The 144179-nt window shown below is 44.2% G+C and overlaps 2 protein-coding genes across 11 annotated transcripts; both read left to right on the top strand.

Moving 5' to 3' along the window:
• Window positions 1–42548: 42548 nt before the first annotated feature.
• Window positions 42549–98834, top strand: LOC145713935 (integrator complex subunit 6-like). 10 transcript variants are annotated; one of them, XM_081792803.1, is made up of 19 exons: window positions 42549–42623; window positions 42970–43055; window positions 43197–43274; window positions 65560–65709; window positions 66484–66573; window positions 66799–66982; window positions 67242–67370; window positions 69321–69484; window positions 71920–72072; window positions 76103–76235; window positions 85036–85130; window positions 86175–86285; window positions 88539–88757; window positions 89404–89527; window positions 91096–91238; window positions 92842–93076; window positions 95489–95866; window positions 96973–97066; window positions 97665–98834. In XM_081792803.1, the coding sequence occupies exons 2-19, from the start codon at window positions 42984–42986 to the stop codon at window positions 97771–97773; spliced, it is 2661 nt and encodes an 886-aa protein (XP_081648929.1). In that variant the 5' UTR covers window positions 42549–42623; window positions 42970–42983; the 3' UTR covers window positions 97774–98834. The 10 variants fall into 10 exon arrangements, with proteins under 10 accessions (XP_081648929.1, XP_081648931.1, XP_081648932.1 ...); XM_081792805.1 differs by lacking the exon at window positions 42549–42623 and having other exon boundaries at window positions 42630–43055; window positions 92842–92944; XM_081792806.1 differs by lacking the exon at window positions 42549–42623 and having other exon boundaries at window positions 42630–43055; window positions 95489–95683.
• Window positions 98835–124639: 25805 nt separating this feature from the next.
• LOC145713684 (integrator complex subunit 6-like) lies at window positions 124640–130792 on the top strand. Its single transcript, XM_081792587.1, has 5 exons — window positions 124640–124871; window positions 126486–126588; window positions 129367–129732; window positions 130081–130174; window positions 130490–130792. The coding sequence occupies exons 1-5, from the start codon at window positions 124662–124664 to the stop codon at window positions 130611–130613; spliced, it is 897 nt and encodes a 298-aa protein (XP_081648713.1). The 5' UTR covers window positions 124640–124661; the 3' UTR covers window positions 130614–130792.
• Window positions 130793–144179: the final 13387 nt, after the last annotated feature.

The raw sequence follows: 144179 nt of genomic DNA, 5'->3' as shown, positions 1-144179 counted from the left end.
GGGCATAATCTGCTAGGGGTGAATGACTTCTGTTAAGAGACTGTTGCGAACATTTCCAAACTCGAGTCCATGCACGTCTTCAACCACAGACGTAAGAAAGAAGGCTGGCAAGGTCTGAATGTGCCTGAGGTCCTTCTGCTGGGTAGTGTGTCTTGCATTCAGGGCTGCTGCGTGAGCCCTCTCATTCTGGCCAATGGCTTATGACTAGCCACCCATGGCTGGGGTTTTAAGAATTTGAGGTACATCTCATGATGTCTCAGGTGTTCCTGTTAGATTTCAACACACGAAGCAGAGTGTGTCTGGGGACAGGGACTGCATAGAGCTCTCTGTGTCAGGTTCTTGGAATAACCTGAAGTGAAGTAACAGCTGAGTGAAGCTGGGGAACAATAAGCCCCCTTAACCAGAGTAATTTCTCCAGGCCTCTGTAAGTTACGGGCAGCTATTAGTATCCTGGGGGGGGGGGGGGCGCGTCGGAAGCACTGCTTTGAAGAAAGAGTTCTTTCCTTGCCGTCTGGCCCCTCCCAGAAAGTACCAAGAATGTAAGACTTCTGGTTTGCATGGGTCATAGAAGATATTTGGGGAAACTAGCCCCATTATTGCAAAGCCCCTTAAATATTCTGGATTAATGGTATTGGTTCTGAATTGGGGCCTTGACAGGGGAAGGGGGCAGGTCAAGGATGAAAAGGACAGAGGTCAGGAGTCTGGGAGCGGGTGAGCTGGCTCCTCTGCTTTGGGTCCAAACCAGTCTGCACTTTTTCATCTGAAGGTCGGGACCCTCCTGCAAGCTCACTGGTTGTTAACGGAATTCCTCTCCTCGGGGGTTCAGGACATTCTTGCTGTCAGCTGGGGGTCACTCTCAGCTTCTAGAGGCTGTCCACAGTTCCTTGCCAAGTGGCCCCCATATTTTTTAAAAACAGAGAAGTGCATCAGGCTTGGCTCGCGGTGAGAGGAAGTCTGGAATGGCAGCACGAGGACGTTCGTGAACCTGCTCCTCCAGAAAAGCAATGAAACTGTCAAAGTCATAGTGTTCAGAACTCCGGATATTAACCCAAGGCTTGCAACAACCTGAGGAGCTTTGATTTGAGAAAAACAGCTGAATCTCAGTAACAACGGAGGGTTTATGGCTTTTTAACTTGGACTATTCCCATCCCCTTCTCCCCAGCTTCACAGGAGTCTTCAAACCCACCTTGCAATCACCATAGCTATAAAAACCAGGCACCTAAAAAATAAGCCTAAAAACAAAAAAGCCACAATGGAAAACAGTCCGAATATCCTCCCATGAATACTGATTGATGATCTGAGTGGGAATTTGAGCAACTTTTGCTTTTCACTTTATAGCATTTCTATATAATTAGTTACAAGAATATTACTTTAATTTTTTTTATTAAGTAAACTCTACCCCCAATGTGAAGCTCAGACTCATGACCCCAAGATCAAGAGTTGCATGCTCTACTGACTGAGCCAGCCAGGCGCCCCACAAGAGTGTTACTTTAAAAATAAATAATACAGGGACGCCTGGGTGGCTCAGTCGGTTAAGCGTGCAACTCTTGACTTTGGCTCAGCTCATGATCTTATGGTTCATGAGATCCAGCCCTACATGGGGCTCTGTGCTGATGGTGCAGAACCTGCTTGGGATTCTCTCTCTCCTCTCTCTCTGCCCCTCCCCCCCCAAAATAAATAAACATCAAAAATTTAAAAAAAAAAAATAAAGCAGGGTCGCCTGGGTAGCTCACTTGGTTAAGCGTCTGACTCTTGATTTCCACTCAGGTCATGATCTGACAGTTCATGAGATTGAGCCCCACATCAGGCTCTGTGCTGACAGTGCAGGGCCTGCTTGAGATTCTCTCTCTCCCTCTCTGCCCCTCCCCTGCTCTCTCTCTCTCGCTCAAGATAAATAAATAAACATGAAAAATAAAAAACAAATAATACAAATAAAGATCAAATACAGGAGGAGAGAGTTCCTGAAAATGCTCTAGTGATTAAGGGATGATAGAAATTGTACAGAACTATTTTGACTATTTCTAGCTTACGACCTGTATAAGACATTGACGTTCCTTGTATTTGATGAGCCATCTTTAACATTTCCTTTTACTAACATCCAAAAAACGTTTCGAAGAGCTTTTACAGACTCACATCTGACCTTTGGTTCCTGACTCTACTTTTCCCCACAAAGTTCTAAGTTTGTCAACTATAAATTATTTTCCCATGGTGGTTTTCAGAGACATAACCATAGCAAGTGGAGAAACACTACAGTATAGGGGTTTATTGGGCAAGCTGACTCTACTACTCTTTGCAAAAATCACTATGAGTTAACTCATCTATAATCCTAATAGCTAACCAGAAGTTTCTGGTTAACAGCTCAACCAGAAACCATCATAAGCAGATTTTTGTACCCACTGTTATAGGCCAGTCTGAAGCCTGAAACTATTTTTGACAGGGCAGAATAATGCCTGCTGTGCCCAAGAGGTATATTAGCAGGAAGGCTTTAGGTAGCCACCTACTGTGATAACATCCCCACAATTATTTAGGAGGCCATCTGTGTGAATGAGCTGAGGAAAAAACCTGCCATGAACAAAATTCCCCACCTCCCACTCCAGACACAACAATTATTCTTGTTTTGTTTGAGACCAGGAAGTAACCTGCAGGGTTCAAATTCTCCCATAATTATTGGAAAGTATCTCTGCTTAAGACCAGGAAGTAACCACTGTGATAAAATCCCCCACAATTATCTGTGGACCATGGATAGGATTCAGATCGTCTTTGATGGCCCTAAAATTATAAGTACAGTTTTGTGCTAATGTGAATTGGGAGAGGGTCCATTGCTTTCATCAGCTTCCTGAGGTGGCTTATGGCCAAAAGAAATATAAAATCCACTGATCTAAGGGTTTGCTGGATTGAGACTAGGAAGTACCAGACCGATGAAAGGCATTCCTTTCCCTCACCTCCCCCGAGATTCTTCAAAGACAGCTCTGAGTCTAGGGTAATCCCTGTACCTGCAGTTTTTTGGATACTATGTCCAGTCAGAGGATGTGTAGGGGTCAAGGGCAGGCTGCCCCAAGATGTGCCGCTTTGGCATCTGATTATTTAAAACAAAAGTTGCTTAAGAGACAGCCTATGCAAGAAGGACACTCAGAATCTCCTCTGTCTCCCCCAAAGCAGGAAATAAATTTCTCATGTGAAAGGTGCCCTTCCCATTCCAGGAGGTAAAGAGACATACTTATCGCCAGAGGTGGGAAATTAAGAGCCCAGAAGGCTATAGAAACAACCCTTGTTACTTTTTACTGTTGTACTACCCCAGCCCAAATTCTGTTTAGAATTTCTTACTACCTAAAGCTCCCAAAGTTAAGTTGTCTTTGTCCTGTCAATTCCTCACAGATTTATTGTCTCTTTGACCAAAAAGGATAAAAACTGCCTGCGTTGGTCATTTCTTTAGATCTCAGTGTCATTATTGAGTCTCCGTGCACATGTAATAAAATTTTTAGTTTTGTCTCCTGTTTATCTGTCTTATGTTGATTTAATTCTTAGTCCAGCTGGAAGACCTTGAAGGGTTGAGGAACAATTTTTCCTTCCTTACAGATGGAGCACCGAGGGGAGAGCTGGCGGTGGGAAAACATGACAAAACAGATGGGTGCTTCCAAGCTCCTGACCTGGAAGGGTCTTCAAGGAGAAGGATCTGTCCCAGTTTTGAGAGTAACCCCAGTCTTCCCCAGGCTGTGGAGCCTCGAGAAGAGGGTAGCTGGATGTTTCTGGATGTGTGGACCAATAAGTAACTGCTATGTTAGGAACCTTCATAGATTCAGTTGTTACTGGATTCAGAGGAATTGCCCCTGGAACCAGCCAAGATAGGACCAAGGGCCAGGACTGGGGGAGATAGGCAGCCCAGCCTGAAGTGAAATGGGCCAGAACAAGGCAGAAGCATAACATATAGGGAGAGTTGACCAGCATCCCACGTCCATGGCTCACTAGCTATGTGCATTTGGCCCTTAAGCCTTTTGAGATCTCATTTCCTTCCCTGCAGACTACGAGCTTTGGCCTAATGACACTCCCAAGCATGCATCTTTTAGGATTTAAACCTTTGTTTACATTTCCCAAACTCAGCAAAGTGTGACTTAGGAGCTAGTTTTTGCCAAGTGAGATGTCTATCACTTTGCCAAGTGAGATGTCGTCTATGTAGTGCCCCTACCTGGGGCCCTGAGATGCCTCGTGCCACAGTTGGGTAGATTTTGATGCCTCAGGTGCCATCTCAGAGCATTCTGATTGAATGAAACGCTTGAGAGGGAAGGGCTGGAAGTAGAATGATCCTAAGGGCTTCAGCCAGAAAAGAGAGGAGAGATAAATGCATTAATTCCTCTGGTGGAGGCAGCAGAATTGAGCCGAGGGAAACTGGGAGAAGATCCAGTTTGGGGTGCAACTTTACCAAATGAATCAAAAAAACCTTTGGGGGACAATTCTTAGTCTATGTAGACTATCATCACCATAGAGGCTCACCTACACCTTGGGGGCTGAAGGATGTACTCATGGAGCATTAAACTTCAGAAGCAGTTGATGAAATATCCACTAACAGTCTCCCATATTCCTGGTAGGAGTGTCAATTGCTTTAACCCTTTAGGAAAACAGTTTTCAAGGATTCAATAAGAGCCATGAAAGTGTAACCTCTGACCTAGCAATTTCCATTTTGGAGACTTTGTCCTCACGAAATGAGCCAGATGATTGAAAGTTCATCGTGCACAGATTGTCATCCCAGTGCCACCACTCTCACCAGAATACAGGGAAATGATGCACAAGGTGTGCAAAATAACTGATGTACTATAGGCCACCCCCTCCCCACTTCCCCAGTCCCCACCAGCTGCCCAGCACTGTGCACACACGCTCTAGTTGCCATTTGTTTATTTGCAAAAATACCCCTTAATGCGTCACTGTCACATGCACTGTGCCAAAGGCACTCACCCCCTTCTCAAAGGAGACAACCCATAATCTCATCTTTTGTTTTACATCAAGCTTCAAGCGCAATACCTCTGGGTGATGGTCTTTCCTTTTGTTCATGTCTAAGTGTGGCGCTTCTTAATTCATAATTTCACCTGCAGTTAAAAGAGGACATGACCTACCCCCAAGAGTCCCAATACAAGATGAGAGTAAGATAACAGAAAACCTGTAATACGATGTCCATTTAGAAAAAGAAGGGAAGAAATCACCTATGGTGGTCCCCGAAATGTCACGTATCTCGCATTCTGCTAGACAGGAAAAAGCAGGGGCTCCCCATTCTGATGAAGGAATGAGTTGCTTGGGCCACATTTCTGCTGCACCTGGTTTCTGCTCTCTGGAAAGAAAACCTTGTCCATCTTTGTCCTGGCCACATCTGAGAATGGCACAGGGAAAAGAGTACCCTTCTGGGGGGTGTAGCAGTCTCCTTCCTGATGATAGGTTAGGTGCCTGGTGGGGGTAAGCATTCAGGTCCTTGATTGTGAGGCTGGATGTTTCTCCAGCAAGATGACCCTTTTATCAATTTAGGAGGTTTGGGATCTCTTTGCTTCTGGCCAATTCTATGGCCTAATGATTCGAGAGGACACTCACCAAACCATAGACTTCAGATTGGGTGGTTTTGTCTCTTACCATCATTCTTTGTTGCTAAGTCCAATCCCCCTGGTCCTCAGCTTAATAACCTTCCAAGGCTTCTGTTTTAGGATAATTCTAAACAATAGCCTGAGATGGAGAGGGTCTATGGGGATAATTTGTATTTTTCCCGGGCAAGGAATGTCCAGCCTGAGGTGCTTAGAAAAGGCTGGGAGGATTAGACTTGGCTCCTCTTAGGTCTCTGCCTTAACTGGTCCCACCTTCACCCTGGGGCAGATAATTGGGCTTGGTCCACTTTGCACAGTTGTCTGATTCAGCCATCTTGGAATGTAGGCTGCAAGGGTCCTATTTTCTTCTCTGCTTTCAGATGGATCAGTTTCACCATCCAAAACTTGTCTCTTCCCTGTAGAACCTTTCTGAATGCTACAAGGAGCAACCAAAAGAACACTTATATCTCAACCCTCTACAAAGCCCTATAAGGCCGTAGCTTTGCTGGGTACACAGTTTACCAAAAAATAAAAATAAAAAAGACCACTTTGAAGCCATATAATGAAGTTTGCCCATTGCCCAACACAGGATAGAGAGCTCTTCACTGCCATCTACCTACCCTTGCCTTAGTCAATTCTACATTGTTCAGCCTGGCCTTTGCCAGACCCCACTTCCAGGGGACCAATTTCTGTATAGGATAGTTTCAGTTGTTTACAATGGAAAGATCAAATCATTGTGTTCTTGTGAGTTCACCTGAATGGGTGTCAAATAATGTCAGATTGTGAGGTGGAGCTGGAGGAATGAACATTTCCCATACTTTGATTTTAGTTTTTCTGATGTCTGCCAGTGCTTCTGATGCCCCCAATATTTGGGCAACTTGAAAGTGCCCTTGACCTTCAGCCTATGCCCACCAGGAGCACACCCGTAGTTGAACAGGTTGGGTTTATTACTCATTACAGTGAGGAGAAATAAACACCATGGGGGAAACCAGGAGGTGTGTCAGTAACAAAAGTGTGATGGGGCTCTCCCAAGTAGTTCAGACTGAAGGGTAAGGGGGAGGGGCAGAAATTGAGCAAGAAAGTAATAGAAGGACTGGATTCTGTCTAGGCAGTCCAGCCTGGATAAGAAGTCATGTCACAGAAAGAGAAATTTGATGGTGCAGAGGAGGAGGGCGGTGGTCAACAGCATTCAATACTAGGTAGATGACCAGAAGGAAAATGTCTGAATTTTGTCAAGACCGATATCAGTTGAGTGATAAGGGTGGAAGCCATATTGCAGCAGCTGAGGAGTGGATAGGAGAGCAAGATTTGGAGACAGCAAATACAGACAATTCTTTTAAAAAGCATGACTGTGAAGGAAGAAGAAAGGACAACAGCTAGAGAGGGCCAGAGTCAAGGTGTTGGTTACATTGATGTTGTTTTAATGGGAAAGACTTGGGTTTGTTTAAATGCTGGTGAGACACATGAAAGAGTGGAGAAGAGATCGAAAATAGAGGGTAAGGGGCGCCTAGCTGGCTCAGTCAGGGGAGCGTGTGACTCTTGATCTCGGGGCCACGAATTCAAGCTCCATGTTGGGCACAGAGCTTACTTGAATACATAAAATTTAAAAATTTTAAAAAAAAGAAAATGGGGGGAAAGGGTGGAAACCAAGGAGAGGGGACAAGTGAGGATTCAGTCTCAACAAGTGCTTAAGGGGCTGCCATATTCCCTGCATTATATAGGTCCTGAAAATGCAATGGTAATCCAGACCCAGAGCACAGATGGGCAGACAGACTGGGCTCAGGTGGAGCAACTTCTCTTCCAACATGACAAGACGAGAGGAGGCAAGGATGGCCTGCTGAAATGGGTGAGTTTTTAGTGGTGGGGAGGTAGGAAGCTAAGGGGCTTCCTGCCCAACAGTGTCCATTTTCCCTGAGGAGTGGGAAGCAAACTTCTTTTATTACCACCGAGGGTTACAAGTGGAGAAGGTTTCAAATAGTTTTTATGGGGCATGGAAAAATGTGATGGTTAATTTTATGGTTCAACTTGACTAGGACACAGTTTGATATTTGGTCAAGCACTAGTCTAGATGTTGCCGTGAAGACTTTTTTTTTCAGATGAGATTAACATTTAAGTCAGTAGACTTTGAGTAAAGGAGATTACCCTCCATAATATGGGTGGGCCTCATCAGGTGAAGGCCCTAAGAGGGAAAGACTGAGGTCCCCGGAGGAAGAAGGAATTCTGCTCACAGACTGCCTTAGAACTCAAGTTGCAACATCAAATTTTCCCTGGGTCTCCAGGCTGCTGGCTGATCCTGTCAAATTCCAGCTTGTCAGCCCCAAAGCCATGTGAGTCAATTCCTTATAATCTCTCTTTCATGATAGATGGGTACATAGGTGATAGATAGATAGATAGATAGTAGATAGATAGATAGATAGGTCAAGATACATCCTATTGGTTCTGTTTCTCTAGAGAACTCTGACAGAACCTACAGTTAGAGGCTGAGTCTGCTGGCTTGGAACACAGAGAAAGGTTGCTGGATGGCATCAAGGACTCGGTTGAGGTTGAGACCGTGAATTTGTAGTCTACCCATCCATATGGTTGCAAGATTTTCTCTTGAAGTGCTCGGCAGCTCTAGATAAGGAGGCAGAAATAAGGCAGATGTAGTTAGATTGATCCAGGATCGGACTTCTGGAGAAATGGAATGGAAATATAAGGGGAATAAGACAGGGAGTCATCACATGATGTACTGCCAGTCTAGTCTGGATTGGGAAAGAATTGATGACAGAAAGGGGTTGACTGAGTAGGAGAACATGGAAGAACCAGGGAGCTGGAATCTGGTGAGATTAAACAACCAAACCAAAACAACAACAAATGGTATGTTATGGGTTGAATTGTGTTTTCCCTCCCAAAAAGAGATGTTGAAGTCCTAACCTCCAGTGCCTCAGAATGTGACCTTATTTGGAAATAGGGTCTTTACAGACGTAATCCAGTTAAAACGAGATCATCAGTGTAGACTCGAAACCAATATGACGTTATATGTCCTTATAAAATGGGGAAATTTGACAGAGACAGACATGTATAGAGGGAAGGCAATATAAAGACACAAGAAGAATGCCATGTGACAGAGTATTAGAGAGATGCATCTATAACCCAAGGAAAACCAAAGATTGCTGGCAACCCATTGGGAGCTAGTAAGAGGCAAGGTAGAAATCCCATAGAGGTTTCAGAGGGAGCATGACCCTGCTAACACTTTAATTTCAGACTTCTAGTTTCCAGAACTGTGAGGCAACAAATTCCTGTTATTTTAAGCCACCCAGTTTGTGGTGCTTGTTACAGAAGCCCTAGGAAACTAATACTACAAATGTGGAGAGTAAGGGAGTCAAAGAGCCAGAAGGATGAGAGTTGATTAAAGAGTACATTCTAATTGGGGACAGACCCCTGCGGCAGTTGGATAATCTTGGGGGGGGTGTACAGACTCATCAGTCCCCTGGAGTTTCTGAAAGACCTAGATTTGTAGGGTCTGATGCTGAGTAACTTAGGGGGCTTCGCTGGAGCCACTGGACTCTTTCCTATGTCATCTCAAGACTCAGTGGGGGTCCTAGGGAGCAAACCAGGGGTTCAGAATGTAAGACCTCCCCAAGGTAACCATTTTGAGATCAAATGAGCACTGCACTGCCTTCACCAAACGTTGCTATGAGGCCATTTTGTGTGAAGCTGTAATGGCAAACAGATTTGCGGTTCACCATAGGGTGACTTCCTTTGGCCGTCACTAGGCAACAAATCAGGATAGATCCATCTGTAGCCAATTACATGCTCTCCAGAACAGCACACTTTCTTTAGGAAGCAAAACTAAAAGTCCTAGATTACCAAAACCACAGCAGAAATCCTTTACTTTGCTAAGAACACTTTGACCTTTTGGAATTGCTTCAAAACGAGGCCAGAATTTCATGCCATATACTGGGTTCCAAGTTGTAGTGAATACAGTTGTTACCGTATGAGAAACGTCTTGTTTTGTTCTATAAAGCGAGGGTGGCCGGTGACCCATTTCGCTGACCTACTTTCAGTTTAAGTAGAAAGTGTCAACTAAAACCTACCTCATGTCAGTTGCAGAGATCTGTCTTTCAATATTGATGTATTTCTAAATTTTATTTCTAGAGAGAGAGGGCGAGAGTGCAAGAGGGGGAAGGAGGCAGAGGGAGAGAAAGGGAGAAGCCCAAGCAGTTTCCACGCTCAGCGCAAAGCCCAACTCAGGGCTTGATCGCATGACCCTGGGATCATGACCTGAACCTAAATCAAGAGTTGGACGCTTAGCCACCTGAGCCACCCAGGCGCTCCTCAATATTGACGCATCAAGGAAACATATTACTTCAGGTTTCCTCATAATCAAAAAGAAATGTCTTTTGGCCATCATCTTCAAAGATGATTAGGACACAGGTCCTGGCAGTAAATGTAAATAGAAAGATAATAATACAGAGTAGCATGGGGAATATCTCATTTAATCTTTATAACAATCCTGTGAGGGGGGTAGTATTATTTTAACCATTTTACAGATGAGGAATTCAAGGCACAGACAGGTTAAATAAATTGCCCAAGACAACATAGCTATCAAATGGTACCTCTGGGGTATTGGAGTCCAGGTAGTTTGGTTTCAGAGTCCATACTCTTCAGACTACACTCGAGTAAAAAGGAAACACTCTTTGAATGGCAGCCCTTCAGGTATTCCAAGTCTTGAGCTAGGACAACTGAGAGACAGAAAAGCCTTTGAACATAATTTCACATTCCAGACCCTCGTTAATAATGTGGATGGCTTTTTCAAAGTACACTAGGTTATTACAGACAGTCAGCCAGTATGAATCAATTATTATAAAAATTCTCCAGACACAGGTGAGTGTGGGGAAGGTTCTCGGTCATTCATACCTCAGCGGAGACTCTTCTCTTCTCTGGCTTCTTGCTTTCATTACTTCCTCTGACTCCACTGTGGTGGTCTGCCATATGGCCAGCTGACAAAATATAATGACTTATAAAGGACCTACAACCTTACATTTGTATTTAAAGAAGAAAAGCTCTTATGTATTTTTTAAATGTTTGTTTATTTATTTTTGAGGGAGAGAGAGAGAGAGAGAGAAAGTGCACACATGGGGGAGGGGAAGAAAGAAGAAGACAGAGAATCAGAAGTAGGCTCCAGGCTCTGAGCTGTCAGTGCAGAGGCCGATGCAGGGCTTGAACTCACAAACCATCAGATCATGACCTGAGCTGAAGTCGGACCTTTAACTGACTAGGCCACCCAAGTATCCTTGTATTTTTTTTAAGGAGGCTTCATGCCCAGCACAGAGCCCAACATGGGCCTGAACTCACAACACTGAGATCACGACCTGACCTGAGATCAGGAGTTGGACGCTCAACTGACTGAGCCACCCAGACACCCCAATAGCTCTTGTGTAGTATTACTGTATATCAGCCTGTTTGTATCTATGATATCAATCTTCACCAAAAATCTATGGAAATAGTGTTATTATTATGCCATTTGGCATCTGAGGAAACAGGTGCATATTGGTTAAAGTACACACAGCTAGTGAGTGGTGGCAGGGACCATATCTGACCAGCTGGGGTCTAGTCTCTTAAATTCTGCACCCTAATGAGTTCCATGCAATATTGACTGAGAAAATTATGTCTGCATGTCAGTTGACTATGCTGTTGTATATTCCTATTAGTATTTGTATGTTCATTCTGGATACCTCTTCTTAGCTTATTTTAAATGGCTTTAGGACCCCCTGTCATTAATTTATGCAGAGAAACCAGAATTCCTCTATTTCTATGTTGTATGGCAAACTTCTCTAATTTGAGCTAACTCATTAATTCATCCACTCTCCTTATTTAGGACTGCGCATGTATATGTGCATGCATGTGTATGTATGCACATGTGCACACGTATGAGTGTGTATTGAGCAACAATTCAGCTCAGAAGATCTATAAACGGGGGCACCTGGGTGGCTCAGTCAATTAAGCATCTGACTGCGGCTCAGGTCATGATCTCATAGTTCGTGAGTTTGAGCCCCACGTCGGGCTCGCTGCTGTCAGTGCAGAGCCTGCTTCTGATCCTCTGTCCCTTTCTCTCTCTGCCCCTCCCCCACTTGCTCTCTCTCTCTCTCTTACTCTAAAAAATAAACATTAAAAAAGAAGATCTATTAAATTAAGGACCCAAAACCCTTGTGTTTCTAGATACTTTTACTGTGAGAGACCTATCACACACATACACACACACACACACACACACACACGACTTGGGTTGGGTCAAGTCAACAAAATCATCCCTACCTTAAGGCCAACTGGGGAGATGGCTTTGGGGGCCCAACGTGCTGGAGCTTATGTAAGGGGCGTGCTGGGAGAGATAATAAGTCCCTGACGTAGAAAAATAAAATTACCTGAGGCTTATAAACTGAGTCTAGAAAGTGGTGAGAGACTAGCTTCCCTGGCGGCCACTCAGTCACCCTGCTCTTTGACTCCTTTTCCCACTAAAGCTATCCCGATGTGCATTTTAACTTGCTTGCCTCTGGATTTGAAACATAGATTGCAATGATCAGGGAAGGCACTGTGAGGTGATTTTCCCGACTCCTATGCCTGATGACTTAAAATGTTCTAGCACCATCTATTCTTCCCCAGCCCCACCCCTGCCAACCTAGCTCAGGCTCTCATTTTCTCCTGCCTGAATGGTAACCAGCTGACCTGGATAATCACAATGACTCCCACCTTCGGTCCCTCCCAAGTACTGGATGCCAGAGTAATGATCCCTCAACATCACATGTGACACTCACTCCCCTGGGCTAAACGTTTCAGATTTCCAGTAGCAGAAAGTCGAAACTTCTATGTTAACTACCAAGATTCCGCCACCCTCACCCCCCCCCCCATCAGGCCACCGTGCCCTTATTTCCCTGCAACGCCTAACATACCTCTTCTACTCTGGTCAGGCCTGTCCATCGGTGCCCCGGTGAACCTAGCAAGCTCATTCATTCACAGATGGTCGTATTATATGATGAAATACCGTATTTGCTTCACTCAAAATGTCTTACAGACCTACTCTGTGCCAGGATCTTGATGAGGTGCTAGATCCCAAAGGTGAACAGGATGGTCCTTCGCCATCTGGTAGAGGTGAACATAAAGGCAACCGTCCGGCAGCATGCTAAGTGAGCAGCGAGATGCCGGAAGAGATGCACCTGACCCAGACCCAGGGCAGCAAGGGGGGATTCAAGAAGTGGTGTAATAATCCTGAGGCATGAGGAATGAGTCAGAGCTAGCTGGGCAAGGGGCTAGAGAGTACAAGTGACATTCTCTGGTTGAACAAGCGGCATGGACAAAGGCCTGGAGAGAGATGTGGACCTGTTCACAGAACTGCCGGTACCTCAGTTCCAGCCGAAGGGTTGAGAGTAGGAAGGTGAAAGTGTTATAGGAACCCACCTGGGAAGCAGGGAATCAAAGACAAACAGAGACAGCGGGGTCTGAATATGTTTCAGACATTTTGCGTCGTGCATGTGCACCACACAGCCTCCTGGGTGCATAAGAAACACTCGTGAATGATCCTTACTTGGCCCTTCTGCCTCTCCACCTGCTAGGCCATTTAGCGGATTCATTGTGACCAACGGATGATGTATTAATCATGCTGTAGTACCAATGCCAGAATCTCAGTGGCTGACTAATTTAGCCCAGGTGACACGTGGGGGCAGCTTTCCGCCATGTGGTGACTCAGTCACACCGGTTGCTCTCATTTTGTGGTACCCACATCTCCACATGTGCCTCCACAATCACTACAGGAAGGTAGACAGAAAGCATAGGGTCTCACACAGGCAATTCAGGGCCCTGGTCATGAAATACATCCCTTCATCTCACAATTCATTGGCCACACTGAGTCCCCTGGCTCCTCCCAATAACCAAGGGGCGTGGGGAGCTGGAATCCTCCAGGGCCCTCCCTCAGAAGAAGACCAGTTAGACTGACACCAGCTGGGTGAGCACTAGACTTCTCCTAAGCAGATACCACTTATGTTTATTGTACACCAAGTTCGTTTGTCGGTTATTGCATCTAGAGAGCCAAACACTCAAATGTTTGAGCTTGAATGGTTTTGTTACAGTCTTTTTTCCTGACTGGAGATTATGCCATCATCTGTTCTTGGGTTTGAGCCAACAACACAAAATCATCTGGCAAAGTGATTCCCCCTCCTTGAGCCGCAGTGTTAGCGATGCTGTTGTCACCACTTGGAAAGTGTGATTTGTACATGGTGTAAATGAAACGAGACAAACCGCTAAGTGGCGGACCCGGGGGGCACACCCCCTACGCTCTCTAGGTCGCTGTTCCCCGATAAAGATTTTCTTTGTCTGTGCCTTTTGATGGGTGATTCGGCTATCTCCTTGGATTAGGTTAGTGTACGCCCTGAGTTACACCTATTATCCATTTCCATCTATATTTCCTATCTAGAAACTCTATGAAGTAATATTTACCAAACATTTGTCTTAGAGCGTGTTCGCAGAGTGGACATCTCACATGCCAGGCCCTGAGAAATGGCCCTAATAACTTTCTGAAGATGTTTGCAGGTTATATGGAAGAATGACAGAGGCCAGTTAACCCCCTAAATAGTGATGTTTCCTAATTCACCCTAAATAGGGATTTTTAGCATCTATGGAGTATTGGAACAATAAGATACCTTTTTTTTTTTTTCGTCCATCATACTAGGAAAGGTTTAAAACTTTGATAATATTGAAGAGGATGTGAACAAACCAGCAGCCTCTGGCTGAAAGTGAAAATTGGTATAACATTTTCAAAGGGTAATTGGATAACATTTATTGAAAGATAAGTTTTCAGAGGCGCCTGGGTGGCTCAGTGGGTTGAACGTCCAACTTTGGCTCAGGTCATGAGCTCACGGTTTGTGGGTTCAGGCCCTTCATCGGACTCTGTGCTGACAGCTCAGGGCCTGGAACCTGTTTCAGATTCTGTGTCCCCCTCTCTCTCTGCCCCTCCCCCACTCTCTCTCTCAAAAAAAGATAACTTTTCTCTCTCTCTCTCTGTCTCTCTCTGTCTCTCTCTCCCTCTTTCAAAAAACAAAGATAACTTTTCAGACCCAGTGAATCCACATTTCCAGTGCTAAAAATGTACCACAATGTGATAAGAAATTTGCCACAAATTTGCAAAGATTTATATACAAGGATGTTGAATCCAAATGTCTATTCATACGAGAACTGAGAAAATATACAATGGTGCATTATTTTTTAAAAATTAGATAGGTTTACATGATATGGGAAAATGTCCATGACATATAGATCAGTGAAGAAAGCTTACAAATTGCATGAATAGTTTGTTTAGAATTTTTTTTTCTTAATAAATGCTATTATACATACAAGAAAAAATGTTTGGAGGACTAGATATTAACTTAACAGTTGTTATCTCTCGAAGGCTGGGACGATGGGACACTTTCACTTTCTATAATATTTGCAGAGTTCCATAATGTTAGAAAATTTTGGAATCAGGAAACGACATTACTTTTTTTTCTCATCTAAAAAGGATGTAAAACCTTTCTCCAAGAAAACCTATAATAAAATTCTTTGAATAAAACCCGACTTCTGAGAAAATCCTGGTTCACTCCATAGCTCAGGGAATAGATGTGACAGCTCTTAACTTGACCAGCCAAGTGTAACAGAGTGGAGCTTAGCAAAAGGCTCTGAGCAATTAAAGTTGCAGAATAATTCCCAGCTACCAGAGCTTCTGATGGAACCCTGGCCTTTGCACTGCTGTCTTTGATCTGCTCTCAGGACCCACAGTTCTAAGTGCTTAGCACTTTGGGGATGAGACCACAGTGCTCATCAGACCACACTCTTTAAAACTTTTCATGGCTACCAGTTGCCTGCAGAATACGTCCAAATCATTTAGCATGGCAGTAAAGGCCCTATGGGATTTGCCAGCCCTCAGTCCCAACCTTGTCAAAGGGCTTAGACAGCAAATGTTTAAGAGTTCAGGCTTTAGATCATTAGCCAGATCTAATATTGAATTTTCTGCTTCGTCTCCATTTCAAGAAACCCTAAACCATTTGTCTTGCAAAGCCAAGTTCACCTGCCCTTTCTCCATCACCCCCTACTTCCAGATCCCTATTGGGAAGCATCAAACTGTCTTTCCCCGAAACTCCGGCGGGGTTGTGTCACTTCTGCCTCCATGGCACTGACACTTTCTTACAACGTGGTTTTTCTTTTATGACCTCCCTAAGAAGCTATGAGCCGCATGAAGGTCTGAACTCCCCCATAGAGTGCAGCACTTTGCTTACACGTGCCAGGCTGACAATAAATATTTGTGGAATTGAACGAACAAATAAATCTATTTCCCTTTTAACAAGGGCCCCACCAATTTGCATATGTCGCCAGCTCCTCTGCCATTCAGCACTTTGCTGCTCATCAGAGCCTAAAATCCTAAAATAAAATAAAATTTAAAAGTCCTTATACAGGGGTAAGACAATTTGGCAGAGTTGCAAGTGCTGAACTCAGAATCAGGCAACATGGCCTCGTGGCCTCAGATCTGCCACTAACTAGATAGGTGGCTTGCAATTTCCTTCGCTTTCTGAATCTTTTCTGTGTCTTTGAAACGAACCACAGAATGGGATGCTTTCCAGAGTTGGACACTCTATGATGTTCGTAGTCCGCAAACTCCAGATAACTAGAGCTATGAGATCCTTGGATAGTGGCCACCATCATTTCTCATCTATTCTAGAACAGACTTATGATCACAATAGGGACAGAGGCATTTCCTTAGAAATTCTTTTCAAATGCTCTTTCCTTGTTTAGACATAATGGGATACACTGGGGCCTGACCATCCCACCTTCTCTGACTAGTGTTGACTTGAATGAGGACTCTGACACTCCTCAGAAGTGGGAGGAAGAGGAGGATGAGGGGAAGGAAATTTGGTTCAAGAACCGTGAGATCAACCAAGGCCTCTAATAGCGGGAAGGAACTCTTGCTGTATTTATTTTGAAACCTCGGTTTTTCTTGTGCATAAACGTGTTTAAAAAGTTATGTTCTGGGGAAAGACGTATTGACCTTTTATAATTACTATTATAATTCAGCTACTAAAATTTTTAAAAAATTATTTCTTTGGAGAGAGAGAGAGAGAGAGAGAGAGGATCCCAAGCAGGCCCAGTGCCGGCAGCACAAAGCCTGAGAAGGGGCTTGAACTCACGAACCATGAGATCGTGATCTGAGGCAAAACCAAGAGCAGGATGCCTAACTGACTTAGCCACCCAGGTGCTCCAGCTGTTTAAAAAATTTTAAAACCACAGTTCTGGATTTATCAGTAAAACACCGTCTTTGCCTTCCCAATTGGGGAGTACACCTGAAGCCAGGGACCCAAATGGTGCAGCCGAAGGTTAGAGTCTAGAGGCCAAGGCGAGTGCAGGCAGCCATGAGGACAAGAGAAATTCTTACCACTTAGGTCAGGTTATTTATTTTAAAAAATTTTTTTCGGTTTATTTTGAAAGACTGAGAGAGAGAGAAAGAGAGAGAGAGGGAGAGCATGGGGTAGAGGCAGAGAGAGAGGGAGAGAGACTTCCAAGCCAGCTCCGGCGTGACACAGTGCAGAGCCCTACGTGGGGCTTGAACTCATGAACCGTGAGATCATGACCTGAGCTGAAATCAAGAGTCGGACGCCCAATGGACTGAGCCACTCAGGCGCCCCTAAGTCAGGTTTTAAACGTGAGAAAGGACAAAGAGCTGCCAAGGTACTCAGAAAAAAAAAAAAAGACATACCTAATTAATATTTTATTTTTGATCAACAGATTTAATGGGTATTGCATTCAAAGTTTCGGTACTCATAAAACTGTAATACAAGGATATACTTTTTGATGAAAAGTTGAACTTGGTGTAGAAGTCTGGTTCTAGCTCCAAGGGAAAATCTTCTCCCTTTCCCCATTATCTCGTGGCAGAGGGTGCAAATTACAAGAGCAGAGATGAAATTTGGACAGGGAAATTAACAGGTGGAAAGAATGTTTCCTAGTTTACGAGGAACAACTAAAAATTAACTTTTGCTGAACCAATGATATTAATGCATCTAAAGAAATAATATGTAGACAACAGTATGAGAGAGAAAGAGATTCTATCTGTGCATGTGCAGCATTGTCTAAGGGAGAGACAAACTGAATCTCATATAATATTAAGTGGAATACCGGATTTCAACCTGTCTACACAAGAGCATCCATTGCCTTTTTGGAGGTATGATTGACATAACATTATATTAGTTTCAGTGTACCATTGTCTTTAATTGTAGTGCACACACATAGAAAAATGAACGGCAGGGGTACTTGGCTGGCTTAGTTGGAAAAGCATGTGGCTCTTGATCTCAAGGTCGTGAGTTCAAGCCCCAAGTTGGGTGTAGAGGATACTTAAATAAATAAACTTGAAAAAAAAGAAAAAATGAATGGTAGAAAACACACAAAATATATTCATAGTGGTTATGACAGTAAGCAATTTTTATTTTCTTCTGTATAATTTTCTGTATCTTCTCAGTTCTCTACAGAACTTGTAAAACTTTTACAACGTAAAACATAAAGTTAATGTAAAGGCCTATTAATTTTTTTAATGTTTATTATTTTTGAAAGAGAGAGAGAGAGAGAGAGCAAGAGCGGGGGAGGGGTGGGCAGAGAGAGAGAGGGAGACACAGAATCGGAAGCAGGCTCCAGGCTCCGAGCTGTCAGCGCAGAGTCCAACGCAGGGCTTGAACCCACGAACCAGGAGATCGTGACCTGAGCTGAAGTCGGACGCTTAACCGACTGAGCCACCCAGGTGCCCCTAATGTCAAGGCCTATTATGTGAACAATGAAAAAGACAAGTATGGCTAAAGTTCTCCGGATCCTTGAAGGCCGTGTTGCTGGCCAAACCCTGCAGATTCCCTAATCCCAAAGATGCCCCAGGAAAGAGCCAACGTAGTACTGAGTCTCTAAGTAGTTAAATTTCCTGGTAAACTGGCCCGAAGTGTAAGTGACATGAAAGGACACCTCTTGTCCTTGAGCTTAAAGGAATTTAGGCTAGAGGTAGGCCTGCCTTTTTCTCCTTGGCCTACTCTGATTTCCTCTTTGGGTGAGGTCAAGGGTGCCTGCCCATCACAGGAGGTGACCCTGGTCTGTCTTGTCATAACAGCCACATGAGATGCAGGGGTTAAAAGGATACAGAGAGAACCTGCATCACACTGAAAAGCTGGCTTCAATCCTGTTCTAAAATCCCTTTACTATTTTCAGAAAAACTCCAACTCCCAGTAGGGGAGGGGAAAGGCAAAAGCAGGGGCTCGAAGACTTTGGTGACAATCCCAGTACACACATACCACACACTGTCTCACACACACACACACACACACACACACACACACACACACACATACACACACACACACACACACACCTAAAACAAAACATTCGTAAACAATACCTTATAATCAAGGCCGGCTTCCCAGGCATGTGGCTAGCACAGTAGCACAGAGGTCCATGCTCAGAAGGACCCCCACACTTGGTTTAATGTTCTGCTGTTGCTGTCTTGAAATTCTTTGTAATTTTATTTTTGAACTTGTGTTTTGCAGGTGAAGTCGGGTGGAACAGTGGCGCCTGCCCATGCGCAGATGAAACTCGGGCAACATGCGTGTCTGCTGTCATTTCTCGCTGCTCGTTTGCCCACGGCTTTGCGGATGCCGCCACCCTCTCCCCCCCCCCCCCCGCTCCGGGGTGCCGCACTCCGGTGGGCCTGTGGTGCAGCGGGGTTCAGCAAGACTCCGGGCCAGGACAAAGTGAGAGCATCACATCTACAACTGAGTAAGGTGGTGGTGACAAACCAGAGGCCACACTTTTCCTTTTGAACCAGAGCTTGTTTCCAGCACAGAAAGAAGTCAGTGGCATTCTGAGAAGCATGGAGACCCAGGAACCCCAGCATACCCCAGTGAGTTACTTTCCTGTATTAACTAATCATTGATGCTGGAAATAATGACACAGGAGGCAAAGAGAAACCCACCCTTTCCCTTTCATCCATCCTTACTCATCGGGAAGCTGAAGGTAGAGACTGTTGGTGAAATAGACATGTATCAAGAAAGGAAATAACATTTTTTCCCTTGGGATGAGAATAGCACATCATGGTGTTGTACAACCAAAACGAGTATCATAATATATGTCAATTATATCCCAACAAACATTTAAAGAATGCGAAATAAAAATTTAGAAAATGAAGTGAAATCAAAACAGCTGAATGAGTTTTGTGAAGTGTGGTCACTATTCTGGTAAGAACTGAATACTTAGTATACGTGCATGCATGGTGATTCGGCCTGTTGGTTAGATGTTCTTACATTTACATTTTATTTTTTAATTTGAGAGAGAGAGTGTGTGTGAGCAAGCGGGAGGGAAGGGGCAGAGGGAGAGAGAGAATTTTTTTAATGTTTACTTATTTTTGAGAGGGGGGGAGAGGAGAAGAGAGAGAGGGGGACTGCAATCCGAAGCGGGCTCTGTACTGACAGCAGAGAGCCTGATGTGGGGCTCGAACTCACGAACCGCAAGATCGTGACCTTGGTTGAAGTCAGACGTTGAACCGCCTGAGCCATCCAGGTGCCCTGAGAGAGAGAGAGAGAGAGAGAGAGAGAGAATCTTAAGCAGGCTCCATGCTTGGTGCAGAACCCAGCGTGGGACTCTATCCCACACCCTGGGATGATGACCTGAACCCAAATGAAGAGTTGGACGCTTAACCAACCAAGCTGCCCAGGTGCCCCGTTACATTTGCATTTTATCTATCTATCTATCTATCTATCTATCTATCTATGCATCTATCTATATATTTATTTACATTTGCATTTTAACCTGGCATTGCAAAACATAAAAACGTATGGTAAAATTCATGTTAATGACCAAAGTTTTTGTTTCCTTAGGATGATAACAAATAGATAAAGAGCATGTAAAAATTCTGTGATAAGTCAAAACAAAGACTGCAGAAGAAGGGGAAAAGCTTTATATTTACATGCCTTTCATACCACCTTTGTCCCGCCTTTTGATGAGGAACCCCACATTTTCCATATTCTGCAGCCAGTCCTGCCTCTAATGTTGGGGGGGTGCTGGGATGCTTTCTGCTCTGGTCTTCTCTATTTGTTCTTAAACGCTGTTCATGAGCCACTAAATTGATTTTATGACCCTGAAAGCATTGTGATGGGCAGTTGGAAGAACACTGCCCTAGAAGTTAGAGTGCATGGTTACCATTTCCCCAAACATTTTTCTCCTCCACTAAAGCAAAAAGCTTAACAGCCAGGCCTGGGGTCAATCAGAAGCAGTAACATCCTCCCTTGGGGGAGATAATCAGAGGTATCAGAAAAGTCCTGCCAGCACCTTCACAAGACTGCTTGATTAATTATTGCCATGGCTTCTAGAACCAATGAGATGGGTAATTTGCTCCCTCAAGGCCTTATAGTTATGTCTCTTTGATCTTACCCCAGAAGTCTCTGCAATCCATCAAAGTAATGCTTCAATTAAGTTTATCCCAAAGCCATTCCAGGTACTAGGTCAAGAAGTCACCCCCGATTCTACTTCCCATCTAAAATCATACACGACTCCATTATCTCAATAAGGTCATTGGACAGAATTATACAATGTGTGCCAGATATTAACATCCACAGAGGAAACTACATTTTTAACAAAACAAACACTATGGTGGTTCAGAGCATAAGCAGAGGAATCAATTAGACACAGATACTAATCCTAGTTCTTCCCCCTCTCTTGGGCACATGATGATCTTTCTGAGTTTTGATGACCTCATCTGTAAAATGGGGATATTAATACTTACCTCATAGTGTCGATATGAGGAGTAAATTAGTTAATGTTTGCAAAGTGCCTAATGACACTTAGTAAATGATAGCTGTTTTCAATTGTCTTTCCAACACAGAAATTTAAGTAAAATGATCAAAGTAAAGCTCCTTACATAGCTTTTATCTGGAATTGTTCAGTCCAGCCTAAAGGGTCTTTCTGGGGTGCCTGTTCTGTGGTTCTAAATGGGGGGTGACATTGCCCCACCAGGCGATGTTTGGCAATGTCAATGTCTGGAGACATCTTTGGTTGTCACTACTGTGGGGGAGGTGTTACTGACATTTAGTGGGTGCTGGTAAACTCCCTACTATGCACAGAATGCTCTCCCACTCCAACATACAACAAAGAATGACCCTATGCAAGATGTCAGTAGAGCCAAGGTTGAGAAATCTTGCTCTGGTTGAAGCCTGGACCATCTACAGCATCTAAAGGAAAGTGTATAGCTCCTTCAACACCTCAAACACTGGATTACTCCAACCTCTTATCTTCCAAAGTCTCCAGATCTAGCAGAATACACGGTGTAGTAGCAAAGGAAAATATCCCTGGTTATCTGAAAAAGTTATTAAAACACTAATCTTTTTTTCCAACTACATATCTATATGAGGCCTGATTCTCTTTACATCCTGTAACCAAAACAGCATATGGCAACCGACTGACCACAGAAGCCAATTTGAGAATCTAGCCATCTTTTATTATGCCAGACATTAAAGAGAGTTTAAAAAATGCAAGACAACACCACTTTTCTCACTAGTTCTTTCTGTTTTGGAAAGTGTAAGGTTTTGGGGGGAAAAAATTCATGTTGCCAGTTCTGAGAAATGCTTATCCTCAATACGAAATTAAAATAGCAAATGGGACACAGCCTTCATCACCTACTTGGATTCCTATCACAACTGTGAATCTTCTCCCTGCGAGGAAAGGTATTCTAAGTAAGAATCTAGCTGACGTTTCTCGTCCGGTTTCTAGGGATAGACACAACTGGAGTGAGAATCCATGGATTCCTGGAAAAAGTGTAACTGGAACTAAAGTAAGAACAGAAAACTATTCTCACTGACAAGGTTAGACGATGGTAAGGGAGGGAGCTGATGGATGGATGAGTAGATACTTTGAGGTAGAACGTGGTGAGGTAAACAAGTGAAAAGTGAATTGAAGCTGCGTCTTACCCCGTAACAAAACTTTAATGAAATTCAGACTGACAGCCACTGGGAAACTATTCAAATGCCCATCAGCAGAAGGATGGAGAAACCATTTGGGATGTATTCATACGATGGAATGCTACTCAGCAGTGACAAGGCATGTTCTGCTGATACACACAACACAATTTCAACAACATTATGATGAGTGGGGAAAAAAAGCCAGGCATGAAGGAATATATGCAGTATGATTCCATTTATAGAAAGCTAAAGAAAAGGCCAAAATAACTGATGGTGATATAATTTGGAATAGCGGGTACCTATGAGAGGGTACGCATCGACTGGAAATAGGCACGGGTTGGGGGGGCTCTCTGGGGTTACTTGGGTAATCGTAACATGGCTGTGTACGTCTTGCAAAGATCATAAGACTGGGCAGGCAAGATCTGTGCCTTCAACGGAATTAAATTGTGCCTCAGTGAAACAAATAAATTCAAGAACCAATGGCTCAATCGCATGTCAAAAGAATCTGTTGTGGGTCACTGATCTCTCCTGAGATGCCCTCCTTTCCAACTGGAGTGGTTGAAGTAAGGCTGTCACCACCCGTGGGCTGTTCTTGTGCAACTGAGACAATTCTCCCTCCCAGAGTATTTCTAGCCTTACACGTGTGTGCCCCTGTGTCCTAACACGGAGCTCTATGTGATTCCTCGCTTGCAGATACAGAAAGGACCAGAATGGGGAAAGGGCTCATTTCTCCAGCAAAAACATCCCACGCATCTACTCCTTCCTGCCTCCACTACTCCACCCAGAGTACCCTGGGATCCTCCCATGTGGACTCCCTCCTTCCAGTGGTGCCCCGCTACAATCCTTTGTCTACACAGCAGCTGGGTCAACCAGATCATACGTACCACTCCCCTGATCAAGCCTTCCAGTGGCTTCCTGCCATATCCAGGAAGAAATCCAAGCTCTTCCCTCTCTCCAACAAATCCCCGAATGAGCTCTTCCTGCCTTTTTCACTAGCCACTCTGCCACTTGCTACTGTGCTCTGCCCACCCTGGCTTTCTTTCACTTCAAAAGCACCAAGTTCTTTCCTGACTCTGGACAATCACCCAGGCCATGTCTTCTGCCCAGAGAGCTCGTCTCTGTCCTTCTTCTACTGACTAATTCACATATCCTACAAATCTGCTAGAATGTTGCTTCCTCAGAAAGGCCTTTTCTGATTCTCCAGTCTGTTCGATTTCCCTGTTATTCATTCACAGAGCACATCATGTTCTTTTCTTTCATGGAGCTTCTGGTGATTTATAGTTACATGTTTCCTAGTGTACTCATATGTTTATTGTGTAATATTCCCTACTAGAAGGCTGCTGCCTCCAGAGTGCAGTGCTCATTGGCCAATAAATATTGGGTGAATGAACGAATGCTCTCATTCTGCTAATGACCTTGAAAAGTCTTCTAATGGAATACTTTGGAAGCTGCTAGGAAGACTGGCCTAATGAAAACGACAAGGGAGCATTAGAAGTATTCCACGCAAAATAGAAAGAGCAGTCGTGCAACAATGAAGGACATCTGTTGTTTCAATGACTGCCCTAGGTGATTCTGAGGCAGATGGTCCTAAAATGAGACTCATGCTTTACTTGATGCTACAAATACTTCATTAGCACTGGGTGCTGGGGATACCGCCAAGAACAGGATAGATAGTCCCTGCCTCCATGGAGTCCACAGACCGAGAAGTACCACCCTAGCCTGATCACTTTGCTTCTTTCTGCTGTCTCCTATGTTAGACTACGTCCTGACCAGGTCATTGCCTTTCCTGTTTTCACTGTGTTTCCCAGCCATGGCTACACAGTGGGATTGTTTAGGGAGCCTTTAAAAATACTGATACTCTGGGCTCCCCTCCCCTAGATATTCGGTTTTAATTGTTCTGGTACGTGGTCCCGACAGGCAGATATTTTAAAGTTCCCAAGATGACTCTAATGTGTAGCCAAGGTTGAGATGCTGAACTAGAAAGAATAGTGCAAGACGCAACAAGGTTGGACATCTGGGATCTTCTCGGCCCTTGGCCGAGCACGTTAACCCTAACTAGAGGTTCTCATGTGTGGTCCTCTCATTGCCTGAATCTGCTGGGGAGTTTGTTGAATGCAAACTCCTAGATTCTACACCCAGAGTTGGAGATGAGACCCATGAACCTGTCTTACTGCACCGTACAGAACTTCCAGCGCTATGTTGAATGGCAGTGGTAAGCGCAGATATCCTTGCCTTGTTCCCGGTCTTAGGGGTGAAACATCCATTCTTTCCCCATGAAGCATGATGTTAGATGAAGGATTTTTGCAGATTTTTTTTTAAATCAAGTTAAGGAAGTTACCCTCTATTCTTATTTTTAATAGTGTTTTAAAAATTATAATTAGATGTTGAATTTTGTCAAATATTTTGTCTGCATGGATTGACATAATCATGTGATTTTCGGGGCACCTGGGTAGCTCAGTCAGTTGAGTGTCTGACTCCTGATTTTGGCTCAGGTCATGATCCCGGGGTCATTGGATTAAGGCCCGCTGAGCGTGGAGCCTGCTTAGGATTCTCTCTCTCTCTCTGTTGTCTCCTCTGCCTCTCTCCCTTGCTCGAGCTCTCTCTCTCTCTCCCTCTAAAATAAAAAAAAAAAATTAAATCATGTGGTTGGGGGTATTTGGGTGGCTCAGTCAGTTAAGTGTCCAGCTTCGGCTCAGGTCATGATCACAGGGTTCGTGAGTTGAGTGCTGCAACGGGCTCGCTGCTGTCAGTGCAGAACCCACTTTGGATCCTCTTTCCCCCTCTCTCTACCCCTGCCCCTCTGGTTCTCTCTCTCTCAAAGTAAATAAATAAAAACTTAAAAAAATCATGTGATTTTCTTGAGCCAGTTATTATCGTGGATTATATTGATTCATTTTTTAAAACTACAGAACCAGCCTTGCATCTCTGGAGTAAAACTCAATTGGTTATGTAGTAGAATTGTTATATTGATGGATTCTATTTGCTAATAGTTTCTTGAGGATTTTTGCATCTCGGTTCATGAGGAATATTAGTCTATACTTTTTGGTCGTTTTTTTGTTTTTGTTTTTGTTTTTGTTTTTGTTTTTGTTTTTTTGTTTTTTTTTTGTTTTTTTTTTTTTTAGTGTTCTGCTTGGTTTTGATATTAAAGTAAAACTGACCTCATGAAATGAAAAAGTGTTCCCCTCTTCTGGAAGATATGGTGGGTTATTGATGTTAATTGTCTGTTAAATGTTTGGTAAGATCCTTTAATGAAACCAACTGGGCCAGGAGATGTCTTTTTAGAGAGATTTAAAGTTATGAATTCAATTTCTTTCATTGTTGTAGTACTATTCAAATTATTTATGTCATATTGGGTGAGTTTTGGTAGTTTGTGCTTTTCAAGAATTGGTCCATTTTATCTAAGTTCTCAGATTTCCATGTGTAGAGTTATTTGTAGTATTTTCTTATTATTCTTTCAAGGGCTGCAGAGTCTGTAGTGATGTCCCCTGTTTTGCTCCTGATGTTAGTTGTTTGTGTCTTCTCTCTTTCTTTTCTTTTTCAGTCTTGCTAGAGCTTTGTAAATTTTATATACTTTTTCACAGAACCAGCTTCCCATTTCATTGATCTTATGTAATTTTTTTCTACTTTCAATTTTATTGATTTCTGCTTTTTTATTATTTTCATCCTTTTCCTGGCTTTGGATCTATTTTGCTCTTCTTTTTCTGAGTTCTTTAAGTTGGGGCTTAAATTACTGATTTGATCCTTTTCTTTTTTAAAAAATGTTTGTTTGATTGCTTGCTTGTTTGTTTATTTAGGGTGGGGAAGGGGCAGAGGGAGAGAGAGAGAGAGAGAGAGAAGGAGGGAGAGAGAATCCCAAGCAGGCTCCTCGCTGTCAGCACAGAATCCAATGTGGGGCTTGAACTCAGAAATTGTGAGATCATGACCTGAGCTGAAATCAAGAGTCAGACACTTAATCGACTGAGTCACCAAGGCGTCCCTGATTCTTTTCTTTTCTATTGTAAACATTTGGTGCCATAAATTTCCCCTCTAACACTGCTTTATCCGGGTCCCAGAAATTATATGTCAGATTTTAATTTTCATTCAGTTCAATGTATTTTTTTCATTTCCCTTGAAACTTCTTCTTTTGATCTCTGGATTATTTAGAAGTGTGTTCTATAGTTTCCAAGTGTTTTAAAATGTTTCTGTTAGCTTTCTCTTCCTAATTTCTAATTTGATCCCATTGTGGTCAGAGAACAAACTGTGTGCTTTCAATTCTTTTAAATCTGTTGAGGTTTGTTGTATGGCCCAGTGTATGGTCTCTCTTGGTATTATGTGTCACGGGGGCCTGGAAAGAATGTGCATTCCTCTGTTGTTGGATGGGATATTCTATAAATGTTGATTAGATCCTTTTGGTAGATGGTTTGGTTCCTCTGTATCTTTGCTGATTTTCTGCCTGGTTGTTCTATCAGTTGTTGAGAGCGAAGTGTTGATGTTTCAACTAAAATTGTGGATCTATTTTTCCTTTCAGTTCTGTCAAGTTTTGCCTCACAAACTCCTCAGCTCTGCCATTTGGTGCATACACATTCGGGATTCTTAGCAGATTGGCTCTTTTATCATTATGTAATGCTCCTCCTCTGTCCCTGATACTTTTCTCTGTTTTACAGTTCCTATCTTCCTGTAGGTTATTTGAATGTTTGTTTGTTTTTTTTTTTTTAGAATCCCATTTTGAGGTAAATATAGTGTTTTTTAGTGTATCTTCTTTTACAGCCTTTTAGTGGCTGCTCTGGGCATTATGCTTATAGAACTTATCACAGTCTACTGGTACCATCATTTTCCCAGTTTGGGTGACCGTAGAAAACATAATTGAGAGAACTGAAAAGGAGACACGTTTTCTAAATGGTGTTTGACAATTGAAGCAAAGACGAAAACACTACCTTGACCCGGTCGTCATTTATGAAGACAATTACATTATAAATGGGGGAAGGTAAAGGGAAGCAAAGTCTCTGCCTGGGGTGGCTCCCCATTACTGCTGTGTGGGGATGGTAATTCTGGCTCTTCGTATTGTCTCCACTGATACCCGCTCGGGTGGAAAAGGTTGGAAGGTTTTGTTGCTTACTTCTCACAGGGCCTTCACTGATATTCAGGAACTGTGGGTGGTGTGGGGTGACCTATATTCCGCTAGAGGTCCTGACCCCTCACTAGGCCTTTTCGACTCCACCCTGTCAGGGGGAGAAGACAGCTCTGGGACAGCCTCTTGGGGGTGGAGTATAGGCTCTGCACCGGGACCCCATGAGCATGGCTGGGTTGAGGCTTCAGGATTTTCCGTGGGGGTTGGCTAGAGTGGTTATTGTCTAAAAGATTTCCGTCTTGCTAGGCTGCCTCTCTCCTTGGTCTTTGGCTAGAGAGAGCTTGAAGCATTTTTGTCTGTGCCTTTTGGCACTTGGGGTTGCCAGCCTCTCCAGAACCCAGTCTGGAGAGACTTCACTGTTTAGTTCTTTGCATCCCGTGTTTTCTCCTCCACCTGCCTTTTTCTTCCCACCTTTAAGTGTCTTCTTGGGTTTATTTCATAAGTAATGTCCAGGGGTTTTAGCTGTACTTAGTGGGAGCACGAGGGGGAAGCACATCTACTCCATCCTTCTGGAAATGGAAGTCTACAGATATGTTTTGAAATTCTGAATTTGGGGGGATTTGAAGGTGACAGTGTGAGGCACGGTGATTCTCAGACTTGAGCCTGCATCAGAATTGCCTGGGTGCTCCTGGGTGGCTCAGTCGGTTAAGCAGCGGACTTCGGCTGAGGTCATGACCTCGCAGCTCGTGAGTTTGAGACCCGCGTCGGGCTCTGTGCTGACAGTTCAGAGCCTGGAGCCTGCTTCGGGTTCTGTGACTCCGTCACTCTCTTCCCCTATTCTGTTTGTGCTCGCTTTCATTCTCTCCCTCTCTCTCTCTCAAAAATAAGTAAACATTAAAAAAATTAAAAAAAAAAAAAAAAGAATTCCCTGGAGGGCTTGCTAAAAGCACGATTTGCTGCACACATTCCCCAGATATTAAGATTGGCTAAATGTGGGATGGGGTTTGGAAATGCGCCTGACAAGTCCGTGCCAATACTGCAGCTTCAGGGACTACATTTTAAGATCACTCCCTTAGGGATATCTCTGTAGTGATTCTCAACTCTGGCTTCTCCTTAGGCTAACCCAGTGAGTTCGATCTTTTTAAAACAAAAATGTTCAGCCACCACCTATCCCCCACCCCTCCGGTACTTTCTTTCCATTTGTCTGAGGTGAGCCCCGGAAATTTTGTAGCTTTAAAAGCTCCCCAGACCTTGTTCATAATAGCCAAAAAGTGCAAATAACCCCTACATACATCAACTGAAGAATGGAGAATCAAAATGTGTCATACCCACATAATGGAACAGTATTCAGCCATGGAAACGAATGAAGTACATTATGTAAAGTGAAAGAAGTCAGATGCAAAGGGCCACCCACATATTATGATTCCATTTATATGGCATGTCCAAAACAGGCAAATCCATAGAGGCAGAACTTAGATTAGTGGTGGCCAGGGCTGGTAGGATTGGGAGGAAATGGGAAGTGCCTGCTAATGGCCATGGGGTTTCCTTTTGGGCATGATAAAATGTTCTGGAATAAGACAGTGATGATGGTTGCATGATTTTGTGAAAATGCTAAATGCCACTGAAGGGCACTCTTGATTTTTTTATTTTTTAAATATAATTTATCATCAAACTGGCTTACAGACAACACCCAATGTTCATCCCAAGTGCCCTCCTCAATGCCCATCACCCATGAATGGCACTCTCCAAAACGATGCAGTTTATGGTATGTGAATTCTACCTTGATTAAAACAAATTCCTCCTAGGTGATATCCTGAATGGTCCAACAACTGGAACAACGCAGCATCATGCCTCACACTGAGTTACAAATGCTGCCAGGAGTCATGGAAATTTGTAAACGTCCAGGTGCAACATTTGTACTTTCTTTTTTTTTTCCAAAAAAAATTTTCAATGTTTATTTATTTTTGAGAGAGAGAGAGAGCAGGGGAGGGGCAGAGAGAAATGAAGAAATGACAGAGGGGCAGAGAGAGAGGGAGACACAGAATCCGAAGCAGGCTCCAGGCTCTGAGCTGTCAGCACAGAGCCTGACGTGGCGCTCGAACCCACGAACCGTGAGATCATGACCAGAGTCGAAGTCAGATGCTCAACAGACTGAGCCACCCAGGTGCCTCTAAGTATCTGTTCTTTTAAAATACCTGGAATGATTTTGACATGCAAGTAAGGTTGGGAAACACCATCTTTTGGGTTTTTTTTTTTTTCGAATAAAGATTTCTTTTTGATTAAAAGTTTTTGTTTTCTTTTTTTTAAACTGAAGTACAGTTAACACAGAATGTTACATTAGTTTCAGGTGCACAACATACTGATTGGACAAATCTATACATTATGCTGTGCTCACCACAATGAAAAAAAAAAAACAGCATCTTAAGTGAAGGGAAGCCACTGAAGGTTTATTCTCTTTTAATTGAGGATTGTTATTTTCCAAAATGTTTCATTGTTTCAGCAGCTTATTAGAATAGAGTTAATTTAATGAGAATTTTGATTTACCACACGTTTGCCAAAGAGCCATTCAGCGCCCTTACACGTGAGCTATGTTAAACAATGGGATACGGGCTGTGTATTTATAAAGCCCATTTGATGTTGAGTCTAATTATGTCTCTGTAGTCGGTTCCCACAGTTCGCAGAAGGGAATTGATGTCAACTGTAGATTTCTAACTGCTTGCTCATTGTTTCCCCGTCTTGTTCCTTTTTTCTTTTAGCCATGCGTAGCACGTTTCTAACATTTACATTATTTATGCAGTGTTTCTCAAAATGGAAAAGATCTTTCCTGACAGTATTAAACAGAATTGTTTTTAACTATAAGGGGGAAAAAATTAAAGCTCTCCACAGACTCGCCTACTTCCCAGAAGGAACTTCTGTTAATGCTGTGTTACATATACTTCAGACACTTTCTGCATGCACACAAAAGTGGAATTACACTGTGCCTTCTGTCTTTTCCCCTTACTTTGGAGAATACCTCCTGACAGTGCTTTCAAGAGCTACCTTGTCCATATTAATGACTGTATAGGGCAAAGATTAGCAAACCTTAATAGTACCCTGTTTTGGCTAAAGTGTTATGTGGATGACAATTGGTCCAACCCCATTAGGACAATCTTGCATTTCCTATCAATATTTAAATTGTCAGGGCGCTTGGGTAGCTCAGCAGGTTGAGCATCTGACTCTTGATTTCAGCTCAGGTCATGATCCCAGAGTTGTGGGATTGAGTCCTGCATGTGTGAGCATGGAGCCCACTCAGGATTCTCTCTCTTTCTCCCTCTGCCCCTCTCCCCCACCCTTGCACTCACGCTCTCTCGCTCTCTCTCTCTCTCTCTCTTAAAAAAACTGTAAAAAATATTTAAATTTTCCACACCTTACGATCCAGTGGTCACATTTCCAGGACTCCAACCACTTCTACAGAAATGGCACAAGGGCATCAGGACATTTGCACAACGGTACCCATTGCAGCACTAGTTGGTAGCAAAATGTAGAAACAACCAAATGTTTTTCAACAGGGAAATGGTTAAATAAATGATGGTGCAATATACTGTGTAACTCTTAAAATGAATGAAGCAGATCCGCATGTGCTGTCATGAAAAGAGAAGCAGGAAGTAATGTTAGGTAAAAAAGCAAAATTGCAAAAAAAAAAAAAAAAAAGCAAAATTGCAGAACATCATGTATGCTGTGATCTTAGTTTTGTAAAAAAAATGTTTCTGAAACATATCTATTGTGTATGTGTATATAACATATACATTTTTATACACACACACACCCCTAGAAAAATGTCTGCAATAGAACATAGCAAATGTTAACGGTAATTCTCTTTGGTGAGTGAGATGTTCATTTTTTAAAAAATACAAATTGTATTGTATTGCAACAAATCTAAATTGTAACAAATCTAAATTTATTACAATGAACAAGCAAAGTTTAATTTCTGTGTGTGTATGTGTATATATATATATGTACGCATATATATATATGTACGTATATATATATGGAATATATAAATTGCAGCTGGAACTGTACAATTCCATCTGGAAGTTGTGCTTTTGTGAAAGTTGGCAGTTCTGGAGACATTTGAACATGATTCAGGCAGGGCTTTAATCTGGAGAGAGACAAGCACCAAGAGAAAGGACCGATGGCAGACATACTCTATAGAGGAAAATCTACAGGACTTAATGACTAATTATATGCAAACTGAGAGCTCAGTCACTGAAAGAACCTGGGGATACCAGTTCCCTGGATAGGGAAGCTAAAGGAAGAATTTTAAAGGTGGTGCTATCGTCACTGCAGAGTCTAGACAAGTGTACCAGTTCTCTATTGCAGCAAAATAAGTTCCTCCAAAACTTGGTGACTTAAGATAACAATAATCATGTGGCATCTGTATGGTTTCTGTGGGCCAGGAATTCAGACTAGGCACAATGAGGAGAACTCGTTTCTGCCCCATGACATCTGTGCCCTCTGCTGGAAGATCCAGAATATGGGGGCTGGAATCATCTGATGTTTCTCTCACTCGAGTGTCTGAAGATTGATGCTGGTATCAACCAGAATGCCAACTTATGGCCTGTTCAGGTGGCCTGGCTTCCCCACAGCATGGTGGCTGAGTTCCAAGAATGAGCATCCTGACAGAAAGAGAGCAAGAGAGAAAGAAGGGCCCAGGTGGAAGCCATATTGCCTTTGTGACCTCGCTTTGGACGTCCCCCGGCACTGCCTCCACTGCATGCCATTGGCCAGTGCAGTCTCAAGCCCTTATCCCCAGATACAAGGGCAGGAAGAACAGACCTCACTTTGGGAAGAAAGTTAGCCACATGGTAAGAGCACATGAGCAAGATCCATAGGTGTGACTATCTTTGGAAAATACAATCTCTCACACCTACATCATACCTTAAGGTGAATTACACTATTAATGTCTCAATGGATTATCACTTTCAGAGAGATCTGTATTTAGCTAAGGACTCCAGTAGTCCCCTATGCCTTGGCCTAAATGAATAAGTCAGTGAATGTGGGGAGGCTATGTCACCAAAGTGGGAGGCATAATTTGAGGAAGAGTGCTGTAGTCTAATATAAAAGGCTTAATGTAAGAATAAAAAAGACTCAAAGGTCTTGAACACAGCATACAAGGTTCTCTATGATCTGGCTCTTGCCTAATTCTTGGGTTTAATATGGTTTAATCTTCCAATTATTCCTAGATTCATACCTTAAATACAAGGTAGGCCAAATTTCTAGAAGTTCATCAAACATACCATCTCAGGTCGGGTTCCCTAGAAGCAGAGCCTGAGACAAGGATCTGGGTGCTTGTAATTTACTGAGGGAGAGGTCCCAGGAAGAAGGGAATAAGGGATGTCCCCTGGAGCAGGGAACAGAGCTGGGGAAGGATGTGGTCCCATTTGGAGTCTAGCTTTGGCCAGATCCCAGATCCCTATGAAGGATGTTTGATACCACAAAGTGATGCCATTCTAAGGCAAGGGAACTGTGTCCATCAGTCATTGGCTGCAGGTTGGAGGAGGGGAGGCAGGCAGGCAGGCTGCCCACGTGGCATGGTGCCTGACCTCTGGACCAAGACAGCTCTCACACCTCAGGGCAATTTTCCGGAGAAGGGAGAGAACTTGTGAGCTTTTAGCAGCCCACATTTCACAGCAGCTGTGGGAACTTGGGGCAGGGCACCAGCAAGGGCCATCGTGCACGTTAATCTGTTTCAAGCCCTCAGACTCTGGCTCGTACTAGTCCTTTATCCTGGGATACGACTGCCTCTTGTTTTCTTCACTGGTATCACCTCCTCCAGGAGGCTTTCCCTGATAACTAGCTGACTACACCCTACCCTTCTGTGCTCACATAGAACCCTGTGAGACTCTCCCCAGAGCTCAGTATTTACCAGGTACTGAAAGTATCTGCTTACGTAACCAGACTTCCCCTACGGATAGACACTCACCAAGGCAGGAACCACATCAATTCATCTTTTTGCCCCAGGCGCTTGGCAGAGTGCCAGGTGAAGCAGGCCTAAATAAATAGCTGGTGAATTGAACACCAGGTAAGTGGCTTCTTAAGGTGGTGGTGCTCAGCCAGCCAGCCCTGCTGTCAAGAGCTTTTCCGTCCCCATGTAGTAGGACGGAGAGTGGGGAATCTAGTTAATATATTTGTGACAAATTAAGTGATTATGACAAATAAACTAGCTGAAGGGTTTCTCCCCACCCCTAAGTACAAACACTGTCCTAGTATTGTCACATTTAATTTTTAATTTTTTTTTACTCATTAAAAATTCTTTAAGTTTATTTATTTTGAGAGAAAGCGCGCGCTCGTGCACAGAGGAAGGGCAGAGAGAGAAAGAGAGAGAGAGAATCCCAAGTGGACTCCACACTGTCAGCACAGAGCCTGACGCGGGGCTCGATCCTACGAACCCGTGAGATCATGACCTGAGTTGGATGCTCAACCAACTGAGCCACCCAGGCGCCCCTATTGTCACATTTTAAAGAATATGTTCTAACATGGTTTAAATGTTGTCACTTTAAAAAACAACAGTGTTGAGGTGCCTGGGTGGCCTCATGGGGATTCTGTCTATAAATGTTTGGCTTTACATTTTCAGTTGAAGGGGCGCCTGGGCGGCTCAGTCGGTTAAGCATTCAGCTCAGGTCATGATCTCGCTGTCCGTGAGTTTGAGCCCCGCGTCGGGCTCTGTGCTGACAGCTCGGGGTCTGGAGCCTGCTTCTGTGTCTCCCTCTCTCTCTGCCCCTCCCCCACTCATGCTCTGTCTCTCTTTCTCTCTCAAAAATAAATAAACATTTAAAAAACTCAAAAAAAAAAAAACAGTGTTAAGGTGAAGAGGGAAAGATGATGAAATCTATGTTTTCACAGGAAGAGAAGTGATTTTTTTTTTTTAGCAGCTGTGGCTCGGTGTAAGCTGTGGGAGAGTTTGTCACAGCACTAATCCTGCTAGGACGTACAAAGAGAAACTAAAGTTATGTCAGTGCCATTGGCAACTCAGACGCAAAGGGCCTGAATCCAGGGATAAGGAGGGAGATGAATTTGAGTAATACCTACAAGATAAAGGCTCCTGGGTACTAAGTGACCTGGTGGATGTGGGGGAAGGCAGAGGAAAAGGGCTCCAGGTTGCCAGAGGCCGGAGATGCCAAGGCCAAGGCCAAGGCCGGTTTCCCTGCTGCTGTGCTTGGAATCATTCTGCGTTTGACGTACACCCCTGGAGCGCCACAGAGTGACGGTGTTCTTGCCTTGTGGGTGTCTGACTGAGGCTCCACACGATGGGGAATGGGGCAGTGGCCTCAGGGCAGTGAGGAGGAAGGAGGCGAGCACAGCAGAAGATATGAAGGGGAAACACTGGGATCCCAGGACCTCAGCCCAGAGCCTCCTGCACCCCGACTGGTGACAGGAAGTTGCCCAAGTGGCAAAAACCTCTGGGGACCTTGTCCAGGGGCTGCTCTGGGCCAAATTTCATCACCAGCTATTTTTATTTTTAGCCTGCACCACCTCTCAGGGTAACCAGGTCTATAAATGTCCATACAACTCGCTGTGTCTGAGCTCAGGGCAAAAAGGAGCAGCTAAAAAGGATAGTGCTCGGCCCCTGTGCTGGGCAATTTGCCACCTGCGGTTGGCACCGGCCTGAATCTCACACCCCTCGGGTTACCTCACCAGTCCTCCTCCTATCAGGTTTCGCAAAGAAGGTTCCCTGGGCACAGGTAAATCAACAGCCGCCAGCAGGCAGATCACAGCAAACCCAGGTCCCACACCACCTCGTAGGATGGGTTATCCAAGGCCTACCCCTGGGGGATGAGATGGCAGTCTACGGGCCCATGGTGCCGCCTGGGGCTGGTGGACCACTCACGCCCTCCTCTCTCAGGCCCCTCTGCATCCTGCTGGTGAGCTGATTCCTGCCGGGCTGCCTCGAATCCGGGGGTGGGCTCTCGGGCACCTGCACGCACACTCTCATCCCACTAATGTTCCTGCCAAGTGGGGAAGGAGAGCTGGGGCTCCAGGCTCAGGCAGCTGAGCAGCTGAGGGCCTGCAGTTTCCGACCCCGGCACAATGGGATGAACAGGCCTCACCTCACAGGACTCTCGCCCTGAAATTAGGTGTGCAAAGCGCCAAGCACCTTGCTTTGCACATAGTTCGCGCTTAAGTAACGACGCACCCATAAGTCTGATGTGTTCCCCCCAAATCTGCAAGAACGGGGTGGCTTCTTGTCCCTTGGAGGCTTATTCTTATACTTTACCCAGCCAGCTTGCCTCCGACTTCTTTTATACTTGGGTCTCCTTCCTTTATTTTCTCCGTAGCACTTGTCACCATCTCGCGCACTAGATATTTGCTTGTTTACTTATTCTCCATTCCTGAGGGCAGGGAGCTCAGCCTGTCTTGTTCACAGGTGTTTCTCCAGCTCCTGGAACAATGTCCAATGTGTAGTAGATGCTTAATAAACATTTGTTACATGAGCCACCCCCCAATATGCGTGTGGCCCCGCAGCTGCCCTGTTGCCCAAGCCAGGGTACTGGTCCTCCTCAGCTCCTTCCCTTGCCTCACACCCACATTCAATCAAGGGTTAACACCTGACTGTCCTACCACCTAAGGGTCCCTGGCACCCATGCACTTCCCCTCATCCCCTTGTTAACATGACAACCTGGCTCACTCAGAAAAACAAAGAGACTCCTAATTTGTCTTCTGGATTCCATGTTTGCCCACACCTAACCCATTGTCTATGCTGAAGATGGACTGATATTACCCAAATAATTCTTCAGTTGTCCTTTACTGCCCCCAGAATAAAAGTCCCTCCCTAGCAGGGCCTACTAGGCGCTCATGGCATGGCCCCTGCTCACCTCTGTGCCCATCCTGCTCCTCTGCCCTCCCTCCCCTTTAATACAGAACTTTCCTTTTTCTACTGGGTCTCCTTTTTCTTTTTAAGTTTATTTATTTATTTATCTGGTGGAGGAGGGCCAGAGAGAGAGAGAGAATCCCAAGCAGGCTCCACGCTGTCAGCACAGAACCTGATATGGGGCTCGAACCCATGAACCACGAGACCATGAGCTGAGCTGAAGTCAAGAGTCAGACGCTTAACTGACTGAGCCACCCAGGTGCCCCTCTACTAGGTCTCTCTCTCTCTCTCTCTTTCTCTCTCTCTCTCTCTTTTTAAATATAATCTATTGTCAAATTGTTTTCCATACAACACCCAATGAGTAGTGCTCATCTACTAGGTCTCTTTTAATGTCTCTCAGAATCTTGCCCACCTCACCATTCCCTATCTAGAACACTGTCCCTTGTCTCCTTGAGCCATGCCTCACCTGCACCAGCCCTCCTTCACCAGGCTACTCCCTTCGTTCCTCTTGAGTGACAGCTTCAAAGTCATCTCCTCAGGAGACCTTCTCTGTGTGTTCCCTTGACCTCTCCACACCCTGCAGAGCATATGCTCCTTCCCAGTGTCCCCATAACACAATGCATTGCCTCTCTCACAGCACTTCATATATACACTGCATCTACTCTTTTAATTATTTTCCCCAGTAGAATATAATGTCCATGGCCACAGACGATATCTGTTCTTGCTTTGGTTTAACACTGACATAGAGCTGACTCTGTGCTAAGCACCTCTAGAAACTCTCTACAAATATTAATTCCTTTGATCCTCATAACAGCCCTAGGAGGCAATACTGTTATTACCATTATACAGACAAGGTAGCTGAGGCAGAGAGAGGTCAAGGAACTTGCCCAAGGTCATAGAGCTAGTAATGGGCAGAGCTGGGATTTGAACCCCCAAATCCAAGCTCTCAACCGTTATAATACACCAGTTCCCTTGTTCACTAAAGTATTCTCTCTCCCTTTATTTTTTAAGTTTATTTATCTATTTTGAGAGACAGCACATGTGCTTGTGAGTGGGGCAGGGGCAGAGAGAAACAGAGGGAGAGAGAGAATCCAAAGCAGGCTCCGCCCCGACAGCACAGAGCCCAACGCGGGGCTTGAACTCACAAACGGTGAGATCATGACCTGAGCCAAAATCAAGAGTTGGATGTTTAACCCGCTGAGCCACCCAGGCGCCCCTCACCAAGATATTGCCTGTCACATAGCAGGTGCACCCAAGAAATATTTGGAGAAAAAAAAAAAGAATGACTAAATGGATACTGACCATGGGAATGGCAAAGTCTCTTGTGGAACAGTAGGAGAGGGAAAAGAGGTAGCCACACACTGAGACAGAGAGTAAGTTTAGGAGTCAGAGGAGTTGAAAGCAAATAGTCCAAAGGGTAAGGAAGACGCCCAGAGAAATGGCAGGTGATGAAAGAAAAGGTGGCCGGGGAGGGAGAGCTCAGAATGGCCAGTGACAGCTCTGCCTTCAACAAAGGAAATCTAGACCAGACCATGGGATCTGGCCAGGAGCTGGCCCTGGGGGACATCAGAGCAGTTTCCAAAGAGTGCTGGGAAGAGAAGCCAGACTGCAAGGCTGAGGAGGCAGTAGGTGCTGCAGAAGCCAAACAGATTTCACTCCCCTCCGAGCCACGACAGGCGACTCCGGAAGGGGGAACAATCAGGTTAAGTCAGGTCTTTTTGTTAACATGCAGTGATCAGGGTCCACTTAAAGGCAGGGGGTCACACATTTTGGGGAAGTGAGAAGTCAAACCAGCTGTCACCAAAATACCCCACCACGGCCAATGCCAGGGAGTGTAAACGTGGGACAGAGCATGCTAACATTTGTTGTGAAGGGAATGAAGGCCAGGAGGGCAGTGCTTGGTAGGAACTTTTTCCTGAGAGATGTCTGCTAACCCCAGCCATAAGGTAGACAGATCTGGAATCGGGGAGTATGGTGAGGTATTAAAGCAAATTGATTTAGAAGCTACCGGTGAAAGAAAAGCAGATAAAGGGCAGAGATATGAAGAGGAAAGAGGAAACTATTTTCAAGAGCTCACGAGTTCAAAAAGCATGAGGAAACCAGAAAGAAGACAGGACGGTCAGTGCAGGGCATAGAGCTGCAAAGAACAAAGAATCCTGTTACCTGGCCAGAGGCCTAGCAGTGAAAATGGGCCTGAAATGGGAAAGCAGTCAGGCACAGGGTTTGGCTGAGGCGGGGGGGGGGGGGGGCGGTAAACAGTGAGCAGTGGCCCAAAGAAGAGTCATTTCGGAAGGAAGCATGAGTAGAACCACAGGGAAGCAGCAGCGTTTTGTTTTTGTTTTGTTTTATTTTGTTCTTGCGGGGCGTGGTGGGGATCATCAGCTCAGGGGCTCGGCCTGAAGAAGCCCAGTGGTGCTCAAACCCCAAAGAGACAGGGAGCCATCCTGCTTAAGCGGGGGTGGGGAGGGTGGCAGGCAGGGGCCAACAAGGCAGGCTGAGAACCCAAGGAAAGCAGCACCCAGGAAGACAATGAAAAACAATGTGATAGTGCCGCGAGCAATTTCTTTCAACAACGATTTGCTGAGCAGGCTCCTTGCACCAGGCACTGGTTATAGGCTCTACCTGCTCTCCAGGAGTGTAGCTTCCAGTAGGAGGCAAAGCCAAAGCACAACTTAACCTATAACAGAGGGGACTGGTGGTCCAGAATGGAAAAAGATGTAAAAAGGAAGTGCTCTGAGGGGTTCAGTGTTGATGTGTGCCAGAGAAATGCAATAAAGAGGTATATATGCACACTCAAGCACAATACAAGGTTTACTTTCCTCCAGGAAGTGAAGAAGAGAGGTTGTATGCTGTGGGCTTGGGGTTTGGTGCGATCTGAAGAAGCCTATAAATCCACTAGATGGCTATTTTTTTATATATCGTCACTTTTATAGTTTTATAATGAGACACAGATATATTTCAGATTCTATATTTATATCATTTCAATTCCATTCCTTATGCCGAGAAAGATCAATAACATGCCCTGTTAGGGGGGGAAAAAACCATGAAAAGGCATTTACCCGCATGGGGAGCACATCCTAAGGATGGTCCTAAGGGGCCCGCCTGCCCTCAACGCAGGGAGCACTGCCTGACTGAAACCATGTGTGCTTCCGGAATACTGCTGAAGCCGTTTTGAAAACTGTTTCAATAGTATTCACCTTGGAGGGATTGTTTTGAATACTTTGTATGCAATTTTGTAACATAATCTCTTTTCTGATTATAAAAGTAGGGCACTCATTGTAGAAAAGTTGGGAGGAAAGTATAAAGATTTTTTTTATGTCATCTCAAAATGCCATTTGTGAACTGGGGCATACCTCTATCTACCTACCTACCATCTATAATATAATATAGTATAGTATAATATAATATAATATAATATAATATAATATAATATAATATAAATGTTTATAATTAAATATTTATTATATTTATTACTATAAATATTTTATATAGATATAAATGCATAAATAGGGAGTGTGATCTGCCTCAATTCACAAATGGTATTTTTATGTATATTATATGACATATATTAAATTATTACATATTATTAAATTATATATATTATATATTATTATATAATATATATAATATTATATACACTCCTAATAGGAAATCTTGATATAATATATATCATATATATATTTCCTATATATATTATGATCATATATATATAGAGAGAGAGAGATAGATAGATGATATAAACTCCTGATAGGAAATCTTGTACATCTTTAACCAGATCAACCAATCATCCCCATGCATTGATCTCATGGAATGAAAGTGGCATATTATTACTTGGAGTTGACTTTAGCAAAAGCTGTGAGCCAGGGGCGCCTGGGTGGCGCAGTCGGTTAAGCGTCCGACTTCAGCCAGGTCACGATCTCGCGGTCCGTGAGTTCGAGCCCCGCGTCAGGCTCTGGGCTGATGGCTCGGAGCCTGGAGCCTGTTTCCGATTCTGTGTCTCCCTCTCTCTCTGCCCCTCCCCCGTTCATGCTCTGTCTCTCTCTGTCCCAAAAATAAATAAAAAACGTTGAAAAAAAAAAAATTAAAAGCTGTGAGCCAGGGAAAGTTTGTTTCTAGGTAATAATCCCACCCCCACCTAATGTCAGGCAGAATTCTTAGATGACTCCCATGATGTCCACCCCCCGATGTTACTTCCTGTATAATCTCCTGTCCTTAAGTGTGGATGAGACCTGTGACTTCCTTCTAGTCAATCGAATACGGCAAAGGTAATGGGTGTCACTCAAGATTAAGTTACGTCATATAAGGCTCCATCTCAGCAGATGGGAGCAAGCAGTTTCCCTGATGGCCCTGAGCAAGCAGATAGCCATGCTGTGGACAGCCTCTGGAGAGGGTCACGTGGCAGGGAACTGCAAGTGCAGGTAGACCTGAAGGTGGCCGTCAGCAAAAGACAGCCACAAGGAAATGAATTCTGCCACCACGCTGACTGACCTTGGAAGCTGATTCCTTCCCAGTCGAGTCTCCAGATGAAAACACAGCCTGGCCGACATCCTGATTGCAGCCTTTGAGACTGAGCAGAGAATCTAGCCGCTCCATGCCCAGACCCCTGATTCATGGCAACTGTGAGGTAATAAATATCCATGTCGTTTTGAGCTGCTGACTCTGTGGTAATTTGTTACACAGCAGTAGAAAACTAACACACCAGTGCCCCAACCAGTCCTGCACTTTCAGCTCGTTGGCCCATGTGAACCTTGCCCTTCTCTAACCATATTTGTATCAGAATGGAAATGGAAGCTTCTAGTGCCTTTTTCATCCTGATTTCCTCATTAATTCCCACCAGGTGTATCCCACCAGACTGGCCTGGAACGCCCCATGCATATTACTGTTACTGGTTTGAATTTTTGTTCACCCTATTCCTTCCAACCCAGAATCCCTCCCTTCTGCCTCTGTGCCCCTTCCATGAAACCTTCCGAACTTCCAGACCACTAGACCATTGCTTTCATTGCACTCTTTATTTGCATTGCTTGTTTGTCTCTGGTTCAAATGCTGCCATGGCGCCTCTTCTGAAATCTTATTTTTTTCTGAAAATGTTATTGAATGTGTATGCATGTACTATATATGTATATATGTGCGTATGTGTGTATATATGTATTACATTACAAAGCACATATGAATTGTAAGCTCATTGAAGCTCAGGATTCCATGTTATGCATAGCATACTGCTGGGATCACACCTCCATATTTAAAAGTTGTGTTACACCAAGTAGTCAGCCGAGCACGGTTGGCCCTCTACTGAGCCTCTCCATGGAACCAGACTTGAGAATATCCCTCAGTGTTACCCTAATTCTAGCAAGCTGCACTTTCCTTTACTGGAAATCAAATATAATGCCATCTAGCCCAATTATTTCAAAGATTAAATAAAGCCAACATGGGTGCCCGGCACATCATAGGTGCTCAATAAATGAGAGTTGAATCAGAACCTAGGGTGGGAAACCTCCCATGTGTAAAGGCTGTAGCAGGCACAACCATGGGTGGAATTATCACAGGCAGGCCAATACTTGAAAAGCTCAATGAAACTGAAGAAGCTTGTAGATACAAAAGGCCAGTTTAGGTAACCGTGTTTGTTCCAAGCTTTAGTTTTCTTTCTAAGTAGATATATGTGGAATGCAAGGCCAGCAACCGCCTTACAAATACTGATCAAGAGTGGGGAGGCATCGAAAGGAATGCGAGTAGGTCTTGCCAGGAAAGAAGTTTGCTGCTTCTGAAATGTTTTGGTCTTAGCCACTGGCAGGATTGATCGATTGCAGTTAGCAGAGCGTTTTCTGTGCAGCCTGTCCAAGCGTCTGCTTCTGTAGTGCTGCGCAACTGTTGCTCAAATTCACTCTTCCTTTCGAGCCATCGTGTTTGAAGAGCAAGAGAATATCCATCCAAACCACCCTAAGTATCCTAACGGCTTCCAAGTCGTTTAAAGGAGGGTCCTTAACATCTCCCCTCACTTACCCCCTGCTTGGGTTCAAACTTCAACTCCCAGGGTTCGCCCAAGTCCCGCCCCTTGCCCTGTCATCTAATGAATATGCAAATACCACATAATTGGCAGCCAATGGCGTGGTTTCTGGTCACATGGTGCCCATGGTAGGTGAGCGGACAGAAGTTGTGTGTCGGTGAACAGAGACAGCTCTCAGTCTGGGGCGAGCGCTTGAGTGAGCGTGGACGGATGCTTGGGCAGTAGTCCCTGCGGCGGCGGCGGCGGCGGCGGCAGTAGTGGTGGCAGGGGAGGGGAAAGGGGGAGGGCCCCGAGAGCTACACACGCTCCCACTTTCAAGTTCCCTTGGAGGGAGAGGAGGTGGGGCTGCAGAAAGAGGAGGCCAGGAGCAGTTCCATCCGTCCCGTCCCGTCTCCCCCTTTTCCTCTTGCTCCTTGCACCCTGCCTCTGCGAGAGTTGAGGGTTCGGGTGGCAGTCCGCGGCAGTGAGGGCAAGTGGGCCAGGAGAGTGGGCAGCGGAGCCAGGGGTGCGGGGGAAGATGCCCATCCTGCTGTTCCTCATAGACACGTCCGCCTCTATGAACCAGCGCACTGACCTGGGCACCTCCTATTTGGACATTGCCAAAGGCGCTGTGGAGTTATTCTTGAAGGTAAAGGGAGGGGAGGGGAGAGCTGGGGAGAGCTCCCGAGGGATGGGGGTGGTGGTGGATCTAGGTGCTTCTGTAACGTCTGTATCGCCCCCTCCTCCCTCCTTCCCTTCGCGGCCCCCTCCGTCATCCCTCGTCCCGCAGCTCCGCTCCCGGGACCCGGCCAGCCGCGGAGACAGGTACATGCTGGTCACCTACGACGAACCCCCGTACTGCATCAAGGTAAAGGGGCCACCGAGGGAGTGGGCGGGCGGGAAGTGGGAGCCAGGCTCCCCGGGGCTGCCGCCCCTGCCCCCGCCCGAGGCGGTGCTGCGGCGCCCGGCGGGGCGCGCGGGCCCGGCGGGCGGGGAGTGGGGGACGCGCGGAAGGCGGGCGGAGCGGCGGCGGCGCCCGGGGCCGGGGCCGGGGGACGCCGGAGGGGCGGCCCCGGGACGAACGGCGCGGAGGCCGAGCCGGCGGCGGCGCCGACCGCAGCGGCCTCGGAACATGGCGGACATTTTGCTTTTGTATGAGCCAGAGAGGGAGACTGAGGGCGCTGCTGAGATGGAAAGGAGGGAGGGGAGGGAGGGGAGGGGAAGGAAGACCCGACACCGGGAGGGAGGTTGCGGGATGGGCCCGCCCCCTCGGGGCGCACCGGGAGCGGCGGCGGCGGCCCCGGGGCCGGGCGGGCTGGGCGACTCCGCCCCGAGGTGCTGCGGGCCCGGCGCGCGGGCTCTCCCGGCGCCGGCTCCTCCCCCTCCCGGCCCAGCCTCCTCCCCCTCCCCCCTCCTCTGCCCGCCCCTCCCCTCCTCCCCCGCGCCTCCCCCTTCTTCCTCCCGCTCCCCTCCCCTTCCTGCTGAGAGCGTGGCAGAGCCAGCCGCCGGCCTTCGGAGTGGAGCCGGAGCCCGTGCACGTCTGTGGTCTCTACCCCGCCCCACCCGATGGCAGATCTGCCCGCGGAGCTAGCCTCCCCCCACCCTAGACCCGGAGAAACTTCTCATTTCTCCCCCGGGATCGGTCCGCTCCAGCCCGCTCTCGGGCACCTTAGCGACTGTTAGTGTTTCCTTGCAGACTCCGCCGAAGCCGCGACGGGCTGGGGCGGGGACGTGCGGATCGGAACTCACTGGGGGCCCGAGCTTTTTAAGGACCTGGCCTACCTATTTACATCCTAAATTAGGTTGCTGTTAGCCACGCAGGGATTTGTCCGGGGAGAAGAAAGGAAGGAAGGGGGAGGACTCGACTGCGCGAGGCTGCGGTAGTCCAATTCGATGATTCGATCCACGGGATTCTGACCTACAGGCGAAAAGTAGGGAGGATTTAACCTCCGTGGGGTAGTTAATTCATGTTCCTAATGGTGAGGAGATAAAGAACTGCCTTGCCTGCAGTGGCCCGATAAACTAGAACTCAGACTATTAAGTCAACCTGCATGAGAGTCCTGCTTGCATGTTGAAATTTCAAAAATATATTACCATAATCCTTGACGTCTTTTGCTAGACGCCTTCTTTTTCTCAGAATTATCTTAATTGTGCTGGGGAGCTGCAGTCGGGACATGTTGTAATCCGTTTCAGCCGAGGGAAGTGTTTAAAAGAATGGAACCTACCAAACTGAAGAGTTGGCCAGAGAGAGCGAGCCTTCAGCAATAAAGCTAAAGGGAGGCTTTAATTTTGTAACTCGTAGCTTGGGTTCACAGTTTGATTATTAGGTTCCCCTTCAAACTGTTCTGGTTTGGGGGCTTTGTTTTCAGTTTGTGATTTATCTGTGTTAAAAACTGCAGCAAGTAGACCGCTTCCAAAATGCCACAAGCTTTGAAAAAATGTCAGTTTCCCAAAAGGGTGTGACCATTTTTTTTCCACATAGAAAAGCAGATGTTTGTACGTCCTAAGTCTGAAAGTCTACACCCTTTGAGTACTAATACAGATAAGAACCCACCATTTGTAGGGTGGCCATTTGAAATTCTCCTTAATTTGAAGTAGGAAAAAGGATAAGCCACAAAACCGTGTGGCTTTTTTTTTCTTTAAAGGATAACTTAACATTTTTCCGAAATGCCAAGACTTGCCATTTAAAAGTGTTGTTGTTGTTGTTTTTGATCTAGAAACATTTCGTGGCAATATTTACAGAATCTTTGGAAAGGAAAAAGAAAGTCTCACCTTCCCACCCCATCCCACAGCTCCCCCCCCCCCCAACAACCATGGTGACATCTTTTTACCTAGCATCTTTATCACAGTGTATACATGTTACTTTATGTCCTGCTTTTCCCGCCTGTTTTGTCCCATGAATTATTCTGGGTTGCCACATAGTCTTCATACTTAAAATTTTTAGTGGCTGTGTAACTTATCCATGGTATTTTAGAGGCTCCAGATAGTTCTATGAACAGAGGGGGAAAGTTGGACTTTGTTTTTAGTGGAAATTTCATCTCTCAGCTCTCTTAATCCTGCCATGTTATATATCACATTTTTTCCCCTTTAGAAAAAAAGCATCCTTCCAAGTTGAATTTGATCTTTGTTTTCTTCTGTAGATGGGATAGGAGAAGGCACCCTGTGTAATACTTTTAATTAACGATCATTAGCTTATGATTTAGTCTTGATGCTTTTCAAAGGTTTGCTCAGGTTTTTCATTTTAATCTCACATGATACTTACATGCACTAGAAAATGGTTACTGGTTAGTTATCTTAATGATGTTCTCGTCACGTTGCTGTCCGTACCTGAATCACTAACGATGTACATCTTTGGTAGCATTTTCTTTTTCTGGGTCTCCTCAGCCAGTCCTCTGCCTCCCCCACCCCTCCCCTCAGCATGTGGTAACTATTTGTTCTTTGGCTTTTAGGATCTAGGCATTTGGGAAGGCCTGAAATTTTAGAACATCTGGTGAATTTTTCTTAAAAGTTAGTTGAGTCTTTCATTAGCTAATAGCTGGGAGCCAGAAGGGTCTGTTTTCCGTCACACCGATTATCAAATTGGTCTTTCTTTGATTGTCAGCAGGCATCTTGGTCCCTACTCAAAACTTCACTCTCCGTGAAGAGTCTGGGTCCCTTCAGCCAAGTGATGTTACATAGGGCTTTGCTGGTAGCTTATTTTTCTGAAGAATAGTGTGAACTGTATTTCTCAATTGCTCTCCAGTTGGAGGGTCATTGTTTATCTCTTCTCAAAATAACTACTTATTTCTCAGGTCTTGCTTATATCCAGCTCCAAACACTGCCGAACGAATTTGTGTGTGTGTGTGCTACTGGAAGATTCAGGGCTGTCGGTGGTGTAAACAGGCGTGAGTTGTGCATTTGGGAGGGTTTTTTTTTTTTTCTAATAGGCGTGGAACTCTTCCCAGTATATCCACTTACAGGCTCTGACAATAAATCTTGTCAAAAGTTACAGTGACTGGAATTTTTCTCTGATGTATACTGTTGTGTACATGAATATAGTATTTCACGTAGGGCTTAGTGGATTCTTACTGCACTTAGGGATGGCTGTGTGCTCTTTTAAAATTCGTCATACCTGTTACTTGCAGTCTGGCGTGGATGGAATTCAGTTTGATTTGGGGACCATATAGAAAGCATGTGGAATCCAAGCATTTTGTGCGACATCTGTTTCAAGCTTTGCTTTGTAGACACGTTTTATACATAGTGTCACAAGGCTTAACACTACTTTCATACGATGGTATCTTTACACAGCTGGGATGAAACCCTGTTTAATAGTTTAAAATTTCGAGCATATCCATATAAGACTAATACATGATTTTAAAAAGTGGGCTTTAGGGGCATCTGGGTGGCTTAGTTGGTTAAGGGTCTGACTTCAGCTCAGGTCGTGATCTCTGGGTTCGTGGGTTCGAGCCCCGTGTCGGGCTCTGTGCTGACAGCTCAGAGCCTGGAGCCCGCTTCGGATTCTGTGTTTCCCTTCTGTCTCTGCCCCTCCTCCACTCGCTCCCTGTCTTTCTCTCTCAAAAAAAAATAAATAAACAGTAAAAAAAAAAATTTTTAAAGTGGGCTTTGTTTTGCATACTAGTTCCTAATAGTTTTGGCTGAGGTTCCGCTGCCTTGTGTGTGTTGTTTTGCCATGAATCACAATTTCCTTTTATTCAGTGAAAGATAGCTGAGGTAAGCCTGTGGGTACTATCAGCTCCCAGCAAATTGAGGGCACCAAGAAGAAAGTGAACCATGAGACTGGGGAACATAATAAATATTCAAAATAGTTTGATGTTTGAAGTGACTTTCTTTCTTAAAATGGTATCTTTTTTATTGAAGGAAATGCTTTTTTAATATAAACCTGAGTCACTTTTCTAGAAATAGCTGAAACACATGTATAAATAGTGGGCAGAAGTGTTTTTTTTTATATATAAATAGGAAGAGATGTTTCAAAGAACTAGCCCAAGTCTGTAATTTGAAAACGTAGAGCATTTGAAAAAGTGAAACTTTCCCTTGAGTGTTGCTTTTTTTCACATCCTGTAGCTAGTTGTGTTTACTGGTATCTTTATCAACATGTATCAGCAAAGGCAGTATTTTGGCTTACAGATTTAGGAAGTAAACTTGGGCTTTTTAAAAAATTTTTCTTTTACATTTATTTATTTTTGAGAGACAGAGAGAGACAGAGTGTGAGCAGGGGAGGGGCAGAGAGAGAGGGAGACACAGAATCCGAAGCAGGCTCCAGGCTCTGAGCTGTCATCACAGAGCCCGACGCGGGGCTCGAACACATGAACCGTGAGATCATGACCTGAGCCTAAGTCGGACGCTTAACCGACTGAGCCACCCAAGGCGCCCCTAAACTTGGGCTTTTTAAATGACCTGTGTTCCCAGCATTTATTGGTATTTTAACGAACGCATAACTTTTTCATATGCCCACAAGTGTATTTTATGGGCCTTATTTGGACAGAAGAGTGACCTTTAGGGGAGCCTTTCACTGTGGTTGGAAGCTAAGGAAGTGCTTTTGGGTGAAACAGTAGCCACACGGCCTGTGAGAGCAACATGAGAGTAGAGGGTGCACTCTACACGCAAAAAGCCACAAAGGCGGTGCATTGACTTTTATGATGAATTGTGTCTCCCCTGACCTAGCTTCCTTTTCACCTCAAAGCATGAGATGATAGTTATTTTGAAATTAGAAAAGGGAGGAGAACCATTAACAAAATGAAAAGGCAACCTACTGAATGGGAGAAAATATTTGCCCATCACGTATGTATCTGATAGAGGGTAATATCCAAAATCTGTAAAGAACTCCTCCAACGCAGTAGCAACATACCAATCTGATTTACAAATGGGCAGAGGATCTGAATAGACGTTTTTTCCAAAGAAAACCTAGAGATGGCCAACAGGTGCATGAAAAGATGCTCAAGGTCATTAAGCATCAAGGAAATGCAAATCAAGACCACAATGAGGTCTCACCTCATGCGAGTTAGAACGACTGTCTTCAAAAAGATAAGAGATAGCAGGTGTTGGCGAGGATGTGGAAAAAACGGCACCCTTGTGCCCTATGGGTGGGAATGCAAACTGGTGCAGCCACTCTGGAAAAGTGTGGAGGTTCCTCAAAAAATTAAAAATAGAACTACCCTATGCTCTGGCAATTCTGCTTCTGGGTATTTATCTCAAAATAAAAACACTGATTCAAAAAGATACCTGCACCCCCAGGCCCCTGTGTTTATCGCAGCATTATTTACAATAGCTAAGATATGGAAACAACATCAGTGTCCATTGATGGATAAATGGATGAAGAAATAGTGATACCTATATTATCCAGCTGCACAAAAGAAGGAGATCTTGCCATTTGCAAACCATGGATCATGCTAAGTGACGTAAGTCAGACAGAGGAAGACAAATACTATCTGATCTCACTTATATGTGGAATCTAAACAAAAAACGAAAACAACACACAAGCTCACAGGTACAGAAAACAGATCGGCGGTTGCCAGAGGCGGGAAGTGGGAGGTGGGCAGGATGACTGAAGGGCTCAAAAGGTACAACCTTCCAGTTATAAAATAAATAAGTCATGGGGATTTTTTTTTGTAATGTATGGCATGGTGACGATAGTTAAAATCCTGTGTTGCATATTTGAAAGTTGCTAAGGGAGTAAATCTTAAAAGTTCTCATCATAGGAAAAAAAGAAAACCATTTTGTGGCTACACATGGCAGTGGATGTTAACCAGGCTTAATGTGGTGATCATTCCGCAATATATACAAATATCACATCCGTATGTTGTATACGTGAAACTAATATAACAATATGTCAGTTATACACACATACCTACGAAGTAAATGCTTACAGACTTTTGTCCAACCTATGATTTAAATGTAGTTTACCGGAAAGAATTTTAAGAGTGAGGTACCGTGAGTGGTAGCACTTTTTTCCCTTATGCCAGGAATTAGAACTTTAGTGAAAAGCCTATACAAATAACCCTTCATCACTCATATATGCCACTCTATCTGAACCTCTGCTGGTTGTTTTGCAGTGAATAAAATATTTCTTCAAAAAAAAAAAAAAAAAAACAAGCAAAGTTTTCTATAAAAGACTAGATCTCTGGCCAGGGGAGTAAGTGCTGTCTCCAGACTGGGCACCTGCTGCCAGGTGACGGGGAGTGCTGGCAGAATTACAGAGTCCTGTGTGTTCTGTACCCCAAATCTCTCCTCTAGCCATTCATTCTTACTTGCTTCTCCCTTGTTTCACTCTTGGTCCTTCCTCACCTGGACTGCTTTTGCAACAGCCACTCCACTGGTTTCCCTGCTTCTGGTCTGGTCTTGCCCCTCACTGATTCCTCCCCCTCATTGCCACCGGATTGGTCGTTCTTTTTTTTCTTTAAGTTTATTTCATTTTGAGAGAGAGAGAGAGCGTAAGAGGAGCAGAGAGAGAGGGAGAGAGAGAGAGAGAGAGAGAGAGAGAGAGAGAGAACGAGAGAGAGAACCCCAGGCAGGCTCCACGATGTCAGTACAGAGGCGAACTCCGGGCTCAAACTCACGGACCCTGAGCTCATGACCTGAGCTGAAATCAAGAGTCGGATGCTCAGCCAACTGAGCCATCCAGGTGCCCCTAAATCGGTCATTCTTAAAAGTAAAATAAAGTCACCCCCCTCCTAAAATCCTTCAGTGGTTCCCCCAGTACATTTCAGAGTAAAAGCCAGACTCCTCCAAGGCTTCCATGACCCTAGCTCACCTTCTCAACTGTGTCTTTCCACTCCTTTCCCTTCTCCTGGACCTCAGCCTCCGGCCACAGCGAGAAGGCTGTCTTCCCCAGACTTACTATGCCTCTTGCTTCTGTGCCATCGCATATGTTGTTCCCTGTGCCGGGGACACACTTGTTGACCTGACGTGCCTCAACTCTTGATCCTACATTCTCAAAAGTCATTCTGCCCCTCTGCCCCACCCATACTCCCAGCAGTGTGACAACTCCCACTGTGATCCCCTGACACTGTCCAGACCTTCACTATAGCAATTAGCGTGTCATGTGGTTTTTCCCGGTGTTCATGTTGGCCTCCCTAATGTGAGTTCTTTCAAGGGCACATACTTGAACTTCTATCTGAACCCTGAGCACTTAAGGGAGTGCCTAGATTTTAGCAGGTACTCAGTAAATAGACAAAAAGTAATGTAGCAGAATTGTATTTTTTACAAGACCAATGTATATGCATCCCTTTCTTTGTTGAAGTATAACTGATATACTAAAACACAGCAATCTTAACAACTCAATGCATTTTTACACCTTTATACGTTCATGTAACCTCCACCCCAGACCAAGATACAGAACATTTCCGTCAACTCAGAAAATGCTTCTTCCTGTGATCCCTTCCTTCCTGCAGGTAACTGTTGGTCTGACCTTTGTCACCACTGTGGTGATATGATCAAAATGGTGTTTCCCGAAGAGAAGTCTGCCAGTGGATTGCTACTGTAGCAGTCTAGCTGTTCGTTTGCCATATGTTCACTGAGCACCCTCTCTGGACCAGGTCTGTTACAGGGGCCTATGACATAGGCCAGAAAGTCCTGGCCCAGGGGGAGACCAGCAGAGTAAAAGACGCAGTCCTAGTCATCAAAGTTCTTGAGAATGGACATTGGAAAAAGGTGACTGGAAAAAGTGGATTCAGGTATGGGGTGTGTCAAGAACAGTGGACTCTTTTTTTTTAAGTTTGCTTATTTATTTTGAAAGACACAGAGCACAAGCAGGGGAGGGTCAGAGAGAAGGAAAGAGAGAATCCCAAGCAGGCTCCACACCGTCAACACGGAGCCCGATGTGGGGCTTGAACTCTTGAACTGTGAGATCATGACCTGAGCTGAGATCAGGAGTCAGACGCTTAACTGTCTGTGCCACCCAGGCGTCCGAAGAACGGTGGACTCTTAACCAACACATTGGAAGTGAGGGAGGAGGGTGGGGAGGACACAGCAGTGTGAATTCAGTTCATCCAGTCAGGATCGTAACTAGCCGAGACGAGACCACAAAAGGGCTTTGAAACCTCTGAGCTAGAGTTCGTATGTTTTTCCTGGGATGAAGAGCTGTGAAGTGGATTTGAAGAGAAGTGAGGCAAAAGCTTGCCGTCTGTACGTTTGTTTGCTTATTCGCAGTGGCCTGCATTGAGGTGGGCTAGGGGGAGGGCAGAAGGAAAGGGGGAGGCGACCCCCAAAATGGAGTTGCAATTGCCTCATTTCGCATCACTGCTGATCGCGTGAGAGCTTTTGGCCTGGAGGTTGGGATCAGGGTGGACGGGATGGCAGAAGGGCAGGGCGCATGTCAGGCCAGGGCAGATATCGTCCTCCGTTTGCCTGTGCTTCGAGAAGATAATCAGAACGGCTCATGAGACAGGGTTCTTAGGTGCACGGAGTGGTCAAACATGGCTGCAGTTCCCACGACTCAGGGAGAGATGCGCTTCCCAGAGAAGGGCAGGGTCGAAGGACCCTCTGTATGGGGGGAGTGACAGGTATGAAGACGGGACCCCACTGGCTTAAGTTCTTAAATGAAGAATTCTTTGTAAACATGGCCTCTGGTTCCCTTTCACCGAGAGTGTAAATGAGAGATCCTGCCAGGCAGTCCCTTCGTGTGAGTACTTTCTGTGAGCTGGACCACACTATCTCCTGGATACGATGTTCTAAACGGTGATTAGGTTCCCAGACCTTCCTCTCCAGGAAAGCCTTCTTAACCCTCAATGTCAGTTAGCCAGAGAACTATTGTGTTCGTTATTGTTTCTACGGGGGAAATGGATTTGGGTTTCCAAGGTGATTTGTTAAAAACACATCCTTCCCCTTCTTCTTCACAACTCAGGGATGGTGGGGGCGGGGGGGCGACATTATAAAGGCTCCAGTGATGAGGGTGAAGGGCTGAGGTGTTGGTGAGAGTAGGCACAGCTCTTCAAATATACCATTCATGTTTTAGATTGGCTATATTTACCCTGTTAAGAACACTACCCACCGGCCACATGTGGTTTTTGAGCACTTGAAAGGTGGCTTGTCTGAATCGAGATGTGCTGTAACTGTGGGACGCCTGTGTGACTCAGTCAATTAAGCGTCCACTTCGTCTCAGGTCACGATCTCACGGTACATGAATTGGAGCCCCGCGTGGGGCTCTGTGCTGGCAGCTCGGAGCCTGGAGCCTGCTTCGGATTCTGTGTCTCCCTCTCTCTCTCTGCCCCTCCCCAGCTCGCGCTCTGTCTCTCTCTCTCTCTCTCTCTCTCTCTCTCTCTCAAAAATAAACATTAAAAATTAAAAAAAAAAAAGATGTGCTCTAAATGTAATTTAAACACTTGATTTTGAAAACTCGGTACAAAAATGTATAAAACATCTCATTAACCACTTTTAGATCGATTACAAATTTAAGCAACCATACTTTTTATATATTGGGTTAAATGAAATATACTATCAATTTCACCTACCTCAGTTTTTAAAAATGTGGCTACTTAAAAATACAAAATGACGTATGTGGCATGCACTATACTTCCGTTGGACAGCGGTGTTAGTTTCTATTCTTTCTTAAGATATTTCTGACTTTCGCATCCTAGAAATTATTTGCCAAGGAAGTTCCTTTCTCTTCAAGTTGTTTAAAATTAACACCATAATGGACTCATTTGTATATGAAAGGTTATCATACAGTTCAGAGTTGATGGGTTGATAACCCTTGGCCCTGGGGCAAAATATGAAAGCATCCCATTCTTGTTTGTATTGAAAGCCAGTTTGGTGATCTAACTGGTTGGGTTAGAAGTGTTTTCCTAGGCTAAGTACAATAGAATATATGTGTGAACTCCTAATGTAAATGCGGGAATTCAGAATTCTGTTGGTAATGTGTGCTCGCCAGTGGCTCGAAATGTTCCATGCTTTTAGTGTTATTAGAAATATGTGACATAGCCCTCATTTGACTTAGAGAGCTCCTTGGCCCAAGAATTCTTAGGAACAGTATTCATCAATAAAAGTAGGATAAAGGATAAATTCTCTAGCTTGGCATAGTACAAAACCTAAGAAACAAAGGGAGGTTTGTATCACTGCTCTTATTGAAGACTTTCTGGATGTTCCCTAGCAAGCCCTTGTCTTATATCATGGGATGTCATCAGTAGCATTGAAAGGGGGGGTGGGGGTGGGTCCAGGTTCACACGATAGGAGAACTCCCATGATTATTACTTTCTCTAACCTCAGTCCTCCTAATGGGGGTTACAGAAGTGACCATGTTATTTTTTGTTACTATAATGACTTCCATTTAAGGAAGAAAAAGCAATGTTTAATCCTGAGTCTGAACAAAAGTACTGAGTGGCACGTATTTTACATATAACATTTCATATATAGTTTGGGGTCCTTCTAAAACCCTCCCTTGTAGTCGAAGGTGTTATCCGACTTTTACAGATAGGATTGGACATATAACTACTTTCTTGTAATAATGAACAATAATACAAAAGCTTTCTAATAACAGCAGCTGACATTTATTGAGTAATGCTTATGCACCGGGCAATGTGCCATTGAATATAAGGTACTTATTTTATTTATCTTCCCAACCAGCCTAAGTCAGAGGTACTGTTATTATCCCCATTTAACAGATAAGGAAACCGGGGCCCAGAGAGGTTAAGTAACACAGCCAAATAGTGAGCCGGGTCTGTATTCCAGAGGCTTCGGTAATGAGCCGCTTTACTTTTCCTATCAGTCATGGGAGAACATTCCTTTTAATAACTTCTCACTTGTATTTTCTCGTCATGATATATGTCCTGGAGCCGTGTTATTTAGACAGAACTGTTATGCTCTTACTTACGGGTGTTTTTGGTATAGCAGTGCTTGGCACGATAGCAAGCATTCACTGACTGAACATTATTACTGCCAGAGTCACTAGTTTTATTTTTTTCTGACGATTTCTAGGCGAGTATCACAGCGCATTCGTTTGTGAAACAGTTTGGCTTTTGATGGGCCACAGTTCTGCCCCTACCCTGGCAGCGTGTGGAGTTGGTAGGGATTGAGATTAGTTAGTGTGTCCATGTCGGGGGTGGAGTTTGAGGACGGATCGTCTGGGCTGAGTAGACCCTATAGGAGAAGCAGTAGGCTTGAAAAAGCAACAGGGTAGTCTTTGGCCTTCTAGTGGCTGCCAGGATCTGATTTTGCCACTTTGACTTTATCAATCTCCTGACAAATGTGTTTCTGGTAAGGAAAAGAAAGACATTCAGGATACTTCACAGTGACCGTTGCTTTCTTCCAATCCACAACCTGTGGGGAGGCAGAGCAGCTTGGAAAAGGCTGGAAGGCACCATAAGCACCTTTACGGAGTTTTATGTATCAGCCTGTGCCTTTACCTGATGGTACCATTCTCATTCCCTCCACATCTCCCAGTCTCCCCAAGTCCCCGACCCCTTCTGGAGCCAGATACCTATTTCTCCTTCCTGCTTAGTTAAGCTGGGAAGGGTGGATTTCCGAGAAGGAACAGCGATGCCGCCCACTCAGCCACTGGGGTCCTAACCAGAGAAAAGGTATATGAAGGCTTTTGTACTGATGTGCCAGATGTTGGGAGAAAAAGTGGGGGTTCTGTTTCTTAAACCATGTGCTCCTGATTATATGAGTCGTTAATGGCAGTTGTTTTTTTGTTTTGTTGTTGTTGTTGTTGTTGTTATTTATATCCTGCCCCATAGGTCAAATAGTTCAGTAAACTTAGTACCAAGAGCCACATTTTGGACTTGAATGCGAGTGAACCAAAGGCAGAACGCACTTATGTTCGTGCAAGAAAGGAACAGTATGAGTAAGAAAGGGCTGAGTTACTAATGTTTATTCTCTTTGCCCTTGACTGCCTTGTTCGTGATTTCAAGTATTCCTCCCACACCGATGGCTCCCCATCTTCAGTTTCTTACCCAGGCACCTGTAGCTGACTACAGGGCATCTCCACTTGGCTGTCTGTCCTGCCATCAGCTCATAGTGACCATGTCAAGAAGACCCTGTGGTTCTAAACCCTAACCCTAAACCCTTTTCCATATTTCCCAGCTTTTAGTCACCCAGGGTTGAAAGCAAGGCATTATTTACCTTTGACCCTGTCCTTCCATTTCTTCTGAGATCTGTCCATCATCCCTGGGAAATGCTTCTTACATACGTTCCTTCATCACAATTTCTGCTGCCATCACCTGAGTCCAGATCCTGAAATTTGGTTCTTTGACCACTGTTAACAACCTTCGACTTGGTTCTCCCAAGTACCCCCCAAATTCCAACTCTTCCCACACCAACCGTCAAGTTTCTAAAAAAGATGGTTTCGACCCCTGTCCCCGCAACCAAGCCTCCAAAGACTCCCTAGGCCTATGGATGCCATCCTGAGCCCTCTGCAATCTGCTCCATGAGTGCATAGAAACTTATTCCCTGTCATCTGCCCACGGGAGTTCCCTGCATCAGCCAGACCTGTCTCTTCCACCCCCTGAGTTGGTGTCCCTTAGAGCATCAGTGAACCAAAAGAAGGGGGGAGATACAGAGAGCTGAAGGGGTGGGGCAGGGAGGGAGGAGTGAACTGGCAGCATTCCAGTGAGGGTGTGACTTGAGGGGGAGGATGTGACCAAAGGTGCTTTATCATAATGAAGAAAAGTTGCAAAAGGAAGAGGGAAGAGGCTGGAGTATGACCTTTAGAGGTTGATTAGTCTGAACTAGACCAATAGGTTGTGATTTAAATTGGCCTGAAGTTGCCTGGAGGCACGGTTTAATCTGGAGACCCATCTCTCTTTGCATTTGTTTGTGCCGAAGGGGGCCCGCATAACTAGACAGTAGACTGCAGGTTCCAGGGGGAAAAATCTAGGCTTTCATACAGCCATGGCATTGGGAAGTGGGGGGCCCTCCTGTTTTATTTCTTATGGAAGAACGCTGAAGATGTGCGGGGCAAAGCTCTCCATGTTTCTTAAAAGCTTACTTGTAACCTCCATTTCATAGTGACGTTTTCAAGCTGTGTATTAGAAGTCTGTTTAAATCTAGGTACTTTTACAAAAATCAGGTTTTAAAAAATGGTCATGGTACATCCTGTCTGGTAGATCACCCCACCCACTGTCGTGTACGTGTGGCAAGGGGTGTCACTTCAACTCTTAGCCACAGTCTGCCACTGATTAGATAGATACATGACCCTGGGCAAGTAAGTCACTTACCTTTTATGTGGTCCATTTTCTTATCTGTAAAATGAAGGGATTAGATTAGGTTATTTCCAGTGTTCTTTCCAAAAAAAGTATAGGCGAGAATGGTATAACTGAAAGGCAGGAAGGCGAATAATTGAGGTATGGATTTCAGGGTGATTTCAAACTTGCTTTTTAAATTTTAGAAAACGGTTCCTGGCCATGCTCACTGTGCTTTCTTGGACACTTACTCATTATGTTGATGAATGTCACTCCATTTTCATTGGTAAATGGGACTCCATCTCATTGGTGTCATTTCTGTTTGCCGATAACAGTTCAATGATCAAGACAGATTCCTGGCAATGGTTACCTCTCAAGAGGGTGGCCCTGGGAGTTTGGGGAAGGTATTGACTGGCCTCATATTTCTGTTGGAATTTTTAACATTGAATGTATGTTACTTGCGTAATGTAAAAAACTGCTCATAGGGACACTTGGGTGGCTCAGTTGGTTGAGCAGCCGACTTCAGCTCAGATCATGATCTCATGGTTTGTGAGTTCGAGTCCCACATCAGGCTCTCTGCTGTAAGCGCAGAGCCTGCTTCAGATCCTTGGTTCCCCCCTCTCTCTGCTCCTCCCCAACTCATGCTCTTTTTCAAAAATAAACATTTAAAAAAATGCTCATGGGCGCCTGGGTGGCTCAGTCAGTTGAGCGACTGACTTCAGCTTAGGTCATGATCTCAACCTCCATGGGTTCAAGCCCTGCGTTAGGCTCTATGCTGACAGCTCAGAGCCTGGAGCCTGCTTCGGATTCTGTGTCTCCCTCTCTCTCTGCCCCCCTCCCCTGCTCACGCTCTGTCTCTCTGTCTCTCTCTCTCTCTCAAAAATAAATAAACATTAAAAAATAAAAATAAAACAAAATTTAAAAATGGTCATAAATTTTTTTGAGAAAATAATTTTTAAAAATTGGAAGAAAGAGATGCCATGTAATATTTTGGAAAGTAATGAATGGCCTTTCTGCGGCCTCCTCTGTTCAGTTCTTTCTGCAGTGTTTGGGTGGCTCTCACTCCTGTCCTTGCGTTTTTCCAAGGCCATCTTTGCTCATTTTTATTTTGTGTATGTGTTCATAAAAATTTCTCCTATCTGGGGGCGCCTAGGTGGCTCAGTCGGTGAAGCGTCCGACTTCAGCTCAGGTCATGATCACAAGGTCCGTGAGTTCAAGCTCTGTGCTGACAGCTCAGGTCCTGGAGCCTGCTTCAGATTCTATGTCCCCCTCTCTCTCTCTGTCCTCCCCCACTTGCACTCTGTCTCTCTCTCTCAAAAATAAACATTAAAAAAAATTTTTTAAATAAATAAAAATAAAATGTCTCCTATCCGAACCCAAAGTCTCAACAATTGAGCATGTGATCTGCACAATAGCTTTTTTTTTTCCTGATAATAGGTCAATAGCCACAGTTGAAATGGTCTGAGAGTGAGAGAGGAAACATTTAACACTGTATCTGACCGAGTTTGGCAAAGTCTTTGCTACTCTAAGATATTTTTCTTTCACTAACAATATAATTGACTCTTGGACAAAGGAGAAAAGTTTCTAAAATGTGGCTTTTATCTCATAATCTCTTCCTGATTCTCTGGGGCAAGAGAAATTTTGAAAACTCAAAAATGCATTTTGCAGTTATTTTAGACTTACCTCTAGGATTGTTTATCCTCTTAAAAAATCCCTCATACTAGGTATTCTAGAGACCCATGATGCAAAATTGTGAACTTTGTGTCAGTAGACTCAAACTGTGGATCATTTCTTTGCCCAGTTTACTTAAAAATAGGTGCTCATGATGTGGGGCTTTAGCCATCCGCTGGAAAAACAATCCTGCAGGCCATAGACTGTCAAATACATTTCTGCAGTGTAGTATGGGGGTCTATTTCTTTTTTTTAATGTTCTTTTTTTAAATTTATTTTTAAAATTTTCATCCAAGTTAGTTGGCATATAGTGCCACAATGATTTCAGGAGTAGATTCCTTAATGCCCCTTCCCCATTTAGCCCATCCCCCCTCCCACAACCCCTCCAGCGACCCTCTGTTTGTTCTCCATATTTATGAGTCTCTTCTGTTTTGTCCCCTCCCTGTTTGTATATTATTTTTGCTTCCCTTTCCTTATGTTCATCTGTTCTGTGTCTTAAAGGCCTCATAGGAGTGAAGTCATATGATATTTGTCTTTCTCTGACTAATTTTGCTTAGCATAATGCTAGGGAGTCAATTTCTTAAGAATGTCTTTTAAAAACTAGGAGATTCAAGTAAGCTAGAATTCTTTTGCATGGTCTTGACTGGTATTATTTCAGTTGTCTCAGGGAGAGAACTGATGCAATCAAATCAAATGGACTTTGAGGCTTTTAGCAAGTTCAGGACACCAAGCGCCCCTGGGGAAGTAACTTAGACAAGAAGGAATCCAAGAGAACTGGATGGTCTTAAGTAATTTTATAAGAAGAAGCTGTGTCAGTGCACATCAAACACAGAATCCTAGATAGCCCCTGTCGAACCTGGAAGCGTACCAGTACCTTGAGCCAAGGGAGAAAAACCACAAAAAAGTGCTACCAGTCCAAATTGCTGGAGATTTAAGGGGGAAAACAGTTGTGTCAGGGTCAGAAAATGCAATGCCGGAAGGAAGTTTTAAAAGAGATACGAGAAGCAAGACAGTTCTGTTCTTTCACCAATACAGCGTCTTCCTAAAGTGTGCGTTCATCATGTTAGCACCTTCCTTTGTAGGTGTGCTGCAGGTAAACACAATTGAAAAAGATGCTTGAACATTTTAAGATGATTCAGCTGTCACAGTGTTCTGTTTACGTAGGAGGCCAAGTAAACCGTGTCTCCTCTCTGTCCGAATTAGAGTCTGTTTCAGTCGTGAGGAGAAAACTCCAGAAGCTTTTCAAGCTTTAACTCACACGGATATTCCGTATAAGGCTCGAGGGAAAAGTCATGTGTCTCCTTGGGAGGCGGACTTGATTGGAAAAGCAGGGCTTCTTCCTTTCCACGTCATTCTGTTTCGCTGGTCTGGTTACCAATGCAAGGACGATATGCCGTGACAAAGTCGATAGAATGTCAGGTTGCAGAAGAAAGTGAGTTGGTTGAAAAATGCTGTTGAAGTCGATTTAGTCAGGTTGTCTGAGTTGTTGCAGAACCAGTTCCCCGCTCCCACCCCCAACTTGTGGAGAACAGATGGAAAAAGGAAAATAGTTTATCTTTCAACAAGAGAAATGGTGGCCCTGCTAAATTTAAACTCTTTGGCTTTAACTTGCGACATCTGGGAAAATACTCAAATCCGTTAATCATCTAGTTTGTAATCACCTCGAAGAAGAGCCCAAGGTCCAGGATAGCCCCCTCTGTATGGGACTCTGAAGGGCAAATGTTGCCAGCCTGATTTCATTTCCTTGAATAAAAGATTTTTTTTAACAAGTCTTGTCAAAGAGAGGGAAGCAACTTGTATTTTCTCTCCCTGGATCCCAGGAAGATTTGGGCGGAGCTTTTCAGGGGAGCATCCAAATGGGCTTTCGGGCGTGTGTGCCCAGAACAGGTCAGTGCAGTGGCTCAGCACTGAGTCAGAGGGACAGAGAGAGAGCCTGGCATGTGACAACCTATAATATAGAAGGACTATTTGTGCTCTTTGAAAAGATTCACTGTAATTCCCTTTCACACCCAGCACAGAGCCCAACGCAGGGCTCGAACTTGCGGCCCTGAGATCAAGACCTGAGCTGAGATCAAGAGTTGGATGCCTAACCGACTGAGCCACCCAGACACCCCTTCATTTATTTCTCGATTTGCAAGTTATTCCATTCATGTCATTTTTAAGGGGCACTTCTCTTGTGGAAAGTTCGATGTAGCTGCCCTAAATATGTTCCTCAGTTACCTTAGATGAGGAGATTCGTAGCGTGTTCCTTAAATTTGCACATTACACTAAGCCTAACAAGGTCATTTGTATTTTGGAATTGGATTACAAGTGACCTTTAGAGATGGGAGCAGGGCCTTAATAAGGTTGCAGGGGATAGTAGGACATATTTCTTTTAGGCTTTGCCCTTCCAAGGAAAGGAGTGCAGATTCTCTCCTTTCTGTGGTGATACGAGTGGACGATAAATGGCTAGTGGCTAGTCTGGAGCTGGGACAGAACCCAAGGCACTGGTAGACTGAAAAGCCCATACTTCTTCTGTTGGCATTCAAAGACGTTTTCAGTTGCCAATACACATTTCATCCAGGCCCGAACTAACGTACTGATTCAGATGTGAGTTGTTTTCTTTCTGTAAGTCAGATTTATATAAAGGTATGGAATTACAAGATGCAAAAACCCAAAGGGACCTTCCAGTTGGTTTTTTCAACCTTTTCATTGCTTAGATGAGACAACAGCCCCAGTAAGGGATAAACGACTTACTCTGGACCAGTTGCTTTGCTAGTTGGCTATAGCCAGGAATGGACCAGGGTCTTCCAAGTCCTAGGTCACTGCTCCCCACACACAACTGGTCTGCATTTAGACATGAGGGAAAGGAAGTTTCACTGAAAGGAAATTTGGAAGTTCCATTAAGTGTATATGACTTTGGAGCTATAACAAGACTTGTCTACAAGGTGAGGATGTGGACTACCTAGAAGATTCTCGAGTATAGTGGTTTAAATTGGTGGGCTCTAGAATTAGGCTACCTGCGTTCAGATCCCGGCCGTGTCACTTCCTAGTTGTTCGCCCTGGACAAGTTGCTTATCCTCTCTGAGCCTCAGTGTGCTCATCTATAAAATGGCAGTAATAACAGCACCTACTTCGTGGGATGGTGAAGGTGCCCAGATGAGGCTACAGATAGAATGGTATGCTGAGCCTAAGTGAGGTCCTGACACATAAGCACAGATGCACATTACCTATGACTATTACTGACCACCATTACCGTCTTCATCATCGTTGTGACTTTACTCCAGGGAGACTTTTACAACTTGACCTAAGACAGTAAACCCTTAGTTCAGGAGTTCACTCGTCTCAGGTTGCTCCTTCATCCCAAACCTCTGTCCCTCTGGTCTCCCGGGCTAGAAGTTTTGTAACCATCTTTGCGCTCTCTCCTTCACGCATATGGTCGGTCTGTCACCAAGTCCTATCTTGTTGGTTTAAAATGTTTCTGCCTTCCTCTTCATTCCCAGGCTAACTCAGGTCCTGATTCCCTCAGGCTGGGATTACTAGTCAAGGCTCCTAGCTTCTTTTTCCTGGCTATGGACAGAAATCTGTAGCCTGCCTTCCTTCCCCAATCTGTCCTATGTGTCGCTGCCAGACTGACCTTCCTGAGACACTGCTTTGATCCTGTTTCCCCGTCCCCTGGAATCAGTAATGAGTCTATTGTCTGCTGAAGTCAGGCCGAGCTCCCTTGCCTGACCTCCCGGTCCTTCTAGCACATCTCTATCCAACAGACATATAATGCCACCCATACACAAATTGTAACCTCGTCTAGTAGCCACGTTAAGAAGTAAAAAGAAACAGGTGGAACTTTTAGTAATACATTTTATTTAACTGCGAAAATTTAAAACACTATCACTTCAGCACGTAACCAATATAAAAGTAAACACTGAGATACTGTCATTCTTATTTTTCTTCTAAGTCCTCCAAATGCCGCATGGATTTTACACTTACCTCACATCTCAAGTCAGACTAGCCGTGTTTGGGGGGTTTTGTTTTTGTTTTTTTTTTTTAGAGGGCAGGGAAGGGGCAGAGGGAGAGAGAGAGAATCCCAAACAGGCTCTGCTCTCAGTGTGGAGCCGATGCGAGGCTCGATCCCACAATCCTGCCACTATCACCCCCACAAACAAGACCGACTTAAGTCTTACTTCTTCCTGGTTTCGGCAAACAAAATAGGGACGGTAATACCATGCCTATTTTATAGGGTTGTCCTAACCAAATGTGAAATGTGAAAGTACTTGGTAAGCTGTAAAGCTTCCATAAGAATGTATGGAACTCATTATTGTGAGTCAAGATTTTACTGACCTGAGAGTAGCGTACCTTTGGAGTAATTTGAAAGAAAAGACTGTGTTAAGAAGACTGTGTTAGGAAACGGGCTGTCCTGAATTCATTTCTATAAAAAAAAAAAAAAAATCAACTCCAAACAATGAGCGAGAAATAGAAACACAGACTTTCTGCCACTAGCTCTTCATGATTATCTTTTGGGAAGAAATTTGTCACATTAATGAAGTTCTCAAGATAGTGAGATTAATCCATAGGCTCTTTCCCCTTCAGCATGGTGAGGAATGCGTTTAGGGGCTTTTAGTTCTTGTGTTGTTCAGTTCATTGCAAAGAATTGGGATTGACCTGATAACAGAATGCCAGCGATTCAAGTGCAGGAATGATTTGTAAAATGCTTCCTTCCAATCCATAGGCTAAAGAGAAATCGAAAGAGCAATTATTCCGACAGATTAATTAGCAAGACTCTGAACAATCGGGACACGTTATTTTCAATATGGAGGAGTTACAGGGTGCTTGCCTAAGTGGTACCCACATCTTACCCCAGCCCTTTACCAAACCAAGCTGTCTGCTCATTTTTCTTTAGTCATGCCGCGGACTGCTTTGCGGCTCCCAGGAGTTCAGTGCTCGCTGTGGGTATAATGCGGAATTTACAGTGTGGAAGTAAGATTGCTACGTGAAGTAACTCCGAGAAAGCAGTCAACTTTATAAAGTGGATTGTGAGGGAAGGGCCCACCATTCTCAGGTTTGCCCAGGCCACAAAGCTCACCCATCCCTTCTGATCAGCTCCCAAATCCTTCTGACACCGCCTCTGAAATTCTTGTTTCATCGGCAGCCCCTTCTCCTCCCCTCTGCTCTTCCCATAAGCTATGGCAACAGTTTCCAAACCAGTTTCCCTGCCTCGAGCTTCAGCCTCCCCTCCACCTCTCAGTCTGTTCTCCAACTCCCCAGCAGAACGATCTTGCTAAAACACAGATCTGATCAAGCCGCTGCCCTGATTAAAAACCCCAAGTTATTCCCAGAGCCAACAGATAAAATCCAAACTACAAAGCATTATACAGCCAGAACCCCACTTATCAGCCTTGCCTCCTGCCCTATCCTTCTGTGGACTCTCGTTCTCTTCCTTGGCCTGCCCCTCCACGCCTGCCATCAGTGCAGGATGTCCTTTGCTCCTCTTCCAATGCCCCATCTTCCGTGAGGAGCCTTCCCTAACCTGCTGGTCACTTGTCCTTTTAGTGCCCATAAATACATTTCTCATGCCTCTGTGACAGGAACTCCTCAAGGGCTGATCCCTTTCTAGATCTCCAGCATGTAGTGTTCTGTCCAGTACGGCATAGTTGGCCCGTGCAAATTTGTTGAAGAAAGGAAACAATTGCTAGTATCCCTCCCAAATGCATACCTTTCTCTTCCACCACAAAGAAGAAAGCTCATTTTTTAATTCAGTGTGATTTGCAACGTGCTGATAGTTCTAGGTATTTGAGGAGGACAATTTCCACACAAGCTTTCTTTGTAACTACGCTTTTAGTGAAAAAGCCATAATTGCTTGTGGCCTAAGATTTTCCTTAGGCCACAAGGAATTCTCATGCTCTGCTTTCCCTAGGTACTAAAAGTCATATATACAATCTGGCCAAAGGGACACGTGGAAAGGTTTTACCTTTAGACCCTTCGATCTGTAGGATATGTCAGGAATATTAAAAAAAAAAAAAAAAAAAAAACCCAACAGCTAAGCACATCTTTAATTTCACAGAATTTCAGACTATTGGACTGGAATGGATATTAACCAGGACCTTCACCCTGTATGGTTATGCGGGTTCTGGACGGTTCAGCCGAAGGGGGCGCCATTCTGTCGGATTCCAATGTGAATGACTCCTTCCGCTGCTTATATTACGCACAGCCTCGCACAGTGTCCCTGCTTGCCTAATCCTCTCCAATTCCAGAGAATACCATCTCGGTCCCTGGGGCCAACAGGCTCACTCAGGGTCATGCAGATATCTCAGTCATTCTGACCCAAACTGCTTCTGGAGACTATGAAACTAGAAGAGAGAACGTTTGCTGTAGTTGTATGGATAATGGCCAGTGTGCCTTCGGCCAGACATGAAATTGAAATGATTTGGTTGATCTCTTATTATTTGCTCTCGCCCTCCACCTCCAGCTGTACCGGCCTGGTTGGCATGACTTCAGCATTCAACCTATCACACTGCTGCCCTCAGTGTCACCAACACTAAGATGGCTGTTTGTCCCACCCAGTTGCCAAGCTGTGCTGTTTGCTCTCTCCCTTGCTGGCCTTCTCCTCTGTGACCTGCTGTCAACTGCCAGTTCTTCTTTTGGCTTCTCTTCTTTGCATTTGGTGCTGCTTTGTTTTTATAGCCATTACTGGCCCCCAGTCAACATGATCTTTTCCTCCTGGTCTCCAAACCATTCGATCACAGCATGTTGGCTGCTGGCCTGGGGTCTTTGGTTCTTTGCTGCTGCTCATAGCTGCTGGGAGTGCCTGGGGGCTGCTTCTTTGCCAAAACTTTTTAAATTTCTTTTCTTTCTCCCCTTTTTCTAGACGTGGGGCTTTCTGAATGTTTGAAGATGCCAGAAAGGTTGTCTCCGAATAGTGGTGGCTCTATTCCTAGAATTCCCCCTTGACTCTTATTTAAAGTGAACATATTGTTTGGGGGGAAGAATCTTGGTTAGAAAAGTTCATGCAGTTCAGCCCCTCAGTAGCGAATTGTCTCTATCAAGGACAGCGCACTTAAAAATAGCCCCTCCTCTCCTCCTTTCTTCATGCTCATCATCAGTGTCAAACTAAGGTAAATACTGAGGTGTTTGGGTAGGTTTGATTGGACCTGAATAGAAGATTGGACTTCCTGAGCCAGAGCCTTCCAGCCATAATGGACGAATGCACCGTTTGCCTCTTTGCTCTTGGTCGTTAATGCCGACAGATCTTTCCGATCAGCCAAGATCTAGACTAGAATTAGATCGAGGGACTAGTGAATCTGTTAGAGGTTGGATACTTGCTGTTTAGTGGTTGTTTGCACTTTATATATTGTTCATTGTGTAATCGGGAATTTCTTTGTAAATGTTTGGTTTTCAGGCTGGTTGGAAGGAAAATCACGCAACATTCATGAGTGAACTAAAAAATCTTCAGGCTTCTGGACTGACTACTCTTGGTCAGGCTCTAAGATCCTCATTTGATTTGTTAAATCTCAATAGATTAATATCTGGAATAGACAATTATGGACAGGTAAAAAAAACTTTTGAGTGAGTACAGCTAATTTATTTTGGTGACTTGGGGTAAGAATTTAAAACTGGGCGTGGTTACCAAGTTTTCTGCTACTTTTCACAACTGCCCAAAGGAAGTCCATATCTTTTAAACACATACTTTAAAAAAATGTCCCCCTTTTGGGGGGTCTTGTATGTGGCTTTATCATAAAATGTGTAGTGCCAATTGCCTCCCCCTCAGGTCATCAGGTGTCTGAGAATGGGATGAATAAATTGCTGACAAGTGTTGGAACAAGGTATTTGAAGAGAAATTTTCAGTGTCCTTAGCTCCCTCTCGCCTCTCCCAATTCAATTGAAAAAGCTCTAGAAGTGCCCATTGATGGATAAATGGATGAAGAAATAGTGTTGTCCTTTCCTGCCCTAGAAACTCTGCTCACGGTAACCAGAGTAGAGTCCAGATTGCAGAGCATGAGTCACTAATGTCCCCCTACCTGTGCCAGGAATTTGCCAGTCTCTTTCTTTTATGATTACTTAGACCGCAGAGGGAGAGGAGTTTTTGCATATGCGAGTTGGGGGAGTTCCCGACTGATAAGAATCCCTCAGTCCATTCTGAATGTTACCTCTGCAGGGATTGTTACTTGGATTTCCCACCCGTTTCAATCCCTAATCTTTTCCTTCTTGTTTATCCAGGCAAATTTTATCACACACTTGAGAGATCACTGGCCAGGCAGATGTAAAAGTTTAAATACCATTTTATTACTTTACATGGCTCTAATACTTTTTAAATGTATTTTAGGGGAGAAATCCATTTTTTTTAGAACCATCTATTTTAATTACCATCACAGATGGAAACAAGTTAACAAGTACTGCTGGTGTTCAGGAAGAGGTGAGATTTCATGTTTTTTTGTAAATTTTGTTTAAATGGCGGAGAACATGCAGCTATTTCTGTGGGAGGCATACGTTTCCAGTTAAGAATAAGTTTGATCAGACCTTCCGTCTTCGCAATCCTTGAAAGATTACCGAGTACATGAAAGAAAAATGACCCTTTTGACTCTCTCTTCAGTTTTGTATGGGTTGTTGTGATGAAACTTTTCAACTTTTGCCTTATCAGCTTCATCTTCCTTTGAATTCTCCTCTGCCTGGAAGTGAACTAACCAAAGAACCTTTTCGTTGGGATCAAAGGTTATTTGCCCTGGTGTTGCGTTTGCCTGGACTGGCTTCTACGGAACCAGAGCATCTAGGGAGTGTACCAACTGATGAGTCTGCCATCACACAGATGTGTGAAGTCACAGGAGGTATTGGCAATATTTCATATTTCTAGAGGAAGAATTCAGAGCAGCAGAGTATGGTTTTGCTTAAATGCCGTATCCTGTCTTGTCTTGTTTTCCTTCAGAATCTTTCAGCTCTCCTGCTTAAGCTCATCATGAGTGTGATGTTTGCAGCCATCATAGTTATGATTGGTTCAAGATATACTCTACGATTTCAGATGCTTACATTGTTAAGTAGTATTTTATTTGCTCAAACTGACACTATTTGCTTTTCCTTCTGGTATAGGTCGCTCCTACTGTGTTAGAACACAAAGAATGTTGAATCAGTGTTTAGAATCTCTAGTTCAGAAAATTCAGAGTGGTGTAGTTATTAACTTTGAAAAAACGGGACCAGATCCACTTCCTGTTGGAGAAGGTACAGTACGTGACTTTTTTGTGTTCTTTTTGCGCCCCAGAGAATGATCTGAGGTTGGGAAGACAGTCAACTGATAACAGACACAGCCTGTACTATCCACACACGTTCATGTGGTTGCAAACATCCATCCAAACAATGGCCATGCGTTCACGTGTCAGGTGGTCTGATGCTAACAACTTTAATCCAGTGGCAAATCTTCTTAAGAAAATTCTTCCTTTTTCCTACCCATTTCATCTTCCCTGGTCCCAGTCTTGGGATACCCTGCATTATTCACCTCTCTATGAACGAAGTACCTGGAGAATCATGGAGGAGTGCCACTTAACCGGTAATCTGGTTTTGGTCTTATGAGTGCCAAATGGGCCACGCTATCTTTATGAAATCTGTGTTCGGTACCGTATGTCAGCAAGAGATTGTGAACCTTTATCCGGAAACTGCTGATATCCTATGAGATCCTACACCAGTATTTTCCCGGCCACTGTTTAACTGCAGAACCTTTTCTCTTCAAATGACATCTCACAGAACGTTCCACATCTCAAAACAGACAGATTATGGCAGTGGATGATAGCAGAGGTCCTTTTGTACAGGGGAAGGGTCTTCTCCTTCAAATCATCCCTGTGCCGCAAGCCCTGGAGCACTGTGCACTTCACCTCGCTCCTGTGCTCTCCCACACATCATTACCACCTTGCCTGTCTGACCTGATCCACACATTTTTTTTTTTTAAGTAGGCTCCATGCCCAGTGTGGGGCTTGAACTCACAATCCTGAGACGTAGAGTCGCATGCTCTATCGACTGACTCAGCGAGGCTCTCCTGATCCATGAGTTTTAATTGTGTGGCCACAATCAGTCATAGCTGCTCAGAAAGACATACGTCTCTGTCGGAAGCCATGGATCCTGTGGCTCCTGACCTTTCTGATGTTTAGTGCCTTGAACCCTTTGAGAAGCTGTTGGAAAAATAGAGACCTCTCTCCCTAGAAGAACGGACATAGGCCACACAAACACAATTTTGTATTTAATTCTAGAGTTTCTTGGACTGCAGTTTAAGAACACCCACCACAGAAGACTGAGGCCTCACAGTCTGTTTTAAATTCATTAATGTAATTGTAAAGGAAGGACATGTTATGTATTGCTAACGATTCACTGCTCCATCCATACTTTTGTGTTCAGTTACCTTAATGTGAACTGGGGATGGTCATACTGGAAGCCTGTTGGATTTTGGTGTCATGTAAATAGCTCAGATTTTTCTTTCTAGCTCCATTTCTCCTTTGTCTAGGGTTCTTTTTTTTTAAATTTTTTCCATGATAAAAATTTTTTTAATCTTTGTTTATTTTTGAGAGAGAGAAAGAGAGAGAGTGCAAGTAGGGGAGGAACAGAGAGAAAGGGAGACACAGAATCCGAAGCAGGCTCTGGGCTCTGAGCTGTCAGCACAGAGCCCGACGTGGGGCTCGAACCCATGAACCGTGAGATCATGACCTGAGCCGAAGTCGGACGCTTAACCGACTGAGCCACCCAGGCGCCCCTACATTCCTTCTATCTTGGAGTGAATCTGGATCGTTTTCATTTTGCTTTTGTAGTCATTGGGTGGGTTTAGTCAAGCATACTTTTTTGCCACCTAATGGGGACTAGAAAGAAAAGGCAAATGGAATTTATGACCTATTTTGTCAGATTCCACAAATGTAAAAACTATACCAGGGGATGAGCGATTTCATTTGCCTGATTTGGAAGAATAACTCTAGTTGGCGTGCTGTGTTTAATTTATGTGTCCAAATCTCAGCAAATTGAAAATTAATTTTATAATGGTTTTCGATGTAACTACGCATTTGGGGCATAGTTAAAGATCGGGGTGTTTTGGTTTGTTTTGTACTTTGCTTTTAGCTGAAAATTTTGTACAAGAAGATCAGCAGCTGGAAAAAGAACTGTATGCCTTAGTGTCTGTCTTTGTTTAACTTGTAGATGGACTTACGGATTCATCCAGGCCAAGCAATTCATTTGCTGCTCAACCCTGGCATAGTTGCCATAAGCTGATTTATGTACGGCCTAACTCTAAAACTGGTGTTCCTGTTGGACATTGGCCAATTCCAGAATCTTTTTGGCCAGATCAGAATTTACCTTCACTAGTAAGTAGCATAAAACAAAATGGTAAACATCATTTGGGTTTTCCGTTTCCTGATTACAGTGACCCTTGTAAATTACTTTGAGGATTTTAAGCCGTGCTTTCTATCTCTTGCTGGGAGTCTAAGCTTGTACCAAAAAGCAAGAGAGGACTTCGTGCTATTCCGGCATTCTTCCTTTCAGTCGCTTTTGCCACTTGAGCTACCCACTTTGGATGTTAGGGCATGGCTATTTTTGATGGTGTTGCGATCGGTGGCTTGGCTCTTATTTCAGAGTGGCTGACTTGATTTACATGGCAGACGCAATGTCTGAAGAGTGCTAGCATTGATTTTCATGTACATCCTCAGGGAATTACAATTTAGCTTGCACCTTGTGTAGGTTCTAGAAACATATTCAAAACAGAAGCTCTTCTACATCTTTCTAGGGAGTCACTAGACACCTAGTGGAACTTTGTGGACCTGCTTTTCATCTTTTTGTAGTCAATGGACTTGTGTTCCTTGGCAATGTACCTCTCAATGATGGGTAGTTAAGCAATATATATATATATATATATATATATATATATATATATACATATACATATACATATTTCGAGAGGAGGCAGAGAGAGAGAGAGAGAGAGAGAGAGAGAGAGAGAGAATCTCAAGCAGGCTCCATGCCTGGCACATGGTGAGCTCGATCTCATCATCCTGAAATCATGACCTGAGCCAAAATCAAGAGTCAGACGCTTCAGCAACTGAGCCACCCAGGCGCCATAACTAAGCGATCTTTTAAAAATTATCTCTCAATGAGGACTTTCCTTTTTCTTCACTGCATTCAGGAGAGGAGGGTTTGATATTGTAGTTGCTCCTTTTTAGTCCCAGATGAAGTGGACTTTTGTGGGAGACAGGTATCTGCTAACACGGGAAAGTGCACGAAACCCACTCCCCCTTCTTCCTCCCCGCAGCCTCTGTAAAAAGGCCAGAGCAATCCTCCTTCTGTGGGCACAAAACAATCACCGAGCCTTCAGTTTAGCCCCTTACTGCTTCAGCCCGTCTCTGTTCTGTGTACGTTTTAGAAATTTCTGACATGAACTGCATTTTCTCCTGGCTTACTCCTTCTAGGCTCCTGTTTTCAGGAGAGGCCATGAGACTATAGGACTGAAGGGCCACTTCCGCCCCGGCTGGGAGTGAGGGTACATCTCCTCCACCTTCCCTCAGGGCTCCAAGGTGACACACTGGTCAGATCCCGGTGCCCAGTTGCTCTCAGCTCCAAACCCGAGAGAGTGAATGTTTTGGTCACGAATTTACTTCATTGTTGCCAGTGACGGGGCTTCACTTGGATCTTTACGACCTTTTTTTTTTTTTAAATCGGTTTAAATGTAAAAAGCCAGAAATATTTCTCAAGTCTAATTGAAATGAAAATCAGGAAAAAACTGGAATGAAAGAAATTCCGGCTCACTCCCACATCACCCATGTTACCTACCATCCCTCCAGCTCTGAAAGCACATCTGATGGTTGTTTGTTTCGACTCCCAACACATCTTGTAGGTGTGTAAACCATAAAGGCAGAGGAGCATGTTTTTCCCTTTAAAGGGGAAACAGAGATGGTTTGTCACATTCACGCTCGGCTTAGAGAGCTCTCGGCAAGAACAGGTGCAGCCACATCTCACCCTTGTCCCCGGGACTCAGTCCTGTCTTCTCATATCTTGGGATTTCTCTTGCTGCCGCCATGTCTCTCCCGGGCGCTCTCTATCCCCACAAGCTAAACCTGTTAACGAAACGGCTGCCCCACCAATCTGCTCTGCTACCCCAGGCACAGAGGCCTTTGCAGCCCAGTCCAAAGCATACCCAGCCCTAGCTGTTCAAGGCAAGCGTGTGGGTGTGAGGAGTGCTTAAAAATTTCAGTTGAAAAAAAAAATTTTCCACTAGTCCTGGGTGTTGTGACTGGCTCATTTGGGGGGCACCTGCCTTGCCCTTTCCATGCCTTTACAGTTTTTCATTTTGCTTGTTAGTGGCTCTAGGTCTGTCATCAACTCATCAGAAATCTTCATGGATTTCTTCTTTGCTAGCCACGTCTGGCCCGTCCGTAACCTTTTGGGTACAAAGGAATGAAGGGCGGGTCATGCTTGGAGGTTGCAACAGTGGATCTGAAAATCAGGGTTCATCCTATGGATCATCGGTGACTTCCTAACTGTATTCAAAGCAGTTGTAGTTTTCACTTCGCTGAAATGGTAGTTACAAGTGTTTGAATTTACCTTTCCTCCTCCCAATGCCAAGTACATGGAAGAAATAAAGAATCTGTGGGCCCTTCCCGGATGGAAGCCGTTGGTGATGCCCTCTTTTTCAAAGCGCTGGTTTTATCTCAGCGATGGTTTAACAAAAACACGAAAGGGGTTGCAGATTTGTCAGAAATATAAGCTCACTTGCTAACGGACCGTATTTTCCCCTCTTGTTTTTTAGCCTCCACGAACATCTCATCCTGTTGTGAGGTTCTCCTGTGTAGATTGTGAGCCAATGGTAATAGACAAACTTCCTTTTGACAAATATGAACTTGAACCTTCACCCTTAACTCAGTACATCCTGGAACGAAAGTCTCCCCATACCTGCTGGCAGGTACTTCCCCTTACCTGTTGGCCCAATGTCTGTAACCACTCTGGGATCGGGGAATTGCTTTGAGAAGTTGCAAAGGTTAATCTAGGAATAATTAGACTGAATCTGTTAATAACTTTTCTGACAAATCCTATCAAATAAGCAACAGGGCCAAGCAAATCATTTCAGTGTGATAGGAATCATTAGCCTCCTGACATTGCCATTTAAGGCAGTGGACTCTGATGACACCTGTGTATTTGAGGATTTGGCAGACCCCTTGAAGCCTATTCAGGGACCCCAGGTTAAGCATCCCTAACCTAAAGGATGTCCTTCTATTTAGCTGTGGCTTCTGCAGCTGAAACTTAGCGTGAACTTGACAGATTGGAAGTACAAGACCTATTTAAAAAAAAAAAAAAATTTAACGTTTATTCATTTTTGAGAGAGACAGCGTGAGTGGAGGAGGGGCAGAGAGAGAGGAAGACACAGAACCCAAAGCGGGCTCCAGGCTCTGAGCCGTCAGCACACAGCCCGAGCGGTGCTCGAACCCATGAACTGCGAGCTCCTGACCTGAGCCGAAGCCGGACGTTTAACCAACTGAGCCACTAGGGCGCCCCACAAGATCTATTTTTTTAAGCTTTTCTTTAAATTCCAGTTAGTTAACATACAGGGTAATATTAGTTTCATGTGTACAAAATATTTTTGACACAGACACACACACAAACCTTAAGCCCTGAAACTACTTTTTGGATTAGTGTAATGTAACCAAACTTCTCTTCCTGTACCAAGCACATTGGCATGTGTAATGTGGATTTTACTTGGACGAGGCAAATGCACATATGCTGGCTCTTCCAGGTGTTATACTCCAGCCAGAAGGGCTTGCTGATTCGTTAATAGATTCACCTTTGGATATTAGTTTGTAAAAATCCAGACACGGCAGTCACAGCCTTTTTATTTGGATATAATAAGGAGGCCCCACGCTGGAAGTATGTTTGTTCTATTTCTAGACTACAGCACCATATAGCAAATCAGTGATTGTTAGGTTCTATTTACACAAGAAACACTTTTAGACTGCCGTCTGTTTCATCCTAAAATGTGCGATTATTGCTACTAGCTGTCTTTAAGCCACTTAAATTCTCCAAAGATGCTAAAACTGGTTAGAAAAAAAGGAGCAAGCTTAAAGCAAGCATGTAAAAGTGCAAGAAACAGAACAATCTCATAAATATAATATTGAGCAAAAGAAACCAGACATAAAAGATCCCATGTCCTTTGATTCTATTTTGTCTACATTCAAAAAAAGGTACAGTTGGCTTACTCTGTCAGAAGCCAGAATAGTGGTTTTTCTTGGGGGTGCAGAGTTGTGACCAGCAAAGGACATGAGGGGGTTTCTGGTCATCGTTCTATTTCTTGGTCTGGGTGCCAGTTACACATGTTCAGTCACCTCGTGAACATTCATTGAGCTGTATACTTTTTTTAATGTTTTCTTTTTATTTTTGAGAGACAGAGAGAGACAGAGCATGAGTAGGGAAGGGGCAGAGAGAGAAGGAGACACAGAATCCGAAGCAGGCTCTGGGCTCCGAGCTGCCAGCACAGAGCCTGACGCGGGGCTCGAACTCACGAACCGCAAGATCGTGACCTGAGCTGAAGTCGGATGCTCAACCGACTGAGCCACCCAGGAGCCCCCATTGAGCTGTGTGCTTATGATTCATGCACTTTTCTGAATGTATGTTTATATTTCGGTTAAGTGCACTGGAAATGTGCTAGAAATGTAGAGCTATGGATAGTAGAATGTTAAAATCAAGATAGGAGGTTTGACTTCATGGGTTGACAAAAATTTCGCAATAAAAGCAAATACAAATTATAGCTTTCCCCTAACATAAGCCCTCTTTTCCAAATGGCACATTTCTTGTAAATCTTATCCAAAGAAACTTAAATCCTGCCCTGGCTTCCTGCACCACTGCTCAACTATGCCACATGCCTATCTCCTGTACCTTACGTTACTTTGATTTAGAGTAGTTTTAATGCAATGAATTAGTGGAGATGAACAAGAATAAGATGAACCAGGAGCCAGGAAATTTGGCTAATTCCTAATGGAGACTGGATTCCAACCCTTAACTCTGCCACCAGTTTATGTGGTCTTGGGCCAGATACTTACTTTCTCTAGACAGTCTCTAATGATCCCTTTGAACCCCCAAGTTCTTTGAATCTGCAAGTGATAAGGAATTTGGAAGAACTCAAAGGGCTTATGAGAAGGAAGGAAGGGAGGAAGGAAAGGAAGGAGGGGAAAAAGGGAGAGAGAGAGAGAGAGAGAGAGAGAGAGAGAAACAAAACAGTGTTTCTCCCTTCATGGGAATCATAGGTCTGACCCTTGACAGTGTGTGTAATGCTTTTGATCCTTTATGATGATTTTTCCTCTTCTGTTATACACACTTAGGAAATAGGGCAAAACCTACCATGTGTTATTACAGATATTTGTTTCTATTAAGGTTCAGATTATGACACAAAGTCTAGATGAGTCCTGTTTTACAGCTCAACTCATTGTATGTGGGGTCATAAATGGCATAGGAAAGATTTATTCTTAGCTATGACTAAACATAGCAAGAATTTACTCAACTGGTAGATTATATTGCTGGTACCAGCAATTAGCAAGGTAGATGGATTCTCTTTACCACCAGGGTTTGACTTTTGTCTTAAATGATCCTGCTGAGGGACTTTGGAAAAGACAAAAGTCTAGGTCCCTAAAAGTATATGTTGGTGCCCTGATTTGGGCCAAAGAGCAAACACGGAACACTGAGAAGGCATGGTAGCCAGAGGACTTCAGCACAGCACAGCGAGTGTATGGGAACTGACAATATAATATATAGCAAATCAGGAATATCAATAAAGGAGAAGATGGAGTCACACGGAATAAAGATTAATGTTTTGATCTTTAGTGAATGTTTGCTCTACCAGCATAATTGATAAGACAAAAATGCCTTCCAGACTGAACCAAAGCATCTCCTTGCTGCCTCAAAAGAATTAGCACCAGTGCCTGGCTTATAATAGGCTACTTGATAAATGTTTATTGGATGAGAGGCACCTGGGTGGCTCAGTCGGTTGAGCATCCGATGTCGGCTCAGGTCATAATCTCACGGTTCATGAGTTCAAGCCCCGCGTCAGGCTCTGCACTGACAGCTCGGAGCCTGGAGCCTGCTTCGGATTCTGTGTCTCCCTCTCTCTCTGCCCTGCCCCTCTCACGCTCTCTCTCTCTCTCAGAAGTAAATAAACATTAAAAAAATTATTGGATGAAAAATGAATAAATGGATAGGGGAATGGGGGTACCAAAAGGAAGTAGAGCAAGACTGATAATCGTACGCGTGAGGAGTGTTAGCATACTACTTTAAACGGGCTTTGCTTTTGTAATTGCATGCTTTAGGCATGGGGCCATATTCCATTTTTCTAAAGCCTCCACTCCAGTCACCAGTTGTTCTTTTGAGAAGTCAGTTTGTTTTAATGGCTGGTTATCACTTAGCACTATTTCAGCCATGTTTGCCATTGTGCTAACCAAGTAAATATTTGGACGTTGTGGTCTCCGAGCGGTTATTGCACAGTACGGTGTCATTTCTTTTTCTTAAAAATTTTTTTTTCATTTTATTTATTTGAGAGAGAGAGAGAAAGAGTGCCCAAGCGAGGAAGAGGGGAAGAGGGAGGGAGGGAGAGAGAAAGAGAGAGAGAGAGAGAGAGAGAGAGAGAGAGAGAGAGAATCCCAAGCAAGCTCCATGCTCAGTGTGGAGCCCGACATGGGGCTCAATCCCACAACCCTGGGATCAGGACCTGAACTGAAACCAAGAGTTGAATGCTCAACCGACTGAGCCACCCAGGCGCCCCTCATTTCTTAATATAATGTATACAGGAATTGCGATGTGATTTAGTATGACATATTTGGGCATAACCATAGGCTAGAAGCACTATTGCCATTTTTAAATTACATAAATTAGCTGTGCCTTAGATGTTGCTGGGAGTTTGGTTTCGCATAAAATCCTTATTGTCATAACTATATATTACTTCATGTTTTTAGGTATTTGTTACCAGCAGTGGAAAATACAATGAACTTGGTTATCCATTTGGTTATTTAAAAGCCAGTACGACTTTAACTTGTGTAAACCTCTTTGTGATGCCGTACAACTACCCAGTTTTACTCCCTCTTTTAGGTAAGTAAAGTATGTGCCACTTTATCATCTTTAAACTCTTTTTTAATGTTTTATTTTATTTTTGAGAGAAGGCGGGAGGGGCAGAGAGAAGGAGACACAGAACTCCGAAGCAGTCTCCAGGCTCCGAGCTGTCAGCACAGAGCCCGACACGGGGCTCGAACTCACGAACCGTGAGATCATGACCTGAGCCGAAGTCGGATGCTTGGCCGACTGAGCCACCCAGGCGCTCCCACGTTATCATCTTTAAAATACAACAGAAATGAAAAATAGGATAATGGCCTAAGCATTTTAAATGTAGTCCAAGAGCGATAGCAGGATATAGAAAAGTTTGAAAACTGCTTTGGAAGGATAGCATTTACACACTGTTTTCTGTTCTGTTCATTTTCTTGCTGTTTTTTTTTTTTTTTTTTCCACATCAGACAGAAGGGACGCTTAGCTCCAATACTGCCGTTCCCCATGCCCCCCTCTGCGCCCCCGGCTTAAAGTGCACTTGGCTTTTTCGTAGACTAATTTGGGACACAAAATTCCATTGATTGGGGTTAATGCTCCAAGAACCTCTCCAGGAAGTAGGCCTTCTGTGCGGGTTTTGGCTCCCACTCATTCCTCCACAAACGAGTCTTAAATGCTCTGGAGGCATCTGTTTCAGGCAAGTTAAGGAAACAGGTACAAGGGTAAATTCTGTAATGACTGTAGTTGTAGAAGCTGCAGTTTCCATGGTACAATTCTACAAGGAACAGCTTCGGCAGCTGTTACTGAGATATCACTGAAAATGTGAGTAGAGATTTTTTTTTTTCTCATTGAAAGAGCCGCATCTGTTGAGAGTAATAGAGTACCACGTGGCATCCTCCTAGCTGTGAATTGCGAACATATTTATTTGGTGGGGTTTTTGCAAAAGGTGTCAACCTTTAAGTTTAACCTAGTCATTAAAAGCATAAGATTTTTAGTGCTGTGAACTCTATTTGTACTAAATGTACTGAAAAAGCAGTTCTTTTAAATGTTGCAGGTTAGGAACGGGCCATGGTAAATGTATTAGCATGGTTGTTTTGTACATAGTCTACTTCACTTCTTAGTCTAATCTAAAAATATCCTCTAAAAGGTGATTGTCATTGGGGCGCCTGGGGGACTGACTCGGTTAAGCTTCTGACCTTGGCTCAGGTCATGATCTCACAGTTTATGGGTTCAAGCCCTGCATCGGGCTCTGTGCTGACAGCTCAGAGCCTGGACCCTGCTCCAGATTCTGTATCTCCCTCTCTTTCGGCCCCTCCCCCACTCCTGCTCTGTCTCTGTCTCTGTCTCTATCAAAATTAAATGAACATTTAAAAAAGTTTGAAAGGTGATTGTCATTGCTATAAAATATAGGTTATGTCTTTGATATTAATAAGGGTACCAATAAAAAGTACCCATATTTTGTGGATTTGTTTAAATTATAAACAAATATAAATTCATACAAGTATAAATATAAGTATAACAAATATAAATTCAAACATGTATAAATTCATAAATAAGTTTATTATTTATTAGTGACTTATTTCCTTAAAAATATTTTTTAAAACCGAGTGTAGTTGATACACAATGGTACGTTAGTTTCAGGCGTACAACATAGTGATTGGCTAAGTCCGTATGTTACACTGTGCTCATCACAAGGGTAGCTACCATCTGTCTCCATACAACGCTATTACAATACCATTGATTACATTCCTTATGCCGTGCCTTTTAGTCCCGTGACTTATTCATTCCATAACTGGAAGCCCGCACCTCCGTCTCCCCTTCACCCATTTTGCCCATCCCCCTCCAGCCCCTCCCCTCTGGCAACCATCGATTTGCTCTCTGTATTTATAGGTCTGATGCTCCTTTTTGTTTGTTCATTTGTTTTGTGTTTTTAGATTCCACATGTGAGCAAAATCACATGGTATTTGTCTTTCTCAGTCTGACTTATTTCACTTGGCAGAAAACTATCCATGTCACAATCTCATCCTTTATGACTTCAGTTTTCACAACTGTAAAGGGAGGGATTAGACTAGATAATTTACACGTAGGCTGTTTTATGGTATTATTTTTCTATTTTTTAAACTTTAATTATTTTTGAGAGAGAAAGACAAAGCGTGAGTGGGGGAGGGGCAGAGAGCGAGAGGGAGACACAGAATCGGAAGCAGGATCCAGGCTCTGAGCTGTCAGCACAGAGCCCCAGGTGGGGCTCAAACCCGTGAACCTCGAGATTATGACCTGAGCCTAAGTCGGATTCTCAACTGACTGAGCCACCCAGACGCCCCTATTTTTCTACTTTTAAGACTATATCTTATTTTGAGATAATTGTAGATTCACATGCAATTGTAAGAAATAATAAGAGAAAACCGGTGCAGTCACTGTGGAAAACAGTATGGAGGGTCTTCAAAAAGTTAAAAATAGAACTACCATATGATCCATAATCACACTACTGGATACATACCCAAAGAATACAAGAACACTAATTCAAAGAGATACATGCCCCTAGATGTTTATAGCAGCATTATTTTTAATACCCAAGATATGGAAACAGCCCAAGTATCCATCGATCAATGAATGGATAAAGAAGATGTAGTATATATACACAATGGAATATTACTGAGCCATAAAAATGAAATCTTGCCATTTGTTGCAACATGGATGGATCTAGAGAGTATAATGCTAAGTGAAGTAAGTCAAAGAAAGACAAATGATTTCACTCACATGTGGAATTTGAGAGACAAGAGAAACGAGCAAAATGAAATAAAAATAGAGAGACCAACCAAGAAACAGACTCTTTTTAAAAATTTTATAGTGTTTATTTATTTTTAATTTTTTTTTTTTCAACGTTTTTTTATTTATTTGTGGGACAGAGAGAGACAGAGCATGAACGGGGGAGGGACAGAGAGAGAGGGAGACACAGAATCGGAAACAGGCTCCAGGCTCCGAGCCATCAGCCCAGAGCCTGACGCAGGGCTCGAACTCACGGACCGTGAGATCGTGACCTGGCTGAAGTCGGACGCTTAACCGACTGCGCCACCCAGGCGCCCCTATTTATTTTTGAGAGAGAAACGGACAGAATGTAAGCAGGGGAGGGGCAGACAGAGAGGGAGACGTAGACTCTGAAGCAGGCTCCAGGCCCTGAGCTGTCGTCACAGAGCTCCATGTGGGGCTCGAACTCACGAATTGCAAGATCATGACCTGAGCCGAAGTCGGACGTTTAACCAACGAGCCACCCAGGCGCCCCTCCCCCCCCAAAACAGACTCTTGGCCATAGAGAACAAACTGACGGTTACCAGAGGGGAGGTGGGTGGGGGATGGGTGAAGTAGGTGATGGGGACTAAGGAGGGCACTTGTGCTGAGCACCGGGTGATGTATGGAAGTGTTGAATCACTGAACTCTACGCCTGAAACTAGTATAACACTGTATGCTAACTAACTGGAATTAAAATAAAAACTTACAATAAAAAAAATAATATTGATAGAGAGATGACACCAAAAGCACAGGCAACAGAAGCAAAAATAAACACATGGGGCTACATCAAACTTAAAAACTTCTGTGCATCAAAGGACATAATCAGCAGAGTGAAAAAGCAAGCTATGGAATGGGGGAAATTCTTCAAATCATGTATCCGGTCATTTTTTGGTGTGTGTGTATGTGAGGGGGGTAGGTTTTCTGTTTTCTGTTATTCAGATTGGGTACTTTCTACTGTTCTCTTTCCCAGTTTACTGATCATTTCCTCTGCCCCCTCCATTCTGCTTTTGAGCTGTTCCATTGAGCTTTTTACTTTGGTTATTGGATTTTTCAGTTCTAAGATTTCCATTTGGTTCTTCTTTACATCTTCTGCTTTTTACTTTCTCTTTCTTTGATGAGGCTTTCAGTTTTTCTCACTTGTTTCAAGCCTGCTTATAATTGCTCGTTGAAACATTTTTTATGATGGCTCCTTTTAAAATCTTAATCGGACATTTTTAATGTGTCTGTCATTTTGGCGTTGGCATCTCTTGATTGTCTTTTGAATTTGAGATCTTTCTGGTTCTTGGTATGATGAGTGATTTTCAGTTGAATCCTGTTCATTTTCAGTATTCTGTTACGAGTCTCTATCTTATTTAAGCCTTCTGGTTTAGCTTCCTGTCACACTCCTGGCAGAGATTGTAGGTACTGACTCTCCTCAGTGCCAGGAGGGGGTAGAAGTCCGGGTTCTCCACTTGGCCTCTGTTGACATTCAAAGGGAGGGGCTCCTTCTTATTGCTGTGGGGGGCGGGAGTTCTGGATCCTCACTAGAACAATACCTTAAGAATTAGGAATTCCTTGTTACTCCTCCCCACGTGGTCTACATGGACACCGCAGGGGTGGGGGTGGCCTTATCACCAGAGGGCAGTGGAAAAGTTCTATAGAACTATTCTGGGCCAAATTTTAGGACCTCATCTTTGGCCTAAGCTCAGCCTGCTTTCCAAAGTATCATATGAAAGTGCGCCTAACTAGAGTAGCTGGTCTCCCATTAGAAACTGAGATGTGCTGCACTTCACAAGACGCTCCTCCCTCTAGGCCTGGCCTTTGGTGGTCTTGCAGGTAGCAGAGGTCAGATGTGGACATGGGATAATGGTTGAGTTGTTCTTCCTTTGTCTAAAACCTGTCGCACCTAAGTTGCCGCATGTTGTGCCCTCTCACTCCCCAGTACTACGTGAGGTCCTGGCACTGTGTTCTTGGTCCCCCGTTAGGCTGTATCACTCTCTTCCCCAAGTGTCAAGTTCCCTTTCTCCGTGAAACGCTTCTGTCCCAAGAGATACACGTGCCTCATTTGTTCCTGGTCCTCCTTACGCTGTGACACGGAGCATCCCACCCTGCCTAGAGTGTCACCATCTCTCGGTAAACATCTCAAACCAGAAACCCCAGAGGCACCTTTGATTCCTTCCCCTTCTCCAACACCACACATCCATCTGAAGGTCAGCCCATCCTTGACTTATTTCTCATTCTGCCATTTGGCTTTAAATATCCATTTTCAGGGACGCCTGGTTGGCTCTGTTGGTAAAGCATCTGACTCTTGATTTCAGCTCAGGTCATGACCTCATGGTCATCGAGCCCTGAGTTGGGCTCTGTGCTGAGCGTGGAGCCTGCTTGAGATTCTCTCTCTCTCTCTCTCTCTCTCTCTGCCCCTTCTCTGCTCTCTCTCTCAAAATAAATAAATAAACATTAAAAAATAAATATCCATTCCCACGCTTTTCTGTAACCTGTGTCTTCCCAGGAGCACAGGGTTTTTCACACCATTTGAGGCTGGAGGTCCTTGTGCCCCCGAACCCCAAACTTGAGTTTCATGTGGAGTTCTGAAATGGACACTCTCAGCATTTCCACCATGACTTCGCTTTCTGGGTTGTGCAGCCCCATAGTGTTAAGAGTATGGACTACAGAGCAAAGCTGCCCTGGTATGGATCTTGGCTCTGCTGTTTGCTTGCTTTGTGATCTTGGATAAGATACATAGCTTCTCTGTGCCTTAGGCATTTCATCTGTAAAATGGGGGGTAATGATAGTGGGGGGTTCCCCAAAGGCATTTAGTTGGGATTAAATAAGTTAATATCTATGTTATCTTCATAGCTCTTGAAGGCACTGCTAGTCCATATTAAGGACATTATATAAAGATATAGGGCTTTTTTGCAGTTTGGTGGACAGGGCATTGAGGAAAAGGGCAAGTTAAGTCACATATACCTCCTAATGCCCAGGAACATCACTGTATTACTGCATAGTTGCATAACTGTCCATTAAGGTCACCCTTGTTTTTTTCCTGTATTAATTCAAGATTTCCATCAGAAGTAGTTAATCGAGGTTTAATTATCGAAGCACTAAAACTTAACCTGGAATGGGTAAGTGAGGCTTAATTGGGTCAATGAGCTATCACAGGAATCATGTCAGTAGGGTGGCAACCAGAACAACACAGTCGGCAAGAAGATTATCTCTCACTAAGGAAATTATTTTTTCTTTTCTTTTTTTAAAAATCTTTTTATTTATTTTTGAGAGAGAGAGCGAGCAGGAGAGGAGCAGAGAGAGAGAAGGTGACACAGAATCTGAAGCAGGCTCCAGGCTCTGAGCTGTCAGCACAAGGCCTGACATGGGGCTCGAACTCACGAACCATGAGATCACGACTTGAGCCGAAGTCGGTCGTGTTAACCAACTGAGCCACCCAGGCGCCCCAGGAAATTATTTTTTTCTATCGAGGGCCAACAACTACAGAAATGAAGACACTTGTTGTAGCTTTGTCTTTTAACTTAAGAACCGGGACTTGTGCAAAAAATAAAATTCAGATTCAGACCAGTTATGATCAGGAGAACAAGAAATGGAGGCCCAGAAAGGGAAGCGATTTCTCAAAGCTTACTCTGCCAAGCGTGTGGCTGAGCCTGGAGCTCAAACCCACATCTTCCCCCCCCCCCTTTTTTTTTTTTTGCTGCCGGAAATGGGGAGAAAGGAATGGAAGAGAAAATGTCAGTAGTCTTTGAGGTGTCAGCAGTTATCACTTCACTTTCCTATCCTCTGGTCTCCTCGTCTTTCAAATGTTGACGACTTGGTTGTTTATGGCGTCTTCGGGGTCCCATTGCGGAGACTCCATGTGAATGGCGACCTCATGCCATGGAAATCATTCACTGAGCTGCGGAGAATGTGACTAAAGGGGTGCTACCCCAATGGCTCTCTACCCTTAATCTAGATTGTGGAACATTCTCTCTCTTCTTTCCCCCCTTTCAAAAACTCCGGCAAGAAATAATTAGACTGAATTAGACTAATTGGTGGAATCATTGCAGTTGGCATTGCTAGAAATGTTAAGAGTATTCTTGACTCTCGTTTCACTATCTAATCTGTTTATATCTAGATGTCTCCCCAGTCTTGTGGTCTTTCAATTTGTCAGTTTCCAAAACTCTGCTTCATTCCCAACAGACTCCACATAAAGACCCAAGTGTAACAGGATATTTCCACAGTCTCTCATTCCTTTCTGTCAAGATATGAATGGTCTTTAAAGGACCTGCATGTTACAATGAGCCAGAAATCTCTTCAGATCTGGTTTTCTTTGTTCTTTCTACCCTGCACCAAAAGAACAAAAGACCTACATTTTATGACTTTGTAAATTCATTTAAATTAGTTTCGGCAGGGGTCAATCATTTATTATAGCAGTAAAAGGAAGAAAATGTGTAGCTGTTTTTCTTAACTAGTAATTCAGAATTTCAAAGAATAGCCCTAATCGTAGAGAAATTATGCACGTGGCGTTGGGATGCTTTTGTCCCTGGAAGTAAAGCATTTGGATTTTTTTTGGATAAGAGCCAATGAAACCTGAAAAAACAAAATCGAAGATGGATTTGAAATATCTTTGGTATTTATAGTAAGCGTGGCAGGCTCCTGTTGATGTGTGGGGCTATTGATTTTGAATTATTATATAAAATATATTTTTTCTTTCCCTCAGAAGGGAATAATGACATATTTTGAAAATTTTCCTGTAGTGTATAGAATGCATTTAGATTATTAAAACAATTAAATTTAAGTGTGAAAAGATAGATCTGCTTACTTAAGGACAGTGTCTTTAGTGGTATTAACACACATGGTATTCAAGAGAATATATTTAGTTGTACAGAGTTTTGAACTACAACCTAACATCTCTACTAGCTTTTGCTAGTGCCATGACCCAATTGGTAACTAGCATTTGACAGACGCAAAGTTTGAAAATGAAAGAAATGAAGAAGGCGGGGCAGGGAGGGACTATACAAAGTATAGACTTATTAAAGAGGATCCAAAGCATAATTTGGAGTTTGCGGTCTCTGCCTGAAAGTTAGAGGCTTTGCTTTTGTTCTCATATACTTTGTAAAGCTTCTTACCTTGACCTTTCAGCCAAAAGTGTAACACTCACTGTTTACTTCTCTATTCATTACTGAGATATAACTGACATGTAACATTATATTAGTTTCCCATGTACAACATAATGATTCAATATTTGTATACCTATTGTGAAAAGAACACTGAGAACACTGGTTAGCATCCATCACCACACAGAGTCACAAATTTCTTGTGATGAGAACTTTGAAGATCTACTCACTGAGCAACTTTCAAATATGCACAGTATTATTAACTATAGTCGCCAGGACTTTATTTTGTAAGTGGAAGTTTGTATCATTTGACCACTTTCAGCCATTTCGCCTGACCCCTTCTCCCCACCTGGCCTCTGGCAACCACCAATCTGTTCTCTGTGAGTTTAATTTTGTTGTTGTTGCTTTAACAGCCTTTATTTATTTATTTATTTATTTATTTAGAGAGCCAGGGGGAGGTGGCCGAGAGAGAGGGAGACAGAGAATTGGGCAGGCTCCGTGCTGAGCCCCAGGCGGGACTTGAACTCATGTGAGATTATGACCTGAGCCGAAACCAAGAGTCAGACCCTTAACAACCTGAGCCACCCAGGCGCACCTTAACAGCCTCCATTTATCAACCAATGTCCGTGGATTCCCCCTCAGTGCACATAACTACAGTAGTGTTACCAGCATGTAGGAGGTCAGAAAAATATTTCCTGTGGCTCAGAGGTGGTGCTTTAATACTAGATTTTATGTAGCTTCACACATGGAAGAGGCGTAAGTAACTTGAGAATTTGTTTTATTTACTAGAAAAATGCTATATATAATGTTGGCAAAGAGCACCCAAAAAAAGACAATCAAATAAGTTCCAAAGAAAGGTTCGTCTAATGTAATGTTTTAATTACACTGAGATTTCTAGGAAATGCTATAATGGGTGTGCTTGATTTAGATCTTGGAATTTAGGACTGGAATAACGTAATATTTTGTTTGGTTTTCTCTTGCAGATGACTTGTTTAAAGTTCACAAGCTTAAGCCAAATCTGAAGTGGCGACAGGCTTTTGACAGCTACTTAAAAACTCTGCCTCCATACTACTTATTAGTATGTATTTCTGCGTATATGTGCATTAACTGTATCAGTGATGATTCTTGTTGCAAGAAATGTCAGTGAGCCAAAAACTTGACCCCCGAAATGAGACAGATTTTTTAATTTCTAAATATCTATATCGCCACCGTCTTCGCGAATTATGCGTAAGACCTTGGAGATGTCATGTTGGCACAAAAGAGAATTGCTTATTTTATTTCCTTTAACTGCCATGGTTATTTTTATAAAAACACATCTCTGTTTCTCTGAGCAAAAGCAACCTTGTGAAATTGGAATTTTGGAATTTGCGAAAAATATGTCTGGATTCATGTATGAATGTCAACTTCCCTTTTTAACTCTAGAAATTTTCAATGTGGGGTTTCCCTCTGAAAGAAGAAATTCTGGAAGGCGGCATATGTGCCAATTGCCTGTCAAATGTGTTCTAGACACAGCAGGAAGCGGGGCTGCTGGTTGGGGGAGGGGAATCCAAAAAGAATCAAAAGTTACTTGGCCTCATTTGGGTGTTTACAACTTGAGAAAAATCTTCGTGATGCTTTTGAACTGGTCATGTAATCGAAATCAAGATTACCAAAATCGTTTCAGAGGCGGATGTAGCAAACCTTAAGCCAAGTTTCTAGAGGTGAAAAGGCAGAATCTTAAATGGTACTGTTGGTGTCACTGGAAGGAGAAATTGGGGTGCGTTAGTATTTACCATGGCAGGAATGGGGTGCACGATAAAATGCAATATGAAATGACTTTATGACTTGGGAATTAAGACTGAAAGCAATTTACCTGTTTGAATATGCTGTTTCTTGATCTTCTTATCCCACTCTCTTCTGATTTATTTATTTATTTATTTATTTATTTACTTTTTATTTTTTACTTTCTGCTCCTTACTCCTCTGCTATTTTCATTGCCACTTTTTAATGTTCCATGTTTGGTTTTATGTGCAGCACCTTGACTTCTAAGAAATGAATCATGTCCCTTTGCCCCTTATAACTGAACTTTGAGTATTTTAAGATTTATTCTATTCTTACTGTTGTGTATTTTGTTTCCTTATAGCCATTAAAGAAAGCACTAAGGATGATGGGAGCTCCAAATCTGATATCAGATAATTTAGATTGTGGACTTAGTTACAGTGTTATCTCTTACCTTAAAAAACTCAGCCAACAGGTAGTATTGGTAAAAACAAACAAACAAAAATCCTTTGCCCTCAGAAGTGCATTTCCTTATTCTTTAGTGTAATTGTCATTTTTCAAATTAAATGTGTATATATCTCTCCACTTTATGGATTAGTGATAATGTGATTCTCTATGGCTTCTAGCTTCACCATTAAGCTGCAGCTAAGGGTCTGTCAGTGTCATTGGATGCTGTGCCGTTTCTCCTTCTGCTTGCCAGTTTGTGCTACCCACGAGCTGGTTGACATCTTGTGGCCTAAGAGGGGCAGAGGCTTAAGAAAATGATCTCATGGGTCACATGTTGTCTATCCTCAACCTAGTTTCTCCTCCAATCACACTGGGCTAGCGCATCCCCCTTCTTTAGGTCGGCACACTGAGGCATGGTGTGCCTCAACGTCTGGCCTGAAATTAGTTCTTAGGCAATAAACGTATGCACACGCTCTTTCTTGGCGAGGGGGAGATGAGACCAGTGTTCCTCACGCTGGAGGGTGATAGGCCCCTTGGGGACCCGAAGAGTGGAGTTCAACCTCCTCTCTTCTTGCCCTCCATCCGTTCCTTTATACCCCCACCTCATTTACCATTATTCACCTTGTCCCTTGCCTGCCCCTCTATTAGTACCTCATCCTCCACTCACCCCTACTTACCATACTTCTCACCTCTACCTAGCCCATTCTTGCAGGATGGAAGAGTTTCAGAGCTACTGAGGTAGAGCGTTACTGCCATACGAATGTGTTACGTTCTATGACAAATTAATGCAGCCTTTTTACTTTCTTCTTATGCACAAGGGTGCTCCCAGGTAGGGGGCAGTGGTAGCGTCTGCAGTGGCAGTCAGGCTTTAAGTCACATATGTCTGGAAGTTGGGCCTTTAGAAGACAGACAGCCGTAAGCAAAAGAGTGTCAGATTTCACTAAAGAACCAAAATGACTCCGCAGTTGGGGGACGCTGACACACCTTGCTAGGATCCGGCACAAACAGAAGTATGGTCTGGAGTTTACCAGCTCCTGCCGGTCCAGTGTGCTCATAAATGCAAAAGAAAGCACAGGCAGACCTAGATTTCTGGTCCACCGAGCGTCCCCGTGACCCCCTTTCCTCTCCGCCAATAGATTTTTGTTGTTGTTGTGAATGTTTTGTTTTGGTTATTTATTGATTGATTGACCTATTGATTTACATATATTTTTTTATTTGATGTCTACCTTAGGCCTTTAAGGCTGTGTCAGCAGGGTATGGCCACCAGGAAGAATAGTGAGCAGAGTTGAGTCGTGCAAGTTCTGGGACCTTCTGGAACACGTTGCTTGTGTAGTTTTCTGAATGAGATTTCGGGACCATTTCTGGAAACAGACCCTTCATTTGCTCTTATCCCTTATTTCATGACTTAATTTTGTGCCAAAGATAAGAAACATACTTAATTCCAATCATAGTGAGAATTAATGAATCTCTCCGACCTAACCGTAAGAAATGAAAAATCCTTTTGGGCTTACTGGGCACTGGTGGAATCCCTTCTTTTAAAGAAAAAAATTATTACTAATTTGTAATCACTCTAATCACTAATTTAATTACTAATTTAATAACAACTATGTCACCAGTGTTCCTTGAACCATGTATGTGGATCACCAGATATGCCCAATATATTGCTACAAGTCACCATCAGGCACTATTTATCAATGCGGTTTAATAGCGTCCATTAGGATTTTTTTGTAAGTTAGCTAGAAACTTACTGAGCAGATATTACAAATCATTTGCGTGGTAACGTTTGTTAAATTTAAGCATTACTTTTTTGGGGGGTGGTCCGATATTAGAAACAAACAGCTGAATTATTTCCAGATGTAATGCCAATCTGTGTAATCTGAATTTTAGCCCTAGTTTACATTTATAAATACAGAGTCTTAAACCTTTATGTCTGGGTCTGAAATAAATATATTGACTTAGACTAGATTTTACAGCAACAAAATGTGATTTTAAATGTCTATGAATGTAATTCTTATCCATGGTTTCCATTCTCTCCATGATCCAATCATAATTTTGCCATTAGACAAGAGAAAAAATGTAGTAAGTTATTTTTCTCACCCCCACCTCCCTGTTTGCTGTGATAGTGCAGAGAAGCACAGGGAAATGTTTAATTACCCATTTTTCTGTGATTTACAATTGAAAAGTGTTCTGTGGGGTTCTTAAAGTGTTCCCTTTCTTAAGTAGTAAAAACAACAGTGATAATATAGATCTTTTCATAACATACTATGTACTTTCATTTTAGACCAAACTAGAGTCAGAACGGATACTAGCGTCCGTGGGGAAGAAACCTCCCCAGGAAATTGGAATCAAAGTGAAAAATCATTCTGGAGGTGGCGTGTCCTTTACCCACAGTAAAAATTTTAGAAAACTATTGAAAGAAATCATAGGGGAAAGTGCACCAAGACTAACAGAATTGAATACCAAAGAATTTGCTGGCTTCCAAGTAGGGCTCTTAAACAAGGTAAATTGTGGACATAAATACTTTGTATTTGTTTGAGCTTGTCTGATGCATTTATGCCATAGTATTTTAGTTTTGAAATAATTACGATCCTGTTTTGGACTTCATACTTATCAACGGTTTAGTTTAGGAATTGCCCTGCCCACAGACGCCAATATGGAATTAAATGTGCAAGATATGTTTGGGGGTAATGTCTGTGAAGGATAAAGGGGAGAGAGAACAGGAGTTGGCGGGGGAATCTTCAGGCCACACGGCTGATTTAGCACCTGTGAGAGGAAGGGACAAGGAAGAGAATTGGGTGTGAAGGGTCTCAGGCAGGAGTGCAGCTTCGAGAAAGTCTTGGCCAGCCCAGCAGGGACCTCTAACACCAAGACTTCCCATAGAGGAGGTCCACATTGGGCAGAGGTGGCCAGGCCAGTTGACACACTTGGGAAAGGATATTCTCAGTGGTTTGAGCATGTTGTGGGTATATTAGAATTTGGAACAAGGCCAGCAAAGGCGAGGTTTCCACTGGCAAAATTCTATGGTAGTTATTGTATTGAATATCCCTCTCTTCACTACGATTTTACATACACTGCAGCATTAAGAATTACATTTCTATATTAAAAGCGTCAGGAGTAACTGAAATTATTTGTTCCATTTCAAACAGGATTTGAAACCTCAGACATATAGAAATGCTTATGATATTCCACGTAGAGGTCTTTTAGACCAGTTAACCAGAATGAGATCCAATCTGCTGAAAACACACAAGTTTATTGTTGGACAAGATGAAGGTAAATGAACAAAGAAGTATTTTTTGTTGATTAGGAAAATATCAAGCCTGACTTACGTGAAAGTGCTTATTGCATAACGGGTAGGTTATTTTGTAATACTTTCAGGCTTAGAATGCTCATTTTCACCTGTTCTCAGGTTTTAGGGCAGGTGTGCATTAATTGGCTCACTGAGAGTGAGCATTTTTTAAAGTTTTTATTTGAATTCCAGTACAGTTAACATACGGTGTCATATTAGTTTCAGGTGTATAATATAGTGATTCAACACTTGCCTACCTCACCCGGTGCTCCTCGCGACAAGTGCCCTCCTTCATCCCCATCACCTGTTTCACCCATTCCCCCCACCCACCTCCCCTCCGGTAACTATTGGTTTGTCCTCTATGATTAAGAGTCTGTTTCTTGGTATATCTCTCTCAAGGGTGAGCATTTTGATAGCCACTCCAGGTTTAGTGAACTGGAAAGTGGCGGGACCTAGGTCTGTCAGATTTTGGAAATGGCACAACCCAGCCTGTCGTGATGAATTCAGTCCGGAATTCCTCATTTACATGAAAATTATGAAGCTGGTAGTGTGTAGGACAGTTGGTGATGGTGTACAATTCCCCTTTACTCCATTGTGTTCATTTGAAACAGGGTCATTTGTCCATTAAAAGGAGTTAAATCTTAGCCTGGCCGACCTCCTAAAATTATATACCAAGTTCTGTGGAGAGGAGGGAAGCTTCTCTAGGAAGGGAGCCTATAGATTTAGTCACATTCCCCAAGAACGGAAGACCTACTAACCAAGGTCTCTGGATGATAAGAGAGAACCATGGAGGCCAGGCTCTTTGAAATGCAGCACAAATATGGTGTTTCAGGCTGGGTGGTAGCATACAGGATGTCAGCCCATTTTCAAACCTGGTTTGAGGCCTAAGGGCGTTGTACTTGGCCTAGTGATTTGAGCTTGTAGGGAGTAGTGATGGTACCCTGAGTAGTGAGTGGGATGAAGAGAGATAATTTTAGATCTTGGAATTTGAGATGTTTTTAAATGTTTATATTTATTTTTGAGAGAGAGAAAGCGCACGCACGAGCAGGGGAGGAGCAGAGAGAGAGGGAGACACAGAATCAGAAGCGGGCTCCAGGCTCCGAGCTGTCCGCACAGAGCCCGACGCAGGGCTCCAACCCATGAACCGTGAGATCATGACCTGAGCTGAAGTCAGATGCTTAACCCACTGAGCCACCCAGGTGCCCCCAAAAGTTGAGATTTTAGACTATTGGATGCCAAGGTACACGTTGCCAAACCAGACTATGATCGTGCCCTCTTAAAGTTTTATTTATTCATTTATTTATTTAGCACACATGCACACATGTGAGCAGGGGTGGGGCAGATAGAGAGGGAGAGAGAATCCCAAGCAGGCCCCATGCTGTCAGCGCAGAGCCTGACACGGGGCTCGATCCCACAAACCGTGAGATCGTGACCTGAGCCGAAATCAAGAATAGGATGCTCAACCTACTGAGCCCCTGATCGTGTCCCCTTGTCCTCATGATGCATACACTGCAGCTGTGTACCATTTGTTTCTTTGCCGGTGATTTTACAGATTCCCTTCATAGTGTTCCGGTCGCACAAATGGGTAACTATCAGGAATATCTAAAGACACTGGCTTCTCCGCTTCGAGAGATTGATCCAGATCAACCAAAAAGACTACATACTTTTGGCAATCCATTCAAACAAGATAAGAAGGTAAGATACCTATTTCTAAGTCTGCTCAAGTTGTGATAGTCTTGCTATAATTCCTTTCTTCTGGGCAAGGTGAATATAAATCAGAGGTTCTCTGTTGGTTGACAAGATAAAATAGGACTCCAGGGCTCTCCGTAAATGGAAAGTGGGAGCCTCCTGATACAAAGGTGTGTTGTTTGAAGAAAAGAATAAGTGACATTTACTGAGTACCTAGTAGGAGTTGGTGTTTTACGCGATCACATTTAATGGCCACAACGGTTCTGCAGATGAGTGTTACCACGTGTCCTCTCATAAGAAGAAATCAAGGCTCACAGTGGTCAAGTGGTGTGCTCTGAGTAGCACAGCTGAGAAGAGCCAGGATTTGAACCCACATCTTTCCAGCTCCAGAGTCTGTATTCATTCCCACCTCTGCACACTAATTCCTTTAATATTGAGATCACCAGTTATTTCCTGTTTCCATTACTCAGATCTCTAGTGCTCTAGCCAGATGGTGATGAAGTGTTCATCTTGAAATAGGAAGTACTACCTGATGCTGCTTTCTTTGGATTGTCCTAGTAGAGATCTAAATGTGAGGTGTGTGTGTGTGTGTGTGTGTGAGAGAGAGAGAGAGAGAGAGAGAGAGAGATACCGACTTGACCATCTAAGGATGAAGACAAATGGGGATTCTGTTTGCACACATGGAGAAGACTATTGGTGTTAAGCTGCAGACCATATAATAATCTGTCTGGTAACAAAACTAGACTGAGAGATATTCCACTTCACCCCAATCCTCAATTAATTGGACTTTTTCTTAATTTTTCTGTGCCTTGGGCTCCTCATTTGAATCCCTGGGGATAATGATTACACTTACCAGAGTCCTGTGCAGTATTGAGTTAGTGCATGTACCCATTTCAAACATGACCTACATGCAGTAAATGCTCAGGGTGTATGGTTTCCCCTTTCTGTACCGTGTTGCTTTGGAAAATGCCTTGGAAGCGTCATTTATCATGATTTTATGAAAATGTTTTCATATTCTCAGGTTATCCTTGGATGGGAACAGCTTTTAGCTAACCCTCTGCACTGATGGCTGTCATCCTTTACCTACCCCCAAGAATGAAAAACCCCCAAGGTGGACATATTTGAACCTCCGTGAGGTTGCTGTTGGGGCAGTGACATTTTCTGTCAACCTGCTCTCTACCGTCCACATGCAGCGTTCTGTACAGTGATAGTCAATATTTCTTAATGATGCATTTAAAGCACAAAAGCACACAAAAGGGAATTGGTTCACTTGCCAAGGGTCGCTTCCGAATGGTCTGTACTTCCTCCGAAAAGTAACCTCTTCGGTTGATGCGAGTTGCTCATTTCTCAAGCTTTCTGGTTAATCATGATTGTATTGTGTTTGACCTTGGCAACACGTTATCTTTTCATTTCCTCCTTGTTCCACCGAGACTAGGTCAAGATGGGACTGGAGTAGCACTTTCTGAGAACAGGGTCTAGGTGGGGCACGGTAAATCTCTGGCCCGTGATGAAGACGTGTGTTGGTAACAGGATGTATGGTTTTGAGTGTGCGCGTGCCGCGTGCGGGCACTGTGCTCTTTAATGGAGAGTGTTCATTGGTGTTTTCTAGGGAATGATGATTGATGAAGCAGATGAATTCGTGGCAGGGCCACAGAACAAAGTGAAGCGCCCCGGAGAACCCAACAGTCCTCTGTCATCTAAGAGAAGGCGGAGTATGTCCCTGCTGTTGGCGAAACCACAAACACCACCCACTGTAACTAACCATGTGGGCGGAAAGGGACCACCCTCAGCCTCGTGGTTCCCATCTTATCCAAACCTCATAAAACCCACCCTTGTACATACAGGTATAGAGTAGTGGTTGTGATTTCCTTATGGCTCCTAGAAGACTAACACTAAACAGCCTTATTTTCCTTTGTGTTCATTTCCTTTGTATCCGCTTTTTGTTCGTTAAGTAAACCATTATTAAATCATCAATGTGGTAGGTACAAAGGGCCCCGTGGGGAGCAGAGTCACTGTCTGAGGCAAGAAGATCCATACTTATGTAGTAACTAGCACAAGGGGGAGACATGGGGATAGGAGCGTGTTGCTGCGTGAGTCAGAACGAGGAAGCAGGTTCTCGACGCAGCAAGAGAGAACCAGCTTAATACGAGGCTGGGTCTGCACTGGCTCTCTGTGTCCTCAACTCCTGCTCCCGCTCTAGCCCAGTGCGGTCTGGCTCTGCCTCCCCACCGCACTGAGACAGGCATCATCACGGCTCCCAGGGTCTGTTGCGTGTTCCCATTGCTTCTTCGCGTCACTTGTCACAGTTGTTCACTCCCTCCTCCCTGGAAACTTTCTCAGGTTCCCAGACACCACACGTCCTAGTTTTCTTTTCCCTTTGATGGCAACTCCTCTTCACCCTCTTTTTCTGGTTTCTCCCCTTCTCTCCCACCTGTAAATAGCGTAGGGACCCAAAGCTGGATTCCAGACACCAACCCCCCACCCCAGGTGATCCCATGCAGTCTTGGGCTTTCCAGGACATTTACATGTCAACAACTCGGGTGTTTACACCTTGCTTCAAACTCCAGACCTAAATTTAACCATGGACATGGTATTTCCACTTAGGTGTCCCATAGGCCAATAAAACTTGGTTTCACGTGTTTCATCAGAACTCCTAACCTTCGCGCTCTCCAAAACAGCTCTGCTTGCTGCCTGCCGCAGGCATGACTCTTAATGTTAAGTGACACCATCCGGCAGTATGCTGGTAAAGGTGCAACAGCCAGCTGTCCGAGTGTGTGGGGGCCGGGAAGGTGAAGCCCTGGATTATAATGTTTGCAGGTTTCCACAGTGTAAAGGATGCCAACGTGATCGCTGTCAGGCCATCAACATGAGGTCACTGGGCCAGATCAGGAAGAGCACACTCCTGGCACCGTTATTTCCCCAGGGGTTCAGTGAAGACCCTCGGAGTCACCATGATTTCTCTTTTATTCTTCTCTCACTTCCATCCCTTAGCAAGTGCAGACACTTTGACACCCAGTCTCTATCCCTCTAGTCTGTGCTGCCACCGTCTGTCCCCAAGCTGCTACAACAGCTTCTCATCTGATTTCCCTGCTCTCCCACTTGACCCTCCTGACCCATCACTGCCCTGCAGCCCAACTGACCCTGTGCGCACGGAAATCCGATCCTGCCACATCCATCCCGAAACCCGCCACCAACTCCCCCGAGCACTCAGAACACAATCGGAGCTCCCGACGCTGGTCTACACGCTCTGCAGGACCCGGGCCTGCCCTCCTCTCCTGCATGCGTCCTCTGGGTGTCCTCCTTGCCCTCTCTGCCTCTGTCCTTTGCTCCACGGCCCCGGCTCATCCCCTCCTAAGGCCCTGCACTGGCCCTCACGGCAGCCAGAAGTCCTCCTCACGTGCACAGGCCGCCCTGTCTCCTGCTCCACGGGTCACCTCCTCAGAGGGCCCTGCCCGACCCCGTGGTCACGGAGACTCCCCCTCCTCTCTGTCACATCCCTGATACCTTCCTTCCCAACAAGAATTCAAACTGTATTATTCCCCTTGCCCAAATTACACATACCATCTGACTTCCCCATGAGGATGTAAGTTCCGTAAGGATAGGGATTGTTCTTGTCTGTCTCGTTCACTGCCGATCCTCTAGCTTTGTCTCAGTGCCTGGCAGGAAGGAGGTAGAGCATGTGAAGTAGAGGTGTCAGGCCTGGAGTAAAAGGAAACCCATTTCCTTGTCACAGAAGGGAATGATGAGAATCACAAAGATTTTTGGTGACGGACTACATGTAGAGCCTCGAGGCCTAACGGCCACCTCTGTTTTCTTAGAACTTTTGAGATAGAGAGGAGAGAAATTGAAGGGGGCCCATGTAGTCTGGTGCCAAGCTCGGTGAAGCCTGGCATTTTCTTTATTTTCTTAAGCATGGCATTTTATATGTAAATTACAGAAATCATGACATCAAGTGAGACTTGCTGCCTTTCAGCTTGTAAAGCACAAGCAGCCACTAAACCACGGGTGCCAGGGACCTAAGAACGCTCAGTAGTTGTCTTGCCTGACTCGGTTTCCATATGTATTGGGAGTGCCGTGAAGAAAAGAAGGTGGTTTTGTTGTATTATTTTCCTGGGCTCGGTTTGAGGGGTCTCAGCCTCCCGTCTGTACGCCTTCTTGCTTTTTGAAACAAATAATTTCCTCAAACGTGAAGATCTGCCTGTGGGGTTGATATAACTCACCCACCTCACAGTTTACCTTCTTGATTTGGCCTCCAGGTGTCACTATCATTCCTGATGTCCATGAGGAGAAGAGGGAAAATGGTCAGATCCCACCCGATGGCTTCTTGTCAAAATCTGCTCCCCCAGAGCTTATGAATATGGCAGGAGATGGTATTCCACACCACCACCAGTTGGATTCTCTATCTGACGACTTCACTAGTCTAAGGAAAGATGGCCTGATTCACAAACCTGGTACGCATGCACTTCTAGGAGGAAGCAAACACTGCAGTGTCTCTGTAGATGATCGAAAAGCCTCAGTGACACCCACTTTGGGAACTGTACCAAACACCTTGCAAATAACTCCTGCTATGGCGCAAGGAATCAATGCTGATATAAAACATCAGTTAATGAAGGAAGTTCGAAAATTTGGACGAAGTAAGTAATGAAGGCACAAGTATCAATAATATAATGGGAGGTCCTTCTCATAATTCTATGATTCAGGATAGATTCATGCTATCTCTGGAGGTATTGGGGAAGTATTGGGTTTTCACATAATTTATTATTATTTTTTAATGTTTATTTTTGAGAGAGATTGAGAGAGAGCACGAGCAGGGGAGGGGCAGAGAGAGAGAGAGGGAGACAGAGAATCTGAATGAAGCAGGCTCCGCACTGTCAGCACAAAGCCTGACGTGGGGCTCAAACTCATGAACCCATGAGATCATGGCCTGAGCCAAAGCTGGACGCTCAACCAGTGGAGCCACCCAGCACCCTGGGTTTTCACATAATTTAAAGTGATTCCTCTTGCTTTAACTAAAAGGACCCAATACACCCTTTTCTCTTTTTGCACCTTACTGATTGTAATAGTTTCCTTTTGCTGCTGTAACAAGTTGCCACAAACCACGTGGCTCAAAACTGTACTCCCCTTACTGTCATGGAAGTCGGAATTCTGAAATTATCTTCACTGGGCTAACAGAAAGGTGTTCCTTCTGGAGACTCTAGGGGGAATCTGTCTCCTTGCCCTTTCCAGCTCCTACAGGCTGTCTGTGCTCCTTAGCTCCTGGCCCCTTCCTTCAGCTTCGAGCCAGTAACGTCAGGGCCTTCTCTCCTGTCTAGCCGTGCTCCTATCCTTACATCTTTTCTCTCTGGCTCCAATTCTACTCCCCACCTCCTATTATTTGGATATTTGTGATTACACTGATGCGTAAGCCTGGATAATCTCCCCATCTCAAGATCCACAGCTCGATTCTATCTGCAAAGTCAAGTCCCTTTTGCCGTATACGGTAACATATTCACAGTTTCCAGGAGGTAAGATGTGGACAACGTTGGGGGCCATTGTTCAGTCTGCCACATTTGTTCAGTGTTTACAAGAGTTTCCTTAGTAGCTGATGCGCGGATGTTTGGGTTCGAGTGTTTAAAATACAAATGATAACTTTCCACCTGTGAGGATTGATTACTGAGGATGTGTAAGGATTGAATTTTATTTCCTATTCGTATTTTTTAAGAATACTGAGGTTTTGGTTTTTTTTTTTTAATATCTTCAGAGTATGAAAGGATTTTCATTCTGCTTGAAGAAGTGCAAGGGTCTCTTGCAGTCAAGAAACAATTTGTCGAGTTTACCATCAAGGAAGCTGCAAGGTGGGTGTAAAGTGGAGACCTTCGTTGTTTGTCGTTAAGCGGTAGGGCCCAATGCAGAATGGGGGCCGGGGGGTGGAATGAGCTGTCCCTTGGTGTTCCCAAACCCTGGCTCTCTCTCGTACTTAAGGCTGTCTCCAGAGGCATCGAGATTGGTATTATCAGAGTCCGACTCATTCACCCATGTCTGTGGGATCGTCTAAGCTCACCACAGCCTGAGGTGGGCTCAGGCCCTCAAGCTGGCACTGTCAGTATTTGCTAAGCCGCATCTTTTTTTGTTTGTTTTTGGTAAATTTCTTTTGAATGTCTACTGAGACAGAGAGAGACAGAGCACGAGCGGGGGAGGGGTAGAGAAAGAGGGAGACACAGAATCCGAAGCAGGCTCCAGGCTGTCAGCACAGAGCCGACGCGGGGCTCAAGCTCACGAGCCGCGAGATCACGACCTGAGCCGAAGTCCGGATGCTCCACCGACTGAGCCACCCGGGCGCCCCTGCTAAGCTGCATGTAGACCGCCAGTTCCACCTTGTGCCCCGCACAGTGCCTTGCACATTGGAAAGGCTTCGAGTATCTTTTGGTTAATAAAATTTCTCTTTATTTCTAGGTTTAAAAGACGAGTCTTAATCCAGTACCTTGAGAAGGTACTAGAAAAGATAGACTCCCACCACCACCTCAACAACGTTAATCACATCAACAGAAGAGCATCGTGTTAATGCAAAGACCAAGGAGAAAAAAGGGCAAGTTTTCTATGCTGTACGATGGAAGATGATATTGTCAAAGCTTCCTAGAATGTTTTAGGCAAGGGAATTGCCTTCCCGAAGCTAAGAAAAAGCCATGGAGCTTTTTTTTTTTTTTTTTTTTTTTATGGTTCTCCGGAAGTAAAAGCTGGCTAAGGGTTTTTCTGGAAGTATTAATTTGTTGTTTTGTTGTTTTTTTCCCAGTTGAGGAAGGTGATATTATTAATTCAGCAGGTCAACTTCAGTAAGCACTGTCACCCCTTCTAATCTTTATTTGTTTTTGAGAGAGAGAGAGAGAGAGAGAGACAGAACGTGAGCAGGGGAGGGGCAGAGAGAGACGGAGACACAGAATCCGAAGCAGGCTCCAGGCTCCAAGCTGTCAGCACAGAGCCTGACTCGGGGCTCGAACTCACGAACCGCGAGATCATGACCTGAGCCGAAGTCGGACGCTCAACCAACTGAGCCACCCAGGCGCCCCACTGTCGCCCCTTCTAGATGTGACAAGGGTTTCCTCATATGAACTTTGCTGTTCTGGGCATTTCCAGAGTGACTAAGAGCCACCTGTAACGTGGAGCACTGCTTGGTGGTCATCTTGTGTGTGCCGAACAGAGTTTTCAACAATTCCTAGTTGTGCCTTTTAAACCATGCAATATTCAGGACGGTTTGAAACAAAGAGTAAGAAAGCTGCTATTCGGGTAACTTATTTCTCTGTGGGAGGGGGCAGGGTGAGTCACAAATGATCTACCTCCAACTCTCTTCTATTTTGTCTAGAGACATTACAAAGTGCACCTGAGGCTACCCCAACCCTGACATTTGTTCTTGCGTGTGATGACTGAAAGTCTTCAGGCAGACTTGTATGTTCTGTGCTTTGGGAGCACTAAAAGAAAAAAAAATAATGTATATATTTCCTTTAAGGTTTATACAAAGGTTTATATGGAGCAGTATTGTTTTGTCTGGATTAATTTGCAGAAATTTAAGTGTACAAAGAGATTTTGAGTTTGCATATATAAAATAAATCATTTTATTGATTTTCACAAGTTTGTTAATGCTGGAGACATTTCTAGTTTTATCTTTCCTGTGACTTATTACTCCTTTCAGAAAACAGAGTGCACATTATAAAGTGAAGATGTTAACATAAGGATTGAAACTTCAAAACATCACTCACAGAACCCAGCGATGTTGGGGGAAATGGCAGAGCAGGGTATTCTGGGGGTCAGTCCCTCTCCAGAAACACTGAAAACACTGAAAAAGACACCTATCAGAATGAAGGACTCTGGAAGATAGCAAAGGTTTATAGCAACCAAGCGAACACTGAATCAGGAGAAAAGCCAGTGAAACATGATAAGAGAGTTTTGTGGCATTTGAACGTATTCTTGCCCCACCCCCCCAGTCTTGAGGATGACAGCTTACGTTCTATGTGTGGGTTCTCACTTCTGGAGGGAGGAGAGTGGACCTCAGTCCCAAGAAATTATGTTTGTCTGTTTGAACCTGTCTGGAGCTCCCTGAAAGATTAACGTAAGGGGGGCAAATTGCTTCTGGTTCACCCAACTCCTGGAAGGAAAAACTGGGGAATGAGTTACCTTGGAGAATGAGGGCTTTGAAATGCTCCTGTGTGTGTACCTGGCTATCTAGAAAACCATGTGCATGCCCGGGGCAGGGCTCAGAGTCGAAAAGACCTGAGAAGACCATAAGATTTCACCTCTGGTGAAGCGTTAGGCTCAGCACCATAGTGGATAAACTAGTCAGAGGATCAGTAAGGAAAGAGCGCACTTGAGCAATGCTATACATCAATTAGGTCTAACAGACACCTGTAGAGCGCCCACCCAACAACAGCAGGGTACATATTCTCAAGTGCTCACAAAGTACTCTCCAGGATTGTCCGTATACTAAGCCATAAAACAAGTCTCAATGAATTTTAAAAGATGGAAATCATACAAAGTAGCTCTTTTGCCATAATGGAATCAAACTAGAAATCAATAACAGAAGTTGGATACTCATCTCATACCAGACACAAAAATCAACGAACGATAAATAAATAGGAGCTAAATCCCTAAAACTCTTAGAAGGAAACTTTGGAGTTAACCTTCATGACCTTGCATTTGACAATGGTTTCTTGAATATGGCACCAAAAGCACAAGCAACAAAAGAAAAGTATAGATAATTTGTCTTCATCAAAATTAAAAGCTTTTAGGGGCGCCTGGATGGCTCGGTTGGTTGAGTGTCCGACTCTTGATTTTGGCTCAGGTCATGATTTCACACTTTGTGAGGCTGTCAGCGCAGAGCCTGCTTGGGATTCTCTCTCTCCCTCTCTCTCTCTGCACCTCCCCCTCTTTTAGTGTCTTTGTCTCTCTCAAAATAAATAAACATTAAAGGAAATTAAAAGCTTTTGTACCTCAAAGGACTATCAAGAGAGTGAAAAGATGATCCATAAGAGGAGTATTTTATATTTGTAACACATACATCTAATAAGAGTCCAGTATCCATAGTATAAAAAGCATTCTTTCCACTCAACAACAAAGATACAAACAATCTAAGGAAAAATAGGCCAAAAAACTTTTGAAAAAACCCATCTCCAAAGAACACACACAAAGGAGCACGTGAAGTGTAAATGGCCAACGCGCCCATGAAAAAATGGTCAACGTGTAATCAGGGACATGCAAATCCAAACCACAATAAGAGAACACTTCACATCTACCAAGATGGTCATCGTCAAAAAGGAAATAAGTGTGTTGAAGATATAGAGTAACTGGAGCCCTCAAACATCGCTGGGAATAAAGTACTGACACGTGCCACAGCATGGATGAACATCGAAAGCATTGTGGAAGAAAGAATGTGAAAGAAGCCAGACAAAACGGCATATATGTGTGATTCCACTTATGCGGAATATCAAGAACTGGCATATGCATAGAGACACAAAATAGATAACTGGTTTTGAGAGCGTGGGGAAAGGAAGAAATGGGCAATGACTGCCAGTGTCGTTCCCTTTTGTGAGAGTAAAAAAGTTCTAGAACCAGAGAGTTCCTTAAGGGTTGCACAACTTTATGCCATTGAGTGGGAAATTTTAAAGTGGTACATTTTACGTGTAATTTGCAACAACACCAACAGCAACAACAAAATGCTCTGGAGCAGTCCAGGTGCCATCTGATGCCACGTGAGGCCATATGGAGCAGAATGGTTGCCATTCAGCCCTGCTCAAATTCCTGACATGCAAAATTATGAAGTGTCATAATGTTTTTTTTAATTCCAGTGTAATTAACACACAGTGTTACATTAATTTCAGATGTACAATATTGTGATTCAACAATTCTATACATTACTCAGTGCTCATCATGGTAAGTGTACTCTTAATCCCCTTTATCTATTTTATACATCCCCCTCTGACCTTACCTCTGGCAACCACCAGGTTGTTATCTACATTTAAGAGTCTGTTTTCTCTCTCTCTCTCTCTCTCTCTCTCTCTCTGCCCCTTCCTTGCTCTCTCTCTCTCTCTCTCTCTATTAATCTCTCAAAGTAAATAAATAAACCAAAAAAAGAGTGGCTATTTGTTTGTATTTTTGCCTTTGTTCATTTGTTTTATTTCTTAAATTACACATATGAGTGAAATTATATGGTATTTGTCTTTTTCTGACTGGCTTTTTTCCCTTAGCATAATACTCTCTAGCTCCATCCATGTTGTTACAAATGGCAAGACTTCATTCTTTTTTATGGCTGAAAAATATTCCATTACACACGCATGCACACGCCCCCCACATAGCCATCTTCTTTATCCATTCATCTATCGATGGACATTTGGGTTGCTTCCATATCTTGGCTATTGTAAATAATGCTGCAGTAAACATAGGAGTATATATCTTTTTAAATTAGTGTTTTTGTTTTCTTTGAGTAATAGTATAGAATAGTAATAGAATCACTGGATCATATGATAATTTTATTTTAAATTTTTTGAGAAGTGTAATAACTTAAAAAAAAAAATCATTGACTTCTGGTTTCTGGTCCCACATGGCTTGGAAGTTGCTACTCCCTCCCAACAAGTACAAGGCTGAACGGACTGAAAAATCAACAACTCTTCTTGGATCTATAAGTGAGGGGAGGACACAGGGCAAACCACTGCCCCCAAGATTAGCGAGACATAGGTCAATAACAGCGAGGCATGGCTTGCTGGAGCAGAGATTAATGATAGAAAACCACCATGAGAATGGGGTAGAAAAACCTGAACTATGATTGACAAACTTCTGGATGCTTAGTGTGCACAAGTCTGAGAGTTAAGATCTCAGTCTTTGATCGTCAAGATGTCAGTTCTTCCCAACTTGATCTACAGATTCAACGCAATCCCAATCAAAATCCCAGCAAGTTATGTTCTGGATATTGATAAACTGATTCTAAGATTTATAGGGAGAAGCAAAAGATCCAGAAGAGGCAACGCAATAAGAAACAAAGACGAAAGTTGGAGGGCTAACACTACCTAACTTCAAGACTCACTATAAAGGTGCAATAATCAAGACAGGGTGGTATTGGTGCAAGAATAGACAAATATATCAGTGGGACATAATAGAGAACTTGGAAATAGGCCCACATAAAATAGTCAAGTGATCTTTATCTTTTCAAATATTTGTTTAAATTATGGTTAGTTAACATACAGTGCCATAGAGGTATCAGGAGTAGAATTCAGTGATTCCTCACTTATAACATCCAGTGCTCATCACAGCAGGTGCCCTCCTTAATACCTGCCACTCATCTAGCCCATCCTCCACCCATCTCCCTCCATCAAACCTCAGTTTGTTCTCTATCTTTAAGAGTTTCTCATGGTTTGTTAGCCTTTTTCTTTTCTTTTTTTCCCCTTCCATATGTTCATCCATTTTTTTCTTAAATTCCACATATGAGTGAAATCCTATGGTATTTGCCTTTCTCTGACTGACTTATTTCACTTAGCAGAATACTCTCTAGCTCCATCCGTGTCATTGCAAACGGCAAGATTTCATTCTTTTTGATGGCCGAGTAATATTCCACTGCACATATATACCACATCTTCTTTATCCATTCATCCGTCGATGGACATTTGGGCTGTCTCTTTGGTTTGGTTATGGGTAATAATGCTGCTATAAACATTAGGGTGCATGTGCCCCTTCGAATCTGTACTTTTGTATCCTTTGGGTAAATACCTAATTGTGCAATTGCTGGACCTTAGTGGAGTTCTATTTTTAACTTTTTGAAGAACCTCCATACTATTTTCCAAAGTGGCTGCACCAGTTTGCATTCCCACCAACAGTGCAAGAGGGTTCTCCTTTTTCCATATCCTCACCAACACTCGTTGTTTCTTGTGTTATTATTTGTAGCCATTCTGACAGGTGTGAGGTGGTATCATATTGTGGTTTTGATTTTCATTTCCCTGATGATGAATGATGTTGAGCATCTTTTCATGTGCCTGTTAGCCATCTGGATATCTTCTTTGGAAAATGTCTTTTCATGTCTTCTACCCATTCCTTAACTGCATATTTTGGGGGGGGGGGTATTGAGTTTGATAGGTTCCTTATAGATTTTGGATACTAACCCTTTATTAGGTATGTCATTTGCAAATATCTTCTCCCATTCTGTAGACTGCCTTTTATGTTAATGAAGCTTTTTATGTTAATGAAGTCCCAATAGTTCATTTTTGCTTTTCCCTTGCCTCCGGCGACATGTCTAGGAAGAAGTTGCTCCCGCTGAGGTCAAAGAGGTTGCTGCCTGTATTCTCCTCTAGGATTTTGATGGTTTCCTGTCTCACAGTTAGGTCTTTAATCCATTTTGAATTTATTTTTGTGTATGGTATAGGAAAGTGGTCCAGTTTCATTCTTCTGCATGTTCCTATCCAGTTTTCCCAGCACCATTTGTTGAAGAGACTGTCTTTTTGCCATTGGATACTCTATCCCGCTTTGTCGAAGATTAGTTGACCATATAGTTGTGAGTCCATTTCTGGGTTATCTGTTCTGTTCCATTGATCTATGTGTCCAAGTTGGGGGCATAAATATGTACAATTGTTAGATCTTCTTGATGGATAGATCCCTTAATTATGATACAATGCCCTTCTTTATCCCTTGTTATATAGTCTTTGTTTTAAAATCTAGTTTTTTCTGGTATAAGTATGGCTATTCTGTCTTTCTTTTGAAATACATTATTCAGTAGCATGATAGGTGGTTCTCCATCCCCTCACTTTCAATCTTCAGGTGTTTTTAGGTCAAAATGAGTCTCTTGTAGGCAGCATATAGATGGGTATTGTTTTTCTTTTAATCCATTCTGATACCCTATGTCTTTTGATTGGAGCATTTAGTTCATTTACATTCAGAATGGTTATTGAAAGATATGAGTTTAATGGCATCTGGTATTTCTGGTGATGTTCTCTCTTCCTTTCTAGTCTTTGTTGCTTTTTGTCTCCCCCCCACCCCAAAGAGTCCCCTTTAATATTTCTTGCAGGACTGGGGTAGTGGTCACAAATTCCTTTAGTTTTTGTTTGTCTGGGAAACTCTTTATCTCTCCTTCCATTCTGAATGATGGCCTTGCTGGATAAAGGATTCTTGGTGCATATTTTTCCCATTCAGCACGTTGAATATATCCTGCCATTCCCTTCCAGCTTGCCAAGTTTCTGTGGACAAATCTGCTGCAAACCTGATCTGTCTTCCCTTGTAGGTTAAGAACTTTTTTTTCCTTGCTGCTTTCAGGATTCTTTCCTTGTCTGTGTATTCTGTGAGGTTGACTATGATATGTCTAGGTGATGGCTGGCTTTTTTGAATTTAATGGAGTTCTCTGTGCTTCTTGAATTTCAATGTCTGTGTCCTTCCCCAGTTGGAACTTTTCAGCTATAATTTGCTCAAATAAACTTCCTTCCCCTCTTTCTCCCTCTTCATCTTCTGGGACTCCTATGATATAAATATTATTATGTTTTAAGAAGTCGCTGAGTTCCCTACATATACCTTTGTGATCCAATACCTTTCTTTCCCTCCTATTTTTGGCTTCATTATTTTCCATAATTTTATCTTATACATCGCTGATTCATTCCTCTGCTTCTTTCATCCTCATTATGGCAACCCATTCAGGTTTGCATCTTGGTTATAGCTTTTTAATTTTGGCCTGACTAGATTTTACCTCTTTTGTCTCTGCAATAAGGGATTGTCTGGGGTCTTCTATACTTTTTCCAAGCAGCTAGTATCCTTATAATTGTTGTTTTAAATTCTAGTCCAGAAATCTGACTGATTACTGTGTTCATTCAATCTCTGGCCATTACTTCTACTTCCTGTTCTTTCTCTCGGGGTGAATTCCTCCAGCTTGTCATTTTGTCCAGAAAAAAAAAGGGGGATATCCTAGGTGTGTTTTGGTCTGCTTGCTAAAAGAAGCTAGATCTAAAAATTAAAAGTAAAAGCACATATAAGAAAAAAATATTTTAATCAAAAATAAGATAAATTGCAAAATAAAAGCAAAAAGGAAGCCAGATCCTCTTTTCCCCTAGAGCTGAAGCTTTGCAGCACTCTGTGATCAGTAGGCTTGGTGCATGTGAGGGGTCTGTGGTGGTCTTGTGGAGGATGCACCCGTTGTCCTGATTCTCACGCCTACTTGCCCTTATGGAGATGCCCCCGCAGAGTGCAGGAGGGCTGGGCTTGGTGTAAGAGGCTCCAGTCTCCACTCGGTGGTGCTGCTTAGCTCACTGGGGTCAGTCAGGGCTGATGGCCAGGGGGCAAATTGGCCTCACCCTGCTCTGTCATCCCCAGAGCAGAAAGCTCGCACCTGCCACTCTTCAGGAAGTCCTCAAAGAGGAGCAAACAGTCACCCCTCCTGTGTCCCCAGCTTCCATCAGATCCCTGCCTTCACCCCCTATTGGTGTCCAAGCTGTTTTATCTCAGCACACAGCTGGGTTTCTAAACCCCAAATTTTAGGGACTCATGCAGCAGGTCCCCGCGCGGATCCTCTGGGGGAGGGTCTCCCCACGCTTTTGCCATTTGCGGGCTGGTCCCAGGCAAGCGGTCCCACAACCACGCAGTGGCTCAGAGTTTATGGTAAAGTGGAGCGGAAAGCTGGCACCAAGTCTCAATGCCCTCAGCCGGCATCCCTGCTCCTATGCCTGGGAACAGTGCAGCACCTGGCACCACCTGTTCTGTCCCTGGAGAAGCCTTGCTGCCACTCCCAAATGCACTTCAAGCAGAGGACCTGTTTCTCCCCTAGTGACCCAGGGGATCCTCAGACCATGCTGTCTGCTCACGGGACTCTTCCCTCGTTCCCCTCAGAAACACCACTACGCCAGGCACGACCCTGGCTGTGGAGGACTTCTACCGCTTCAGATTTTGCGTCCTGCTGCATATAATACCTTGTGGTAGTCTCTGTAAGCAGGGCTCCCTGCCGTCCACAACACCCACAGCACCTGCAGTTCTTATCTCCCCCAAATCAACTCTCCGCAACTCCTACCTTCCATGATCCTACCTGTGGACTTGCAGTTTTGTTCTCTCAGTCCTCAGCTTGATTTCTTGGGGGTTAAGAATGATTTGATATTTATCTAGCTGTGCTCAAGGGATGAGGCAAGCTTAGGGTCCCCCTACTCCTCCACCATCTTAACTCCCCCTCCTAGTCAACTGATCTTTGACAAAGGAGCAAAAGCAATACAATGGAGCAAAGGTGCCTCTTCAACAAATGGTGCTGGAACAACTAGACATCCACGTGCAAACACACACACACACACCACGAATTTAGACACAGACCTTACATCCTTCACAGAAATTAACACAAAATGGAGCATAGACTTAAATGTAAAATACAAAAGTAGTAAACTACTGGAAGATCACGCAGGAGAAAACCTAGAGGACTCTGGGTATGATGATGACTTTTTAGATACAACGCCAAAAGCACAACTAATAAAAGAAAAATTGAGAAGTTGGACATCATTAAAATTAAGAGCCTCTGCCCTGTAAAAGACAATGTCAAGACAATGGGAAGTCAAGCCACAGATTGGGAGAAAATATTTGCAAAAGACGTATGTGATAAACGGCTAGTCTTCAAAATATTCAGAGAACTCTTCAAACCCTACAATAAGAAAACAAACAAGCCAACTAAAAAAAATGGGCCAGAGATAACAGACATCTCACCAAAGATGATATACAGACAGGAAATAAGTATATGAAAAGATGATCCGCAGTATATGTCATTGGGGAATTGCAAAATAAGGTAGAAATGAGATATCACTACACTCATATAGATTGGCCAAAATCCAGGACACTGACACCCCCAAATGCTTACAAGGATGTGGGGCCACAGGAACTCTCATTCATTGCTGGTGGGAACACAAAATGGTACGGCCACTTTGGAAGACAGTTTGGCAGATTCTTACAAAACTAAGCACACTTTAGCCATACCATCTTGCAGTCACTCTCATTGGTATTTATCCAAAGGAGTTTAAAGCTTATGGCCACACAAAAACCTGCACACGAGTGTTTATTGCAGCTTTACTCTTAATTGCCAAAACTTGGAAGCAACCATTGTCCTTCAGTAGGTGAATGGATAAACTGGTACCTCCAGACAACAGGATGTCACTCAGTGATAAAAAGAAATGAACTATCAAGCCATGGAAAGACATAGAGAAACCTTAAATGCATATTAATAAGTGACAGGAGCCAATATGAAAAGGCCATTTACTGCCTGATTCCAACTATCTGTCATTCCAGAAAAGGCAAAACTATGGAGACAACAAAAGGCCCGTGGTTGCTGGAAGTTGGAGAGATTGAGGAGAAATGAATGGGCCAAGCACAGAAGCTATTTTTAAGGTAGTGAAAATACTTTTCATGATACTATAATGGTGGATACATGCCATTATACATTTACCCAAATCTGTAGAATGTGCCACACCAAGATTGAACCCTAATGTAAACTACAGACTTTGGGTGATTATGATGCATCAAAGTAAGTTCATCAGTTGTAACACATGTATCCCTCTGGGAGGGATGTTGATGGGGAGAGGCTATGCATCTGTGGGGCAGGGGATACTTGAGAACTCTCTGTATCTGCTCAGTTTTTCTGTGAACCTAGAACTTCTCTAAAAATACAAAGTTTAAAAAATTTACTTACTAAAATGGACTGAATATTTGTGTGACCCCCAAATTCAAATGGAAATCGTAACCCCCAATGTGATTGTATTAGGAAGTGGGGCCTTTGGAAGGTGACGAAGTCATGGTGGTGGGGCCCTCATGAATGGGATTAGTGCCCTTATAAAAGAGACCTCAGAGACCTCTCTTGTGCTCTTTCTGCCATATGAGGACACAATGAGAAGTGAGCCGTCTGCAGCCTGGAATAGGGCCCTCATGAGAATCCAGTCACGCTGGCACCTAGATCTCAGACTTCCACCCTCCAGAACTGCGAGAAAGAAGTTTCTGTTGTTTTTAAGCCACTGTGTCTATGGTATTCTGTTGCAGCAGCCTGAACTAAGACACTTCCAATCAATAATGGTATTTTTTTTTTCATGTGTCTGTTGGCCATCTGGATGTCTTCTTTGGAGAACCGACACATGAAAAAATGCTCCACATCACTCATCATCAGGGAAATACAAATCAAAACCACAATGAGATATCACCTCACACCTGTCAAAATGGCTAAAATTAACAACTCAGGCAACAACAGATGTTGGCAAGGATGTGGAGAGAGAGGATCTCTTTTGCACTGTTGGTGGGAATGCAAGCTGGTGCAGCCACTCTGGAAAACAATATGGAGGTTCCTCAAAAAACTAAAAATAGAACTACCTTCCGACCCAGAAATTGCACTACTAGGCATTTATCCATGGGATACAGGGGTGCTGTTTCAAAGGGACACACACACACACCCATGTTTATAATAGCACTATCAACAGTAGCCAAAGTATGGAAAGAGCCCAGATGTTCATCAACGGATGAATGGATAAAGAAGATGTGGTGTATATATAATATACAATGGAGTATTACTGGACAATCAAAAAGGATGAAATCTTGCCATTTGTAACTATGTGGATTGAACTGGAGGGTATTATGCTAAGTGACATTAGTCAGAGAAAGACAAAAATCATATGACTTCACTCATGAGGACTTGAAGAGACAAAACAGATGAACACAAGGGAAGGGAAACAAAAATAATATACAAACAGGGAGGGGGACAAAACAGCAGAGACTCATAAATATGGAGAACAGAGGGTTACTGGAAGGGTTGTGGGAGGGGGGATGGGCTAACTGGGTAAGGGGCATTAAGGAATCTACTCCTGAAATCATTGTTGCATGATACGCTAACTAATTTGGATGTAAATTAAAAAATTAAAATTTAAAAAACAGAAAGAGGCAGAGACACCAGCAAAAAAAATACAATAATAAAGGTATTTTTTTAATGTTTGTTTTTGAGAAAGAGAGAGAGACAGAGAGACAGAGAGTGAACAGGGGAGGGGCAGAGAGAAAGGGAGACACAGAACCTAAGCAGGTTCCAGGCTCTGAGCTGTCAGGAGAGAGCCCTACACAGGGCTCGAACTCACAAACCATGAGATCATGACCTGAGCCAAGTCAGACGCTTACCCGACTGAGCCACCCAGGCACCCCAAGTGACCAACTCTTTAAACCACACTTAATCTTTAAATAAAGGCAGCAACAAAACCATATTCCTGGCCAACAAGCTACAAGACTCCCTGCTTATAACTGATACCATGTTAACGCTTTTCCTAAAGAGGATACAATGTTCAACTTTTGCCTTTAGATCTTTGTCATTCTTTTGCTACCTAAACCACCCCTGCCTTTAATATCCTGCATCTTATTTATTGAGAATAAAGTTAGCTCTCATTACCACATTTTTTGTTAGCAGCTAAGGGGATGAGAGGGGATAAAACCCCAAAATATTTGGTTAATATGTATGTAAACTTATTCATATTAAAATAAAGAAGTAACACTCAGAATCATTACAGTCCTTGATTCTGCAAATGGTTGTATGGTTACTTTTCTAATTACCCATTCCACATTCCCTTAGCCCTTGGCAAGCATCTTTCCCAGAGCGGTCCTGTTTGTACTGGGGTGACCTAAACCTTCATTCCCAAGGTTCATGGCCATTAGCAGTCCTAAGTGAATTAGCTTGGTGTAGTTTGCATTGACCGTAGTGAGTGGACATAGGAGTATTAGGAGATGCCCTGCAGGATCTCTGGCATTACAGACATACACCTGCTTACTCCCCTTACAACGAAGGGTCCCTCAGTCAATCAAAGCCTAACCTTGATTGGTTAAAGATCCAAAAACTCATGTATAAAGGGGAGGCCTCTTGAAGAAAGACCCTTCTACAATAAAAAGTTTCTACTGTTAATCTTTCTCCCATTCATACCCAAAGGGGCCTGCAACCCTTTACCAGTGTGACTGTGCACTGGGGACAAGAAATTATCAGATTTATCCAAGATCACAGGACCCCAGCTCCAAAGTGGCACTACTTTTCTGGACACGTTAAATGTCATCCTGGTCCTTTTGAACAACATTTGGCCTACCACTGGGACTTAGCAGGAATGAATGCTTGACCAATGGACACCGAGTTCCCAGGTCACTTGAGCTGCCCGTCCTAACCTGGGTGACCCACCAGTCACAGCAGTGGGTGTGCAGAGAAGCACCCCTTTTCCAATGCAAGTGGCTGTACAAGATCAACTCAAGCAGGTCCTGAAGCCACAAGGGCTTTGCACGAGGAAGTGGGCCCAAAACCCGTGGCTCTGACTCCTGCTACCTTAACTTCTTTCTCTTGGAAAGAAGAGAAGAATTTGAAGATGTTCCCCGTGACCTTTGCCCTCTGGTGTTCTCCCATCGTCATATTGGCGTCCTCCCATCTGACCTCTAGAGTGGGATTCATGGGAGTGCCAGAGCTCCCCTCCTGAGCCTTTTCTGCAGTTTCCTCCAGCTGGTAGCATTGCAGGCAGCCCAGGTAGTTAGCAAGCTCGAGAAGAATCTGATGTGTCATTGCTCACTTGGAGATGGACAGAGCCCCTGAAAAGGGCCTGACAGTGGCCTCTAGAGGTGACACTGAGCCCTAGCTAACAGCCCGTGAGAAATGCAGGACCGGTCTCACAGGACAAAGGACTTGACTTCGGCCAACAATCCCAGTGAATTTGGAAGCTCATTCCATCCCGGATCTTCCAGATGAGAACCCAGCGCAGCTAAAATATTGGCTTCGGCCTTTCAAGCCCCAAAGGAGAGAACCAAGTCAAAACTATCCAGACTTCAAGCTACAGAACTGTGGGAGAAGAAATAACAAAGACTGTTTCAATCCACCAAGTTTGGTATACCTTTTGAAGTCACTAAACTGGGGGCAAATTGTGACACAAAATAAAAAAAACGAATACCCTCTCCGAATGGGGATTCACATATGCCCATGTGGATTTCACGAAAACCAGTTGGCTAGAGAAGCAATGCATGAGGCCTGGATTGGGGAGTTCTTCCTAACAGGCAGGCACTGCCGATTCTAGTTTCTTCCAAAACAAGAAGAGAAACAGTGTAAGTAATTTACAACCGGATGCACTGGATTTAGACTTTGTTCAAAATGTAACATACACGAAGAGGCGCGGGGGTTAGTGGAATGAGATCCTGTGAAAATCCACTCCAGCATAAAAGCAATACGAACACAGGCATCGTATCTAAATGAACTGGCTCACAACTGTGCAAAGTAACCCAAGGCTTGCCAGGCCAGAAGAGCGTTTACTCCCAAAACCTGGCTACATCCCAGTAGGAACAGCGAGCCTTGGGCTGTGGTAACAGCACTATTCCCACCGCCCCCTCCCCAGCTCCGAGGTGGCCTTGAAACCCAAGACCTCACATCCAGGGTAGCTCTGAACGCCAGCAAGCTGTCCGCCACTGGAGGGGACAGAAGTGATTGCAGCTCCCCAGCAATCTCTATTCCTAGACAATTGTCACTGTTTGATGTGCCTGGTGACTCCTTGAAAAGCACCACTCCTGGGGCTTGTCCCATAATTGAACAGTCTGACAGCTTGCTTTTTGTGTACAGCCCTGTTCTCCATCTTAAGGTGCCAGGCAGGACCCCTGTAGGGAGTGTTCAATAGAAGGGACAACAGTGGGCATCTTCGTTTCTGATCTTACAAGGAATACTTCTAATTCTTCACCTAGGAATAGTGTCTGCTGTAGATTTCTGTAGATTTGTATACCCTTCTAAACAAATGCTTTACAATTTTTTTTCATGAATAGTCATTGCTTTTTATTCCATGTGGGGTTTTTTTGCATTATTTTGGATGACTGTGTGACATGCCTCTTCCGATGTGTTAATAAAGTGCCTGGTTATATTGTCTATAAGCTCCAAATTCACTCTTGCTCTATGGAAATGTTCTGTGTCGTTGAAATGTTTTCTTGCAGCAGTTGTTACCGAAGCTTGTCTATAGAGGGCGCCAGAGACAATGAAAGGGACACTTTGCATCCTGGAGCTGGATGGCTGGCAGAGCCGGCTCCTGGGGGCCCTGGGTGTCCCCAGCACCAGGCTCTGCATCGTGCAGCTTCTCCGGGGCGGGGTGCTGCAGGGCAGTGTGCCCGCAACACTCTGGGAGTCTGCAGTTTCGCTTACACCTCCGTGGGGCCATAATAATATATCAGAGTCTTCTGGTGAGAAGGGCTTTGCCTTGTATGCTCTATCTTACCCTAGACAGGATACTTCCTGGGTGCTCCTCAGCTCTGAGCAGGAGAGTCTTCCTTGTGGGATCAAACTCAATTCTTGGGAGGTTCCTCTCTGAGTGCTTTAACTTGGCCAAGGAATAAGGGGGGCGGAGGGGCAGTTCCTTGAATGATCTATTTTCACAATGGCAGGGGGAAGTTGGAGGGGAATAGACGATCTTGGGTGCTATAACAAATGACCATAGACTGGGTGGCTTAAGAAACAACAGAAATTTATTTCTTACAGTTCTGAAGTCTGGAAGTTCAAGATCAGGGTGCCAACAGGGGCAGGTTCTGGTGCGGGCTTTCTTCTGGCTTGCAGACAGCTGATTTCTTGCATCCTCACGTAGCAGAGAGAATGTCCTTACACCGGTACTGATCCCACTCCCGTAAAGGAGGAGACCTCATAATGTAATTACCATGAAAGTGGAGCCCTTATAATGTAGTTACCTCTCAAAGATCCCACCTGCAAATACCATTGGGTATTGGGATGAGGATTTCAATATATGAATTTATGGGAGCGAGACACAAATATTCAGTCCATTGCAGATAGATGCTCTATTTCAGTTTTGGGGACAGTAGCTGCTCCTTATATTTGCTCTTTCTATATTTAGAGTTCTCCTTACTTTTTTTTTTAAGTTTATTGTTATTTATTTTGAGAGAGAGAGAGAGAGAGAGCAAGGGAGGGGCAGAGAGAGAGAGAGGGAGACAGAATCCCAAGCAGGCTCTGGGCAGTCAGCACAGATCCCAACGTGGGACTCGAACATTTAACTGATTGAGCCACCCAGGTGTTCCTAGAGTTCTTACTTCTTACTAGCCAGTCTCTTGTTACTCTACTCCCCCTCTCCCCCCATTATAGTTCATAATTCTTTATATTAATCATTCACTGTTCGAATTACTCTGTGGTTTCTCTCTACTGATATGATGCATTCTGAAACAGAGCTGGTGTTGTGGGTAGGATGGTCCTTGAGGTAGACCCTTAAGATAAGACTTTGGAGTTTATTTGATTGTGCCTTTGGGCTTGGGTGCAGTGCTCTGCTTCCTGCCAGTGGTAAATGGGATAAATGTAATCCATGGCATGCCGTAACTTCACAATTTGTCACACTGTCACAATGGATGATTGTGATAAAGTGCCAACTGGAGAACTGGGGAACCAGTGTATCAGTCTGGTTCCAAAAATGCATTAGAGTTCTGGTTATGTCAAATTCTTACAAACATATGGTCATTGTCTATCTTACATTTTAGCCATTCTGGTGGGTGTTTAATGGCATTGCATTGTGGCCTTAATTTATGTGCCTCTGGTGATTAATGAGCTATACTTATTAATATATTTAGTGGCCATTTGGGGAATGTTCTTATGAAGTACTTTTTCAGGCCTTTTGTCCATATTTTTTGGGGGTTGTCTTTTTCTTATCAGTTTGTAGGAGTTCTAAACTCAACTCCTTTGTCAGATGTATATATTGTGAAGACCTTCTATGAGTCTCTGGTTTACTTTTTCACTCTCTTAATAGTGTCTTTTAATGAAAAGAAGTTCTTAATTAGGTCCAATTAACCAATCTTAGATTTATTTTTTGTATCATGTTTAAAAATCTATGTCTATCCCAAAGTCATGGAGTCCCAAGCTTTCTTCTAGATTTCTGATGCATCTGAAATAAATTTTCATGTATGGAATGATGTAAAGATCAAGGTTCATTTTTACCATATGGTCATCTAGGGACTCACTAAAAAGATTATCATTTCCACACAGATATGCAGTTATATTTTTCTGTGAATTTGTCTATTTCACCTAAGTTTTCAAATTTAATATAAAGCTCACAGTATTTGCCATCTCTTCTTTTTTTAAATGTTTGTTTACTTTTGAGAGACAGAGCATGAGCAGGGGAGGGACAGAGAGAAAGGGAGATGTAGAATCTGAAGCAGGCTCTAGGCTCTGAGCTGTCAGCACAGAGCCTGATGCGAGGCTTGAACCCACGAACCATGAGATCATGACCTAAGCCAAAATCAAGAGTCAGATACTTAACCGACTGAGCCACCCAGGGGCCCCTACCATCCCCTCTTAAAAATACGTGCTGGATCCATTGTTATGTTTCCTTTCTCACTGCTAATATTATTTATTTGTGGATTATCTTTCTCTTGGTCAATCTCATTAAAGGTTTGTCTGTGTTTTTGTTGTTTTCAAAGGACAAACTTTTGATTTTGTTGACTTTATTGCAGTTTCTATTTCATGAATTTCTGCTTTATATTTACTACCCCTTCTTTGTTTTCTTTGGGTTTATTCTACTCTTCTTCCAACTTCTAACATTGGATACAGATAACCGATTGTCAGGCTTTTTTTTTTTTTTCTTTTTTAACAAAAGAGCATAAGGAAGGCTATTCCTTTGAGGTCCACTTTCACTGCGTCCAAAAAGTTTTGTTATGTAATATTTTCCTTAATCATTTCTATGTGTTTAGAAGAGTGTTTTAAAATCTCAAAATACATTCTTTTGTTGTTCTTGACTTCTAATTTAATTTCATTTTGTTGAGAGAGTATGGGGTGCATGAAACTGTGTATTTGAACATCATTGAGACCATGGCCCATTTATATATATATATATATATATATATATATATATATATATATATGCTTGAGAAGAATTTACACTATTACTGTTGTATATAAGTTTCCATAAATGGCCACAGATCAAACTTGTTACTTGCATTGTTAACATTTATGCATTTACTTATCTTTTGCCTATTTGAACTCACAATAATGTAGAGAATTGTGTTAAAAAACCTTCCACAATAAAGGTGAATTTTTCAACTTCCTTCAGTAGTTCTACTTGTTCTTGCTTTATGTATCTTTGAGGCTATTTTATTAGGTTTATGTGAGTGGACAGTCGTCAAACATTTCTGGTGAAATAAAATGTAGTTATTTTATAGTGACTTTTGCACTGTGATAATGCAGTGTTTGTTTGCAATTGTTTATTTATTTTTGAGAGAGAGAAAGAGTGAGCAGGGAAGGGGCAGAGAGAGAGGGAGACACAGAATCCAAAGTGGGCTCCAGGCTCTGAGCTGTCAGCACAGAGCCCGACAAGGGGGTCAGGCCCACAAACTGTGAGATCATGACCTGAGCTGAAGTGCTATGCTCAGCCCACTGAGCCACCCAGGCGCTCCTGTAATAATGCATTGTTAAAGTCTCTTTTATCTGATATTAATATAATTACCTCAGCTTTATTTTGCTTAATATTTGCCTGGTATAAAAAATATTTGCCTGGTATAAAATGTTATTTTTTAAATAATCACTCTGTGTTCTCATATTTTACATGTTTCTCTTTTAAAAAACATATAACTAGAATTAAAAAAAAATCCTTACTAGAGAAGGTGATCAACATGGCAGGGAAGTAGGGGGACCCGAAGTGCCCTTGTCCCTCAAACACAGCAGTGTTGAGGCCAGAGGACTTGGAATTCCAAGAGTCTGGGCTGAAGAGTGACAGAGACGTCTCCAGGGGCCCACGGGGACAACTTGGTAGGCCACAGGTGTGTGATTACGAACTGGGAGAGATAAATGGGTGGCGTAGGCACGCAGGGGAGGGATCCCTGAAATGCCCAGAGTCTAAGAGACCCCCAAAAATGAACCACCAGAGTCCAGAGTCAAAGCTAAGCAGCAAGGGTCATTTATTGCAGGTTCGAACCTGGACCTCTGCGCCCTCGTTGCCGGTGACGCCAAGAGGTCCTGAGAGAGGTTTTTACACCCCTTTTATAGACAGGTACAAACAAGTCATGGGGAAATCAGGAATTTTCCACAGTTACAGAGCTGCGATTGGTTTGTGTTTAAAGTTGGACACTTAACAGTATTCGATTGGTTCCTGCCTTTAGGTCAGACCACAACCGGGGGTACGGGTATCACAATGATTGATCAGGAATACACGGATGTGCCAGGCAACAATGATTGATCAGGAGTACACGGATGTGCCAAGTAACAATGGTTGATCAGGAATATACGGATGTGCCAGGCAACAATGATTGATCAGGAATACATGGGCGCGCCAAGCAATTGTACAGAAGCGGAACAAGCTGGTTAAGCTTGGTTAGGTTTCAGTTTCCCGTAACTTAAGCTTTTAAGTTTTAATTTTCTCAGGCCTCTCATCCCCTTCTGCAGAGAGACAGAGGGAAGAGAAAGAGAGGCTGTGGGGTGTAGGATTGTATTTGCACAAGAGAAAGACCGGGGACCGGGGACTGGAAAAAAAACGGAGAAAGATCCAATCTCTAACTGCAGGGTTCGTTCCCGACTGGGGCCGGCTGCCCAGTTGGCGCCCCTGGGGAGGAGGGAGCCAGCCCCGGAACTGGTAACTAGTTCAGAGGCGCAGTTGGCAGTGGGAGAAAGCAGTCCCCTCCCTCGAGTGCTGGGGGAAGCAGGTATATAACCACTCAAAGGGCAAAGACTGACTGCGCCCACCAGCCAGAAGCCATTTATCGGCGGGGCGGGGCAGCACTTTCTTGGTACCAGGGAGCACAGAGTGGGACCCTTTAAGACATCGGGGTTTAGGTCCCAGCCAAGCACCTGGAAGGCACGGGGGACTGTGGAGTGAAAAAAAAATGGCCGCTCACACCCACACAGCACTGTGAGGACACCCTGAACAGGGTGGTTTGGGACACCCAGTCCAGGGAGGAGAGAATGAAGTGTCGCCAGTTTTCTCCCAATCACCAGCAAGGTGGGGGGCTTCAGGGAACGGGCCAGGGGCCAGGGTGCAGGAGGGCCCGCTTACACCAAACCACGCCCCTCTGTGCCTGGTAACTACGTGTCTACCCAAGCAAGATCATTGCTGACCTGGGGCGCCTGGGTGGTTCAGTTGGTTGAGCATCTGACCTCAGCTCAGGGCAGGATTTCATGGCTCCTGGGTTCGAGCCCCCTGTCGGGCTCTGTGCTGACAGCTCAGAGCCTGGAACCAGCTTTGGATTCTGTGTCTCCCTGCTCTTGCTCTCTTTCTCTCCCTCTCAAAAATAAATAAACATGAACTTTTTTTTAAATTTAAGATTGATGCTGACCAACCAGACAACCCCTCCTCCAGACCAGTGCTGCCACTGGTTCCAGGGCCCCCAGCAGTTTTGCATTTTCTGATTTAATCTGGGGGCAATTCTTATTACATATATATATATATATATATATATATATATATATATATTCTCCCTTTTCTTCCTCTTATTTCTCTCCTTCTCTAGTCTGGTTATTCTGGTTGTTAGTTTGTTTAAGCAGACATACTTAATCTATTCTCTTTACATCTGTTCTGCATCTCCTTCTTTATTTTCCTCTTTCTCTCTGGATTAAGCCATATAGTTTCTCTACCTGGTCAATTTTCTTTTCTTTTCTTTTTCCTTGTCCCTGTCATTTGTCTCTTTGTATGGGATAAGGCTTATTCCACCACCACCACCCCCATTTAAAATTTTTTTCCCAGGGTTACTTCAACTAACAAATCAAACCACACGTGGTGGAGGGTCCAAACCACCACTATGAGTAGGAAGATAAAGCAACCAGAGTCACAACAGCAGAGAGCATGTAACACACTCCCAAAACACTCCCTGAGGGGCCAGGGCCTGGACAGTGTATGATCCCTCTTTAATATAGTAGTGCTTGCAGGTGCAGGACACTTAACAAGCTTTTAAAACACATAAGGGACAGAAAACTAGCCAAAATGATGAAACAGAAGAATTCTCCTCAAAAGAAATTCCAGAAAGAAATTACAGCTAAAGAATTTATCAAAACAGATATAAACAATATATCTGATCAAGAATTTAGAATAATAGTCAGAAGATGAATCACTCCACTTGAAAAACGCATAGAAGAAAGCAGAGAATTTATTGCTGCAGAGATCAAGGAACTAAATAACAGTCATGATGAATTAAGAAATGCTATAAATGAGGTGCAAAATAAACTAGATGCAGGGACAGCGAGGCTGGAAGAGGCAGAGAGGAGAATAAGTGAAATAGAAGATAAAATTATGGAAAATGATGAAGCTGAGAAAAAGAGAGAAAAAATACTAGACCACGAGGGGACAATTAGAGAACTAAGTTACTCAATGAAATGTAATAATATCCATATCATAGGAGTTCCAGAAGAAGAGAGAGAGAAAGGGGAAGAAGTGTACTTGCACAAATTACAGCTGAGAACTTCCCCAGTCTGGGGAAGGAAGCAGGCATCCAAATCCAGGAGGCACAGAGAACTTCCTTCAGACGTAACGGGAATAGGTCTTCTCAACGATATATTATAGCGAAACTGGCAAAATTCAAAGATAAAGAGAGAATTCTGAAAGCAGCTAGGGACAAACGGGCCTTAACCTACAAGGGTAGACACATAAGGGTAGTAGCAGACCTATCCACTGAAACTTGGCAGGCCAGAAGGGAGTGGCAGGAAATATTCAATGTGCTGAATAGGAAAAAGAGGCAGCCAAGAATCCTTTATCCAGCAAGGCTGTCATTAAGAATAGGAGAGATGAAGGCTTTCCCAGACAAACAAAAGCTGAAGGAGTTCATGACCACTAAACCAGCCTGTAGGAGATCTTAAGGGAGACTCTGTGAGTGGAATGCTGCAAAAACTACAAAGAATCAGAGACATCACTACAAGCATGAAACCTACAGATAACACAATGACTCTAAATCCGTATCTTTCAATAATAATGCTGAATGCAAATGGACTAAATGCTCCAGTCAAAAGACATAGGGTATTGGAATGGATGAAAAACAAGATCCATCTATACGCTGTCTAAAAAAGACCTGTTTTAGACCTGAGGACACCTTCAGATTGACAGTGAGGAGCTGGAGAACTATCGTGCTACTGGAAGTCAAAAGAAAGCTGGAGTTGCCATACTTATATCAGACAAACTAGATTTTAAATTAAAGACTGGAACAAGAGATGAAGAAGGGCATTACATCATAATTATGGGGTCTATCCATCAAGAAGAGCTAACAATTATAAACGTTTATGCCCCCAATTTAGAACACCCAAATATATAAATAAATTATTCACAAACATAAGCAATCTTATTGATAAGAATACTGTAATTGCAGGGGACTTTAATACTCCACTTAACAGCAATGGACAGATCATCTAGGCAGAAAACCAATAAAGAAACAATGACCCTGAATGATACACTGGACCAGATGGATTTGACAGATATATTCATAACTTTTCATCCAAAAGCAGCAGAATACACATTCTTCTCAAGTGCACATGGAACATTCTCTCCAATATAGATCACAAAACAGGGTCACAAAACAGCCCTCTATAAATATAAAAGAATTGAGATCATACCATGCATATTTTCAGATCACAATGCTATGAAACTTCAAATCAACCACAAGAAAAAGTTTGGAAAACCTCAAAATGCATGGAGTCTAAAGAACATCCTGCTAAAGAATGAATGGGTCAACCATGCAATTAAAGAAGAAATAAAAAATACATATGGAAGCAAATGAAAATGAAAACACGACAGTCCAAACACTTTGGGATGCAGCAAAGGCAGTACTAAGAGGAAAATACATTGCAGTCCGGGTCTATCTCAAGAAACAAGAAAAATCCCAAATACAAAAATCTAATAGCACACCTAAAGGAACGAGAAGTAGAACAGCAAAGAAACCCCAAGGCCAGCAGAAGAAGAGAAATAATTACAGCAGAAATAAACAATATAGGATCCAAAATAAAAACAGTAGAACAGATCAATGAAACTAAGAGCTGGTTTTTTGAAAAAAAATAAACAAAATTGATAAACCCCTAGCCAGATTTCTCAAAAAGAAAAGAGAGAAGACCCAAATAGATAAAATCATGAGTGAAAATAGATTTATTACAACCAATCTCTCAGAAATACAAGCAATTATCAGGGAATACTCTGAAAAATTATATGCCAACAAACTGGACAACCTGGAAGAAATGGACAAATTCCTAGACACCAACACACTACCAAAACTCAAACGCGAAGAAGTAGAAAATTTGAACAGAACCATACCTAGTGAAGAAATTGAATCAGTTATCAAAAATCTCCTACCAAATAAGAGTCCTGAGCCAGATGGCTTCCAGGGGAATTCTACCAGACATTTAAAGCAGAGTTAATACCTATCCTTCTCAAGCTGTTCCAAAAAATAGAAACTGAAGGAAAGCTTCCAGACTCATTCTATGAAGCCAGCATTACCTTGATTCTTGAACCAGACAGAGACCCCACAAAAAGGAGAATTACAGGCCAATATCCCTGATGAACATGGATGCAAAAGTTCTCAACAAGTTACTAGCAAATTGAATTCAACAGCATATTAAAAGAATTATTCACCATGATCAAGTGGGATTAATTCATGGGCTGTAGGGCTGGTTCAATATTCACAAATCAATCAATGTGATACATCACATTAACAGAAGAAAGGATAAGAACCATATGATCCTGTCAATAGATGCAGAAAAAGCATTTGACAAAATACAGCATCATTTCTTAATAAAAACCCTCAAGAAAGACTCCACCAAAAGGCTGCTAGAACTGATACATGAATTCAGCAAAGTCGCAGGATACATGAATTCAGGAAAGTCACAGGATACAAAATCAATGTACAGAAATCATTTGCATCTCTATACACAAATAATGAAGCAACAGAAAGAGAAATCAATAAATCAATCCCATTTACAATTGCACCGAGAACCATAAAATACCTAGGAATAAACCTAACCAAAGATGTAAAAGATCTGTATGATGAAACCTATAGAAAACTTATGAAGGAAACTTAAGAAGACACAAAGAAACGGAAAAACATTCCATGCTCATGGATTCAAAAAACAAATATTGTTAAAATGTCATGACTACTCAAAGCAATTTACATGTTCAATGCAATCCCAGTCAAAATTGCACTGGCATTCTTCTTAAAGGTAGAGCAAACAATCCTAAAATTTGTATGGAACCACAAAAGACCCCGAATAGCCAAAGCAATCCTGAAAAAGAAAAGAAAAGTAGGAGGCATCACAATCCCAGACTTTAGCCTCTACTACAAAGCTGTAATCATTAAGACAGTATGGTGTTGGCACAAAAACACATAGACCAATGGAACAGAACAGAGAACCCAGAAATGGACCCACAAATATACGGCCAACTAATCTTTGACAAAGCAGGAAAGAGTATCCATTGGAAAAAAAGTCTCTTCAGCAAATGGTGCTGGGAAAACTGGACAGTGACATGCAGAAGAATGAACCTGGACCACTTGCTTACACCATACACAAAGATAAACTCAAAATGGATGAAAGACCTAAATGTGAGACAGGAAACCATCAAAACCCTAGAGGAGAATACAGGCAACAACCTCTTTGACTTCAGCCAAAGCAGTTTCTTGCTCGACATGTCACCAAAGGCAAGGGAAATAAAAGCAAAAATGAACTATTGGCACCTCATCAAGATAAAAGTCTCTGCACTGCAAAGGAAACAATCATCAAAATTAAAAGGCAACCACTGGAATGGGAAAAGATGTTTGCAAATTACACATGGGATAAAGGGCTAGTATCCAAAAATCTATAAAGAATTTACCAATCTCAATACCCAAAAAACAAATAATCCTGTGAAGAAATGGGCAGAAGACATGAATAGACGTGTCTTTTCCAAAGAAGACCTCCAGATGGCCAACAGACACATGAAAAGATGTTCAACATCACTTATCATCAGGGAAATACAAATCAAAAGCACATTGAGATACCACCTCACACCAATCAGAGTGGCTAAAATTAACAACTCAGGCAACAAAAGATGCTGGAGAGGATGTGGAGAAATGGGAACCCTCTTGCACCGCTGGTGGGAATGCAAACTGGTGCAGCTGCTCTGGAAAACAGTGTGGAGGTTCCTCAAAAAATTAATAATAGATCTACCCTACAACCCAGCAATAGCACTGCTAGGAATTTACCCAAGGGATACAGGAGTGCTGGTGCATAGGGGCACTTGTACCCCAATGTTGATAGCAGCACTTTCAACAATAACCATATTATGGAAAGACCCCAAATGTGCATCAACTGATGAATGGATAAAGAAGATGTGGTTTGTATATACAATGGAATACTGCTTGGCAATGAGAAAGAATGAAATCCTGCCATTTGCAGCAATGTGGATGGAACTGGAGGGTGTTATGCTAAGTGAAATAAGTCAGTCAGAGAAAAACAGATATCATATGTTTTCACTCATACATGGACCTTGAGAAACTTAACAGAAGACCATGGGGGAAGGGAAAGGGAAAAAATAGTTACAAACAGAGAGAGAGGGAGGTGAACCATAAGAAACTCTTAAATACTGAGAACAAACTGAGGGTTGATAGGGGTGGGGGAGAGGGGAAAATGGGTGATGGGCATTGAAGAGGGCACTTGTTGGGATGAACACTGGGTGTTGTATGTAAGTGATGAATCATGGGAATCTACCCGCCAAACCAAAAGCACACTATATACACTGTATGTTAGCCAACTTGACAATAAATTATATTAAAAAAAATCCTTACTGGCAGCCTTTACTGGCAAGTGTAGTCTATTTATATTTATTATAATTACAGATAATATTTGGACTGTATTTAGCAAGTTAACTTGTGCTTTTACTTTGTATTTCTTTTTTTAAGTTTATTTATTTTGAGAGTGAGAGAGAGCGGGGGAGGGGTAGAGAACCAGAAGGAGAAACCCAAGTAGGCTCCACGCTGTCAGCACAGAGCCCAACACAGGGCTCGAACTCACAAACTGAGATCATGACCTGAGCCGAGATGGAGAATCAGCACTTAACCGACTGAGCCACCCAGGCGCCCCCTTTGTATTTCTTTATGCTTATTTTCTCCTTCTTTATTTTTAATTTTTTAATTTAGATTTTTGACAATGAATTAAAACATGAGTGAATGCTCTTGTGGATTTTTTTCCTGCTAACAAAGCTCTTTTGTGGTTGGCACTTACTATTTGCTTACATTTAGGTCTATGGTCCACTTTGGGTCATTTTTGTTTATGGTGTGAGGAAGGGGTCTGACTTCATCCTTTATTTATGGATGTCCAGTTCTCCTGGCAACATTTGTTGAAAAGACTTCATTTCCCATTGAATAGTCTTGGCACCCTTGTCGAATTTCAACGGATTATAGGTTAAGGATTTATTTCTGGACTCTCAGGTTTGTTCCTTTGACCTCTATATCAATTCTTACGTCGGTACCACATGGTCTTAATTATTGTAGCTTTGTAGCAAGTTTTGAAATCTGGAAATGTTTATGATGTTGCATGTGGTAGTCAGACTACTTAACTAGAAGGTGATTGATCCGCTAAAGACAGACAAGATTTTGTTTAGGACATTTGTGGATTATCAAAATATCAAGTTTAGCTTGCATGTTTATTGCATGAGTAGGTTACTTTATAATACTTTAATATTTAGAATACCCTTTTTCACTGAATCCCTACATCTACCCAGTCCACGTTTATTTTTCTCAAGCATAAGGGGAGATGTGTGTTAAGCATCACATACACTATCCTGTTCATGCTTTATCTCTTGTAATCCTTAAAGCAGCCCAATGAGGTAGATACTGTTTTACGCTTATTTTATGGTAATAGAAATTTTGAATAAGAATTTAACTGGTTCTGCCAGGTTTAGCCAATTGAAAAGTGGCGGAATATAGATCTATAAGATTCCAGAGACTGCACACTCTAATACTATATCACACTGCCTACAGTTATGAGTTCAGCAGAGAATTCCTTATTTACATGAAAATAATTTAACTGATAGTATGCAGGATAATTTGTGTCAGACTATAAAGCTTCTTTGCCCCATTTGTTGATTTTCAGTGGGATCATCCGTCCATTAAGTTTAACAGATCTTAGGCTGGGCACACCCTTGAAATTATACATCGAGTTTTGTTTGTAAGGGGTCTTTCTGAGAAGAATATAGGTTTAATCAAATCATCCAAAGAGGTTAAGGCCCAGTACTCAAGGTTCTACGGACTAAGTGTAAAAGAATTCCATGGAGCTTAGGTTCTTCCAAAAGGAGAACAAGTATGGTCCTTTAGTTGGGATGATGGTATAAGGGAGGTCAGCCCACTCTTAAACCTAGCTTGTAGCAAAAGGGAATTGTTCTGGACCTAGTGGTGAGCCTATAGGCAGTAGTGATGGTGGACTGAATAATGACTTAGCTGAGGGGTGATGATTCTAGATTCTAAAATATAATAGAGATCATAGATATGAGATTCTAAACTCTGGTGCCATGGTGCACATCGCCAACAGTGGCCATGTCCTCCCTAATGGATAGTACATTTAAGCTGTATAGCATCAAAGTCTTTTCCACTGATTATCCACTTTCCCATTGGAGTGCTCTACTCAAACAAATAGCTAACTATGAGAAGAATCTGAAGACAACAGCTTCTCCATCTCAAAAGACTAATCCAGAACAACCTAAAAGACTTTATACTCTCAGCTATCTGCTTCAAGATGATAATAAGGTAAGATAACTATGACTATTTCTGCCTAAATTGTGGTATTCTTTGTATAATTATTTTCTTCTTCAAACGATGAGTGTAAGTCATGTGCTCTACTTCTATTTATTTAAGGGACAAAGTATGATACAAGGAATCTCATGTGAACAGAAAGTAGGAGCCTCCTGATCCAAGAGTGTGTTAGTTGAACAGAAAGAGTGGTTGCCATTTATTGGAGTAGAAGCTGGTGTTTTAAATGATCCCATTTAATACTTACCACCGTTTTGTAGATGAGTATTACTATCCCCCCTTTCATAAGAAGAAATCAAGGCTGACAGTGGTCAAATGTGTTGCTCTGAATGACACAGTTGACAAAAGATAGAGCCAGGATTTGAATCCACATCTTTCTGGCTCCAGAGTCTGTATTTGTTCCCACCCCACCCCCCCAGTAACTCCCTTCATATTGAGATCACAGTTTACTTTCTCTGTTTCCATTTTTCAAGTCATTAGTGCTCTATCTAGAAAATAAGTGTTCCTCTTGAAATTGAAGTACTAGCTGATGTTGCCATAGTTGGATTGTCCTACGGACATCTTAATGGGAGATGTGTATAGTGTGCATGAGAGAGACATACTGACTTGACTATTGAAGCACGCAGGCAAAGAGGATCATAGCTGCTCTCATTGGAGAGATCATTGACATAAAGTCACAGAACATGCAACAAATTCTTCGGTAACAACACAAGACTTAAAGTTAGCCACCTCACCCCAAACTCCTCAGTTAACTGGAGTTTTTCTTAATTTCCTGTGCCTTGGTTTCCTCATTTTTCACAAGAGAGAGAATCACACCTAAGTCAGAGGGCTTGGTGGAGGATTGAGTTAGTGTAGAGCATTTAGAACAGTACCTATTGGAGACTAAATGCTCAATGAAAATGTTTTCACCATTCTGGATTCCTCTTTTATGGGAAGCGCAAACGTGCCGGGAAAATATTTTTTTATCACAACTGTATTCAGATAAGGCAGTTATCCTTTGATGAAAACAGCTTTTAGCTAACGTATTACACCCTTGACTTCCTGTTTTATCCACCAACACTGAAAAGAACTCCCTATACCCACCCAGCTCCAAGGATGACATATTTAAATCTCGATAAGGTTAGAGGTGGGGAGATTTACACGTTCAATCTATTCTACCTTTTACAGTCTCCATGTATCATTTAATAAAGTGTTAATCAGTATTTGTTAATAGAGTTAAAGCACAAAGGGACAAAAAAGGTATTTTCTTTTTTCTCCAACAAAAGCTGAAGCAAAATGGTGTGTACTTCTCCAAAGAGATAACCGTGGGTTTATAAGCTTGATTGATGAAAGCCACTCATTCTCCAGCAATCTTAGCAAACGTGGTTGTCCCATGTTTGGTTTTGTACAAAAACCTTGTATTTTACCTTCTCCTTATTTCACTTAGGTTATACTAAAATTGGATCGCATTTTCTGAAAACATAGTGTGGGCTAAGTGAATATAAATCTTTGGACCATGATTAAAACTTATATTAATAATATAAACGCATGGCTGTCTGTGCATATGAAGAGTGCAATTTTGCAATGATTGGATTTTGTCTTTAATGGAATGTGTTCACTGATGTTTTTCAGCAAATAAAGAATGACAAAGGATATCAGGTTGAAGCAGGGCAACAAAAACAAATGAAAAGTCCTAGGAAGCCCAGCAGCTGCCCATCATCTAAGAGAAGGCCAAGTACGTCACCAAGGTTAAGCGAACAGGAAAGAGAGGGGAACCCCATCTCTAGGGTTCAGCCAGGTCAAAGGAAATATATAGTTATGTCCTTGAGGGATGGACAGGTACAAACATGTTTGCAAGCGGAGGGGCAGGTCTGTACGTTGGGTCCAACCATTTGGGCAGTGTAAGAGTTAGAACAAGCAGGTTCCCAGGGCGCCTGGGTGGCTCATTTGGTTAAGCGTCTGACTTTGGCTTGGGTCACGATCTCACGGTTTGCGAGTTTGAGCCCCACACTGGGCTTTCAGCTGTCAACTGAAAGCAGAGCCCACTTTGGATCCTCTCCCTCTCTCTCTTTCTCTCTCTCAAATAAATAAAGGTTTTTTAAAAAGCTGTAGCATAAGCAGGTTCCGGACACACAAAAAGATGATGGGCTCACCACCAGGATGGATCTGCTCATATTCTCCTTGTCTTCACGTTGTGTTCCTGCTCTAACCCAGTACAGTCTGGCTGCTTCTTACCATAGTCCAGTGAAGCTGTTAGCGTCAATTTCACCAGTGGCTGCTACACTTTGGCATTCATTTCTCAGAAGCATGTGATGTATTTGTTCACTCTGGGCTCCATGGAAACCTACTTGGTTCCCAGACACTGCGTTCTCCTGGATTCCTTATCCCCTGGCTAGTGACCCCTTTTCCTTCTCCCTTTTCTGACTTTTTCCTCTTCTTTCCCACCTGTAATTCTGCAGGGGCCCAAAGCTGGATCTTGGGCCCTTGTCTCTTCAACCCGCTCTCCCCTTAGGCGATTCCACACAGTCTTAGAACTTTAAATATTATTTGTACTGCAAGAACTCTCACCTTTATACCTCTAGACTACAACTTGCTCCTGAACTTCAGACTCAAATACAACAGCTTACATGACCCCTCCAATCAGCGTCTACTACATACCTAAAATACAATTGGTTCTGCCTGAACTTCTGACCTTCCTCCTCTCCAAAAATGCTCTACTTTCAGCCTACTCGATCTCAGCAAATAATACCATCCATTGGTGTAACATTTATTTATTTATTTATTTATTTAATAATTTAAAAAAATTTTTTAATGTTTATTTATGTTTGAGAGAGAGACACAGGCACACAGAGCGTAAGTGGGGGGAGGGGCAGAGAGAGAGAGAAGGAGAGGGAAACACAGAATCTGAAGCAGAACCCAGGCTCTGACCAAGACGCGGCGCTTGAACTCACAAACCGTGAGATCATGACCTGAGCCAAAGTCAGAAGGTAAACCGACTGAGCCACCCAGGCACCCCATTCGTGTAATATTTATAAAGGTGTAACAACCTGCTGTCCAGCGTATGGGAGCCATGGAAGGCCTAGAAGCTCCAATACTTAGATTTGCAGATATCCATAGTGTAAATAGCCCCACCATGGACTAGTTCAAGCTACCAACCTGAGGTCACTGAACCAGAATCAGGACAGATTGACCACATCTGTGACACTTGTGAGCAATTGCCTAACAGCCTGCACACACCTGGCACTATTATTTCTCCAGGGGTTCAGGACAAAACGCTTAGATTCACTCATGACTCCTCTTGTTATTCTGTTCTTCATCTCTCACCTCCACCCCTTAGCAAGTACAGGCAGCTTAACTCCCAGTATCACCCTTTGTATCACCCTTGCCTGGATCACCCTTGGTCTCTATCCCTCTAGTCTGTGCTGCCACCGTCTGTCCCCAAGCTGCTACAACAACTTCTCATCTGATTTCCCTGCTCTCCCACTTGACCCTCCTGACCCATCACTGCCCTGCAGCCCGACTGACCCCGTGCGCACGGAAATCCGATCCTGCCACGTCCATCGTGAAACCCGCCATCAACTCCCCTGAGCACTCAGAACAGAATCGGAGCTCCCGACGCTGGTCTACATGCTCTGCAGGACCCGGGCCTGCCCTCCTCTCCTGCACGCATCCTCTGGGTGTCCTCCTTGTTCTCTCTGCCTCAGTTCTTTGCTCCACGGCCCCGGCTCGTCCCCTCCTAGGGCCCTGCACTGGCCCTCATGGCAGCGAGAAGTCCTCCTCACATGCACAGGCTGCCCTGTCTCCTGTTCCAGACTCTGCCCAGGGGTCACCTCCTCAGAGGGCCCTGCCTGACCACAGGGTCCTGGAGGCTCCCTCTCCTACTCTCTGTCACATCCCCAATGTCTTCCTTCCCAACGCGAATTCACACTTTATTATTTCCTTTGCCCATTTTACTTGTACCACCTGACCTCCCCACGAGGATCTAAGTCCCATAAGAGCAGGGATTGTCTCGATGCCGATCGCCCAGCACTCGGCAGTGTCTGGCACAGAGGGGGCTGAGAATATGAAGCAGGGGTGTCAGACTTGGAACAAAAGGAAATTCACCTTTCTGAGACAGAAAAGACAAATGGGGAGGATCATATACGGACTGGGATTCTTGGTGATGGAGTGCCAATATCAGATATCTTGGCATCAAGTAAGATAGATATTCTGCTTTCCACCTTGTAAAGGGCATCGAGGAGGCATTAAATCACGAATGTCAGAATCTGTGAGTGTTTGTTAGTTGTACTGTCAAACTGCATTTCTGTATGTATTCCTAGTGCCAAGAGAGAAAAAGTGACTTATGGTATGATCTTTATGGAGACCTACTTGTGGGATCTGATATTTCCACTTGGTGTCTACTTCCGCTTTAAGAAACAAACAATTTTCTCAAAAGTGCAGAGCCCGGGGATGTCCCCCGGGGGGTGATGAAATGCACCTGCCTCACAGCTCAATCTCTTAATTTGGTTTTCAGGAGCCACTGTCACTCACAAAGTCCGTGACAAGAAGATGAAAAATAATCCAACCCCACCTGATGGCTTCTTGCCAAATGCTGCTGCGCCAGCAGTTACGAATGTAGCAGGAAATGGTATTCCACTCAACCAACAGGATTCGCTCTCTGATGACTTTGCTAAAGACGGCCTGTCTCGCAAACCTGGTAGTAATTCACCTGGAGGAGGAGCCAAAAACAGCAGTGTCTCCGTAGGTGACCCAAAAGTCCCAGTGGTGCCTTCGACAGGAGTTGTGCCAAAGGAAGTGCCAATGAGTGCTGCTCTGGCACAGAAAATTAATAATGATATAAAACATCAATTAATGAAGGAAGGTCGGAAGTTTGGACGAAGTAAGTAGTGACAAGATGGCTCTTAATAAAACCATGCGAAGTCTCATTCTATGATTTAGAATAGATCCAACCCACCTCTTGGACTCATCCTTTGGCTGAATTGGGTTTTTACAGAATTTAGGATGGTTTCTCTTTAACTGGTCTCGAAATTCATGATACACCTCTTAAAATTGTCTGTTTGGCTTGCTTGGTGTTTACAATAGTTTCCTTAGTAAGCATTCAAAACACAAACACTATGCAACCCTCTAGCCCGTGAGAGATGATTGCTGAGGCAGTGGATGCACTAAGAATGAGTTCTAACCCATCTTTGTGTTTTTAAAAATACTGAATTTTAAAAATTATTTTCAGGGTATGAAAGGATTTTCACCTTGTTTGAAGAAGTTCAAGGGCCTCTTGTAGTCAAGAAACAATTTGTTGAATTTACCATCAAGGAAGCTGCAAGGTAGGTGGAAAAAAGAACTCTTCATTTTTTTTTTAAGAACTCCTCAATTTTTTTAAAGCAGTTGTGCCCAGTGCTGAACAGGGGCAAAACCAAGCCCTGGCCATCATAGTCTGGGCAGGGGAGGGCATGGGCCCTCAATTGATGACACTCTTGGTATTTTGCTAGACTACATCTTCCCAAGAGGATGCATTTTCTATTCCCATGGAGATTGTAGGCTCTATTTTGTATCCACTACTATGACTAGCACATTATAGATGCTAGCACATTATAGATGCTAGGTATCTTCTGGTTCCTTAAATTTGTCTTAATTTTCAGGTTTAAAAGAGCAGTCTTGATTCAGCAGCTTGAGAAGGTACTAGAAAACCTGGAATCCTGCTGCCATCTCAAGAACGTTAATCACAAGAAAAGCAGAGAATTGTGTTCTTGCAAAGACCAGTGAGAAGCAAAGGCGAATTTCCTATGCTGTAAGATGGAATAGGGTAGTGTTGAAGCTCCCCAAAATGTTGTAGTCAAGAAAATTCCCTTCTAGAGGCTAAGATAAAAAGGAGTGGAGTCTTTTAATTTTATGGTTCTCCATCAATAAAAGCTGGGCTATGGCCCTAAGAATTTCTTATGAAAGCATAGTTTGTTGTTTGTTTCTTTGTTTTCTTACTTGAGGAGAGGGATGTATTAACTCATCAAGCTGAATATTATTACAGTGCCGGTTTCTGTGGCAGGTCCCATGGTTGTAGCTGGTATTTAAACCTGCTTTCTTTCACTACCCATTTCTCATTCCCTTCCCCCTGACGTAGCATCTCAGGTCATGGTCAGGGTTCTTTGCCTCGTAGCATGACTCAAAACTTAATTGCTGAAGCATCTGGGCCACTAAGATGTCCTGCCTTAAATGGGTTGTTGCAATTTTCCACAATCGAATCACACGATGTGAGAGTAGTAAGCTCTTTGGACGTACTGGACATACTCTTTCTTAGCTCCTTGGGTAGCAGGAGCCCATTCCCTCTGATTGTCTGCTTTCATCACCCCAGCCAGTATGGGACCCCCTTCTTTGGCTTTTGATGGAGAGGGCTGAGGGAACCAAAATGGCCAGCTAGCAGTCTCAAGTCCCTCTCCATGGAATCACGACTGTGTTCCTCAGTGAAAGCTTTTCTCCCTTTGGGATGAAGACCTCTGGTTCAGAAAAGCCTAAAGCAAGAGGCATGGGAAGGTTTTAGGGATAAAGTGACAGGAGGGTACTTCCATTCCACCCTTGGATTTCAACGCCTGTGAATCCTGACTACAGGAGGGAAAAACAAATGATGTCAGATGCTGATATACAGCAAATACTGCTCCTTGGAAGTTATTACTTCTAGGGGCGCCTGGGTGGCTTAGTCAGTTAAGCATCCCACTGTGGCTCAGGTCATGATCTCACCACTCGTGAGTTCAAGCCCCACATCAGGCTCTGTGCTGATGGCTCAGAGCCTGGAGCCTGGTTTGGATTCTGTGTCTCCCTCTCTCTCTGCCCCTCCCCTGCTCATGCTCTCTCTCTCTCTCTCAAAAATAAACAAACATTTAAAGAAATTAACATTTTTAAAAATTAAAAAAAAGAAGTTATTACTTCTAGCATAATCTCCACCCCTGCCACATTGGCGACTTTACGTTTGAGCCCACTGGGGAGGATGCAAGTGCGCTAGAAGAGGCTGATTGCGATCTACACAATGGATACTTTATTCATTAGATCACTAAACTTCTGCACCGGTAAGGTTATTCTTCGCTGATTACCCTCATGAGACACACGTATCTTCACATTGGATGTCTGTCTGGGTGGGTGTATATCCACATACATCCTCTCCAGACCTCCTTGTCCCACATTTTCAACCACGTATCCTCAAAGTCCCCGACCATTCGGCCAATGACTCGAACACAGCCTGTGCATGGCCATACGCTTGTACCTCTGCTCAAAATCTTCCCTTTGGGAGGCTTCCCTTCATGTCCTTCAGGGCTGTCCCAGGTGGGACCGTAGTACGGCAGCTGTCCACTTTTGGCTTGTGTGGTAGGCAAGTGCTATGCACTAAATGTCTGTGTCTCCCCCTCCACATTCATGTGTTGAAGCCCTAACCCCCAGTGTGATGGTGTTTGGACGTGGGCCCCTTGGGAGGTAATAAGGTTTGGGAGAGGTCATGAAGGTGGAATAGCCACGATGGGATTGGTGCCCTTATAAGAAGAAAATAGAAAGCTTGCTCTCGCCCTCCACCCTGTGAGGACACAGCGAGAAGGCAGCTGTCTTAGTCTATTAGGGCAGCTCTACCAAAACACCATAGACTGGGTGACTTGAAAATAACAGAAATGAATTTCTTGGAGTTCTGGAGGCTGGGAAGGCCCTCATCAAGGCACTGGCAGATTCAGTGTATGGGGAGAACCTGCTTCCTGGTTCACAGACAGCTGTCTTCTTGTCATGTTCTCGCGTGGCTGAGGGGATGGGGGAACTCTCCGGGGCCCCTTTTACAAGGGCACACAGCCTATTCATGAAGATCTGCCAAAGGCCCACACCTCAAAGTACCATCACACTGAGAATCAGGATTTCAACGTATGCATTGGGGGCGCGGACACACATTCAGACAATGGCAGCAGCAACCTGCAAGCTAGAAAGAGAGCCCTCACCTGACACTGAATGTGCCAGCACCTTAATCTTGGACTTCCCAGCCTCCCAGACAGTGAAAAATAGATTTCTGTGGCTGAAGCCACCCAGGCTATGGTACTTTATTATAGTCGCCCGAGCAGACAAAGACAGCAAGATTCTCATCATGGCCTCCCGTATTCCCGTTTCCAGTATCGAACGTACGAGTACAATGCACGAGTGCCGTTCCGGTGGGATTTTGCTGATGTAATTAAGATCCCAAGTCAGTTGATCCTGAGATACAGAAAGAATGTGGGCGGGCCTGACCCACTCAGGGAGTCCTTTCAAAGCTTTTCCCTACCGAGGAAGGGAAGAGGAAGTCAGAGAGCCTCAGAGCACAAGAAGCACACAACACGCAGTGACCACTATGAGGAGAAAGCGGTGCCCCTGAGAAGGCATGGGGGTGGCTGGGAAGGCAGCCCCTCGTTGGCAGCTGCAAGGAAATGGGGACCTCGTTCTCCACCCTTCAAGGGTTAGGTCTGAATGATTCAAAGAGGAGGATCCCAGAGCTTCTAGGTAAGCACCAGCCTAGCTGACGCTTTCACTTGGCCTTATGAGTCATTCAGCAGATACTAGATGAGCCTTCTGGGTTTTTTTTTGATGTGAATAGTGAGGCGATCAATGCATGGTGTTTTCAGCTGCCCCACTTGTGATGATTTGTCATGTGCCAAAATAAAATCAATACTGTGTTGCATGCCTGCTGTGAGGGAATGACAGTAAGCCAGGGCTGAGGTGTGTTGCTTTTTAAATTTTTTTTAATGTTTATTTTTGAGAGAGAGAGAGAGAGAGAGAGAGAAGCAAAGAGAGGGAGACACAGAATCCAAAGCAGTCTCCAGGCTCTGAGCCGTCAGCACGGAGCCCGACGTGGGGCTCGAACTCAAGAACTACGATCCCATGACCTGAGCCGGAGTCAGACACTTAACCAACTGAGCCACCCAGGCGCCCCTGAGGGGGTTTGCTTCTGTTCTCCAGCCACCTGTTCATAAGAAACTCCCCTGGCGGCCATAGGTGCAGGGGCAGAGGGCTTTCTCATGAACCAGGCCCCACTCAAACTAGCAGGTTTTCAGGTTACTTGCTAAATGGCTCAAAATAGCACAACAATGAGGAATAGGGTACCACCGGAGCCACCAAGTCCCATTGCTCTTTTGTGTCCCTTATAATGGTAGGAAAGGATAGTTGTCACAGACTGTTGTTCACAATTGGACACGCTCCACAATACTCATTTCACATCTATGATTTCACCTTTTTTTTCACACTGCACTAATATTATCTGACAGTTCTTCTGCTTATCTAGTGTCTTTATCTCCCACCTGGAACGGATGACCCGTGAGAAGAGGGTCTAGTTGACGGTTCTTTCACACCTAGTGAAGCGGATGGTGCTAAAATGGTTTCTGACAAACATTGAATGAGTTATTTTTAATCATCACAACAAGTATGGGAGGTGGATGGTGTCAGGAGCCTCAGTTCACCAAAGGGGATGCAGAATCAAAGACTCTGGGTATGGAGCCCCCGTTCAGGAGCAAACAAGGAGGTCCCTGGAGGAACCACTGGGAGCCGGGTCTCCCTTGAAGCCAAGTTCTTTCCACGCCTCCGATGCTGCCCCTGGACTCCACAGCCTCTGGCTGCCCCTGGCCCACAGTCTCCCACTGGTCCCTATTTGTCACCTGACCCTGGATCTGGAACATTCTCTGCTCACTCTCCCTCCCTGATGGGAGCTCCCAGGGGAGGGAGGGCCTAGCTCTCACCTGCCTCAGCCTCGGCCTCCGCCCTTCAGCACTGAGGACTCCCAGGGACACCTGTCCTGTCACACAGGCCTAAGCTTGTGTCCCTCAGCCAGTGCCAGGCCCGTAGGGGAGTCTGCTCTCTGTGTGTGCCCCAAAGGAGATCCCTGCCCATCAGTGAATGACCCACCGTGCACTGCTCTCTGCCCCGGAGCTGGTAGCCTCTCCTGGGTTCTGGGCCACGACTGTCTCCCATAGGCAGCACCAACCCCGAGCAGCACATTTGCAGAGCACCCACATCGTGCCAGGATGGGCTGGGGCTTCTGCCCATCCCGCTCACCTCAACCCCACAGCTACCTCATGAGGCAGGGGCTGCGATTTCCCCTCAACACCTGAGGAACCTGAGCCCCCAGGGAGCACGTCCTTGCTCAAGGTCAGACAGCTGGTTGGGAGCTGAAGCCAGAGTTCAACCCGGGCGTCCCTCCCTCCACTGCGTGCGCTCTCGAGAGCCGTGCACCTCTGGGCCCGGACCTCACAAAAGGGAAACTCCATTCCTTACTAAATTGAGATGTAAAGTCTAAAGAGCGTGCGGACTTGCCTCGCCGGGTGAAGAAGTTGCTAACCTTCAAAAGAAAACCGTCAGTTATTTCGCCAGCAAAATGCACGTATTTGGGAATAGCCGAGAACTGCGATCCGGGCCAAGCAGGCTCCAGCAAAACCACAGGCGAATTCAGAGAACAAAGCAGAGGCCGGCTCTCTCACAGAGGAGAGGGGACAGCGGTAAACAGCGAGTCCCCAGCAGTAAAGTCACAGTTCCCAGCTGTGACGGTCTCTCATTGGCTGAGCTGTGACGGTCTCTCATTGGCTGGGCTGTTGCTGGGGGCGGAGGAAGATCTTTCTGCGTCCTGCTGGGATAGTAACACAGTGGCTGAAACTGTTGCTTTGCCAGGTACCTGTCTTCTTGTTGGATTCACTATTGGCCCCAGATGGTGGGGAGCGAGAGCTCCCCCTTCCGGTCTCTTGGCTCCAACGTAGTGAAGTTTCCCTTTATTAAACTTCAAGAAGTCCACGGCAAGTCCCCCCTTTCATCTTCAAGTACAGCCTGAGGCCTCCCCGGTTCAAGAGACCAGCACAGAAGGCTGAGTGCCCCTAGGCAGACACTTGGAGTTTCTGCAACACGGAGCGGGTCAAGGGATACGGATGGCCCAACTTCCGAGAGCCTGCGCCTAGAACAACAACGTCCCTTCAAGGGGACTGACTCAGAAATGCAGTTCACATTGACAGCGGGGAGTCTGCTGAGCTAAAGCGGACATCTCACTTGGGACGGTGTTCCTGCCCCCCAAGAGCATGCTGACCTGTGGCCTAGCTCTCTGCACTTTTAGAGTGTCTCCCTTGTGTTTTGGGTTCCCCAGAGTGTGTCTCCATGTAGCGGTCACCAGCACTAAGGAGCCCAGCTGCCCCTCGTCATCACCCTCATCATGAATCCACAAATTTCTGGGTGCCACTGTGTCCAGGCACTCAACGCCCTGAGAACATCTGACTTCTTCCACGCCTCCTTAGGATCCATGTGGTGGAGATTATTCACCCCTGCTGTTATGAGGAAATTCAGGCCAAGGCAAGTGAGGGGACAGCTGAGGCAGTTCTCTCAGTAAGTGGCAAAGCCAACTCTTACTGATTGGGGACAGACAACCAGCAGGGACGCTGGAGCCAGATAATGGTTTTAGGAGATTTGATGGGGGGGGGGGGTGAAATTAACCCCAGGTGCTAATCTTCCTGCCCTCCTTCCATGACAACTACCCTGATGATTCAGGAAAGAGCAAATACGTGACAAGTAGATCATGTGGGATGAACAAAAATCAGGGTACCATGTAATTGTGCCCTTGGATGTGCAGCAGGTTTCTGCTTATATTTTTTAAATAAATGTTCATTCACTTTTAAGAGAGAGAGCATGAGCAGGGGAGGTGCAGCGAGAGAGAGAGGGACAGAAGATCTGAAGCGGGTTTGGTGTGGGCTCCGTGCTCATGTAAGCGAGCCAGATGCGGGGCTTGAACTCACGAACTGTGAGATCATGACCTGAGCCGAAGTCAGACTCTCAACCTACGGAGCCTCCCAGGCGCCCCAGATCTCTGCTTATTATACCTGATGTTCTGCTTCCAGTAGACTTTCCACCAGCTCATTATCCAATTCATGGAATCACTAAAAGTGATGATCAGGGAGCATAAGAAGAGGAATAGAGTTATCACTTCCCACCAAAAGTTCCTTATGATGGCAACAGTGGGCGACACAGACCTGTGTTTAAACTGTTTTTTTTTCTCTTTTTCTCTCTATTTAAAAAACGTTTTTTATTTATTTTGAGAGTGTGCAAGAGGTAGATGTGCAGAGAGAGAAGAAGAGAAAGAGGGAAAGGGAGAGAAAGAATCTCAAGCAGGCTGCAGGCTGTCAGCACAGATCCCTATCCAGGGACTCAATCTCACAAACCGTGAGATCATGACCTAAGCCGAAATCAACTGTCAGCTGCTTAACTGACTGAGCCACCCAGACGCCCTGAGGGAAACAATATCCTGATTATTGAATACAGGTTTCGTTGTGAGGCCAAGATCAAGTCTCATGGTATCTTTCAATCTATACATTTGCTATTTGGAGCCTGAACTGAGCAAATTGGCACATTCTGATTGAGGCCCCATTGAGCAAACTAACTGGTGCAGGTGGACAGGTGCATGAAAGGATTCCATCAAGCAAAGCCTAGGACCCCACCTGGGAACACCAGGCAAGATGCCACCGTATTCTCCCAGGACACGGGACTTAAGTAGCACGTAACTGCAGAGCCCTGACAGCCACTTTGCGATCATGAGGAGGAGCCAGAATGGGGAGGAAAATGGCTTCCAGAAAGCAGAAGAGAACGTGGGGAAGAGGCCAGGCCCTCGGTCATACTATTAATGGAGGACTTGGCCTCACTTGATGCTAATCTCCACTTAGCTGTTTGCTCCTTGTCTCACGTTAGCCCAAACGGGGGAGTTCTGTGCTCCTGCGCCTGAAAGCAACCTTTGCAAAACAGCGTTCGCAGCGGCAAGTCAAAGAGAAAACACAGGGTGCAGGTGGGAATCACCCGAAATTGCCACTTGGCCACAAGCAGTTTGCACATTCAGCATTAACACAGCCTGGAGTCCTCTCGGAACAAGGCAGGGCTCTCAGTGCAGTTTGTGCTTCGTGTGAAGATTCTGTTCAGTGCGTCCCCCCAGGGGGCACCCACTCTGCTGTGACAAGTGAGAGACTGCAGAGCAGCCCCGAGAGAAAGAAGGGCTCCTTCCTGCACTTGTGCGGGTGGACACCATGGAGGAGGCCAGGCGGGAACCCTGAGCACCTGGAGGGGGCGGCCCCTGGGTGGGGGACTCAGCTGTGAGGACTCAGCGGGCCCCAGCGCTGCTCACCCCTCACAGGGTCACATTAACCTAGGCCCCGGTCTTCAGTGACCTTTAACATTTCGGGTTCAATTGCCATTACAGCTTAGCATTTAAAGTGAAATGGAGTAACAATTTTGCAGTTACAATGTCGCTAAGGGAGTGTCCCGGGAATGAGAGATCTCGGAAAGACGGGTTCACACTCAGCACCTTCACAAGATTCGCTCAGATAAACAAGCCTATCAATTGCGGGGTGCGGGAAATAGTAACAAGCTGACGGCCATGCTTTCCCGGGACTCCTGTTTCCTAGGTTCCTTGTGACCCTGGTGGAACAGGCACGTTGGGACCTCCGGCCACGGATTCCAGTGACTCTCAGTTCTCGTTCTGGCCGCCTTTAACGTTGTCCAGCCCCTTCCTCACCTGGTTGCTTTCACAAGACGGTCCTCTCTCAAGTAAAGGGATTTTGATGAATGGATGATACTGTAGGCTGATGGGAGGGACCCGGGTAAGGCCCCTGTCCTGCCAGGCCACCCCCCGACCCCCCCACCCCCATCCAGGCAATCTTGTGCTTGCTGATTCCTCTTGACCCCTACATCTTCCCTGCCTTACCTTGTCCCTAGTCTTTGCCAGAATTATGCCTTTGTTGAAGGCATTCCTAAGAGAACGTGACCTCCTGTTGACCTGAAGCTGGCCCTGGGCCATTGGAGGCCCCTCACCCCCTCACCCCCTCACCCCCTCCCTTGTGCTTGAAATGTAAGTTCCCTGTACCTTAGGAGCTTTTGCAAGGTCACAGCCTGAGGGCAAGCAGGGGTCCGCCCATCTGGCCGTTGTTGTCGGGGTGAAATCCCTGAAGGAGTCCATAGGAACTGTAAAGGTTCCGAAGGCAGGACAGATCCAGTCGTAGGGCCGCCTGGTATGTAATCCCTTGCTTCTTAAACCTGCCACGACCCACGTGGAGTGGCCTGTGTCTTCCCGGTCTCTCCTTGTCCTCCCTTTAAGGGGCCAGTGTCTGAGTTCACCCAGAAGCTCTGGAAGGAGCTCACAAGGGGCCAGCCGGCCAGGAGACCAGAGAAATGGGTCTGGAGAAGGAGGCATCCTTGGGGAAGCCCAGGGTTGGCCATCGACCTCTGTGTGGGGAGGTGTGAACGTCCATCAGGTGCTTGGGGACCCCCCCGTGGGGATGGGGACACCCCGACCGCACCGGCCAGGCTGATGTCCTCATGGGGGAAGCAGCACCAGGTCACCATGACAGGGACATACGCCACAGCCGCGTGGCAGGCTGGCCTCTGCTGTGGGCATATCAGTGGTCACCCGTGCCCGGCAACAGGCTCCATACAGCCTGGATACAAGGGAGACAGAAGAGCGGAGGGTAGAGAAGGACTTGCCCGGATGCACTGCTCCGAGGCCTGGGGGCGGCAGACAAGGCAGGACAGCAGGACGGCCTGTTGGAGAGTTTAGGCACAGTTTTGCAAAGTTAGGAGGCACGGGCCGTCCGCAGATTCTGATGCGAAGACTGGGACAAAGCTGACAGACCGCTGAGAGGAAAGCCCCCTGGGAAAGTGCAGGGAGCGAGGAGGAGGAGACGCTGGTGATGCATGAGGACACGGATGTGTGCCCTGTGCTCTCTGACCCCTGATACCAAGGAAATCAAACTCAGCAGCACAGCCCGGGTCGCGGAATCCCACTCGGTAAATGCTTGACAAGAGCTCATAGGCCCGCTGAGCTCACTGACATAGCTGCCCACCCAGCCCAGGCAGGCATCCACGTGTGGTTAGTGTGGCCGTGGGATACAGGGTCATGGCATTCTTGACTGAGGGCCCAGAACCCTTTGTGCTGACAGTTGGCCCGATCCCCAGGGATGAACCCCAGGCATGGCCAATGGGAAGCTAGGGTGGGCGATCACGAATAAGCCCTTCTGGGGTCAGGGTATGTGGACAGACATCTGGGATGCCTGCAGGAGCCTGAGGCAGTCTTTCCTGTTTTCCACTTTCTGGCTCTTAAGGCACTGACACCACTGGCAGTCAGGAAGCTGATGCCCTAGCATGAGCTGAGCCCTAGCAACTGACCCTTCGCAGATACAGCAGATTTCGGGCATGGGAAGGGGGGGCTTGAAAATACAGCGACTAGGTTAAGGCAGCAACAGCATGTCTTGTGTATTCTAAACAAAACCCAGGGCTACTGCCAAAGGCATCTGGGGCCCTCCACCCGAGTTCCCAACTGGTGAGGGGTTGGCAAGTTGATTACATGGGCCCCCTCCCTCCCAGCGAGGGATCAACAGTGGCTGTGCGTTGCGTGATCAAACATCTGGCCTAATGCAAGCCTTACCCAGTAGGGCAAACCAGGCCACCATGATTAGGGGATCGCAGAGGCTGAGGACTGAGTAGGGATGCCCTTGTCAAACAGTGACCGGGGTCACATTTTAAGGGTCATGATATGCAAGACTAGGCAAAGGACCGTGACCTGGGATGGAGTTTCTAGCTGCCCTGTGGCCCGTGGGCAGCAGTTTGGTCAAGACGAAGACTGGGATATTAAAGCAGCAGATTAAACTGCCGACAGGTAAAACCACCTTGGTCTGGTGGACTCAGGTACTGTCCCAGGCCTTAATACATTTGAATGAGCAACTAGTAGGGCCTGTGTGTTACCCCACACAGCAGACTGGAGACCCTGACGAGACACCTAGCATCATAAAGGTATGGAAGGCTCACGAGGCAGCCATTGCCCCAACTTTCACGGAGGATCGGTGTGCTGTGCCACCGAGGGCTCCAAGTGCCATCGGGCCTGGGAGAGCCGTTATCTTCCGGAATTTACAATGGGACGTCTCACAGGATGTGTGTGTTACACTTCACGTGTGTGAGCCAGGGAAAGTGCTCGGTCCCCCATATATGGTAACACACAAACATGCAGTCTGATTAAGTGGTCTTGTGTTACAAGGTCGTGAGGGACATTGTGACATACACGTATAGCCAGGTTGCCTTGAGGTTTTTGTTCTTTCCTTAGGGGGGGAAACCCTACCACGTCCCCCCCTTTAATGCTCGGACCCCTCTATTTAGGGTCAAAGAGCATCATCTTGGCTCAGAGGTTTATGTAGGCTGTCCTTCCACATATCTAGCATAGTCCACCCAGGGCCTGCCATTTGATGACTGTGTTGACATTGTCCCAGGTCTCTCGGAGATGAGAGAAGTTAGACAAGGGGTTGGGATCTGGCTCAAGGGGATCTGGGGATCCCCACCATTGGATTTTCTGGGCAACTGAGTTATAAAACCTTCGGCCTAGGCATGTTAAAATTTTTAACAGAGACGACAATGAACTTTTTCCCTACCAGGAAAGACAGCCTTTCCCAATAATTGAGCTTTTGAGAAGCCAAACCCCAGTATTAGGACTGGAGTATTTTGTTTTACTCTAAGGTTTGTGGGGATCTAATTTTCTAGGCTCTTAGGGCCATTGTTTCCCCACATTGGTGCCAACGAAGTATCCTAGCCATAAGAGGAAGGTGAGGGTTAACAGAAACTTCTTACCATGTTTCCAGCCGGCCAGGGCGGGCTCCACGAATCCTACGGCAAAGAGTAGAGCAAGAATCACAATACCAGTGAGGAACAAGGAGTGATAGTGCATCACAGTAAGGAAACATATAGAAAATAAGGACAGTCTATTTGTTCTACTGGACCGCCGATTTCTCAAGCTTCTGCCGTGCGTGGATCAGTCAGCTTCCAGAGTGACCAGGGCAGGGCAGCAGTCTCCCAGAGCCTCTGGAGTTGCAGATTGCTTCTTCCGTATGGTCAGCTTGCGCGGCGTTGATGGATCAGGAACGCACTCCCAGTTTCGAGAGGCTGCCTTCACTCTGCCGTAGTGAATCCAGGGACGCGCTTTGTCTACCTTTACTGCAGTAGGGGTGGACAAGATGACAGTGAATGGGCCCCTCCAGACGGGTTTTAGGGGCTGGACATTTCACTCCTTTATCCATACAGCATCTCCTAGTTTAAAGGGGTGAGTGCCTGTGGTCGGATTCACAGGTAATCGCTCCCTGACCCAGTGGTGTAAAGTGGTTAAGGTAAAGCCAAGGGCCCGCCTCTGTTGTTTTAGGGTTAGATTGCCTATGTCATTTAGATCCTCCCCCTCATGCCATTGATAATGGGGGGAGGGTGCCCATAAAGGATTTCCTAAGGGGAGAACCCCATCTGCTTCTTCAGCCTCCCACCTGGAGCTGCAGCCTGCCTCCCTGAAGGTCCCTTATCTCTCCCTGCCTAATGTAACCCTTTCCCTATTTATTTCTCCCCTGGAACAGGGTTGTAACTACTGTTAGGGAACAGGGACGATGACCGCTCTGGCTTCTTCAAGCTGACAAGGGACAGTGTCGGGCTACAGCAGTTAGAGTCACCCACGGTTGAGTGGCCCACACTGTGGTTCTACAGGAAGGCTGGCAGGCAGGAGGCGGCATAAACATTGGCAGACACCAAGAGAAAGAAACACAAAGCGAAGTTGGTTATTATACTGACCAACAAGATGGCATCTTCAGATAATGTCTACACTTTCCAAACCTGCCAAATAATCTAGGAGAGACCCTGACTTTGTAAACAACATGTCAGAGGATCTCTCATAACCCAAGTGATGGAGAAGCAGGCGCAGTAAATAATCAGTGATGGCTCTATTTCCAAGAGTCTGGCCCTAATTTAATTTAAAAAAATTTTAAAGCACCTAATGCTTGTGAGGTGTTATTTACTGTTTTGCTGAGTATAAGCAGACAGTTTGTTTTATTTTGATGTATAAAACTTTCCCAACAGCCAGGAGTTCTACGAGAGAAAGAATCAAGGCAGCCATTTACCATTATTTTGTAAATTTATAGGTAAGCCAAACCTGGGTATTATTTTATAAAGCAGAATTTTTATTACTTTTTGTGCCTTTTCTGTCTTGTAGGGGAAGGCCTTTACCCAATTACTAAAAGTATTAACCCATACCAACAGACGTTAGAATTTCTTTTGACCGTGGCATAGGAGTGAAACTTAATTGTTAGTCTTTTCTGGACAGCTTCCAGTTCCTTGATTGCCTGGGACAGCAAGTTTGTGGTTGAAAGGATTGTTTCTTTTTTTTTTTATTTTTTTAATCTTTCTTTATTTTTGAGAGAGAGAGAGACAGAGTGCGAACAGGGAAGGAACAGAGAGAGAGGGAGACACAGAATCCGAAGTGGGCTCCAGGCTCTGAGTTGTCAGCACAGAGCCTGATGCGGGGCTCGAACCCACGGACCTTGAAATCATGACCCAAACTGAAGTCAGCCGCCCAACCGACTGAGCCATGCAGGCACCCCAAAAGGATTGTTTCTAAGACATACTTCACAGGCTGATACAACTTGCAGAATTGTCCTTGACAATTTTTTTTTCTGTAAACATCTTTGAGCCATTTGATAAGCTTTGTCCCTCTCTAAATGAAAGGGCTGATGTTGTGTTTTAATGATCTTTTAGTTCTGTGAGCTTGGTAATAGTAATTGCCCTGCTTTGTTTGTAACCATTCCAAGGGCTGGAGAAAGTGTCTATCAGTCAGACCCCAGTTTATGTATTCATTTTTTTTTGGAGGGGGGAGAGTAGGTGGGATTGACTTTCCTTTAATAATTGATATAGCAGCAAACTATTTTCCTGAACCCTGGTATCTATAGCCTACAATATCCAGTAATTTTCAAAATCACACGTAATGGTTTATCTGTCCTGGAGTGAGTAGCACCATAGTCTCTAATACAGTTATAATGTCCCTTTCTAGCAAGGGAGTAAGGCTCTCTGGCAGATATCAGGGAAGAATGGGAAAAAATTAGGTTTCCCCATACACACCCCAGGGGCCGAGAGAAACAGAAGTTTTCCGGAGATGCCTCTAATTGTCATGCCTTGTTTGTATAGTTGGCCTGGAGTGGAAAGGAAGGCAGAAAAGATATCTCTGGTGTTAAGAAGGAAATCAACCGGTTTTCCTTCTGAATTTAGTTACCCGAGGTTCTGGGTTTCTGATAGACAGTTGGTTTAGGGGATTCACTGTGAAGAGCCTCAGGCCCCAGTTAGTCCCTTCTAGGGACACTGGTTATCCAACCCTCACAGATACAGGTCCCCGAGGGCATCCAGATCTCCAGTGACTGTCTCCACATTAGAGGCAGGGCTCATGGGGTTTTCATTTTGGTTGTCCCCTCTGAGGACATTCTCATTTTACTGCTCTGAATGGCCATATAACTGGCACTTGGTGCCAGGACCTTGGGTAGTCTGGTC

This window comes from Panthera onca, chromosome X (assembly GCF_046562875.1).
Source record: "Panthera onca isolate mPanOnc1 chromosome X, mPanOnc1 haplotype 2, whole genome shotgun sequence".
NCBI lineage: Eukaryota > Metazoa > Chordata > Mammalia > Carnivora > Felidae > Panthera > Panthera onca.
This window is presented reverse-complemented; position numbering and strand designations above follow the sequence as displayed.

Bases quoted from the DNA above. Each gene is read 5' to 3' on its own strand.
- LOC145713684 (XM_081792587.1), top strand. From the start codon at position 124,662: ATGTCCTCCCTAATGGATAGTACATTTAAGCTGTATAGCATCAAAGTC. The intron at 126,589-129,366 runs GTACGTCACCAA...TTTGGTTTTCAG, and splicing joins ATCATCTAAGAGAAGGCCAA to GAGCCACTGTCACTCACAAA. The intron at 129,733-130,080 runs GTAAGTAGTGAC...AATTATTTTCAG, and splicing joins AGGTCGGAAGTTTGGACGAA to GGTATGAAAGGATTTTCACC.
- LOC145713935 (XM_081792802.1), top strand. From the start codon at position 42,945: ATGCCCATCCTGCTGTTCCTCATAGACACGTCCGCCTCTATGAACCAG. The intron at 66,983-67,241 runs GTATTGGCAATA...CTTCTGGTATAG, and splicing joins GATGTGTGAAGTCACAGGAG to GTCGCTCCTACTGTGTTAGA. The intron at 86,286-88,538 runs GTAGTATTGGTA...CTTTCATTTTAG, and splicing joins TTAAAAAACTCAGCCAACAG to ACCAAACTAGAGTCAGAACG.